General features: G+C 36.7%; 1 protein-coding gene and 1 non-coding gene across 4 annotated transcripts; both read left to right on the top strand.

The window, feature by feature from the left end:
• The first annotated feature begins 14228 nt into the window (after positions 1 to 14228).
• On the top strand, positions 14229 to 14335 carry LOC129507425 (U6 spliceosomal RNA). Its single transcript, XR_008663995.1, has one exon. It is a non-coding gene; the product is annotated as a U6 spliceosomal RNA (small nuclear RNA).
• A 55139-nt stretch (positions 14336 to 69474) lies between these two features.
• AGTR1 (angiotensin II receptor type 1) lies at positions 69475 to 116856 on the top strand. 3 transcript variants are annotated; one of them, XM_055321725.1, is made up of 4 exons: positions 69475 to 69862; positions 75391 to 75481; positions 79185 to 79269; positions 114859 to 116856. In XM_055321725.1, the coding sequence occupies exon 4, from the start codon at positions 114909 to 114911 to the stop codon at positions 115986 to 115988; it is 1080 nt and encodes a 359-aa protein (XP_055177700.1). In that variant the 5' UTR covers positions 69475 to 69862; positions 75391 to 75481; positions 79185 to 79269; positions 114859 to 114908; the 3' UTR covers positions 115989 to 116856. The 3 variants fall into 3 exon arrangements, with proteins under 3 accessions (XP_055177700.1, XP_055177699.1, XP_055177701.1); XM_055321724.1 differs by lacking the exon at positions 75391 to 75481; XM_055321726.1 differs by lacking the exons at positions 75391 to 75481; positions 79185 to 79269.
• Positions 116857 to 132687: the final 15831 nt, after the last annotated feature.

The raw sequence follows: 132687 nt of genomic DNA on the forward strand, positions 1-132687 counted from the left end.
CCATGCTACCCTGAAATGCCATTTGATATGGCGTTACTTGTGAATGCGTGCTGTTACTCTGCTTTTTGTAATCAGTGTCTTCTTGTCTTTATCGAAAGTAAATTTATCCATGTTCCTTTTCACTTTTCCCTCCATATATGCTATTTCATTGTGTGTAATTAACACCCTAATAGTTCAAAACCAGGCTGCATGCTTCCAGTTCAAATTGTGAACAGAGCCCAGGAATTTATCAAACTTCCATCCCAAAATCTGATTAAGACTTAAAAAATATCAATAGGAGCAGCTAAAATGGCAGTAGCTAATTTCTATTTAGCACCTGTTATGTGCCAGGCACTCTTCTGCATGTATCATATAATCCATGTATCATGTAGCAACTCTCATTTTACAGATGAACAGAGGCATCAGAAAGTTAAGAAACCTGTGTCAAGTCACAAAATCAACATTTGCTAAAGCCAAGATTTTAAATCAGAGCCCATGAAGGAGGCCCCGATGCTAAAGTGCCAGTAAAGAGAAGATGATGAGTAAGGAGGAGGAAAAATAAAAAAAAAAAAAAGACAATAGCAGCAATGTCCACAATAGCCAAACTGTGGAAGGAGCCTCGGTGTCCATTGAAAGATGATGGATAAAGAAGCTGTGGTTTGTGTATGCAAGGAAACATTACTCAGCCATTAGAAATGATGAATACCCACCATGTGCTTCACCATGGATGGAACTGGAGGGTATTATGCTGAGTGAAGTAAGTCAATTGGAGAAGGACAAACATTATATGGTCTCATTCATTTGGGGAATATAAAAAATAGTGAAAGGGAATAAAGGGGAAAGGAGTGAAAATATCAGAGAGGGTGAGAGAAATGAGAGACTCCTAACTCTGGGAAATGAACAAGGGGTGGTAGAAAGGGAGGTGGGCGGGGGGTTGGGGTGACTGGGTGACAGACACTGAGGGGGGGCACTTGATGGGATGAGCACTGGGTGATAAGCTATATGTTGGCAAATTGAACTCCAATAAAAAATTTTATAAAAAAAAAAGACAATAAAAAATGATGGAAATAATAAATGGTTCTTTTGGTAAGCAAAATTTTTGAAAAATCTCTGGAAAACAATCGATTGATGGAAGGAGTACAATCACAAGAACAGTGGCAGACTATGGGACAATCATCATCAGGATATTTAATTAAGAAATGCTAGACTAATTAGCCATTCTCTCTCCCAAAAAAAAAAAAAAAAACACAGTGAAGCTGAAGAATTTGTCCACACTCTAAAGCAAGCTACTCTATCAGTCAGGGTCCCACCAAGGAAACAGGAAGTAATTACACCAGAGGGAATTTAATGCAGAGAACTAATTACACAGAGGATGGTAGTGCTAAGAAGCCACACAGGGGATAGAGGGCAAAAGTAGGAAGCAGGGTGGACATAGAAGCAGGACATAGTGTTCCTGAAGGCAAAAGATTAGGTCACTTAACAGAGGTTTGAAGGCAGCCTATTCAGGGAAAGCATAAGAAACTTCTGGAAGCACTGCCTGAGACAGACAGAAAGGGAGGGGAGAAAGAGGCCTTTTCATTGTCCTCCTCCATGTCCTAACCTGCTGCCTCTGTGTCCTATTGAACAAACCCATCCAAAAGCATTTTAGATACCTAGGAAACACAACTTTCCAAAGTCAGCTTTCTTGAGATACAGAACAGACCAAGGGCAAGGAATGATTTAAGCACACAAGTCCAGAGCAGCATGGATATTTCTAAATAAAGTGAAAGACTATCCTGGCAAACTGTCCCAGCAGGGTGTGAGGGCCAGAGATAAACATAACAGAGCCTGATATAACCCTGGAATCCTAACTTAACAATATTAATTGCCTAGAATTATCATACTGGTCCTTATTTATAAATTTGAAAGGACAACCTAGAATCAACAAGCATCTGGGGAAAGTGAACAATATGAAAAAGAATCATCATCATCATAAATAAACACAACCTCTAATCCTGGAGGAAACAATGAGAGGCAGAAAACATATTTGAAATAATTCTAAATTACTGTCAGAGAAATTAGACAACACCTGCATCCATAAAACTAGAATATACTTCTATAAAAAAGAAGCAATCAAAGAAAAAGAAAATGTTCTTGGAAAGTAGGTCATAAAGTTGTTAATAAAAATTTCAGACAGGCTGAATCACAGAATGAACATTACTGAAGACAGAGTTTGTGACATGGAAGTTAAGGCTGAATAAATCTTCTAGGACAAAAACAACAACACAGAAATTGAAAATATAAGAAAAAAGTGAACTCCAGATAGACAAAATAGGGTTCAAAAAACTAAGAAAATAATAATTGAAAAAAGTAGAAGAAAGCTTTTCAAACTCAAGAAAGATAAAAGTGTTTAGACTGGAAGGGCCTATTCAGACCTAAGGAAAAAACAATGAGAAAAAGATACACATTTAGACATTTACTAAAGTCACTGACCAGAGAAAGAACTCTGAAAGCTTCCAAAATTTTAAAACTGGATATCAACAAAGAAATGAGAATCAGGTTCTTTAAAGATATATATTTTATTTATTTATTCATGAGAAACACAGAGATGAGAGAGAAAGTAAGAGACACAGGCAGAGGGAGAAGCAGGCTCCTCCCAGGGAGCCCGACGTGGGACTCGATCACAGGTCTCCAGGATCACACCCTGGGCTGAAGGCAGGCGCTAAACCGCTGAGCCAGGTTGTGAGAGAATCAGGTTCTAATCAGACTTCTAATCAACTGTACCAAAATTAAATAAAATGGAACAATGGCTTCAAAGTTTTGAGAGGAAATTATAGATACAGATATGGATGGAGATGCAAGTATAAATACAAATATAGAGTCAAAAACCAGAAGTATACACACTATAATAATGAAAGAAATTTTCCTAGGTAAAGACTGATAACCTGTTTGGGTTGACTCTTCACTGCCTCTAGCACAGTCCCTGGCACAGACAAGTTGCTCAATCAATATTCTTGGCTCTATGAATCAAGTATTGTTGAATGGCATACAGAGGGGCTGACTAGGACCTTGAAGTCTTAATGGGAAGCTATATAGGTAGCAACCACCTCACTTCTATGAACGATTACAACTCAGTCAGGATTACTCTCTTAAGGAATTCTTGCTTTCTGAGAATTAGGGTCCTCATATTTGATTAATTAATTTGGATGCAGTTGGATGCATTTGAAAGCCACCATGAAGCTGGCTTGTGCCTCTAAAGATATCTTGCCTAGTACTGCCAAATAACAGTACATCCTGTAATGGCAGGCTTTACCACTCAAAAGCTGTCTTTGGTAATTTAGATGTCAAGGCAACAGAGGCAAGATTGGTTCCTCAAACTTGGCTGGTGTCTTTAGGGTAACTGACCTTTTGAAGCTTACTCTACACCTTTGTTGTGAGGGCCTGGGACCCAGTGAGAGGGCTACCAGGGGTTCCTGGCTCTGTTAACGCCATGTCTAACTGCGGTTGATTTTTATCAACTCAAGTAATTTCTCTCATGCTATAAGAACCTGACCAGTACATATTAAAAAGCACTTTATTATATAAGAAATACATATTCATTACATAAAATATAAAAAGTAGACAGCAGAAATTAAAAATTACTCTTAATTCAATTGACCAATTACTACTATTAAGAGTTACTCTTAATTCAATTACTACCATTTTTATGTGTATTTTACCCATATTTTTCCTATTAAAATAAAATCACACTTTTCATTGAATGAAATATCACTAACATTCTTCCATGTCAATACTTGTACTTTTGTGTCATCAGTTTTTAGTGCTTTGGTTTACTATATGGATATATCAATATTATTATCAGCAAGATCCTATGTTGGATATTTTGGATATTTCCAATAGAACTAAAACATTTTGTGAAAGTAATATCTTAATTGACTACTAATAAATATCCTTCTGATTGTATCCTAATAAATATCCTTCTGATTGTATCCTTAAACCTTTTTTCAAATAAAAACTTCCTTTCTTTCCATTATAAAGCAATAGTAATATATTTTGAAGTGATATAACATTTTATCTTTTAAAAGTCAATATAATGCCTGTTCACAGTAGAAAATTTAGAAAATGCAGAAAAATTTCTTGAAAAAATTTAAAACATCCTAATCTCACCACACATCCTAATCTCACCACACAAAGAAACCTGACCACTGTTAATACACTGAATTAAGTATTCAATTCTAACTGAAGAATTAAATTACAGCATACCTTTGGGATTAAGGGAATTTATTAACATATACTTTGTTGTTTTCACATTGTCCTATTTCTTGTATTCCTTCTTTGTTCTACTAAATTATACCCTCAAGCAATGATTTTAGGAAAGGAGTATGTCGATGAATTTCCTGAGTCCATGTTTTCCAAAACCGTTTTTTTTTTTTTATGTTGCCCTCACACCTAATATTTTAGGTGTAAAAGCCTATGTTTATAATAATTTTCCTCAAAACAGATGAGACTTAAGCTATATTTGGAACAATTAAAAATGTTAGCCAAGAAAGGCAAGAATAAAAGTGTTCTGAAAGTAAAAATACTAAGTGGTTGACTGCAAACAGCATTTGAGGACTAAAAAAAGATCTATTTACATCAGAAAAAAAAGTCCTAAAATGGAGTAATGGAGTAGAAGATAAGGTCAAAAGACAGGAAGAATATGAACATCTTCAAAGACAGGTAAATATTTTTACCTATTTATTAGAAATTCTTGGGAGGTATGAATAATAGGAAGGAGGACTTTCAGATCCCAGTAGTATAATGCCCAGCATATAGTAGGAACTCAGTATTTGTTGAATGAATGAAGAAAGTTTGACATTAACCAAATCATTAGGTTAAAAGGGTCCACACTAGAGAAAATGGTAATGATAACAAATGAGATAGTCATTAATCATGTGTTCATTTCAGACAGGATGTACTAAAAGGCAACAGACACTATTTGCCCAAGGATCTGAATTTTCCTACAGCAATGATGAATGTGAAATAGTTCACTCATTCTATTACCTGAAACAGTGTCAGAGAATTGTAAAATAGCTCATTTTTAGCTGGAAATGTCCTAAGACATTTGTCTTAGAAGTAGCATATTCTAATTTTAAATGTCTCTTTCCAAGAAGCAAAAATTTTTACCAAGGTACTAAAAGGCATGTAAGAAAGTCTTTTAGTTATATTAAAAACCAATTTTCCTGGTCTTTTATCTATCTCTGCTTCATTCTCCCAAGTGGCCTTGAGGAATTCAGTCACTTGGGATGTGTCCTAAAGCTAACCTCTTTATGTGATGCCCAGCAACACACGAACTCTCAATAAATATTTAGAGAACAAATATATTTACATAAATAAATTACATAAGTACATTAGTTGCAGAGAAGTAGTTCCATCAAACAATTAAGCCCTTGAGTTTCTATAACACTTCTCATTTCCTGGATGCACTTTCGCATGTATTTTCAAATGAAATACAATGCATTGTATACAGATATTTCAACTGTCATTATTAGTAAGAAAACCTAATCCAAACTGGCCAAACAATAATAAGATCCGAAGTTTCTAAAAATATAAAGATTTTCCAATGTTAACTACTCCGGAAACTTAATGATGTCATCAAGAATCCTGATTCTCTGCTCCACTTTCTAGAGTCAACTTAATCATACTGCTTTCCTCAGAGGACCACCGCCAAAATTAGAACCGGAGATACAGCATTCCTCTTACACGTCCAATTGGATATCTTCCTCAAAAGTTCTTTCCTTCACTTTGATGATGGAAGGAAAAAGTTTCCCGGAAATCTCTCATTGAGAGATACCTCATTGTCCCGAATCATATTACATGTCCATTATTGAATCATTCACAGTCCAAGGGGCTTGACTGCTCTGATGCTTGGTGTGTGTGTGTGTGTGTGTGTGTGTGTGTGTGTGTTTCTGCATAGTGGGGTGGAGGATGCGAAGATAACAGAACAAAATCAGAACAATTTAAGCTAACAGAAGGGAGGAATGGATGACAGGGAGACATTCAACAACCATCCATTCAAGCCATTTCCTTCCTAGCTAATATGAGAATTCTGAAACTGCATGACATACTAGAAAATTTCATAGACTCATAGAATTTTAGAAGTGGAAGGACCAAACAAGTACTTTAATCTCTTTTTTTTTTTTTTTTTTTTTTTTTTTTACAAATGAGGAAAACTAAGCTTTAAGCTTTCAAGAGATTAAATGCCCCACTGTAGGTCACCATTCAGTTAAAACAGAAATGATTATTATGCTCAAGTTATTTAATGACCAACCATATGCTGGGTGACATTCCTCTTCAAAAATTAGAATGATGACATTCTAGATAAGATAGGAACACTCAGTTGCTAACATGTCGACAGATTGATGAAAATATCTACAGCAGTTACTGGGTAAAGACTGGAGTAGCAATTATTTTTAAACTAGGTAATTATTAATGGGTAAATTTTGTTTTCAATTGTTTATAATCAGTGTACCCCAAAACTTAATTTTTAGGAAAAAATTCCTGGGACTCTTTCTCTGCTGTAAAGAACCAGCCACATCCTAAGAAATGCTGTATCATTGGATCCCATCCTCATCAAGAATGAGAAAAATGGGCAGAATTTATAACTAGCAGAACTTGAATAAGTGTAAAGTAGGGAAAGTATTAAGCATTTTATCATTTCTTTTTTAATATGAGTGTAGTTGACACACAATGTTACATTAGTTTCAGGTGTACAACTTAGTGAGTTGGCAAATTTTTTAGTCTCTACACCGTTTATTTCTGCTCTGACCTTTTTGATTTCCTTTCTTCTACTCACTTTGGGATTTTTTTGTTCTTCTTTCTCTAGTTCCTTTAGGTATAAATTTAGATTGAGATTTTTCTTACTTCTTGTTGTAGGCCAGTATTGGTGTATAATTCCATCTTACAACTGTTTACATTGTGTCCCAGAGACTTGGCACCACTGTGTGGTAGATTTGTCTCCATGTATTTTTTTCATTTCTTCTTTAATTGCTTTATTGACTCATTGGGTGTTTAGCATTGTGTTGTTTAGTCTCCCATGTTTGTGTTTTTTCCAGTTTGTTTTTGTGATTTATTTCTAGTTTCATACTATTGTGGTCAGAAAAGATTCATGGTTTGATTTCAATCTTTTTAAATTTATTGAGGCTTGTTTAATGGCCTAATATGTGATCTGTTCTGAAGAATGTTCCATATGCACTTGAAAAGAATGTGTATTTTGTTGTTTTGGGATGAAATGTTCTGTATATGTCTGTTAAGTCCAATGTACCATTCAAAGACGTTGTTTCCTTATTGATTTTCCCTCTAGATGGATCTATCCATTGATGTAAATGGAGTGTTAAAGTCCCCTACTATTATTATATTACCACCAATTTCTCTCTTAATGTCTGTTAATATTTGCTTTATGTATTTAGGTGCTCTAGGGTTGGGTGCATAGATATTTACAACTGCTATAGCCTCTTCTTGGCTTGATCTATCATTATGTAATGTACTTTTTTGTCTCTTGTTACAGTCTTTGTTTTCAAGTCTATTTTGTCTGATGTAAGTATTGTTACATTGGCCTTTTTTCACTTTCATTTGCATAAATGTTTTTCCATCCCCTCACTTTCAGTCTGTATGATCTTTAGGTCTGAAATGAGTTTCTTGTAAGCAGCATATAGCTGGGTCTTATTTTTTTATTCATTCTACCATTCTATGTCTTTTGATTGCAGCATTTAGACCATTTACATTTAAAGTAATTATTCATACATATGTACTTTTTGCCATTTTTAAAATATGGTTTTGGTTGTTTTATGGTTCTTTTTTCCTTTCTTCTCTTGCTCCCTTTGTGATCAATAAGTATCTGTGTTCTATTTGACTTTCTTTCTTTCTTTCTCTTTATTTTTTGTGTATCTATCACAGGTTTTGGATCTATGGTTATTATGAGATTCATATATAACTAATCCTAAGTAAATAGCAGTCTATTTTAATGATATTGATGATTAATTTATGATTAATAATTAATGATTTTGATTAATGATATTGATGATCATTTAACTTCAAACACATTCTTAAAAAAGATAAAAAGAAAGAAAAAAGAATATAACAAAAAATCTTTTTTCTTTTGCTTTTTCCCCTTCTCCCTTTTTACTCTGTTCTCCACATTTTATTTATATGTTGTCATATTTTGCATAATTGTATTCACATTTTTCTTATATCCTATTATAGCCATTTCTTTTCCACTTAAAAAAATCCCTTTAACATTTCTTGTAAGTCTGGTTTAGTGGTGATAAATCCTTTATCTGTTGTTTTTCTGGGAAATTCTTATTATCTGAATGTTAACCTTGCAGGATGGAATATTCTTGGTTGTAGGTTTTTCCATTTCAGCACTTTGAATACATCACACTACTCTTTTCTGACTTCCAAAATTTCTGCTGAAAAGTCAGCTGACAGTCTTACAGGTTTTCCCTTGTAGGTAACTTTTTGTTTCTCTCTTGCTTCTTTTAGGATTCTTTATCTTTTTACATTTTAATTATTATATGCCAGGCTATGTACTTCCTTGGGTACATATTTTGGAACTCTGGGATTCTTGGACTTGGACACTTCCCTTCTTAGGTTAGGGAAGTTTTCAGTTATTATTTCTTCAAATAAATTTTCTACAACTTTCTCTCTCTCTTCTTTCCTGGGACCCCTACAATGCAAATATTTGTTCACTTGATATTGTCTAAGCAGTTTCAATCTACCCTCATTTCTTTTCACTATTTGCTATTCAGCTTGTGTGTTTTCCATTACCTGCTCTTCAGACCACTGATACAGTCTTCTGCAACCTCTAATCTACTCCTCTAGCATGTTTTTTTTTTCAGTTGTTATATTCTTCAGCTCTGATTGGTTCTTTATAATATTTTCTATTTCTTTATTGAATCTCACTGAGTTCTTCCATTTTATTCTCCAGCCCAGTGAGTAACTTTATAATCATTACTTTGAATTCTTTATTAGGCATATTGCTTATCTCTGTTTCATTTAATTCTCTTACTAAAGTTTTTTTCTTTTTCTTTCTTTTAGAGCATATTCTTCTCTCTTCCTGTTTGCTTGACTTTCTGTGTTTGTTTATATGGGTTGGGCAAAATGACTACTTCTCTTAAAGCTGAAGAAGTAATCTTCTGTATGGTGAGCCCTATACAGGTTCTGTGTACTTGGTGATTTTTGCTGGTTGGATGCTAGTCACTCTTTTAAACCATAGCTTTTTACAAAGAAAATGAAGGGGAAAAAGTAAAAAAAATAATAATCATAATCATAATTAATAATAATAATAATAAAACAAGAGGAAAACCTACAGCTGTTTCTGTGCCCCAATACCACAGGGCAGCTGGTGTAGGCTTGGTGACCCTGGGAACACTGACATTGAAAGCTCTCTCTAATGACCAGACCTGGCAACCCTCCAATTTTAGTGTCTGAACCTATCCCTTATGCCACCTAGGTCTTGTTCAGTCTAGGCTTCTAAGGTGGAGGGCGAAAGAGTGTTCCTGCAGTTCCTCAGCCCTTTGAACTATGGCTTTTTTCTTTTTTCTGTGTCCCAGTGCAGCTAGGGCTGGTATGGGCCTATGGACCCTAGACTCACTGAAGTCACAAGCTTACTGAGACAACTGGATCCACCTTCTATGGTGTCCTACTCTGCTCCAGTCAAGGCTTTTAAGGTTGGGGCGGAGTGGGGTGGGGGGAAATTGTAAACTGTGTTGTTCTCCAGTCCCTTTGACCTGGAGAGCTTTTCCACAGTTCCTCCACCACTTGGCAGAGTTCTAGTGTTCTCTCTTTTATATGCTAGTTAAATCATGGTTTGTTTGTATGTTTTTTTTTTTTTTTTTCTGTGCCCAAGGACCAAAGAGATCTGTTCCTGTTCCCTCGGTGCTTTCCCTCTCTGCTGCCTTTCACAGCATTAGGGGTAGGGGTTCCCTTTGTCTTTGGTTGTTCAGTAGCTGTTCAGTAGCCCTCAGTTCTTCTTCAGGAAGAATTGTTGTATTAATAGGTGTAATTTGGTGTATTCCATGGAGGAGGTGAGTTGGGTCTTCTTACATTGCCATCTTGAACTGGCTTCCTTAAAGCATTTCATTTTCCAATGACCTCAAACATTTCATTTGAGATTATTTATATAGTTTTCCAAGGCCATTCTAAAATTTTCTGTATTGTAAGAGCTATTAAAACTAATGTATATTAAATATGCATTATGAAATTATGTCAAAGAGGCTCTAACTTTTAAATGTATATGTTTTCCCTAGTCCCAAAAATAGCAATGTGCAGAAATTACTTCCACGTATAAAATTAAAAGTTTATTGTATAGGAAAAAATTCATCCTTGTCTTAATTTTTTTTCTATTTCTGACATAACAGAACCATATGTTGCTCTCTAGAACTGTAATACCTCTGTCACCAATGATAATTGCTAATGTATTTCAACCTTTCATGAAGCATTAACAGGATTCTAAGAAATAATCATTAAAATATTCCAGAAAAACATGTGAGATGAATAAAATTAGCCATTTCCGAAGAAGAAAGGACTAAGAACACTAACTATTGCTTTTAAGCCATTAAAACTTATATTCAATCACATTTATTGTTATGGTTCCCAGCCAGTTAATTTTTTTAATGCATGACCTTGAATTAGGAAATATTTACAGGAAATATTTTATGTGACATGAAATCAGGCATAAAAATTAACTCACCATGTAAGAGAGCACCAGTTTCCATTACTTTGGAGATAGCTGTCAAATAATAACATATATCCTGAGCCAGAATACATTAACATCAATTTTCCCATTATTCATCTTCTGCTTGATATTTTTGTGATGATGAGATGCAAAAACATTTAAAAGTATACATTAATCCTCTGATAAACTTCTAATAATGAAAAATTAAAGGCCAATAATTTAATGGTGCAAAATAATCTATACTTTTTGGAGGAGAAAAGAAGCAGCACCAACTATAAAATTTAAAATGTTTCAAGATAAATTAGCTGGTATTACAATTATATAATTATAATTATAATATGTATAATTATAATATGTATAATATGAAAAACAATTTTCAATTATAAAATATAACTATGTAGCATAATTATAATACAGAATCATAATTTTACATTATTTTTATATTCTAAAATAATCCTAGACATGTTTACGCTATTTGAAACCATTTTCCCAATGTTTTTTTTTTAAGATTTTATTTATTTATTCATGAGAGACACACAGAGAGAGAGGCAGAGATACAGGCAGAGGGAGAAGCAGGCTCCTCGCAAGGAGCCCGATATGGGACTCGATCCCAGGTCTCCAGGATCATGCCCCGGGCTGAAGACCGCGCTAAACCGCTGGGCCACCAGGGCTTCCCACCCAATGGTTTTTTAATTTAATAGTTCTTATATGTTGATATTTCAAATTATTGCCTGTTGATATTTAGTAGTTATGTTGATATTTAGCATGATGATATTTAGTAGTTAGTTGAAGTTTCAAGCTTATAGTAGGATTATCCTATCCTCCAAGGAGAATATCCATTTACAAATATAATTTGTTTACTGTTTTTAAGATTTATTTATTTATTTTAGAGAGAGAGCAAGCAGGGTGAGGATACAAAGAAAGAGAATCCTGAAGCAGACTACTCACTGAGCATGGAGCCCAATACAATCAATCTTAGGATCCCCAGATCATGACCTGAGCCAAAACCAAGAGCCAACTGCTTAACCAACTGAGCCACCTAGGTACCCCAACAAGTATAACTTTTAACATATATACCAAATATATATATACCAACGTTTCCAGCTAAACATACCCTACTTTGGAAAGCATTTTGTGAATTAACATTCACATTTGTTCAACATTTGTTCAACTTTGGCCAACAAAGGTGTTGTATTTGGAAACTCAAATATATTAAGAAAGTAATGTCTTTGAACTACTTTTCTCAAGGCTTAGCAATCACTTTACTACCCCTAACTACGTACCTATCAGATCAGTTATTATAAGGGTCCCATTCTACAAATTAGGAGACTGAGAACAAAAAAAAACCAGCCTTTATTAATCAAAATACAGACTTACAGTAGCTAAGGATCAAGAAGAACAACAGAGAACCACAACATGGGCTTTAGAAAGGTAATGGGAGTAATATTTTTGAAATATCTTTTGGTGTATTTTTGCCTTCTTCATTAGATGATCTCTTTCCCCATAACCATTGCAGTATTACTGCTCCAGTAAAAGAGAAAGCAATTATCCCAACACTGGGAAGAAGCATATGCTGCAATGGAAATAATGTTTGTCAAACCATCTCTTTTTCCTCCTTTGCATACAAGAAAACTCCCATTCCCAGTTCCCACACACTTCTATCTAAGTGGGACCATGTATCTTAGATTGAGTCAATAAAGAATGCCAATTCTAGTCCTTACCATTAGATACCCATTAAATGCCCCTGAAATCTTTCACACGCTCTCTTTATTCTCTATATTGTTAGATGTGAAAAATGTTGAGGTTGAAGGGGCATGTGAGAGTTAGAAAAATAATCCCCTGATTTAACTCTTGGAGGAGGCACATACAGGAGATCTCCCTTCCTTTTCCCACTAACCCCCACTGGTCTTTGCATGAATGAAAAACAAAATTTTATTGCATTAAACTTCTGGGATTCATTATACTAATACATATTATATAAAAGTTCCCCTTTGACAGGAAACCCATAAGTTCTAGGAATATAAGAGTAAAGAGGAAAAAATGAAAGAAGTCCCTCAAGAGCCAACTAAGGAGGGATTAAGGCTTTAATATTAACAGTTTAAAAATAGGTTCTGATAAAAGGAAGAAAGATGATAAAATACCCCTTTGGGTGCCTTCCAAGGAGGGAAAGGTAGTACTTTCCAAGAGCTCATTTTCAATTACAGGACTAACAAAAAGACAGTACTCCCTTCAAGGGAACATCTTTCCAATCACTGAAAAATGCAAATCAAGTTTATGACCTTATCCTTGGTGTCATTCATAGCCCTGCCCTTTGCTTCTCACTCTCCCTCAAGACGTTAGAGCACTGTAGTCCAACATCACTATATTTCTCAAAACCTGGGTTATTCCATTTTAGACTACAAATCAAGGTCCAGGAAAAGCCTAGCCTTCTTAGACTATTCACATAGCTCCCATCTTCTACAGTCAACTGATCAAAGAAAAATAAATACAACTCTGCAAAAGGCCTTATAATTTTTTCCTCAATATTAATTTTATAAGAATCATAATTCACAAAACAGAGATATGATAAAGATAATCCCAATTTATAGCATCCAACAGAATACAACTTTCTCATGTGAATATCTGCATTTAGACCATTTCTATAAAGGGCTTTCCCAAGTACCATGACTAAATATTTGCTTTATTTTTTTTATTTTTTTGGATACTTGCTTTAAATACACTTAAAAATTTTGTTTCTTTTTTTGTACCTCAAAATACAAAAATGGTCTGTCCCAAAGGTAAATTAAAATTTCCACCTCAAAAATAAAAAATAAAATAAAATAAATAAAATAAAATTTCCACCTCAAACTTATCTACTTAATAAGTAGAGAACACTGCAACAAATAAATGCAGAATATACATTATTTTCAAGTGTATATAGAACATTTACCAAAATTAATCATACACTAGTGCATAAAACAAATGTTAACAAATTTTCACAAATTGATATCATACAGATGTTTTCTGACTATAAAAGAATTAAGTTAGAAAGCAATAAAAAAAATCCTCTTATGTTTGGAAACGAAATGATGTGCTGCCAAATAATTTACTGGCAGCCCCAGTAGCTCAGCGGTTTAGCACTGCCTTCAGCGCAGGGTGTGATCCTGGAGTCCCGGATTGAGTCCCACGTCAGGCTCCCTGCATGGAGCCTACTTCTTCCTCTGCCTGGGTCTCTGCCTCTCTCTCTCTCTGCCTCTCATGAATAAATAAATAAAATATTTTTAAAAAATAAAATAAAAGGCTTTTAGTACCTAAGAAGTGAAGATCTGCCAACAAAAGTATAGCAGACTTCTCTACCAAGAAATTATATATATATATATATATATATATATATATATATATATAAAGAATATGTAAATATATAGAAAAACATAATAAATCTAAATTCTTGGACTGGAAGACTTAAGATTTTTAAAAATATGAGTGCTTCCCAAATTACTTTTTAGATTCAATGCAATGCAAATGACAATTCCAAGCAGAACTTTTGTGTGTCAACCTGATTCTCAAAGGCATATGAGTGCTTGCTTCAGCAGCACATACACTAAGATTGTAACACTATAGAGAAGATTAGCATGGCCTCTATGCAAGGACGACACACAAATTCGTGAAGTATTCCATATTTTTTAAAATATAATGTCAAAAATTCAATTCAGAAGTACAATTATAAAGTTACTGGTGGCTCTGCAAAAAGCATAAAGGATTCTAGAGACTTCATTACTGCAGAATTGAGATCTAATCAGGCCGAAATTAAAAATACCTTAACTGAGATGTAATCAAAGACTTATGAATTTAAATGGCCAAGAATAGCCAAAAACAGTCTTTAGGAGGAAACAAGTTGGGATACTACTCTATATTCTTTTACTGGACATTAGAACTTACTATTAAGGTATAGTAAAGGTAGTTTCTCTTGCTGCAAAAATAGACAAATATGAACCAATGGAGCAGAATAATATTTCAGAAGCAGACTCACAATCTGGGGAATGTGGCATGTAGAACAGTGGTTAAATATTTCTTAGCGGCACTGGGTGGCACAGTCAGTTAAGCTTCCAAATCTTGGTTTCAGCTCATGTCTGATCTCAGAGTGATGAGATGGAGCCTCATGTCAAGCTCCACCTGGGCATGAAGTCTGCTTGAGTGTCTCGCTCCCTCTCCCTCTGCCTCTGCCTCTCTCTCTCAAATAAATCTTAAAAAAAAAAAAAAAAGACTTGACTGTGCTGGAAGAATTAGTGGTCCATATGGAAAATGATGAAACTAGAACCCTTCCTATACCACACAGAAAAATTAATTCCAAACAGATCACAGATCCAAACATGAAAGGATAACAACAGAGTTTCAACAAAATAATATCAGAGAATATAGTAATGATCTTAGGGCAGCAAAGTTTACTTAAGTAAAAATAAAGAACATTAACCATAAAAGAAAAGTTGATTAGTTGGATTACATGAAAATTTAGAACTTTTCAAGTGTGTGAACAATCACAACACAAAGGTAGAGAAGATGATTATAGTACATATAATTGACTAAGGGCTTATATTTCATATATGTAAAAGATGCCTACAAATTATATAAAAAAGAAAAGAAAATAGAAAAAATGGGCAAAAGACTGGAATCAACTCTTCACAAGAGGATAAGCAAATGAATAATAAAGATATTAAAAGGTGCTTGCCTTCATTAATTACCAAAGAAATGTGAATTAAATCCAAATATGATATCACTCTACACACATCAAAATGTGTAAAAATTTTTTAAAAGACTACCCGTCAAGTGTTCCTGGGTGGCTTAGTTGGTTAAGCATCTGCCTTTGGCTCAGGTCATTATCCCAGGAGCCTGGGATTAAGCCCTGTATCATGCTCCCTGCTTCTCACAGTGTCTGCTTCTCCCTCTGCCTCTCCCCCCTGTTCTCTCTTTCTCTCTCTGTCTCAAATAATTACATAAAATCTTTAAAAAAAAACTTTTAAAAAAAATGAAAAAAGACTAACAATATCAGGTGATACTGAGAATACAGAACAGTTGGAAGTCTAATACTCTGCTAGTAGAATTGTAAACTGGTGCTATTTTGAAAAACTAACAAAATTTACTTAAGATAAATGAACATAGGCACACCCCTTGACACAACAACTCCATCCCTACGTATATGCTAACAGAAAAAGGTACATATGTTCATGCGAAGGCATGTAAAAAATATTCATAGTAGCAATAATGATAATGGCTAAAAACTAGAAACAATTCAAAGTCTCATCAATAGTAAAAATGATTTAAAATCAAATAATTCACTGAGCCATACAATACAGAATATAATAAAAAAATCCAAGTAAATTCTACAAAGAACATGAATGATTCCATAAGCATTTGTTGAGTGAACATGGCCAGACCCAAAAGTTATTAAGCTAGCAGGTAAATTTTAAAACGTTCAAGACTATTCTGGTGTTACAGCCAGAATAGTATCACCTTTGGAAAGAGGGAGGGAATATTACTGGGAAGAGACATGATGGCTTCTAGGGTATTGACAGTGTTTTATTTCTTGAATTAGGTGTCTTTAATAAATGTTCCAAAACATCTATATTCTCTCAAGTCACCATAATTAAATATATATATATATTATATATATATATATATATATAATATATATATATAATGTATGCATATTAGTTACATGTTAAATGTTAACTTGGAATGGTTAGAACAAGCCAGCAGTGGAAAAGAAATAAAACCTAGAGTATGTTAAGGTATTGGTAAATGGGATAACAAACTTACATAGTAGACCTCAGCCCTGGTTGATTAGCCCCAAAACACTTTTTTGTATTAACCTGCTAAAAAATAAATGAATGTGACATTCTCTACACAGGCAGAGAAACACATATATTAAAAAGTCTATAGATTGACTTGGAGTATTTCAATGCATCCCTCTTAAGGAAGCGGTTAAGAAGGAAAATGTGTGTACAGAATAAAATAATGAAGAACAGTTAAACATTTAGATAAGGAATTAAACGAAAGCAAAATGAAAATGTCGTGTTTTTACAGTTCTATTATTACATAAAATGCACCCACTAATGAAAAAGGAATATGAAAAAAATGGCAAGACTAGGGAGATTACTGAAAACAAAACAACTCAAAAATGAACATTTTAGGCATTTGCTTTTAAATAGTACTAATTCATTCTTGGTATACAACACATGAAATACAATTTAATACCCCCCCACTACAAAAATAAACAAGTTCAGACAGTCATCTTTTATCTTCAGACCCAGTAAGAGCATTTGGTCTCAGTCCAGAGTTTAATATTTCCAATACTCTTCAAGTGGGGGTATACAGGCCAAATGCTCACTCTATTTTCAGGATTTTGGTGCTAAGTCAGGCAAGGCATAAATCCCTGGGGCAGGCAATGTAAGTGGTGACATAATCAAAACAGAATTTGAATTCCTTCAAGCTGATTAACCCCACAGAAATACTTCGGTTGGAGGAAGAAATGCTTTACATGGTATTTCACTTAGGTTTATTTTTGGCATTTGAGGTTTTTGTTTTGTCATAAATATATATATATACACACACACCTAAAATTTAGAAAGAAAGTTCAGTCTGCTGAGAACTGGTATCCTACTATCATACTTTTGGTTGATTCCTCCTGGTTGTTTATGTGTGTGGTCAAAATCTAATCAAGTAATATGCTACTTCCTGGTTCCCATATTTAGAAGAGGATAAATCCATTTGATTTAGAGCAGACTGAGTTTGGGGCTAATTTATTAAATAATTCTGGTACTTTGAAATTGCTACATCTATCTTCACTTACTCTGCATTTCTGAAACTACATGTTATTACATTAAGACTTTGCTTCAAAGGTCCTATTGATATGTTTGGGTTGATTGTGGCATAAAATGTACATGTATCCATATTGTACTTAACATTGTAAATTATTTTTCTCCTTAAACCTAAGCCTGTGGACAATGTTCACACTCAGCTGTTCCCAGGAAGCCTAGTGAATGCAATGCCTCTTTGATGTTTTCCTTGCTTTATGTCATATATAACTTGTTTTACTAGTACATCTTGAGCAGGAAGTGTACCGGTCAGGACACCATTAAAAAAGGTGATGGTGCTTACAGGATATAAACAGGGCAATGAGAAGGAAGAATCAAGTAGTTAAGGAGGAGGTGAGAGGGAAATGTTGATGACAATTAAAATTTAAGTGACAATATGGGAGAATGTAGCTACAACTGTTCCATCCCTGATACTCTAACCCAAGTGCCTGGCACATACTAGAAATATAATAATATAATGTGAATCATTATCATAATTAATATTAATTACCATAATTAATAATTCTCAGAACAAAACATGGTGGAAAGAACAAGATCAAAAACTAACTCGACCAATTACTATATGTATGATTTTGGGCAACCTCCTTGACCTTCTGAGTCCCTGTTTTTCATCAATAAAAAGATGAAAATCACACCCACCAAAAACTTTAATTGTTAAAGTTAGAAAAGACAGTTTATGTCTAGCATCCAGGAAGTATCAAGAACTACTAGACAATCCATAAATGATCAACTACTATTGTTTTCTCAAAGTGTTTATTTATATATAAATATATGTACCTATATTCAAATATGTGAAAAACACTGAAACCAAAATACACTATTAAAGAGGAAAAAAGTCATTGAAAGTTGTGCTCATTTTAATATAACTTGTTAAATGTCTCCTGATAAACAGGTTTCATAACCATCTCTTGTTTTAAAAATGGCTTTATAATGGCATGAAAGAAAAAGTAATGACTATGGCTGCCAATTTTCACACCTGGACATCATGGATATGAAAATATATTGGTAATTGCTTTCTCTATGGTTCAGTGAAATTACCCTATCAGTTATTGTTTATTTGAAATAAAGGAAATTATGAGGCCAATAATAATGTTACTTACGCTATTTAAAAACATGATAGTTTACATATCTTAAAAGACGGGCATATAACTTAGATCTTTTATAAACTTAAAACAGTTATAGCCAGTCCTTTTTTAGCACCTAAGCAACATTTTTTTCCCCTAGATCAATATGGCTGCAACCACCAGATTTCGCAGAATCAGTCCAGTTCTGGTCATTACTGAGTCTGGCACCTTCAAGATTATGCATAGACCTTGGGAATTTATGGCTCCAGGAGATCAGGGAACATGCCTAAACTTCAGTGGTCACCACCTTTGCTATAATTATATTTATTATTGTTACCTTCTGGTCCTTCACTGTATCTCCAGACAAGTCAGAGAGGTGCCTTTGATAGCTATCCATAGCCATAGGGGCATCTCACACACTGCTCCCCAGATTTCTCCCAATAAATACACACAACTATACCCTTCATTTAGAAAACACATCCTAAATATCTCTTGGAAATTCACAAAGCCCAAATCCTCCACTCTTCCATCCTTTCCCCAAATGGCCTACAAGGGGCCTGTTTATTGCCTTCGAAACACAAATAGCTTTAATTTCCCTTGGGACAAGAGATCCCAGAACAAATTGGCAAGACTATTTTCTGAAGGTGGTGTGTTAGGGAAAGTCAGGGACAGAGGGAAGAAAATTACTAGTATTCATTCAACTTCTCGTAGAACAAAGTTGAAGTTAAAACCTCAGTGGTACATCCTTCTAATAAATTATATAGAAGATGAAAAAGCAGTCTTGAGTAATTGGAAAACAGAACAGGGTTCACAGTTAGCAAGACCTGGGTTTAAGATCTCTATGCCCATATGGTCCAGCAATCCCATTCCTAGATATACACCCAAGAGAAATGAAAACATTTGTCCACACAAATCTTTGTGCATACCTTATGCATAGTATTATTATTCGTAGTATTTTGACAATGGAAAAAAAACAAATATCCATTCACTGATGAATGGTTAAACAAAATGTAGCATATCTTCACAATGAACTATTATTGAAAAAAATGGTATGAAGTGCTTATGGATACTACATTGGTGAACTTTAAAAACATTACGCTAAGTAAAGAAGTCATACAAAAAGACTTCATGTTGTGTGACTCCATCTACATAAAATGTCCAAAATAAGCAAACTGATAGACACGGAAAGTAAATTAGTGGTTGCTTACGGCCATAGGGTGCAGGGCAAGCTGGGGAGGGTAAATGGTGATGGGTGGTAGAGGAATGAGGCAAGACAACTAATAGACATGGGGTTTCTTTTGATGATGATGAAAATGTTCTAAAATTAGATTGTGAGGATGGAGAAGTCATTGAAAGAGGTTAAAGTAATTTCCTATTTCAAATCAACACCTGGGTGGAATATTACTTAGCAAGGGACAGATGCATGCAAAAAAAAAAAAAAAAAAAAAGATCACATCAATAATATCTAAAATCCACAAAATTTTGGAACTCATTAGGATGATTTACAACTAATTTGTATACTATCCAATTTGTGTTACAAATTACAATAAGTAATTTAATTTACTCAAAAAATGAAAGAAATATATTGCTGATATATGTAGATTTATAGGTCAACGAAGCTATAACTCGATGTACTTGTATTTTATAGGGACGTACTCTTTTAGAAAATATAAAACATTAACAAGGTACAATATCTACACATTTCCTGAATGTGTGAATATCTCCAAAAAATGTCCTGGAAGTGACTTCTACTGTATCAGCTTGGGTACATGCCCATCATTGAACCAATCACTCTGACCTAAAGGATGGCTTATGCTGATTAGTCAGGTCTGGGTCATTTGACTATCCTAGAGCCAATAGATGAGGTCACTTCACTAGGACCACAGAAACTGAGATAATAGCAAAGGCTTTTTTTCCTAAGTAGTATCAGAAGAGAAAATGGTTGCCAAGCAATACGAACAACGGAAGCTAAATATAACTGAAAAAAAATTACCTTTATTTATGTTGCAAAGAATGAGTATTTATCAGGCAATAGCGTCATGTAATTGTTTTGGTTGTGACTACAGATGTCCTTAATGTGTAAAGTTGGGATCCCATCTGCACATCAATATAAAATTCTTATAATTTACTAAATAAAGGAATACAATTTACAAACTGGAAGGACTTCAAGTTCATTTGTTCCAAATCCCACGTCTTATAAATAAAAAAGCTAAAGCAGGGAGACTGACTCATCAAAGTCACATACATCATAGCATGATAGAGACTAAATCCAGCTTCCTCCATGCCTCCAAGTGAGTTAAATGGCATTTAGCATGAACTCAAATGACTGTAATACAATGATGAAAACAGCAAGTGCCATTAGAAAGGTACAAATAGAGTGCTCTGAGAATTCAAATATAGTAATCATCTTCGGGAAGGAGGCAGACCATGCATTTCATCTAGATAGCTCAAACTTACCCCTTTGGATGCTCAAACCTACTTTTTATATCATTTTATGTAAATTTTTGAAAACTGTATTAAATTCTCCTCTGCCTTTTTAAAAATAGCAAGTGCTGAACATAAAGTGGCCTTTTTGATAACTGTGCTATCATTATGAATCATTATCACTGCATAACTCTGTAAAACACACACGGTTCCGTGTTTCTTAATTTTTTGCTTCCCCTTTCCTTACCTAATAAATGTCACTTCATTACTGCTAGTTTGTTTGCTTCGAACATTCCTTTGCCCCTTTCCAATGTGTTACTTCTAATCTACTTCGAGCTGGGAAACCAGAAAACTCCCAAATTATTATGACCTCAGTTAAGTAAGAATAAACAATTTCTAAGTGACAGCACGTAAGCCTGTAAGAAAGAAAGTCCATGGCTTTAGTCTGGGGACATAGTCTATTTTGAGTACACAAGGACCTTTTTGCTTATTTCTAAGTTTGCATTACAGGGAACAGAGGGTGCTGGGAGTCTGACCTCTAGCCAAGTAGGACATTACTGTGTATAAATTTTGTAAAGATCTACTAACAAAGGGTTTCACCAACAATGCCACATTGCCACACTGCCAGGCGAGTGTTAGCTGTTGTGGCAACTGGCTCAGGTAGAAACACCTTCCAGACACATTCTAGGAAAGCTCCTAGAATACTGGCCATGGTTTGAGCTTCTTTAGCCGTGATCCTAGAGTTGTTTTATTTCCTAATTTCTATTGGCAAGAACGTAACTCTCCATCCAGATCCCCTAAAGTGCTAAATCACTCTGACAGTTTTTGAGGTTAAAATCAGGAATCTCTTCCCCACCACAAGTCATCCAAAATGCCTGCAAGCCAATAACATTGTTGTAAGCCCACTGAAATGTCAAACCACGCCAAAACTTCCAGCTCATCTTACCCAAAAAGTATACATGTCTGTTTAAATTCAGTATTCCCAGACTTTATGAAATAATAGGATCACAGCAAAAATTGTACCTCACATTTCACTGGCTCTGGCCTTTCACAGAAATTTCAAAACCTTTAGCGCCCTACAAAATCCCATCAAATATTTGTGATGATTCCCAAGGGGATTCCAACAACAGCTGTGGTACTATTCTTCCATCTTCGCCCAGGAATCGAACTTGCCAAATGATGTTCCCACCGTTCAAGGAAGCATGGTCCCTCGAGGGCTCACAATGTGTCTGTTCCCCTTCCTGCTTCATGATGTCTAGAGGCATCTCTAAAGCTGTGTTCTTTGTGTTCCAGTGACTTGCAAAGTTTTCAGGTCAACGAGTCTCTCTTGTGGCTGCTTTAATCTGCATTGGCCTCACCCATGAGCCAGGGGTAAGGATGCTTAAGCCAGAAGATAAAGCTGAGGGTCAGTTACTGTGTTCTACTTCAAAAGACTTTCTCGCTCATTCAATGTCTTGGTCCAGGTGCCTTTTTCTTCAGGGTAAGTGCTTTCCTAGGAGAATCCCCAGCTCCCATGTAAAACGCCTCTGGTGAGCTTGTCTAATCAATTTGTAATATATTCCCCCAAAAGTCTCAGAATTTAGTTCTAGAGGATAGAAGGGGAGAATTATGTGAACTAAAAACTCTGGCAATTGATCATCTCCTTCCCTCCTTCACCCTCATTGTAATTGATCTTCATCCATTAGTGGTACCTAAATTTTAACTTTAAATGTCATCCTTTCCTTCATCTGTGTCAAGTAAATCAATCATGCAATCAGCTTGGCTCTAAAGAATTGATTTATAAAGGGACTAATTACTTTATTAGAGGATGATTCACCCCTCCTTTATTATAGGATGATTCACCCTTCCTTTATTTGTTCCCACTCAACTATTCTCATGATCCATTTTCTAAAAATGGTAGCCTCACTGCTGGTCTGAATCCTAAGTGGCAAAAATAGGTATATAAATGAATAAAAGAAATATGTGTACTCTGGGGAAATGTGTAAAAGTTGCACACTATGAATGTTTTATATTTTTTAGAAGAGTACATTCTTATCAAAAAGGTAAGTTCATTAAGATATAGTCCCCATTGTTTTTCATGTTTTTGAGACAGATACTATCATTTTCCCTGTTCTGGTTATGAGATACAACATCCTTCCACAAAAAGACAGGGTCTAGATAAATAAAACAGCTCCGCTGCAAGATTGGATACCAAGACATCTCAGGTACCGAAATTCCTTCACAACAAAGTTATAGGGATCCTCAGAATTTTGGAGACTGGACATTCAAATAGCAGGGGAGATTGAAGAAGTGTGAAAAAACATTTTTTCTCAGTGTGGATATGTGGCCAAGCCCTCACAGGCCTGGCAGCCCAGTCCACAGTGTTCTCAGAGACTACAGAGCTCTATCCATTGTACCACTGAGGTCCCTGCCACCCTGAGGCCAAGTGCCCACTCATCATTCTTGTAGGATGCCTGAGTAAACACTGTACATGCACTTGCACGGGGGCTCAAGAGTACTCTCATGTACACATAGGTACACACATAGTATTTGATTCTAGGTGAGCATGCTTCACTTGAAAAAACAGACATTAGCCTTCTTCCTACACCTTCTCTTCCACTTCCTCCTTTTCCCTCTCCTTCCTCTCTCCCTGCTTTCCCTTCAGGTATATCTCTTCCTCTACTTTCTTTCATATCCCCCATCACCTTCACCCTCTTTAGCTTCAGATGGGGCTGTAGAGAATGTCCTGAATGTGTGGGAATATGTGGGAACACTTCTCTGAGCATCTTACATTCATTTCATGGCTAATAACAAAGTTTCTCAAAACCAAAGATGATGTTGGAACACAGGCCTTCATGAACAGCACAATTATTTCCCTGAGTAAAAGGTAGAGCAAAGAGGAGAAATTAGGTGTCCTGGGTCATCCAAGCTCCCTTACAGACACAAGCTCACCCTGTCTTCCTTGGACCAAGACTTCAACCTTTCCCCAGCCCTCAGACTATTGCCCTTCCTTGTGGATGAAACTGAACCTCAGGAAGCCTACTCATGCCTTGCAATTCAACTTGTACCTGGTCCCAGAATCACACTATAATTTCAAACATTTCCCTTATTGCTTTATGTCTGTGTCAACACAACATATTTTTCATCAGCCTCTTGCTGTTTTAATCGGCATTTCAAGGGAGAAAAAGATGTATAGAGGGCTCTGCTTGGAGAATAGATAATTTAGTTCAGTGTTGCCAGGGGTCAGGTGAGCCTAAAATGTTCATTTGTCACTCCCTTAAACTACTAAGATTATTCTACAGAAATATCTATCCAAATGTTTGAAAACCCTATTAAAAATGAATCTGAAGATCTGAACGCTGTTCCTCTTCCCATGTATATATAAAGAATGCAAATTTTTAAAAGAAAGCTCCTTTCGCTTCAGTTTTTTAGTCATTGAACTGCTTGTTCTTTTATAGATCATTCTTATTTCTCTTCTGAGAATTGGAAAATGGGAGACACTTTAAGGGATTTTTTTCAATTAAAATGAGTTGCAGAAAACTAAGAAATGTAACACTTCATTAGCAGGCATTTAATTCCCTAGCTTTTTATTTTTAAGGAAATTAAAAAACCGCATGCTCTCTGGTACCATTTGTGTTTTTTCAATTGCAGTATACATTATAACCTAGAACAGGGAATTTTTTGATAAATATGAGGTATTAACAAAAGGCTTCAACCAGAATTACTAACTGTGATTTCTGTCATTTAATGCCAATAAGTGTAAGTTGTTGTTTTTGCTTGAAGAAGCAAGAAGAATGATTAAAAAGCATATATTAGAAATTGCACACACTATTGATGCAATGTTTAGAGCACTAGCTTAAAATGGTGGATGTCAAACTGTTGTTCTTTTAGGGTATTTCTAGTAAATACCCTAAAAATAAAATCTTTATTTTTAATAAATATATTTTAATGTTTATAATAATGCCCTATATATTATAAAGGCTTACCCATTCATGAAATATTTTCCTTTGAAATACCATTTTTTTTTAGAAACCATAATATGATGCAGTCAAGTCTAATGCATTCAGAATGGCAGGAGATAGTTAACAGTTTTTTTCAATAAGCTGAGAGCTTTCATACGTGTTATATACATATTTAAAATTCGTACAGAATTCAAGTCCAGTCAAAATATGTTTTGCACTAAAGCTATTCAAGAACAAAATTTAATTTTTCTATGATGATGGTTCAAAAATCACTTGAAAGTCTGGTAATCTGGGAGCTATTGCTATGTATAGCCATTCTCATTGCACAGAACATGAATTTAAATTCTATCTACTGGGCATTTACAAAGTACAAACTGTTTGAATTCTGCATAAAGAAAAGTTTAACATAAATTCAAGTTCTGTAACATGGTATCTCCTGGCTTTGGGATGTCAAGTCACTATTTCAACATTAAGCATCTAAGAAATTGTTCCACAAGCAGAATAGCAACTCAGTGTCAAAGATTATAATATGTTAATTTGGAATAAATGAATATTGCCACATTCTCTCCTAAAGAGAACAATATAAACTATCCTTTTTTTTTTTTACTTCTTTTTTTTTGTCTTCTGGTCTTTACATCAGATCAAAATTCTTGTATATTCTATCTGCATTTTAATCTTTGAATGTGACATGTAAGTATTAACAAGTATTAACAACTTTTCCTACATAGCATTATATTCACTTATATATCCACATTTAGCCACTAAATATTAACCCACATAACTCCTGATCAAAATAAGTCACTTACAGATGATTTCAAGAGCTTCCTGAACTGCTTCATTGAGGCCCCTTTCAAATGAGGCTTTCAAAATTACTTTTAATAATAAAAAAAAAATCTAGAGCTTCTCTCCAGGTCACATTAGCCACAGTTGAGCATTTTACCCCCATTTCCTTTCTTTTCTTTTCTTTCCTTATTTTTTTTTTAATTGCCAGGAGATTTGCTAGCTTCTATTGACTCATTCATAGTCTAGAACTACTACTAAAGATTTTAAAATACACATTCTAAAAACAGTCACAGGTCTTTTACTCAATGTTTCCTGCCTTTATGTCCTTTAAATAAAATATTTTCCATTTCACAAGTCTAAGCAAATATAATGAGCAATTTGTGACAAAAGGGTGACAATTTAGAGATAGTATATGCATTTTACATGCTGACTACAAAAAAGATGGAAATTTCAACTGAGCTCTTTATCTGCCACTTACCATTCTTAGAATAATGGCTGATAATGATAGAAATCACACTGGCTAATAGCACTATTAACATCTTCCATGTTAGCGCACACTCTTGCTATATATGAGTTCCTTTTGTAAATTTTCTAAGTTCTATCTAGATTTTCTATGAAAAAAAAAGGAAACATGCCATAAGCCGCAAACATTCACCAGTTTGCAAGCTGCCCTCCATCTTTAGTCTTCTTTCACTAAAACCAGAAGATTTTGATTTCATATTCAAATCATAATTTTACTTTTTCCAATTCTTTGAAACTAATCTATGAAATCTCTTGTGGATCTAGTAGGCCATTTAGTGGTACAATAATCATTAGATGTATTTATCTTTCTGCACCAATGTGAGGCCAAGAAACAGCGTGACAGTGATGCATATGTCTTTTCAAGGGCTGCAATTTCAGACTCTCTCAGTATTATTAGCCCAGTATTGATGGGAATACATGCGCATCTTTATTAAAGATACAAAACTATCATGAACAAAATGTCCTAGGTGAAATGTATTTTGTTTACTTGTTGTGTTTTCCTTTCTTTTCATGACCTTAAATGGACACAATTAACTTACAGAAAGAATACTGACTGCAAAATTGAATCCACAATCAGTTATATAGCTCTTTTCCCTGAGGAATCTTGGCACAATTTATTTTGGCCAGTTTCTGTTTCTTATGATGAATCACTGAGACTCTGCAGAAAAAAAATGCCTAGGTTTTCTGAGCCAAGATAATTACAGCTGAAAAGAATGGATTCATTTCTGAAGATAGGGAAGTTAAAACACAGTCATCATAGGTTGACTAGAAAGGATTTTGCTGCCTAAGAGATATGGCATAATTTGCTTTCTGCAGCGTAATTGTGGACACAAATAATCCATCTGCAGCAGTGGTTCTCAACTTATAGTTTATAAACCAGCCTTAATTTAAATCAGCAGAATAAGTTCCGACAGCACCCTTGTAACTCAGTTATTGGGAGCTCAGAATGTATTTTACTGTGGATGAGATATTAGGAATATTGTTTAGGCAGCTAGGCAAGACCACAAAATTTATTTCATACTTTCCATCATTTCGTTATGTGTTTGTCAAGCACCAATCAGGTACAATCTAAGAAACTGTGGACGCTAATATAATAGAAAAGAAACTCAGGATTTGTACCAGCAATATATATCTAGGCTTTTCAGCAGTGTTCTATATGAACACTGCCCCCCACCCCCAACACACAAAACCCTACACAGATAATTCAGCCTAAGACAAAATAAGTCTTTAAAAGGATACAATCAAGTACATTGGTTTATCTTCTATTACTACAGAAACTGAACTAAGTTTGCTGGCACGACACCATGCAGCAGTGAGACAAGTGAAGCCCAGTACTGCTGGTCTTGTGGAGTTCGTGTTGTTTGCATTATTAGAGCTCAAAAATGTCAAGCAAGCTGAAGCCCCAGGTTTTGGAAGAGTCAGGGTGCCGGGGGGGGGGGGGGGGGGGGGGCGGGGGGGGGCGGGGGGAAGGGAGGTGGACTGTAGTTAAGGCTACCTATTAAGGCAATCTCAGGGTTACAGGGTAGTTGAGTTTTATGCATTAGAGGCATCCACTCCTAAAGGTCCTCCTATTATTCAAAACTGGAATTATTCAAGATTATTTCTCCCAATAGAATAAACGGAAAGTACTGAGTATATATCCTGCCTGCATATATCTATAATCTTTAGAAAGTAGTTTTGCTTAATGATGCTTGTTTTTTATTGTCTCAATATTATCACTGATATTTTGCAGAGTACTCTCTCCTAAATTAGCATGGCAATATTTAGCCTTCTTAGCCATGTTTTTTGACATCTAGCTTTGTTTCCAAAATTGCCAAATTTCAGGTGAGTATCTCCACCATTTAGTGAATGTTCATGATATTGTAAGAGGAGAGTTTTTACGATTTCAAAGTATAATAACCATGGAGGTCAGTAGAAGAGTAATACATTGACCAAACCCCTATCCCCAAAAAGTGCCAGTCCCTGTAAGACTGTGACATGGTTAGGGGTCCTTTCTATTTACCAGCTTAGAAATAGACTAGTTTGTAAATTACTGGACCTGTCCATGATTGAAAGTATGCAAGTTTTGATTTTGCTGCTTTTGTTTTTGTTTTTAATTTGGAACATGGAACAAACTTTCTCGATCTTGAGTTTCAGCATAAATGCAGAACATGCAAGCAGAGTCTAAGACTTCTCCTGAACTTTTGGGTTTTGAAAAATCCTTGTAAGAAGGATTTTAATTTAATTTCCAGCATGATGTGGCAATTAAATTTCATTAATATTTTAAGTCATAATATTTCAAATGATCATAAATCAAATTTGTATAAAATTTAATCAATTCCACGAGTCCTCACAGAGCAAGTACCCTGATCTTCCCCACAGAATGGCCTGGAAATGACTGTTACACATCAGACTTCACACTGGACAAAGAGTTGGTTCTGAAGGAGGAGGAGGAGGAGGAGGAAGTGATAGCAAAGGTCAAAGAGAAGTAAAAGGATTTAGGCCCTGAAACCTGATGTGGTTCAGCAAGTGCTCTCATCCTGGCCTCTGCCTAGAGTGGGCTGGAGCTGAGGCCACAATCTCATTCCCGCAAGCCCAGCACACCTGGGAACCTGAGCCCGATGAGGAAGTTAATGGAAAAAGTGTGTATCAGAATGATAAACATTAAGCTCAATGCCATCAGGTATTGTCTTTAAGAATAAGGGTTTAAGAATGTCTTTATTCAGTACCAATCTAGTTTTGTTTGAAAGGAGTGCAATGTTCAAATTAATATAATAAAAACACTGAAGAAAGAGTATTCATAAAAGTAACACAAGTTTGAAAATGTGATTTGTAAAAAGACATATCCCTAGAAAAGTACAGAATTGTGAACTAAACATTTTCTTCAAGACTTGATTATGACTGGTGCTCTTTCATGTATCTCTTTTTCTGTCTTCAGTAAATCTTAGATTTTTATCATTTTGGTATTATGTTGTTGTTTTTCTTAACTTTATCATCTCCCTACTTTCACACTAAAAGAAAAGGCATGTGGCTTTCTACACATGATCCAGCAACATTTTTAAAAACCCTTTCATAATTCCCTCTACTTAAACCTGATGTTTATTAGTGCCTCTTAGAACTGTGCAGGGGGTTATTGCCCTGAAAACCTATGCAGGAACTTTTACTGTGCATTTCTACCAATACCCAGAGATTCTTTTCCTCTTAAATGTTTTGCAGCATATGGCTACTGACAGCACATTCCTTTTGAATTTAGTGTCTAGGATCATTACCTTACATCTCTATATATTGAATTACAGATACCATTTATTTACATATGCTCTTTCTAGTCAGCCAATTCCCTCAGTTTCATTGTGTCCTTTATGCTTAGCATCCCCTACCACCATTTTACATCATTTGCACATTTCATTGTGTCAATTCATGTTTCATTTTGCAAGCGATTGCTCTATGTATATATTTTAATTGTCTTAAATGCTTCTTGTGAAGTTCTATAAGATGCTTTTACAAAGCACAAATTAAACTTTTAACTACCTGAAATTTTCATTGTTTTAATTCTTCCTTTTTTTTTCCCATTATAATAGGAAATACATCAAAGTGTCCTAAAAGTATCATCTTTAGGGTATGTGACTTTTTTTTTATAACAATTTTTCATGATGACAAATCTTTCTAGCAACTAAATTTTTTTGTATTTGTCTCCAAGATACACTTGCCTTATATAGATTTTGACACTAGAAAAAGGAAGCAACCATTGTATCAGGAACATGGCATTTACCTAATTATGTTTAGAATTCCAAGAAAACAAATTACATAAATCAGTTGTACCTTTTCTGTGTATAATTTTTTAATAAAATCATTAGGATTCAATTTTCCCCTGTATTTTAAAATACCTCTAAATTATACCATGACATTTTCCCAGTTAAAATCAAGTATAATTCCATAATAATATTGATTTCTGTGACTTTTATCATCCTGACATTCTAAATCAGGCCACAAAAGCAAAATTAGTTTTTCCAATCTCTAAATTCCTTTGTTCTTGTGCCCTTATTTTATTCTGTGATTACACTTCTAAGTTACACAATTAAAAGGTAACACTGGGAGATCCTCATTAGACTCTGGACTCCTAGAGGGAAGAGACTCTATCTTATTTATCTTTGTAACTCTGGTACCCTTTTGGAAAATAACCCTGCTAGTAATATAAAACATATTTGTCAAATTGGCTTTTGAATGCATTAATTTTTTACTTCAACAGCCTTAGTGCATTCTTAATTTCCTATTAAATTCTTTGCCATCTTCAGGTTCTTATTCTGTTCTCTTGCTGCATTTCGTATTACCTATTCCATTGTAGAACCAAATATATTTTGCTATTTTTAACTAAATTTCATTATACAATATATATTCAAAGCAGAAAAAATAGAAAATATAAAATCAAACTGTCCCTGAATTCCTGACCCAGAGATAGCCTGATGATTTTAGTGAATATAATGCAAATCACATGCAACAAATATATATTGTATGTATCTGCAAAACTTAGGATCATATTACATATGCTATTTTGCAACATCTGGAGTATCTTACTTTGTTGATGAAGATGCAACCATAGCATTGTTTTTAATAATGGCATTTTGTTCTACTATAGATTCTCATATAATTTACTTTGCAAGGCTCTCTGCTTTGTTCTCAATAAATGTAGTCATTACAATGTTGGATAGTGGCAGCCCATGACTTAGGGCCCACAACTACATTTGGTTTTCCCTGCACATAATCTTAAAACTTAGAAGATGTCTTACAAAAAATATAGTTCACCAAGTTATCTATATAAATCAAAAGCTCTAGCAACCCTGATCCAACACCCATACACATGGCAACTATCCACTAAAACTGCCCACAAGCACTCCTGATCTGCCACTACTCCCTCCTACTGTCCCATACCCAGCTTAGTTCGCCAATTTCAGTGAACTAGCAAGTGAACTAGCTTTCACTTGCCTTGGTGTCTCTGATTTAATTATTCTATGCTTGCAGGGATTTTTCATTATTCTATAGCCTTATGATGAATAACCATTTTTATACATTTATCTTTATAAGTCTTCTGATTTTTTTTCATTAAGTTCCTAGTAGTGGAATTGCTGGGCCAAAGGATATTAATCAAGACTTAAAGAAGTCTTGATTCCCATCACCAAATACTCTTCAGAAGGTTTTACAGTAGCACAAACCTAACATCAGATACTGTGAGCAATGTTTTGACCCACTAGCCCTTCTCTTTTCTGTCCATGTGGACCATGATAGTCTACTTATGCTTTGTTGATCTGGAAAGGATAAGCAAAGTGATTATTATAGCAAGGGTGAGACAGAGTGGGCTATCACATACTTTCATAACTCAGTATTTCTCTTACAGTTTGCCTAAATTGTAAGTATTCACTTATTTCTCTCCTATTTGATAATGGTTTCTGATAACAATAGCATTTCTCACAGAACCAAAACAAACAATCCTGAAATTTGTATGGAATTACCAAAGTTCTTGGACAGCCAAAGCAATCTTGAAAACGGAAAGCAAAGCTGGGGCATCACAACTCCGAACTTCAAGTTCTGTTACAAATCTGTAGTGATCAAGACAGTATTGCACTAGCACAAAACAGACACCTAGATCAAAGGAATGGAATAGAAAACCTAGAAATGGACCCACAACTATATGGCCAACTAATCTTCAACAAAGCAGGAAAGAGTATCCATTGTAAAAAAAGACAGTCTCTTAAACAAAGATGTTGGGAAAACTGGACAGCAACGTGCAGAGAAATGAAACCGGACCACTTTCATTTGATAAATGAAGATACAGAAAGATAAATTCAAAATGTATGAAAGGCCTAAATGTGAGACAGAAATCCATCAAAATCCTAGAGGAGATACACAGGCAGCAGCCTCTTTTACATTGGCCTAGTAACTTCTTACTAGATATGTCTCTGGAGGCAAGAGAAACAAAAACAAAAATGAATCAGGACTTCATCAAGATAAAAAGCTTCTCTACAGTGAAGGAAACAATCAACAAAGCTATAAGGCAACCTTTGGAATCGGAGAAGACATTTGCAAATGACATATCTGATAAAGGGTTAGTATCCAAAATCTGTAAAGAACTTAACCAAACTCAACACTCAGAAAACAAATAATCCAATTAAAACACGGACAGAAGACATGAATAGATATTTTTTTCCAAAGAAGACATCTAGATGGCTAACAGATACATGAAAATACGCTCGACATCACTCATTATAAGGGAAATACAAATCAAAACTATAATGAGATATCACCTCTGTCAGATTGGCTAAAATTAACAATACAAGAAACACCAGGTATTGGTGAGAATGTGGAGAAAGGGAAATCCTCATATATTGTTGGTGGGAATGCAAACTGATGCAGCAACTCTGGGAAACAGTGTGGATGTTCCTGAAAACATTAAAATAGAACTACCTTACAATCTATCAATTACAATACTAGGTATTTACCCAAAGGATACAAAAGTACTGATTCAAGGGGACCCATGCACCCTGATATTTACAGCAGCATTATCAATAATAGCCAAGTTATAGAAAGAGCCCAAATGTCTACTGACTGATGAATGGATAAAGAAGATGTGGTGTATACACACAGACACACACACATATAAATGGACTATTACTCAGCTATTAAAAAGGAATGAAATCTTGCCATTCACAACAACATGAATGGAGCTAGAGAGGATAATGCTCAGTGAAATCAGTCAGTAAGAGAAAGACAAATACCATATGATTTCACTCACATGTGGAATTTAAGAAACAAAACACATCAACATGAGAGGGTGGGAGAAAAGAGAGGCAAACCATAAAACAGACTCTTAACTATAGAGAACAAAATGAGGGTTGCTAAAAGGGAGGTAGCAGGGTGTGGACTAAATGGGCGATGAGTATTAAGGACGGTACTTGTGGTGAGTGCTGGGTGTTGTATGTAAGTGATGAATCACCAAATTCTACACTGGAAACTAGTATAACACTATACATTAAATGAAATTAGTATAACACTACACATTAAATGAAATTTAAATAAAAACAAACAAACACAAAAGATGACAGTTTCTAAAACATTGTTAGGCATGGAATTTTCTGGGATGCCTGGGTGGTTCAGCAGTTGAGCATCTGCCTTTGGCTCAGGGCGTGATCCCAGAGTCCTGGGATCAAGTCCCACATCAAGCTCCCTACAGGGAGCCTGCTTCTCCTTCTTCCTGTGTCTCTGCCTCTTTCTCTCTGTGTCTCTTATGAATAAATAAATAAAATCTTTAAAAAAAAAAGACATGGAATTTTCAGTCTACTATTCATTTTTATTAATAATAATACAAAACTACACTTTGCCACAGATTCCCTGGCTGTACTTCTATTCTGTTAACCTTCTCATGTAACTGAGGAAAAAGGGTAAGCTAAGAATATTTTAAGACTTTATTTAGGGATGCCTGGGTGGCTCAGTGGTTGAGCATCTGCCTTTGTCTCAGGGCGTGATCCTGGATTTTATGTATTTATTCATGAGAGACACACACACACACACAGAGAGAGAGAGAGAGAGAGAGAGAGAGAGACAGGCAGAGGGAGCCTGATGCAGGACTCCATCCTAGGAGCCCAGGATTACAACCTGAGCCACCCAGGTGCCCTGAGGATTATTTTGCCTTTTAATCCTTTAATTTAAACCAGATAGTAGGTTTACTTTATATGAGAAATCCAGTTTACATGTTGTTGCCCTTTGAGGAAAGAGTTTACTAATTACATGAGTCATGTCAATTGTTATGCAACCCAAGCCATTAAAATAGTTCTGACAATGGGAGAGAAAACAATGAGAGAAAGTGACTGCAACCATTAGATTCTGATATATTTTTTTTACAAATTATGGGAAGCCCCACAGTTAAACCCAGTCCTAGATTGTTATTTTCTCAGGAACTGAGAACCTGGAGACTTATTTTGTGTTTCACTTTACACATATCCTTCTCATACCCGCCTTCTAGACTCATAGATGATATTCAATACATATTCATCAAATCAAATGAATTTCACAATTAAACTAATTAGTTCTATTAAAAGGAAAACCTTTAAATAAAAATTGGGTATAAAATACCCAAGTTTCCCTTAAAGACTTTTAGGCCATATTCCCTCATGTGTCCAATCAATTCTGTCTCATTATTAAAGAAAAGACTTCAGTTTTGAAATAACAAAAGAAAAAAAATAAGTGAAATAATGTTCTTTAGTTTTAAAAAAGACTTCAGTTGTTTAAGAGTAGGAACTTGCAGGGGAACTTGCTGGCTCAGTAGGAAGAACATGTGACTCTTAATCTGGGGGTTATGAATTCAAGCCCCACATTGGTTATAGAGATTACTTGAGTAAATAAACAAACTTAAATTAAAAAAAAAGAATATGAACTTGCAGTGAGTACTAAATAAACCACAGAGATCTAATGCACAGTATAATAAACACAGACAACAGTACTGCACAATAACTATGTCATGTGATGAATATCGCTACAACATGGATCATATTACAATATATAAACGTATCAAAGTAACATGTCATACACCTTAAATTTACACAATGTTATATGTCAAATTTATTCAAGAAATTAAAATTTATTCAAATTCAGTAAGAATTTACAAATAAAATAAAAAGACCTTACAGCTCATAGTATATTCACATAATTTTACCAGCTATATATATCCACCTGTAGTTTTATATAGACTTATACACACATACAACTATATGTGTGTGTGTGTGTAGGTATACACATACATATATACTATCACTTAAATCATAGACACAGCTACAGTATATTCTTAGGTTTTTGCAGGCAGGGCTATTTGTAGGAAATTGTCAGAATCAGCACAAATAGCTCAAAATATTGCATATTTATGAAAACTTCTAAAGACAGAAAACTTTCCATTGGCAAAGCATATCTTGGTAGAAATTGCATGTCTCCTTCTCTAGTAAAGTCTTGGAAGCCATGGCAATTTCCAAACCTCAAGTGAGCCCACTGACAGTAGTCTCTTTTCTACCATAAGATATTGATAAAAGATACATCAGCATACACCATAGCATTATCACCAATGAAAGTTTTTTTCCCCAAGAAATAAGAGAAATAGAGATGAGCTAGGGTTATTTTATAAATCATATTTTGAATTGTGAATTTTTTCAGGTGACTAAACTGAAGGGTAGAAGATAGTAAGCCATTTGCCATTTAATCCATTTCATTTAAAGGATCACTAGCTGTATTTAATGACATCCAAAAATAAACTCTTCAGATGCTGAAATACTGGGCTGAGAAGGCAGGCAGTGGAAGCAGGAAGGTTATTCTAGTTTTATTTCATTTTCTTGAAGGGCAAAGGCAGCTTCTCATTCATAATAAGAAACTGACCCCAAAGTGACAGAAGGTAAAAACTATTCCAGGCCTGTAGAACTGGAGTTGACAACTGATATCTATCCACAATAGCAGCAAATTGTTTCCTTCTATAAAAATTCCAGGTAGAGTCTCTGCCTTTTATGAAGCTAGATACCATAGTGTTGATTAATTCATCTAAATAATGTAAGAAAGTTTTATGTAGCAAAGTATAAGTAGACCAGTTACTTGATTTTGTGCAAACAGTTCTTAGTGATTGCATAATGCACACTTTTCAAAGGACGTAAGACTCACCAGGAACTTATTTCATTGAACATTTTCAACACCCATTGTAATTGGGCCTTTTTATTCAGCAGTGCTCAAGTGCATTAGCATCGTCAAACTGCATAAGAACATCAAGTTCTGAAACTTTCTCTTTGTATTTTTTGTCTTAAATTTGCATATTTGGGTTTTTTTCTTTTGATTTCAGGTGCAAAAATACTCACATAGATAATATCTGTCAAAAAGCTGTCTTTAGTAATTAGGCAGCTATCGCACAGTTGGATGGTTTAGCTAGAGTTGGTGATATTTTTAAAGCAATTCTTTCTTGGGATAGAGCTGTCTCTGTTAAACACTGTGTTTCCTATTGCCTTTTCTCCTCTCTAGAGACACTGGATTCTGACTATGGAGATCTCTGGCTTACTCATGTGAAATCCATTTATTCTTACTGATATGGTAACCTAATTTCGGAATCAGTAATTATTGGTGGGACACAAGAAAGAGTCATGACCTGCCAAAGAGTGTCATATCAGAATCATCTATACTACTTTATCAAGCTGCATATTATAGACACCTGTCACTGGAGGTTTGGCGTAGCTTCTTCTGGCAGGTGAGAATGGGAGAGAACAGCACATTCTAGGCTGAAAATCAATACCACAATGAGCTACTGTGGCTGATTGTGAATATGTGGTATCCCTTAGCTGTGTTGGTGAAGAAAAAGTTGAGGACTACTCTTCTAAATACCACTCACTCAGAAATATACTTACAGCTCTTTTCCTCTTCAAGCACCATGCCTCATATATAATAAGTACATAGAAAATGTTGTTAAATAAATGAGTGAATCAATTTATGGATAAAATGCAAGCTTCTCACATAAACCTAAAGTTTTGCCTTTTGATTTACAGTCTAAAATTCTTGTAATCATTGTAGGACAGGTGATTTCACAATAAACACGGCTTCTAAGAAAAAACTACCCAAATCTTAATCAGTGAATCAGTAAAGTGAGTATTAATTCTTTGATATCTCCAATGACAATTCAATAAATATAATCAAAGGTTATAATCTTGTTCCCTCTATAACTAAATCGATCTTCCCGTCAGCGAATCCATACCTGCTCTGAAAAAAAGCAAGGGGCTTCGGAAAGGGTGGAAAAGACAACTACCCTTGTACCATCTATGCTCCCTCTAACGAGCTACCACAGCTCTTTAATTCTAATTTAGACTTAATCAAACTGATCAGTGAGAAGTTAATGTGGCTAAAGGGACAAGTAGTTCCTCATGGCTGAGATGACTAGCTGTCCACCATACGTGGTGCTCCATCCATAGCATAAGCTGCTGTTGAGAAGTGGCTGCCCGGTCAAGGATTACATTTCCCAGCTCTCCTTGCATCTAGTTGGGACCCATGTGACTAGTTCTTGTGAATGGGATGTCCACAGAAGGGAAATGTGTCACTTCTGTGCTAAAGCATTTGAAGAAGTAGATGTACCTTCTTCTCACTGCCTCTTTTCACTTAGGCCAGCTGGACACAGAGGTAAAGTCTTGAGGGATGGCAAAACCACAATATGAAAGGAGCCTGGGCCCCTGAATCTCTGTATAGGGACAGAAGAAAAGCACTCCCAATCAGGAATGCCCTCACTGGCCCCTTACACGAATAAGAAATAAATTTGTGTTCCATTAGGCCACCGAAATTTCGAGATTCATTTATTAAAGCAGCAGGAATTATAATAATAAATACGTTCCTCATCTTTTGCACTTTATGCTTCACCAAGAACAATCTATGTACAATTTCCCAGATCAACCCTGCAGTTTCATGCTCCCGTGTGTTTGTACATGCTGATGCTTCTGCTCATAATCCCTAATTTTCTCTACCTATTCTCTTTCCGGCTCTGTATCTGTCTGGCTCTTTGTCTTTGACCAACTTGTATTAATCCTTAAAAATCCAGCTCCTAAGCTTCTGTGAAGAATTATTCTGCCAGTGGGCTCCATTCCTGCCATGTACTCCTCTGGTTTGTACATAATTCCACTTTTGCACATGTCACAATACTTTAGGATTCTCTGTCTATAAATATGTCAACCTTACAACATACACATTTGTCATGTTTCCATACTCTAAGGCTCCTAGCAGAGGGGTGATACATAAGAGATTTCTGACTGTATGCTAGCTTCCTATCTAATTAGAACTTTGTTTGTTTATATTAAATTAATCTGGTCCATAGAGGATCAGAAACAGAATCTATTAACCACTGGAATATGAGGGCAGCAATGAAAGAAAGGAATCCAGTTGTATGCAACTAAACCCTCCCTGAACGGGTAATAGCAATATAAGCTTGCAAGTAAGAAAAACAAAAACAAAAAACCAGACAATACATACCCTTCTATAGATTTCTAAATTTGGCAGAAGTTCAATGGAAACACAAATCTTGATAGGACAAGGCCTGATTTTTAGATTAAGGCCAAGGTGATTTAACATAAGATGTTTATGACATGCAGTGTTTGTATTTTCATGTAAATGGATTTTATTTTAAAAGACATAATCCCATTTTTTGCTGGCATTTTTGTGAGAATTAAGTGAGACAATAATGTAAAAACACCTAGAATAGGGCCTAGAATATAATGAATATTCAATAAACCTTGGATAAATGTACTTATAGAATAATGTCAATAACCAAAACAATAACTATTTTTTAAGCCAGATCCATGTGGTTTTACATCCCAAGTGTTAATGTAGATTTTTTGTCCTCTTAATCCTTCGTTGATGCAGGGTTAGAAGATGATACATAGAAGAAGAATATGAGACACTGTGGATAGTCATAAGGCATTAGGAGGTGAGGAAGCATATTTAGAAACTTTTCTGTGCCCTTCATTTGGTGCAAATATGAGACAGGTTGTTTTTCAATTTAGAAAGAGAGCCTCTCATTGAATTTTTCTTTTTAAATTATATTTTATTCTAGTCACTAGTTTTACACTGGTCCCAATAAAATGTACATTATAAAAAAATAAAAAAACCTCATTTGATAAGCCTATTACCTTATGTTCATGGCTGCCAGCTTTATTCTATTGAATTCAAATTTGCCTGTGGCAGTGCTTCGTATCTAATTTGTGACTTTTACAAGGTGAACCTTGCATCATTTTCCTTTGCCTCTGCTTTCATTTATCTAAATGAAAACAGTTTCTCTAATGCATAGGTTTGCTTGAAAAGCCATTAATACCACAGATGGGCCCTGAAATGCTCATAAAAAAAGCATCACAATAAATATTTATTGTTGTTTCACCCAGACACACAAACCCAGCATATCTTTAATATGGCTGGCTACTTGGTTTCTCTTTTAATAGAGCGTATTTACTTGATTTCATTTTCTCAAATAATTGCTCTTCCTCTGAGGGTTATTTGAGGGGAAGGGGTGGTTGAAAGAGTGGAATGAATTTTGAAATATGTGAGAGTGAGGCCAGTGGTACATGTAAATTGATTAGAAGGAGACTGAAATGAAATGAGGGTCAAGTGTTTTGTGCTTAAATGGATGAACTTGTATGGAATTTATCTAACTCAGAAAAATATCTGTGTTAAACACAGCATTTCATAAACACAGCTTAGGGAAAAACAAACAGTTTTCCTGGCTTGCTAAAATTCACAGAGAATAATTCTCAAGGGGGAAAAACAAATCATGGCAAAGCTAGTGGTGTTTTCTTTAGCTATGATATCCTTTATGGTCGTTGCCTAGTATATTTTTGCATCATATTTATACTCCAAATTACTTCTACCATATGATAAACAATATTTGCTTACCTTTGAGAAAATCCTTAAGAACTACTTAAAACAATTTCATTAAACAATATGCAACAAATTTAAAAAGTCTGCTCTTGTTGCCAGAACTCTGTGAAGAGCACCTCACTAGACATATACAGTCCCTGAGGGTCCAGAGCTCATAGTCTGATGGAAAAGACCACATGAACGTGCCAGGGTTACAAAAAGGGGGCAATCAGCCTAGTGTGAATTTCAGGGGGCCTTTCTTGGAGGATGTGGCAATGGAACTGGATTTAAAGAATGTGAGGACACATACAGGAAGCAGCAGGCAAAGAGGGAGGTGGAGAAAAAGGAACCGAGTTTGCCATGTGTGACACGGCAACATGTGCAAGAGAGATGACGACTATTTCTATATTTCTAGAACATGTTTTTAGTTCCTTTTCTTGATGGCATTTAAGGACATTGTTTCTAGGAATTATCTTTTTCACTATTAGTTCTTTCACTGGAGGTTTATGCAATTAAATCATGTTTTTAAGCACACATGATGTTGAAGATGGAAACACGGAAAACTCTTTCTAATGTCCATTGTACAAAAGGAAATCTAATATCTGTTGTATTTGTATTTACTAAGTGTGCATACATATGACTGAGGCATCTGATCAATTGTGAAAGCTGTGGAAAGAAAAAGGAGCACCTTGAAAACACTAAGGTTTAAAAAAAATCATCAAAACGAAGAAAATTTTTTCACTTAGAAACATTTTACATGGCTTTGGTAATTAAGGGAGAGCTTGGGGTGAGTGAAGAATCTTTAGTTAAAAGAATGATGACTTTACAGAAAGTTCTTTGAAGAGACTGTAAATAAAAGTAAATTTAATCTATTTAAGCTTAGATTTAAGAAATCCCTAGTGCATCATTTGAGCCAAATGAAAATTACCTCCTATAGATTCCTTTAGATATTTCCCTGGAAATAGCATCTCCTGGGAACCAAAAGAGATATGGCTAATATTGGGGAAGCATATCCCTACTAGAAAGAAAATGTAGTCTGTATTTCCACCGGGTTTTCCATGCTGATAGTATAATATTTACTTGTTACAGAAAAGGCTCATTTCTTAGTTTCTCATTGTTAATCCACTCAACTTCAGGAGTTATGTGCACTTTGAATTTATTCCAATTCCTAGCAAGCAATTATATGTGGCTTTTCTAATTAAAGCTTCCTAAATTGAGGGAGAAAATAATTTACATTTTGTCAGAGAAGTTGGGTCTGCAGAGGATTCTCATTTTATAGGTGTAATATAGTGCTAGGGCCAGCATTAATCTTGCAAAAGCAGATTTTGAAAATCTGATTTCGCTGACCACGACAATGTTGGATTGGCTCAAAAATATTCAGAAAATTCCTTTATGATAAACTATAATAGGGATTCTAGTTAATAGATTTCAGTAACCTTTCCATATATATAGTAATTGATTCCATAATTGGATTATGAACTCCTTAAAAGTAGGAATTACTATGCTGCATACCATCTCAGAAACTGACTTTTCCTCTGGGAGAATCCATATTTCCAATTTTCATATTATTCAACAAACGCCCATTACTGTCCAATTTTTTTGAGACTATCTTTTTAGAGTAAAGATTCTCAGCAAAATTGAGAAGGTAAAGAGATTTTTCATATATTCCCTGCCCCACACATGCACAGCCTCCCTTATTACTAACACCCCCCACTAGAAATGGTACATTACAATCGATGAACCTATCTTAACACATCACAACCACCCAAAATTCATACTTTACAGTAGGGTTCACTCTTGGTATTATACATTGTATAGGTTAGGACAAATGTATAGTGACATGTATCCACCATCATGGTATCACAACACAGAGTAGTTTCACTGCCCTAGAAATCCTCTCTGTTCCACCTCTTCATCGTTCCCTTCCCCATTCCCAAACACTGGCAACCACTGATTTTTTACTATCTCCATAAGTTTAAAGCCTTTCACAGAATGCTATATAGTTAGAATCATACAGTATACAGCCTTTAAAAATTGGCTTCTTTTACTTTCCAGGACACATTTAAAGTCCCTCCGTGTCTTTTCATGGCTTGATAGTACATTTGTTTTTTAGTACTGAATAATATTCCATTGTCTGGATGTACCACAGTTTATTTATACATTCACCTACTGAAGGACATCTTGGTTGCTTGCAACTTTGAGCAATTATGAATAAAACTGCTACAGATAGCCATGTACACGTTTCTTGTGCAGACGTAAGTTTTCAGCGCTTTGGGGTAAATACCAATTAACATCATTGCTAGATCTTACAGTAAGGGCATGCTTAGCTTGTAAGAAGCCACCAAAGTGTCTTCTAAAGTCACTGTACCATTTTGCATATCCACCAACAGTGAATGAGAGTTCCTGTTGTTCCACATGCTCCCCAGCATTTGGTGTTATCAGTGTCTGGATTTCAGCCATTCTAAAAGGTATACAGTAGTATCTCAATGTTGTTTTAATTTACATTTCCCTGATGACACATATACTGTGGAACATTTTTTCATGCTATTTGTCATCTATATTTCTTCTTTGGTGAAGCATCTATTAAGGTCTTTGGCCTACTTTCTAATCAGATTGTTGGTTTTCTGAAGAGTTTCCAATTACTTTGCAACTTGAAAACTAACCTTTGGAGCATTAGTATGAACTAGATGACAAATTCTCAAACACAAAACCTATCAACTAAAGGAGAGATAACATCCCATAATAAATGACCCTGCAACGCTGGGCAAATGAGCATAGAAGTGATTCCTCAAGTTCTTCCCCAAGGGAACCAATAGGCACTACTCATGTATTGATATATTGAGGGAAGAGAATACTTGTTGGATACAGGTTCCAAGTTATGCCGACTCAGGATCTAAAGCACTACAATGGCTCAAGCAGGGACACATGGGTATCAGGTAATAACTAGAGTCCTGGCCCAGATCCATCTCACAGAGAGGCCAAGTGTCCATCTTGTGGTCATTTCTCAAATAAATATTCAGAATGGATATACTAAGCACGTAGAATCCTCAGATTTATCCTTTGACCTACAGAATCAAGAGTTACTATAGTAAGAAGCACCAGATATAAGCCACCGAGACTACTCTTCTATACCATCAAGGTAGTAAGTCAAAAACAATGTTGCAACCCAGGGGAATAGGAGATTAATGCCACCTTCAAGGATCTAAAAGATGTAGGAGATGGCCGTCTCTCAAATATCACCAATTAATTCACCAATCTGGTCTTCACAGAAACCACATATATCATGGTACATGACAGTGGACTACTAAAAACTTAAATCACAGCTCTAGTCACAACTGTGCTGAATATAGTATCTTTATTGGAAGATATTAACACTGCCTCAGGTACATTACATCCAGCTACTGATAGGACAAATGCGTTTTCTCCAGACCTGTTAGAAAAAAGGATCAGAAACAGCTTGAGTGCATTTGGAATGTACAGCAGTTCATATTCATGATTTTTGTCTTAGACCTATGTCAATTCTCCTGCTCTCTATTATAATACAGTTCAAAGGAAACTGTATGACCTGATCATCATACAGAATATAACTTTGGTCCACTATATTGATGAATCATGTACATTAGACCTGATAGGCAAGAAATGGCAAGCACTCTGGATGCCTTCATAAGGCACATAAGCTTTAGAGGGTGGAAGAAAAATCCTGTAATGATCAAAGCCCTTCAATAGAGGAATCTGGTAGTCTGAGGCATACTGGAATATCTTTTTTAAGGTAAAAACTGCATAGTACCACTAAGAAAAAAACACACAATGACTCGTATTGGGTCATACAGAAGACTGGTTGGTTGATTTGAATGGTTCCCCAAGATTAGAGTTTTGCAACATATCCAGGCAGTGGCAAAGGAAACATCTTAGGAAGTCTTTGGCATGCTACAAGAGCTGTAGTAAAGACCTCTAGTGTATTAGAGCAAGGTCAGGTCATCTGTAGCAGAGGAAAATATATCATTTAAGAATATATCACCAGTTCCAGCTTGCAACTGGGCCCTGACAGAAACTGAGCATATGACCATTGGACATCAAGTGACCATACAGCCTGCTTTCTATCAAACCAATAAATTCATAAAGTTTGGAGAGCACTAGCAATCCATTAGTTTCAGAAATTATAACCAAGCAAGAATCCTGCAGAAGCTGTGCCCAGAATAGACTAAAATTAAGGTGAGAAGCAAGCTTTTCTGTGTTGTGCAAGGGCAAGACTATAATGAACACTATTGATACCCAGCCTGGACTCCCTTTCTGGCTGGTACACCCCTTTCCTAGAGGTGGAGTGTTGGCTGCTAACAGCTCACAGCTGCCCCCTTCTGGGAGCCCCCTGGTCCTGGAAACTAGTACTTCCCCACATCGCCAGGAATGGGAGGTCCTCAGTCAGGGAATGACTAGCAGTGAACGCAAGGCCACCCACCTCCCTTCAAGATGGATCACTTCAGTACTGCAATTTGCGCTCCAGAGCTTCCTTGTGGAATCTGACTGAAGCTACTCAATGAGGCCACATCCTTGCTTAGCTTTTTCCCCTGACCCATCCCACTTCCCTTGCTCCCCTTCTTCTGAGATTGTTCCCTCAGTAAAATCACTTGAACAAAAATTCCTGTCTCAGGCTCTCCTTCCAAAAACACCAATGTAATCACACTATTTAGTAAAAGACACTATGTATATAGGGACGCCTGGGTGGCTTAGTGGTTGAGCGTCTGCCATAAGCTCAGGGCATGATCCTGGGGTCCAGGATTGAGTCCCACATCAGGCTCCTTGCAGGGAGCCTGCTTCTCCTTCTGCCTATGTCTCTGCCTCTCTATCTCTGTCTCTGTCTCTCTCGCTCTCTTATGAGTAAATAAGATCTTTTTTTAAAAGACACTATATAAATTAAATATACACGCACATCAGCAACAATGCATACTTGCAATAACACACATAAATAAAAGGAAGTCAAACACATTAGAAACATTGCCTCAGTGCAGAATAGGCATAAAAGAGAACAAGTAAGTAAAATGAAAGAGAGGACTCGCAAGACCAATGTAGATACTATGATATGAACTGAGGATTGTGATTACCCTGTGCTGTACACTTGAAATCCAAAAAATAAATAGACAGGTAGTTAGGTAATTCTTTTAAGCAATTTTTTTCTTTTTAAGATTTATTTGTTTGTGTCTGTGTGAGAAAGAGAGAGAACATGAGTGAGGTAAAGGGCAAAGGGAAAGGGAGCAAGAGAATCCCAAGCAGACTCCCCACTGAGCACAGAACCCCACATAGGACTCCATCTCACAACTGTGAGACCATGACCTGAGCTGACACCAAGAGTCCGATGCTAAACCAACTGAGCCAACCAGGCACCCTGCAAATTCCTGTCTCATGCTATGTAAGTGTATTCAGGGATCAAATTGTTCTTTCCTTAACATTTGTTATCTGAGTATTCTTTTACCTTCCAAATAGTCAACTTGAAAAGATTAAGATTAAGTAAAATTCCAGTTGGTTTTTATGGGTCGGGACCATTCTTATTTCTAGTATTCTAAATAGAAAATTTGTAAATAGTGCTGAATTTATTACTTTAACTGGGTCCTACCTTTTCTTCTCTCAGCTTGGCTCCCATCATTCCCCACCCCCACCCCTTACCATGAATAATGTGAAAACCTTACAATCAGTATCAAAGCCACTAAAAGCATTTCAGCCTGAGTTCTTCTCTTTTGGCAAGCCCTAAGAGTATGTACTAATGTTACAAACACGTAAGAACAGAGAAACATAATTTTAGCATCAGAACTGAATAATGAATTTCCTTCTGAATGTGTCTTATGTGTTTTAATAACTTCATAATGCTGGGCACAACAATATGTGGTCTCCTTTATCCAACTGAATTTGCCACTACGCTCTTTTTTTAATTCAATTAGTTTCAACTAGCAAATACTGACTAATGGTCACTGCTCTTGGTTGCTGCAGAAATCGTTAAGACATAGTCCATCTATTTAAAAAGTTTGCAATCAGTGTTAAGGAGACTATCTGAACATTTGGGCCTTTTTCAAATTTTCAAGGGAGAATGTTCACTTTCGTAACTTCCAAAAGTGTTCTCATTCCATTCTTTTAAAATTAGCTTCATGCATTTCCTAGTAAAGAGTTAAAATTATGTTGATATAATCTTTCTTTTCAAATCTGCTTTGTAAAAGTTTATTATCCATAATCTCTTTCTTTCCCTGAGATAGCAATCTTTTATTTATCCCTCCCTGTTGGATTGCTAAACTACCCATAAAAAACCTTGAAAGATTCTCAAATGTCCATAACAACACTGTTCTTTCTCTTGATAGCAGAATTGGCTTGAGACTGACAGGATAGCCAGGGATTTCATCAGAATAGACAATTTATAAGAAGTTCTCTGGGTTTTTTAGGCATACAAGTGGCTAAATCATTGTTTGAGAATGTTGGGAAGGTGTTCTGGGCCCTGCTTCTGTTTATAGAGTCCCAGAGTCCTGCCAATTCCATTCATATATAAGCAACTACCCTGTTATGTCCCCTGGTCTTCTTTATAAAGCATAGGCTGGACTAACCTGGACTAGCCTCATATCTGGCTATGAACTATTTTACTTGATTTATATTCCCAGTGTGACTTCTGTTTTTTTTCTCAATATTCCCAGACATCCCATGATATTTCACTCCTGAATGGTACTATACATACCCTTCTAATGCAGTGCCTGTGCCCCCTTACTCTACCTGGTGAACCAGGACCCACTAGCTAAATTCATGACCGAATGCTCACATCTTTCATGTCCTATGGTCTCAGAGCTATAAAAGTTATTTGTAGGTAAGATACTGGTGTTTTAGAACAGTATTTATTCCCACTGAGTCTACATCTGATCAGCAGGACCAGCTGCACAACCCCTCCCCAAGTCATCCTCAATTCAGACAACTCAGAGAGAAACTCCAAGGCGAACACTTGCACTTACTCACTTATACTTACTCCTCTAACAGACAGAAGTGCTCATCCTCATTCCATCCAGCTCTCCACTCCAACCCTCTCTCACATCATCTCTCACCTCTCATCATCATCATCCTCCACCTCTGGGGATAGAAGTGCCCATGTAAGGGAATCACTGCCCTCTGAATGTCCATGTGTCATCTTCCAATTATGGGATTTATCTCTAGTCCAAGATTAACCTGAAAAGTTAACTCTCCTGGGGCATCTGGGTGACTCAGTGGTTGAGCATCTGCCTTTGGCTCGAGTTGTGCCCGGAATTCTGGGATCAAGTCCTGCATCGGGGTCCCCGCAGGGAGCCTGCTTCTCCCTCTGCCTATGTCTCTGCCTCTCTCTGTGTGTCTCTCATGAATAAATAAAAAAAATCTTTTTTTAAAAGTTAACTCTCCTTCCTAAATACTACACATAGTTGAAATTCAGTCTTATAAGTCAAGGGGCCTAGAATTAGCTACTTTGTCTTGCATGCATTTTGCTTTATCTCCCACAGTACTGTCCAGTAAGAAGTGCAAATCTTTAGTTTCACAAAACTCAAAACGGTTTAATTACTGGATATAAGAGCAGCAAAGATCCTGAGACCAACTTGATTATCTGTACCAAGAGTTCCTAGGACAAGTGGTTCATCTCAGGAGCAGCTGACCATCCAGAGAGACCTGATCTTTCTCTCCTCTCATCAGACACTAGAGACAGCTGGGAACATTTGATGGGAAACTTAGGAGTAGTAAAACCTTCATGTCTCACATCTTTCCCTCACTGATCCCCATCGTGCTCTGGGCTCTCACACCCACAGATTCTTCTCCTCAGATCTCCGCTGCGTTTTCTGCAACATCCATGGAATCATAAACAGAGTGTCCTCTTTTCTCAGTTTTTTCGACTGAACATTTCATCTCCCACTTCCCCATATTGAAACTGGCTTTTCTAATCAGACACCACATTCCCTGTGGCTTCACAGTGAGAGACAGTGTCGCTTTGCTTCCCAGTGCCAGCTCCAGGCCTCTACACCTCTTTCCAATGTTTGTAGCAAATGGTTGCCTCTTTGAGGCCTTCCCTCTCTGACAATACCCTCCACATCACCATCACTCTTGGAAGATGTTAGCATCTATCTTGTTATATTTCCCCACATCAAGATCTGATGTCATTCTGGGGAATATTAACGGCCACATGAACTACCCAACACCTTGACCTCTCCTTTGTCTTCTCATTGGTAGGGGCCCACCTATTCACTTCACTCACAGCCTCCGTGGGCTCTAAACAGGCACTTCCACCTTCATGCTTACTCCTTGCATTCCACAACCTTCATTCCTACTAACTATCGGTTGCAGTTACTCCTCCTGTTCCTTTAACTTTCTGAGTCCTCCAATCCCACTGCCCTTCCACTTCATTCCAAGCAACCATCCTCTCCTCACTTCATCATTTTCCTCTCAAGGTGATCCTCAATATTTCAGTTCCTCAATAATTACTTCCCAGTATTCCCTACTCCCTTGAACATTATCTCTCCATAGTCCCTATGTGACAAAAAAAATCAGCTTTATTTTTACTGTTTTATTCCAATGTTTAACTTGGAATACAACTTGGTATATTACCTACATGTTATTTTTTAATCTTCTAGATCTTATTATATTGTAATTTTTAGATGATTTTCTCTTTATCATTTCTTAGAATGTTCTTAATTATTTGATGTAAAATATGATGTATTTGAAAATGCCATACAGAGCTGAATTCATACTGAAGACATAGATAAGTAAGATGGTTTGCAGCCTGACTGCAAATCTAGCCAAGAATTCTGAACAATGCAGGTCCCTTGCTTGCCTTATGGGGAAAATTAGCTAATTTTTAACCATATATTGATAATATTATACTTATCTCTGTCTATAAATGAAGCACAGGAGTTGGGAGGTGAGAGTGCCAGGATTGGATGGGAGTCAGCTGCAAAGGAAGTCGTCTGCTATGCCTCCCTATATGCAACCCTGTCAACCCTCCATGGTGCATGCTTCTAATAAGGACCACCACAAATAGTTTCACAGGTTGCTCCCTGCAAAACAGCACCTAGAAAGAAAGTTAGTAGGGGCTAGACTTGAACGCACATGCTCTACTCTCTGACCTCTATGCTCTGACTTCGAGGAAGAAGTGCATTTTCTAATTAATACAAAGGTATAATGTAAATGACTTTTTCCCCATGTCCTCCAATGCTGAACCTCAACTCAAAAACATTTAAGACAAGTTGATCTAGTAAAACTACCACTGATCTCCTTCTTTATGTGTGGTGTCTGGAGTCAGACATAAATGAATTTCATCCCAGCTCAAGCACTTATAGACTAGGACCTTAGATGAATTACTTGACCAGTCTGATGAGCACTAACTTTTTATAAAGATTTAATGAGATAAAGGTAGTGAAGCCCCTAGTACAGTGCCTGCATATAGCATGTACCTAATAAATACTTGCAGTTAACTAATAAGCAATCAAGACAGATTGATGGATGAGTGGATAAAGCAAAATATGGTTTTTGGCTATTTCCAGTCACTCTGCCTTTAAGAGACATATGATCTACATGACTAAAGTGATAATATTGGAGGATCCTAATCTAAGAAAGCAACAAGGGAGAAATTTTTGATAAGTGACTTTATTCCTGAAGTTTCTGCCATTTATTTTGTCTGGCCAAGGCAGGGTTTTATTATTGCAAGATGAGAAATAATCCATAGCCTAGGAAATTGTCCATCTCTGAAGTCTGTGACACTTTACACCAAACTTAAACTCTATGCATTTTATGAACGAATTAAGTGAATTACAAGCATTGTAGGTGCTCAGTTTTAATGAAAACTTGTTTACAGTGACATCCTATTTCTAAGAAAAGGTTACTTATCTAATTTACACATACATAGTACATCGGGTGAGTAAAATAATATGAATTAGTTTCAAGCAGAACATATAAAAAGTGAATGAATAAAGTAATTAAAAAATGAGAGATAGTTTCCATGATTCATACTTGTTTCTGTGAAGAAGTTGTACAATCATTTATTCATTGAATTTTAGGTGCTGGCCAGGTGCATATCATTGTTCCTGAATTTAAATATAGCAAATGCAAGGTGACAGCATGACATAACAAAAATGTGTGTTAACTATGAAATAATTATTGCTAGATTTTCATGTTTCCTTTAACTAGTCTCTTCCTTCCTAACACACACACACATGCACACAAATACACACAGAAAAATATGTATATACATAAACATACACTCATACATGAGGAACAAAAGAAAAATTATTGAAAAACAGCTCTACTTTTTAAAGTAACATAATATGTCTGTTATAATTTAAAATACTGGGGATCCCTGGGTGGTTCAGCAGTTTAGTGCCTGCCTTCAACTCAGAACGTGATCCTGGAGTCCCGGGATCGAGTTCTGCATCAGGCTCCCTGCATGGAGCCTGCTTCTCCCTCTGCCTGTGTCTCTGCCTCTCTCTCTCTCTGTGTCTCTCATGAATAAATAAATAAAAATCTTTAAAAATATATGATTTAAAATACTTTAACTTTTTTTGTTAAAGATTTTATTCATTTATTGATGAGACACACACACACACACACAGAGAGAGAGAGAGAGAGAGAGAGAGAGAGAGAGAGAGGCAGGGACATAGACAGAGGGAGAAACAGGCCCCATGCAAGGAACCCGACATCGGACCCGATCCCAGGACTCCAGGGTCACGTCCTGGGCCGAAGGCAGGCACCAAACCACTGAGCCACCCAGGGATCCCCTAAAATACTTTATCAACAAAAATAGAGTAAATCTGTTTCAGACAATGGTCTACAAAATGGCATGCTGGTGTGTGTCTCTATTTAATAATAATAAAAAAAAGTCCTAAACAAGGCTTAAAAAAAAAAACCCAAAAGTTATTAAACGTGAAAAAATAGACTGCAAGAACCCTAAAATATTACACCAAAATCATATTTCATAATATTCATAAATCATAAACTTTTAAAAAAAGTTTAACAAATCCATATCATTAATTAAATTAATTAAAGTCAAAACATCTTATGAACAAAGTTATTCCACAAATACTTATTGTGGGTATACCATATGCCAGATGCAGTTCTATGTGCTGGGCATACATCAATGAATGAGTAAAATACGATTGGGCTTGTATTCTAGTTGGAGGAGAATGACCACCCCATTTAGTTAACTCCTAAGCATTATGAAGAAATCGCTGCAAACCTGTTAGAAAATAACATTTGTTCCAATGTTTTAAAAAGTTTTAAGAGGGAAAGGAATTTTTGCAAGAAACAGGAATAAGTTGAAGTCCCTTAGACACAAATAATTGGTGGGTGGGGGTAAGGCGGCATGATTTATGTACTAATTTTATCTCAAAGAAGAAAATAAAGAGATAATCTGGAAAGATATGTCCCAAGGAAGACTTCTTGATTCCTCAGCCAAACCAACCTGTGCTCCATTTCCCATTGTAATCCCATCCATCTATTTGTGTGCCTTCAAACAAAAATTACTTATTAAACTCATACTATATCCAAGAATATCAGATGCCCAAAAGCCTAGTTTCTGGTGTAGGAGACAAAGAAGTAATTGAAAAATTAAAGTGTAATATAAAATGTTCCACAAGAATGGTATAAGGATCTTGGCCAATCTTAAGTGATCAATCCACAGGGGATTCCTGAGCGGAGTCTTAAAACTGATTAGGAGTTGAGAGTATATGATAAATTGCTAATAACTTCAGGAATGGATAGGATTTGGGATGTTTGCATGGGAGTGGAAGGGGTTGCAACTGGAGAAGTTTGCATAAGACTTAACTTATAAAGGTCTTTCCATGCCAGGCTAAGGATATTATAGTTTACTCTGAAGTCTCCAACCAAATTTTGAAGTAGAAGAGTTCCATGAAAAGATTTGTATTTTAGAAAGTTCCATTTTAGGTAATGCAGATTCTCACCTTCTCTAAGAGTAAAACTGGAGGGAAGAATAGTAGTCTGGGAGCTGTATTAATTTCCTAGGGCTGTCATAGCAAATTAAGACAAATTAGGTGGCCTGAAAGAATAGATATGTGAAAGAAAAAAAAAAGAATAGAAAAGTATTCTCTTACTGTTCTGGAGCCTAGAAGTTTAAAATCAAGATGTCAGAGCCACATACACTTTCTCTCTCAGAAAGCTCTAGGAGAGGGATTTACCCTGCAAAAATCTTACTGTTTTATTTAAAATCCTATTTACCTGTTGCTTATTGATTCTCATTTCCTTCTTTTTCAGTTGCAAAGTAGAAACTACTTTACTAATCTTCACATGTTTATAATTGCTCTCTCTGAACACTGGACTCAGGCCAAAATCTGTTAAATTTCTTTCCTTTAAATTCTAGGACAGTGAAGAGCTAAGAATAAAATGAGGATTTATCATTAAGACAAATAAGGTTATGACAGTCACTTAAGCCAGGAAATGACAAGAATTCTAAGTAAGGAGAGTTACTAGTCTGGTTTTTAAATAGCCGTGTTCATCATGAAGTCCCTCCACATGAATATATTCAAGGAAATCCTCTTTCCTTAATATTTACCAATATATCACATATTTTAATAAAAATGCATTTTAGAATATTTAATATTTTCCTTTATTAATAACTACCCTTATGATATCATAGTATTTATTAATCAATTAAAATATTGATTTTATAATTATAAAAACATCTTGAGGTCATTACCAATAATGTTGAAAATATATTAGCATTGGGTGGGAGGAGGGAGCATTGGAGGAAGATAGTCAAAGATACAAACTTCCAGTTATAAGATGAAGTACATAATGATTATAGTTAACATTGCTACATGGTAAATAGAAAATTTTTAGAAGAGTAGATCTGAAGAGTTCTCATCACAAGGAGAATTTGCTTTTTGTTTTTATTATATCTATATGAAATGATAGAATTAACCTTATTGCAGTCATCATTATAATATGTGTAAATCAAATTTCATGCTGTACAACTCAAGCTTATACAGTGACATACGTCAACTATTTCTCAATAAACTGGGAAAAAGGAGATTTTTGTTTTTTGTTTTTTGTTTTTAGAGGGAGAGAGAGACATGTAGGAAAAGGCAGAAGAGAAAGGGAGAGAATCTTAAACAGGTTCCATGCCCAGTGCAGAGTCCAACACAGAGCTTGTCTTCACAACCCTGAGATCATGACCTGAGCCAAAATCAAGAGTTGGTTGTTTAACCAACTGAGCCACCTAAGTGCCCCAAAAAATATATCTCAATATCAATATTGATCATTATCATTCTCAATCATGATCAATCACCAATAAAATCATGATCAGCAGTTTCTTTTCCTTTTTTGCAGAGCAGTACTCTACTGTATGGATATACCACAATTTATTTATGTACCTGTTGACAGACATCTGGGTTGTTTCAAGTGGTTTTGGCTATTACACATAAAGTTGATGCATAAAATTGTGGTAAAAAATAAAATATTGTGATTCTATGTTAGTTTCGTGTAAATTAACCAATTTAATCTTCACAAAATCTGAAAAAAAAGTTATTATTACATCCATTTTACAGATGAGGAAACTGGAGCCTAGGGAAGTTACTTGCCAATAAGTAACAAAAACACTACAATAACACAGTGTAGCTGAAGAGTCATTCTCAACTGCTATGTTCTACTATGTAACAACACCTTGCATCATGTGATGCTTTACAGTTTATAAAATGCTATCACATCATCTTTTTGCCAAAGCCAAGAGGTAAATATACCCATTTTCAAACCAAAGTTGCTGAGACTCAGAAAAGTTAAGCAATCTTTCCAAAGTCTAACAGCTGAGATACGATAAATCCAGGACAAGAAATCCAGTTTTCTCCAAATCTGTATCCCTTCTCCTATACTCTGCTTCCTATAAAAGTGGTTAAAATTATTAACCTGTGAAATGCATCTCAATAGTAAAAATTCTTATTTTCTTGTCAAATTACTCTGTTTTCTTTAAAATATCCAGAATTGATTCATTATATTTAGTGCTTTGTGTGTGTGTGTGTGTGTGTGTGTGTGTGTGTGTGTGTGAAAGACATTCATACTCTAATAATGTAACATGAGGATCAGTTTGGGAATTAAGACCTATATCAGTGTTTTTTCTAATTAATTATAATTCTTTATCAATTTAAGTCATCATTTGACATGTGCTGAACAACAGAACACTGCGTAAGGGAGTTAGCAGATTAAATTTCTGGTCCTGGTTTTATCAGTAACAAGTGAAACTGGATGAGTCACTTAACTACTCCAGGCTTCAATTGCCTCACCTATACAATAAGAGGACCCTCCAAGTTCTTATAGCTCTCTACAGCAATAAGAATTATGAAAAATCAGTATGTCTTTACAGGACACTTTCCATGTGCTTTACTAAGTTTGTGGCAAGTAAATAGAGAAATCTGTAAAAATGTATTCAACAGGGAAGTTTCAAAGAATACACTGAGCCCTATTATTCAGATACTGTACTAAATGTTTTTATGTGCATACTCTCTTGTTACACAATTCAAAATCACCCCAAGAACCTTAATCAATTCACTTGAAAATGTTGATTGGATACTGCTAAACCTGCTTTTTCTATTGCCAATGTTAATTATGCTCTACTTTCGTTTTGGCATCTTACCTTAGTACTGATTTTTCCTATGGTGCTAACTGGCTTCATCTTGTATTTTTTCAGAGTACTGAACACATTCAATTAAAATTTAGTCAAGGATCAGAATCCAGAGTCAGTAATTATGCAGCATTAAAAAAATCCATATATATATATATATATATATATATATATATATATATACACACACACACATATAAAACAATAGATTCATTATAAATCCTCAGAAATTTCACTTATTTATGAACTTTAAGCAATTAAAAGTTAATAGAAAAGGAAAAATAATTAACTTTGAAAACTGTAAAGGCACTGTAATGTCAAAATAATGCTGAGCGTTTACTTGTACTGCAGTATGTGTTAAAATCCATTACATTTTTTTTCTTTTCCCTAGGTACAAATGTTACTGTAATGTGTTGATGCAAATTATATTTAAACTTGTTCTCTTTATTTAAAAGCCTTATGTTTTGTGTTAGGAGAGGACAGTTGTAAAATTATTAACCGTACATTAGTCTCATACTGATTTCAGAGGCTATTAACAATACAAACAACATCTTGGTGGTTGGGAATTAGCCTCAATCACAGCATATTCCATAGGAGTTCATCTTTACAATCTGTTTCATACTGCCTGCAAAACACAAAGCTGTAAGCAACAGAACTGTTAGAATAGCAAATGAGGCTTGTATGTTAATAAATATTTGGCAGGTATGAAGGATCAGAATGGATTTTTTTCAATGAATGGATGACATTTGGCTTTCTCAACAGCAACATATGGTCTTTATTGAGCATCTAATATGTGACAGTCATTGTTCTGAACAACAGGAATTTCATGAGCAATATTACACCAGCCTTTTCCTTGGCAGTAACATAGGAAGACCAAGATTTCTTCTATTATTTCAGCTTACGTATTCAAAGGGAGTTGATTAAATATTTCAACAAATAAAACCATCACTACTTATATCTACCCAAGTATCTCTAAGGAAATTGAATATGTTGACCCTTATTTTTGGTTTTTCTTCCTCTATAGGCCTAAAACCTTCGGGTGTTTGTGCTTAAATATTTCATGTTTATATGCTTGTACATTCAATGTACAACAATGCTAGGAGAAGACAGTTTTTCATATTATGTTCAAATTAAACTATAAATGGTTTTTAAAAATTCACTCCTTTAATCACTTGAGCTAAAATTTAATAAAATCAGAATACCCAAAACAAAAACAGATTAGCAAATATATGGGTTTCCTCAGTGTAGACTTAGGAATTCGTACCAACCTTAGAGTTATCAACACCAACAATGCCTATGAAAGCGAAGCTAGAATTATATGCTATTCTGAGTTCAATAGAGCAGGAATTCTGGAAAGGCTGTACATATTTTCCTCTTCTAAACTGAAATACTAAAAAACAGAAGTAGAATCTACGACCAGTGAAAAGCTGAAAATTCTGATTCTTTCAGTAATTCAACTTTGTTACCGCATTTGTGGGTATGATTGATATGCTCTGCAAAGACCAGAATAAAAGAAGTTAGACAAAATGCAGAGGAACAATTTAGTTGGTCTTAAAGAAGAGTCTCTTAAACACACTTATTAAAGTGAGACAAATAATAAACCCTTGAGTATTAGAGATTTAGAAAACCATGAATAATTTGACTAGTCATCAACTTGCAGACAAGGCATATGGGTTCTCATTTATGACCCTAGGCTAATTCATATATGGCATATTTCAAATCACTTTTAGGCAAATCACCTAGTACTTAATTACACTAGCCAGTCTTTGATATCTCTTTTTATACTGGGATGGGCGTTTTCACTTTTAGCAACATTTTCTACTTAAACTTAAAATAAAATGTGACAACTATTCAAGAAATTTGAATAGGCATTGTGTTTAAAGAAACACAATTTCTATTTAACAGAAATTTAAAATCCAGCTGTCAGGTAGAGTCCGAATAAGAAACAGAATTTACCCTAGCAGGATCTTTGAAATTTTCAAAATCTTTATAGAAGTGTGGATAGGGGTAAGAAAATAAATAAGGTACAATAAGATACTTAGAGACAAACAATAGTGGAAAACCATTACAACCCCTAGGACTAACGGGACGAAGAGAGCCAAGTGAAAACTGGAGCTATACAGAATGAGTTTCTCAGAATGAACTAGACACTTGGAGGAGTGACACTACTGCCAGAGACTCCATACCAAAGCAGAGAGGGAGCTGAGAAGAAATAACCCAACCTCCCGCCCTTCCGACCTTTTGCCTGGGCCCCTTTTTAACCAAATCCAACAAAATACCAGAACCAGAAGCTAAATCCAATCTTCCATTGACCAATTTTAGCCAGAGGCCAACCAGCAGGAAGACCAGATGATGTCTTCAGTAGTAGTCAATCTCTCTAGGAACAGAGAAACATAGAAGATACTGAATGGATTTTTGCAGTGTAGGGGTGCAAATGGAGATTAATCATCACACCAGAAGGGCTAAGTGCCCTTCATTTTTTTTAAAAGATTTTATTTATTTATTTGAGAGAGAGAGAAAGAGGGAGAGAGAGAGATGGTGTGAGTGAGGTGGGGAATGGGGGGCAAAGAGGTAGGGAAAGGGACAGGCAGGTTCCACAGAGCGCAGAGCCCTACCCAGGGCTCTATCTCACTACCCAGAGATCAAAGCCTGAGGCAAAACCAAGAGTCAGACGTTCAACTGACTGACCTATCCAGGTGCTCCAGCTAAGTGCCCTTTAGATTTAAAATAAAAATTGGGGGATCCCTGGCTGGCGCAGTGGTTTGGGGCCTGCCTTTGGCCCAGGGCACGATCCTGGAGACCCGGGATCGAATCCCACGTCGGGCTCCCGGTGCATGGAGCCTGCTTCTCCCTCTGCCTGTGTCTCTGCCTCTCTCTGTGTGTGTGTGTGTGTGTGACTATCATAAATAAATAAAAATTTAAAAATAAATAAATAAATAAATAAAATAAAAAATAAAATAAAAATTGGAAACATTAACAGGGTCCCTTTTTGGAGTTCACCAAGTGCCAATAGCATGAAGAGAAAAAGCTTTCAAATGTATTCTCCAAGACAGTGGTTATTACAAAGCTACCACAAAATGGCAAATCTAAAACCAATGCTCCTAAAACCTAGGCTTTTTCTCTGAAAAACGGTATAATCCTGTCTTCTGGAGTGTAGAACAGAAGTCACATTTCTAAAATAAATTTATACTTGAAATATTATTTTAACAAACTCTATGAGCCAGATACTCCATTCTACATATGAACCCTTGAGAAATGTGTATGCAAGTGAAACCATATACAGGCATGTTCATCCCAACAATACTCATATTAGCCAAAATGTCAACCCAAATAGCTATCCACAAAAGAATTCATGTGGTAGCTATATCAATACATTTAAATACCCTGTCATAATAAAAATTAGCAGACAGACACTATTCATAACAACATAGAAAATTGGGACCAACGAGATGTAGAGCAATATACATTAACAGTATAGTTCTGTCTACATGACATTTAAAATCTATGCTGTTTAAAGATATATTCATATGTGGAAAAAGTGCAAAGAAAAACAAAGAAATAATTATCATAAAGGTCAGCATACTGGTGACCTCTAAAAGGAATGTGATAGAAAAGAGACACACTAGGGGCTTCTCACATTCTGGCAATGCTCTATTTTTTTACTTGCACGGTATATTAGATAGCTAGAGATGCCTTAACAAAATATCACAGACTGGGTGGCTTAAATAGTAGGCATTTATTTTCTTATAATTCTGGAGTCTGGAAGTCCAAGACCAAGGTACTGCTAGGGTTGATTAAGGCCTCTCTCCCTGACTTTTACAGGGCTGCTTTCTCACTGCATCCTCATGTGGCCTTTTCTCCATGTACTTGTGTAGGGGGAGAGAGTGTTCTTGTGTCCTCCCTCCTTCCTGTAAGGACACCAGTCCTACTGGATTAAGGCCCCACCCTTATGACCTCACTTAACTTTTATTACCTGGTCTATCTTCAAATACTGTCATACTGGAGTAAGGGGTTCAATGCATGAACTTTGGGAAGACAAAATTCAGTGGCATAACACCCGGTCCTTACATGGATGTTTGCATCTCTATGTTCATTGCATCATTTTTTACATTAGCCAAATTATGGAGGCAGCCCAAAAGTCCATCAATAGATGAATGGATAAATAAGATGTGGTGTATATATGCAATAGAATGTTATTCAGCCACAAAAAAAGGAATGAAATCTTTCCATTTGCAATAATATGGATGGAGCTAGAGAGTACAATGCTAAGCAAAATAAGCCAGAGAAAGACAAATGCTGTTTGATATCACTCATATGTGGAAATTAAGAAACAAAACAAATGAGCAAAGGAAAAGGGGAGAGAGAGAGAGAGAGAGAGAGAGAGAGAGAGACCAAGAAACAGATTCTTAACTATACAGAACAAACTGATGGTTACCAGAAGAGAGTGGGGTGGGTGAAATAGGTGATGGGGATTAAGGTGTGCACTTGTGATGAACACCAGGTGTTGTATGGAAGGGTTGAATCACTATATCGTACACTTGAAACTAATATTACACTGTACATTAAGCATGCTGGAATTAAAATTAAAAACTTAATAATAAAAATATTAAAACATTAAAGAAAATTGGTAAGAAAGGTTGTTACTCAAGCCTCCTAAATTATCACGTCAGTATTTCTTCTTACCTATAATAAATGCTTGCCTATGAAAGGAAAATAATGTCAAGGTGAAACAGACTTTTCTAAATTTCAAGGAGTAGAAATCAAGTATGTCATATTAAGGCTAGATTACTCTTTGAATAAATTATTTCACAGCTCTAATTAGGACTCTATTTTAAGTTACATTTAATTTTAGAAGGCCTTTCTCCTCCTGCCCTAGAGTTGCTTTCTTGCCACTTTTCTGTCCCTGAGGACATCACTCTTTTATCAGTATGCTTGACCCTTACTGTGATAAATTCCAGTCCAAAGTCACCCAGAATAAAATTTTATATATTTTATTGGCACACCGGTATTATTTTAATTATTATTTATGATGTTTTCATACTATAATTCTTCCCTTCTGAGATCAAACAATGCAGTTATATTTTCTATGTTGTATCTCTTTCGAAAAACAGATGCTTAGCACATGTGTCTGGAGCAAATAGTCTTCATCATCAAAGGAGGTACACCTATGATGCCTTTCCCAAAGATGTGGCAGAAACAAAATGTTTTGGATTTTTTTCTAATTTATTATATCTGGTGACTGTCATAATTAAGGATTAGGAACCAAAGGAAATTATTTCAAAGCATAAAATTTCCTGGAAAGGAATTATCTAATTATCAAGAAACCTCTTCATGTAAAACTCAAAATAGTCAAGTAGAAGAAACACAGGAAATAATTTTTAAAACATTTTTATGTGAAATGTTACATACATATAGAAGAATACATGAAATAAATATATGACGGGATGTCTGGGTGGCTCAGTGGTTGAGCATCTGCCTTCAACCGAGGATGTGATCCTGGAGTCCTGGGATCAAGTCCCACATCGAGCTCCCTGTGTGAAGAATGCGTCTCCCTCTGCCTATGTCTCTGCCTCTCTGTGTGTGTCTCTCGTGAATAAATAAATAAAATCTTTAAAAAATAAACATATGGCTTATTTTGCTTAGCATTACAGTCTCTAGCTCTATCCATATTGTTGCAAATGGAAAGATTTCATTCCTTTTTTATGGCTGAATAACATTCTATTGTATATATACACCACATCTTCTTTATCCATTCATCTATTGATGAACTTTTGGGCTGCTTCCATAATTTGGCTACTGTAAAAAAAATGATGCAATAAACATAAGGATGCTAATATCCCTTTGAATTAGTGTTTTTGTATTGGAGGGGGCAATAAATACCCACTAGTATGATTACTGGATCATAGGGTAGTCCTATTTTTAACTTTTGAAGAAACTCCAAACTATTTTCCACAGTGCCTATACCAGTTTGCATTCCTATCAACAGTGCAAGAGGTTTCCTTTTTCTCCACCTCCTCATCAACACTTGTCGTTTCTTGTGTTTTTGATTTTAGCCATTCTGACAGGTGTGAGGTGGTATGTCATTGTAGTTTTTATTTGTAGTTCCCTGATGATCAGTGATGCTAAGTATCTTTTCATGGGTCTCTTGGCCATCTGGATGTCTTCTTTGTAGAAATACCTGTTCATGTCTTCTGCCCATTTTTAATCAGATTATTTGTTTTCTGGGTGTTGAGTTTTATCCAATTTTTATATATTTTGGATACCAACCTTTTATCATATGTCATTTGCAAATATCTTCTCCCATTCAGTAGATAGCCTTTTAGTTTTGTTGACTGTTTCTTTTGCTGTGCAGAAGCTTTTTATTTTGATGGAATCCCAACTTCTGTTTCTTTACTAATATAAAACTCCTTTTCCCAACATATTTTTCTTATGACCTGAAATGTTTTGACATTTATTATGTTTTCATACTTGCTTATTTTTTCTTTTATTTTTTTCTTTTTTTTTCTTTTAAATAACTTTCCCTGGAAACCAAATCCTTAAATGAAAAAACACCACAAAAAATACTCTTTAGTCATCACCTTTCCCTTAAGGTAGCACCTTAATTCTGTCTTTTCCTTCCCTAACAAACTTGTTAAGAAAGTCTATAGTTATTCTGTCGAACTCCTAGTTATTTCCTAACCTGTTACAATGGGGTTTTGCTCCTCCATTCTACAGAAACCGCTTTTTCTGGCCATGAACCTCCTCCTATTTGAAGAGGAGGAGATTCAGTGATATTTTTTTGGGTTCACATGTTTGCATCTGACACTTAATACTCTCTTTTTCTTTAAACCAAGATTTAGCAAAGCACAGCCTGCTCCCTGCTTTTATAGGACCCATGAGCCTAGAATAGTTTTCACATTTTAAAATGGTTTAAAGAAAGTTAAATGAAGAATAATATTTTGACATATGAAAATTATATGAAATTTGAATGTCAGTGTCCGTAAATAAAGTTTTATTGGAACACAGACATACCTACTTGCTTATCTATGGCTGTTTTCTCCCCTCATAGGCAGAGTTGTATGGTTGTCTAAAAAGCCTAAAATATTTACTATCTGGCCCTTTGCAGAAAAAGTTTGCCAGTGCCTACTTAAAAGTTACTCCTGCCAAGTTTTCAGGATGCCTGGAAAAGCTCCTACTTCTCTGATAAGATCTCCCAGAGCTGTTGTGAAAATTCAACTAGACAACATATGCAAAACAAGTAAGACAGCATCTGTCTCACAGTTTGTGTTCGAAACAATGTTAGCTCTCTTGTCTGCTGACTCTTCCCCCTCTGTCTATCATTTAGATATGTGTTTCCCGAGACTTCATCTTAATTTTTCTCCTCCCTTTTCTCTTCACTCTCTTCTGTAAACCTCATTTTCTCCCATAACCTCAAGTATCATTTCTACATTCACGAGTCCCAAAACCACATATCCCAGCCCAGATCCTGCTTTACTTGGATGTCCTTCAAGAAACCAAGCTGAACACAGCCAAATTTAAATTCATCCTTTCTTTAAAATATGTTCCCCTTTGGTATTCCTGATTTCAGTTAATAGCACTAGCCATCCACCCAACCTCCCAACCCAGAAATCTCATCTTTTCCATTGTGCCTCTCTCTCACCCTTCATATCCAACTAGTCAGTTGAATCCTTTCCATTGCATTTAAGAAACTTGTCCCGCCATCCACAGAGCCAGCACTTTAGTTGAAGTCCTCTTCATTTTTCTTCTGATATTTTAAATTTGTCTCCTGGAATTTCTCACTCATTGGGCCCACAATCTGGTCCCATTAGGATATATCCTTTACATTTCCACCAGAATTACTTATTTCCTTCTTACATAACAAATAATATTATAGGACTCCCTACTCAATGACCTCCATGACTCTCATTACTCACAGGATAAGTCAGATACTTGAACCTGACCTTTCAAAATCTTACCCTCACCTCATCCATTCATCCCTTCATCAAATTTTTATTGAACGCGTACTATGTGCCAACTGTTATGCCAGAATATGGGTACAGAAGTGAATAAGGCCACCGTGATCTTTGCTTGCTGGGGGATTCCAATACAGCAGAAGAGATCAAGATTAAACAAAGAACCATTACCCTCCTCCCATATTGGAAAAGATACATTGTCATGGTGTCATCTGTACATGTAGTGACCTCTGTCTAGAATACTATAACCAAAGCAAAGCTCAAACATCCCCCTGGTATGGTAACTTTCTCCAGCTGGGCTATCAGAGTTAATTCTGGACTTCTTTGCATTCCCTGAATATATCTCTAATGTTTAAACATAGTGTTATACAGCCCTGCTAATTTTGTGTTTTTTTTTTAGTTTTCATTCTTTCATTTGCAAATATCTCCCTGAATTGTGAGCATCCTATATTCAGAGGCTATGTCTTATTGATGCCCTCATGCCTAATCCAGTAGTTATTATAGGTGCTTTAATTAATTAATAGTATCTCTTCCGTGACTAAAGGCCCAAAATTGGCTTATGTCTACACTATAATAATAAGCAATATTTGAAACCAATCAAATAGTAAGAAAATATTTAAAGAGACAGCATATGTTGTTCATCGATAAATGATATGAATAAAATAGTACTTTATTTGCATTTTTAAGTAATTAATTTAAAATTTTTTACTTTTACATTTTGTTCATTGAGGAAAGGCCAAATGATTTGCCAATAAAAGTATATTTTATCTGTTAATGCATAATTTTTATCCACTAATTTTATGTCTTATTTTAATATGCTCAAAGTATAGTTTCATAAAATATAAATCTCTTTGCTAAGAAATATTTGAAAATATTATCCTCACAGTAAGATATTTGTCTTATACGAATAATATATTTACATCCTGTAGATCTTCAAGTCATAAACAATGCAGAAAATAGAGAATGATGGATGGGCTGCAGAAAGATTCAAGAAAATAATTATAATAATAAGTATTCTAATCTTTAAGATGTGCCAAAGGGGAGATCCAGGAAATTACCAAGCAGTTAACATCAATACTAGGAAAGAATAAGAACAAATAATAATAGAATTGATCAAGAAGTACTTAGGCAAGAACAACTTAATGAACAACTAGCAGCATGAGTTCATGTAGAAAGATCGTGGAATATTAACCAGACAGAAAGTGTGAGTACAAGCAGAGTCAGGCAAACGAACCTGAATTTGTCTATTTAAAATTATACAATAGCCATTGAAAACGTGTCTTAAAATAATCCTATGAGGATAAATATAAAATTAACTTTTGGCTGATATACTAGAAAAGATAGGACCTCATTTTTAAAAATTTGCTAGTCAGAAGAAACCTTCAACCCAACCACACTTCCACCAGCGGATTCAAAGGGGTACATAGGAGTGGTGCTAGTATTACTTCAATACTCTTACTTCATCTCCCAACAAACAATTGCTCAAACTTTGCTAATAAGTAGTTTTCAAGCCATCCAAATGTAGACTGTTTATACAGGCTGTCTTTGTGAATGCCTCTAACATGAAAACTAGTGTAGATGAAATCCTAACTAGATGACTTCTGTTAGCAACACAGGGGCAGCAAGTGAGTACATTAAGTTTTGTGTTGTTGTTGTTGTTGTTGTTTTTAAGATAATTTGCTTATGTGTAGGGAAGTATTTTGGGACTGCATGGTCAAGTTAAAAATTGTAAATGGGCCAGAAGAAGCTTCATTCAATAGGAATGGTCTCTAACCCAGCAAGGCTCAGAACAGCTATAAACATCTCCCCTTTGCCTTTCACTGATTAGGGAGGAGCCTTCTGCTTGGACCAGGTATCCTGCAGCTCAATCCGCAGGGCAGGAGTGTATCCTAGGCCAGCATGGGTGTTCTCAAGATGGCCAGATGCCAAAGAAGCATTAGCCAAGTGGGCAGCCTGATATCATGACCTATGTAGTGACTAAAGGACAGCCAACATGATTGTGTGAATGAACAATCTGACAGTGAGTAAAGGGTCACCCACCAAAACTGAACCAAAACAAATAATGTGGTGGAAAATATTTAGATTGTACTGTTCTGAAGACAACGGGAATTTAACTAAAATTGGGATAGCCTAATTTCCTTATCTTTCCTCAACCACTTAAATTCAAACACAATTTTACAAACATCACTCATTTTTCTAGAATTTTTAATCTGAAAGTCTGTTGAATTCTTTATATGGTCAAAATATATCCTGCTTGCCACCCTAAATACCTACCTTATTCTTCCTAAATACTTCATTTCTCAACACCTTCACTGTTTTAGCAACTATATAAAACCTCCGTCTTTTAAATTAAATATTCAATGAATTTATACAACTCTTATGTATGTCATTTCCTCTATCCCAATTAAATGATTATTAATAATGAGGTTCATAGGGGCATCGAAGTGGCTCAGTCACTTAAGCATCCAACACTTGGTTTCGGCCCAGGTCATGCTCTCAGGGTCCTGAGATCTAGCTGTGTGTTGGGCTCTGCTCTCAGCAGGAAGTCTGTTTGAGATTCTCTCTCTTTCAAATAAATAGATCTTCAAAAAAAATAATGATGTTTATAAATTTAAAACACTGACATATTACAACTCTCTTGTTGGGAATTTTATTTGTGTAGGATTTTTTTTAATTCTTTCCTATCATCAATCAACATTTTTATTTATAGTATCAATATACTAACTTTGCTTTTTTTTTTTTAGAGAGTGAAATTAATTCAGTACTAAATCGATCCATCTTCATTTACTACATCTGATTTCATCTCTAAAGTTAAGAATAGCTTTATTCCTACTAGTTTTTCCCTCATTCCTCATGAACATTTAAATAAATATTAAATGTTTAATCATAGTTAAAGTCAAATATAACTTTGAGTAACACATTTTACTCTTAGATCTTCCAAGCCTCTACAATTATATCACATTTGCCAGTTTCTCAGATAACATTTATTGGACTATTCTTATGCTCTGGTGAGTTATAGAACCTTGCAAATGTTCATTCTCTATCTTTATAAATGAAGAAGTAAGAAGTAGTAGAAAGGCTGTTTCCTTAATGATATATGAAGTTTATAACTTGGTTTTTTTTAAGAGGTTACATCTGTAAAAGAATATTCAACAATGCTCTTTTGTTGTCACAGTCATATCTTTCTCTATGTTCCTATAAAACTATTTAAAGCAAGGATATCAATTTTGGTAAAGTACATTGTATAAGACAGATCTATATCTTATCAAAAATATTTCTTAGAATAGTGACTATATTTGAATAATTGGACAACATACACGCTTAAATTATTGGAGTTAACTTTTTTCTAAAAGCTAACTTTTAAAAGAATACTAACTATAGAACAGGCTCTGTTCTATTTGCTTTACATATATTAATTCGTTTACTCCTCACTCACAATGAATCAGGTACTCTTCGTACTCACACTTTAATAATAATTAAACTCAAGTACAAAAAGGTTAAAAAACTTGCTCGAGTTCACATAACTTATAAACAGAATATTGAAAATTGGAAAACCTTATTTTATGGAAAGATCTAGATGTCGACTGGTTTGGCCAACCTTTATTGTTGCCTCTTAAGAAAACAGAAAATGGACTCCAGGTCTCTAAACATCTCTTTCCATAAAATCATGCTACTTTATATTTTCAAAAACAGTCACATAAAGTTCAAGGGATTAAGTGATAACCTCTGGCAGATGTGAGTGGGAAAATTAAAAACTGGCATGTGATCTGAGTCTTTGAAGACAGCCAAGTTTTCAAATGGCAAAGGTTGGAAGGTAGTCGAGAAACGGATCAATATGGGCAAAAAACCTGAAGAGATATGAAAGGCACATCTGAGAGAATCTAAGTATAAGGTACAAATTTTAAAAGCTGGAGAGAGAGAAATTGGAATCAAAATGAAATTCTGTAAGTTTAAACTTGACAAGGCTTAATGATATATTCTTTGAGAAAAAATTTAGAGCAAGAAAAATATAGAAAACATAGGTGTTTCTTTCCATTTTGAGTACTGTAAGTGGCCTGTGCATGAATTCCAATTTATAATCACCAGTAGCTAAACAATGAATTATTTGGAAGTACTATACATAGGATAAGAGTACATGATGCGATCAGTCTTACCCAATCAACGTTCTCTCGAAACAATAAACCAAAGTACATGCAGGAGTAGACTACATTAATGTCTGCCATAGTATCCATCTCAAAAGCCTGACTATATTCTCTTAGCAACTCTACAGTCACTAGGATGGACTCCATTTGGGAACAAACCTGAACACTGAATATTTATGTAAGTTTATTAACACTTTTTCCTCATATAAATGCCAAGTACTGACTTGTCATAAATACGAAAGAACCAACTGCACATTCTAAACCATAGGAATGCCCTAGAGTACAGGTGGCACAAGGTGGCACACTCATGTGGTTGCAGCCATTAGACTTTCAAGTTTAGTGTCAGCAAAATGTGTCCACACAGTTGTTCCTTGTTTTCCAAACAGTTTCTGAGCTAAGTTCCCTACCTTCTAGTTCACCCTGCTATGCCGATGTAACTGTTATACAAAATTTGGGTAATATACACAAACATAAAAAGCAAATATAATCTAAAGGTATCCATAAGTATGCCCTTCAAATAACCACTGTTAAAGTACATCCATTTTTTTCTATGCGTATGGGTGTGTGTATATTTGAAGCTGGGTTTCAAATCCCTGTCTCTAGTCGTAACTCCTTAGCTCACCCTTTCGCATAGGATCAATGTGTTATTATATCCAGAAAAGCCAAGTGTTTAAACCATACCATTACTCAGCTGATTCACCACAATAATGATGCCATTAATTTCTTGAAAACTTTTCCTTCTCATCTGCTTGTTTCTGATGATACAATATCCCTAAGAGCAAAGCCTACCCTTTCCAGAAGTTTCACCCAAAACAGCTGACTCTCTACTCAAGACTGGTCCTCAAAACTATCATCATTCCTAAAAACAAGGAGGAATTTAGTACAGACACGATGGTGGTCAGTGATTTATAGCACTAAGTCAATTTTAAAATACGAGGTTCTCCTGAACTTCATATAATAATTACAGAAACATTTCCAAATTTCATTCGCAGACTCTGGCATTTGGTTGTCACATTAGTTGAAAAGACTATTTTCCATTATCCCCATTGGAATTGTCTTGGTACCTTTATCAAAAATCAAGTGAGCATAATATGCTAGAATTCCTGGACCCAATTCTATCCCACTGATCTGTATACCAATCTTTACACCAATAAAACACTGTTGAAGTTATTACAGCTTCACAGTAAATTTTGAAATCAGGAATGTGAGTCCTCCAACCTTGCTCTTTTTTCAGAATTGTTCTGGATATTCTGCGTCCCTTGCACTTCTACCTGAATTCTAGGATCATCTTGTTTATTTCCCCAAAAATAGCCTATTGGGATTCTGATGGAGACTGTGTTAATCCATATGTTATATGGAGATTAGTGCCATTTTCATAATATTAAGTCTTCCAATCCATGAACATAGAATGTCATTCCATTTATTTAGGTCTAATTTAATTTCTTTCAATGTTTTATGGTTTTAGAATACAAGTTTTACACTTTTCAAAATTTATTACTAAGTATTTATTTTTTTTTACCTATGGTAAATGCATTTTTTCCTCATTTCATTTTTGGATTGTTTCTTGCTGACCTTGCTTATTAGCTCTAATAGTCCTTAATTGATTCCTTAGGATTTTCTAAATATAAGATCATGTCATTTGCACATAAAAATACTTTTATTTCCTTTCCAACCTAGATGACGTTTATTTCTTTTTCTTGCCCAGCTGCCCTGGCTAGAACCTATAGCACGATTCTGGATAGAAGTGAGGAGAGACAACATTCTCGTTTTAATCTTAGATGCAAAAACATTTGGCCTCTCACCATGAAGTATGATGTTAGCTTTTCATAGATGGGTTTTACTGACTACGGTCCTTTCTAGTCCTAGTTTCTTGGGTATTTTTATCATGAAAGGGTGTTGAGTTTTGTCAAATGCTTTTCCTGATTTATTGAGATGATCCTGTGGTTTTATGGTCCTTTAATATATTGATAGGATGTGTTGCATCCATTGATTTTGAGTAAACTAATCTTGCATTTCTGTGATAAATCTCACTCGATCATGGTGTACAATCATTTTTATATGTCACTGGATCCAATTTGTTAATATCTGTCAAGGATTTTTACCTACATTCTTAAGAGATATTTATCTGAGTTGTCCTTTCTTGTTCTGTCTTACCTGGTTTTAGTATCAGGCAATAGTGGCCTCACTGCATGAAGTGGGAAGTGATCCTCTTTTGCGTTTTGGAATAGCTTGTGAAGAAATTCTATTAATTCTCCCTTAAATATGTGGTCATATTTTGTTCTTTAACTTTTTCTATTTTTTTAAAAAAGATTTTATTCATTTATTCATGAGAGACACAGAGAGAGAGAGAGGCAGAGACCCAGGCAGCGGGAGAAGCAGGCTCCCTGCAGGGAGCCCGACGCGGGACTCGATCCCTGCACCCCAGGATCGCGCCCCGGGCTGAAGGCGGCGCTAAACCGCTGAGCCACCGGGGCTGCCCACTATTTTTTTTTTCGACTTTTATTTTTTTTAATAATAAATTCATTTTTTATTGGTGTTCAATTTGCCAACATACAGAACAACACCCCGTGCTCACTCATCCCGTCGAGTGCCCCCGTGCCCGCCCCGCAGTCACCCCCACCCCTAGCTGGTTTCCCAGTTAGCGGAGCAACCCTGAGCGCTGACCCCAACACGGAGGCCGTAGACGTCCACCCTTTCACCGCCTGAACCTGAAACCCATCGATGCTGTGATCCACGACAGCGTGGCCAAAGTCTGAGTCCCAGGAAGGAGACGGGGCTAATTCCTCCTTAAAAAGTTCTCCCGGTTGAGCGCGGGCGAGCGACGGGGGGGCAGCCCCGGGCCGTGAGCGCGTCCCGCCCCCGCCCCGGGCCTCGACCCCCGCGGGCAGCCCCGGAGCCCCGCGCCCTGCGCCGCCGCGACCCGGGATGCTGCGCGCATCCCCCGCCTCCGCCCGCGTCTGGAGGCGGGAGGCGGGCGGCGGGCGGCGGGCGGCGGGAGGCGGGCGGCTGGGTCCCGGGGGTGGGGCGGGGCGGGCGGGAGAGGATGCTCGGCGGGGCCTGGGCCGCGGCACCTCCGGGGCGGCGCCGCCCCTCGCTATAAACCCGGGGCTGCCGGGTCGCGGAGGACTGCAGCGCCTGGCAGCGGGCCCCGCGGCCGCCGGTACCGGAGGGCGCAGCGCGGCGACCCGGGGAGCGCCCCGGAGGGCGGGCGGGGGCGGGGACCCGACGGCTGCGGGCCCCGCGGAGAGCGCGCCCGGCTCTGGCCGGAGCCCCCGCACCCCCCCACCCCACCCCCACCCCCACCCCCCGCACCAGGCGAGGGGCGCGGGGCTGCGGGGACCACCGGGGCTGTTGGCCGCGCGGCCCCCGGATCTCATTCCGATTCGACCAGACCCTCTGGAGCCGCAAGCGAGGACCCTGCGGGTCGGGGATGCAACCAGGAAAACTTTCTTCCCGAGGCTTTGAGCCGCATCTCCAGGGCGAAGCCGGCGAGAGTCCTGCGGGGCGTCCGTCGAAAAGTTGTGCTGCTGCTCAGGTGAAGTTCCCGGCGTCCCCAGCCTCCCCCGCCCCGCCCCGCGTCCCGTCCCCGGCAGCTCGTTTCCCCCTGAGCCCGCTGCAGACCGACCGGGGGGGGGGGGGGGGCTGGTACTGCACCGGGTCCCCACCTGGAGCAGACTCTCCCACCTTCGGCTGCTCCCGGAGGCCCTCTGATTCCTCAGAGCGGCAAGGGGCCGAGCTGGGCGTCCCCACGGCCCTGGGGCCCTGGCCGGGCACCTCTGGAACCGAGGCGGGGTTCTAAGAGCAGCTCCTGTTGGCTGCTTTCCTCCACCGCCTACCTAGAACCCCACTCCCCAGCTCCCTTAACTGGCCAGCCCAGCCCTTCTACCCTGCGCTCCCCCCACCCGCCTTCTCCTCCCCAAGACCTCAGCAGGTCTCTCCCAAAGCCTCTCCTGCCCCACTGCTTTGGGGCACCCAGTAGAGACCCCCGCTCCTGAAGCCACCTGGGGCTGCTTTGCCTCTTCTCTGCTTCCTGCTGGGCTATCACACTGCTGCGACTGGCCCTCGGAGCCCTCTCCTCTCAGTGGAAGTCTGGGTGCCCAAGTTCCCCCCGGGATCAAATTTGGGACTTGGCTACATTTATTTCTGGTGTCACTCAGACAAGAGAAAAGTAACAGGGAGGGACGCGAGAAATCTGGGACCCTACTGCTCTGTCTTATGACTTTGTGGAGCAACTTGTTTCTCCCAAAGGTGCCTTGTCCCCAACATTCGTTCGGTAGATACCGGCTGAGTGGCCTGGGTCCCCAGGCGTTTACTTCCTGTAGCATAAGCTGTGACCGTTTTGTACGTTTTCTCCAAGGCACCGTCTGCTCCCCCGTGGGCTGTAGAGCGTCCCTAGCTCTAGAGGCCTCGCTAGATCATCTCTGTTTAGGCTGTTCTGCATTCTAACCCATTCCACGCAGACAGTGCAGGGGGGAGCACAAGAGACCCCCTTAAATGGCCGTGTACTCTCAGCAGAGTATTTCACAACGCTGAACCTCAGGCCCCTGGCCATCAGGTTCCCTCCAGTGATGAAATCCCTTGATTCCCTTTGTTTCCTAGTGAGTTGCTTACAAAATAGTACTCTAAAATAATTACCCTTTTAGCCCATGTGTGGGACCCTCAAAGCTCTCTAAATGACCCCCCTGGTAAATTATCTGTTCTGGAAAATCATTAAGTTTCCAAGGCCGGTTCCAAAAGTCCATCCCCCCCCCACACACACACACACACACACCCAGATTACAGCTGGCAGTTCCCAAAACCTGGTCTTATGGTTCAGGGAGTGTACCCCCGGTGCCAGTTCTCAGCATTTGTTAGAGTTTCACAATTATTAGTGTCATGTCTGTCATCTACTCTGTCTCTCCCTTTTTATTTCTGACTTCGTTGTTTTTTGTGCCCATCACGAAGCCTCCATTTCTGGTAAATCTCCTTTCTTTGACCATAAGCTGAATCAAATGCTCCAACGTCCAACCCAGGCAAGCTGGTTTCCTTCCACTGGTTCCAGTGACACCAAAGGAAGACTTCTCTTCCTTGAGATGTAGAAAATGCCTTCGAGTCACCGTTGCTTTGCCAACGCTGTCCGTCCCAAGAGTTCTGAGCTTAAAGCTTTCCTGTCGCTCTTTAACCCTAGTTCAGTGTTCAAAAGGGAAAGAATCTGGGTTGTTCAGGTTTCTTACACTGTGTTTCCTTTTTTTTTTTTTTTTCCTAGTTTGAGGTAAGAAGTGTGTGTGTGTGTGTGTGTGTGTGTGTGCGCACACACGCACACGGGCACACATGTGTATATACCTTTTTTGGTTTGTTGCTGCTGCTTATTACTGTTGTTGTGACTATCCCTGATTATTTGCCCTACGCAGGAGGGAAAATAGTGGAAGAAAATTTAATCTGCTACTTAACCAAAGCCCAGGTAAAATACTTAGCTGAGGGAAGCCTAACACCAATAGTTTAAATGTACGACGCACGTTTTCTATAGTTTGATCTGTGCCACTACATCCTTTCCAAGCAAATAACAGATTTGCTGTATTTTGTTTTCAGATTTGTTACAGGGACCTAGACCAAGTCCTATAACACGTGCATGTTTTGGCTGCCTGATGCAGGCTCCCATCCGTTAGCCCCACACTCATTAGTTTACCTAGTGCTCTGACTGCTTGGCCATAACTGGGCTGTGCCAGAGTGTCCCAAGTAAGCTAGCCAATTAAGAATTTTATTTAGATATTTGAAGTAAATCCAAATGTTTCAAAGATTAGAAAGCTGTCTTAAAGACACACTGTGGCAAATAACAAATATAGAGCCAGATCAACAAACTGTGACAAAGCAGTCAAGGGCAGGTTGGGAATGCTCTTCTCCCATGCTGTCTATCTAGTAAACTGGACAAATCACCTTTTAAATTCATCACCACTGAAAAGTGCTATTTTTTTTCTTCAAAATAGTTCTAAGCCTTCCATTCCAAAACTGCCTAAAGTCGTTGGATCACCTGGTTTGTGTTCCTTGTCATGTAGTTACTTATTAAAATAGTATATCAAAGTTCCCATGAGCGAAAGTAAGTTTTGTTCCATTTCCAGCCTAAATTTAGCTGTCATTTTATATTTTTCTATTTTATTCATTATATGAACTTTAGCTACCAAAATTCAACTTTTCAGCAGCTTAATATATAAAATATATCTTAAATCAAGGACGTCTGTAGGGACTTAAGGTAATATTCAACTGATTTGGCATATGATGACCATTATCATTTTAAAGCTCTTAAATACATGCAAAATAAATCACAGCAAACACCACACACACACGCACGCGCGCACACACACACACACACACACACACAAACTAAAGAGCTATACATGAACTATACATTTGCCAAATGTTTTATTATTCAGTGGTGGTTTTAATGACAGATCTGACTATTTGAAATAGAAAATAAAGTATATATCTAGAACTGTCATAGAAATGACAAGTGAATTTTAATAGTAGGTGCATTAACATTGAAAGTTTTGATTCTCTGTAGCAGATGGTCACAAGGAAAAAAATTCCCTTCAATGTTAAAATCATCTTTCAAATATTTTACTAACATAGGTCACTATATGCTATAAATATTGTATGACCACTATATTTTACATTATTCTTACAGACCAGTTTAGAAGAGTTTTTGTCATATTTGTCTGGCTCCTAAGTAGATGCATCATCCAAACGTCTTAAATAGAAATAAATGTCTAGATTTGCCAGTGATTATTATACTTTCCTTCCTATATCTAAGAATATTTTAAATTGGGTTGCTAGGCTCACATATAATTATTTTTTTAAATTTAATGGTTTATAAAATGGGTGAAGAAATGGATATGCTTTGTTTTTCCTAATCACATTGTGCCTTCATATTCTAAGTCCTAAGTCTAAATGTCCCTAAAATTTAAAATCATAGAATTAGTAATCATTCAGTTTGGGTCAAGTCTTACGTGATTTCTTATTCATTTTATACACATATAAGCTGCTTTATTCTTCACCAAATGATGTTAAAACTTATTTAGATCAGTGGATTTAAGTACTTTGAATGATTAACTTCAGAGTAAGAATACTGAAGAATACATACATGATTGTGTACTTGTCTTTAGATATTTACCAATTAATATTAATCAGATTTCCTCTATCCACCTTGGAAAAAAAAAGAATTACATGTATGAAATGTATCAGCAATAATAGAAGATACTTACAAAGGAATACTATGTGTTTGAGTGATATTAGCTCCTTAAGGACACACTAAAGTATAAAAATGGTCTTTGCCCTAGAGAGATGTTGGTCAAGCTGAATACATATTTGGATATGAGTCTCTCCAGTCATCTCAGTGCCACTGGAGTGGGAAGCCATTTTAAACCAAGCCTCCTTCTGTCCTGTTTTTCAGACCAAGTGGAATGTCTAATGTGGTCACATTGTTTGATTCCATAATAACCACCCCAACTATCCCTTCCTTATGGTAGTATGCCTCCTTTGATACTATATGTGCCACATCTAATGCATCCTTGTATTCTATTACTAAATGTTCCACAAATCACTTTCTTGCTTGTTAGTTGTTTTCAGCTAAAACCATGGAAAATGTTTTTTTCCATGAAAATTAAAATCAAAAATACGTTTTTCAGATACCTGTATTTTAGAAGAGATACACTAAAGAGAAACCATTTTTCTAATCTCATTTGGGTATAGAATCCTATTGCAAGCAATGAAATGACTTGAAATTGATGTTATACTAACTGGGGGAACTAACTATTAGAACTGTTTTTTAGTCTAAAGCTGTAAAGACAAGGGGAAAGTGGAGGAAAGAGTAAGAAAAGAAGAAACAGAATAAAAGTTGAAATAGCAAATGAATAGTTAAGTATCAGGGAAAAGGTAAGGCAAGCATATTACAATCACCTGGGAGGCATGCTAAATCCGTATGTATTGTCTACACTTTCGTTATTCCCATTTCCCCTACTGAGAATCGCTGTGTTGTAAGTTGGGAGCAGCCATCCACAATTACCTCAAGTGTCGAGGCAAAGACCAGCATCGTGGGCATCATGTAGAAGCTTGTTAGAAATGCAGACTTTCTAACTCCACCCAGACCCATTGGATAAGAATTTTCATTTTAACAAAATCCTCAAGTGATTCAGATGCACAATGAAGTTAGAGGAGTCCAAGTGTACAGCACCTAGGCCTTGTTCAGAATGATTACCTAGAGGTTATTTTATTGGCTTTTTAATAGACTAGCATTTTTACATAAAGCTAACATTTATTGAGCACAGACAATATGTCAGACACAACGTTCAGCCTTCAATATCGTTTTTATTTAAGCCTCACAACTTCCCTATGAAATAGGCACTGCTTTATCCTCATTTTATAGATTAGGATACTGAGTAATAATGGGAGAAGTAAGGGATACTGAGACATAATGAGATAAATAACTCACGCCAATGTGGTAAATGATAGAGTTAAGATATAAACAGGAATTTTGATTCCTGTGCTCTTTAGCTGACACCCCACACCGTCTGCTCTACATTAGGCTGCCTGCTTTTTATTTGAGAATTTATTTTATATTACAATTTGAAATCAAGTTCTGTTTCTCTCATAGAAAAAACGTGATCTATTCCATTTCAGTTGTTGCATTTGCCTGTCACCTTACCTTTAAGTGCAATAATGAAGAATTCTAGAAATTCCTTCTTTAGTTGGAAAATAAATACTAAAACTATGACAGCTCATTATTTAAAACTTAAGGTGTGATATCTCTATTTTTTTCTCATAACTTACTAAAATTTACTCTTTTTACCTTTTGGTGTTCTGATTCTATAAAGAAAAATTTTTCTTTTAAGTCATTCCCTACCTATATAAACTATTCAGCCTTCCAACTCAAATTATATACCACTCTTTTCAGCTTTAATATAAACATTTATCTACAAGCATGGGTCACAAAACTAGATGAACATAGTTACTAACCAGTCTGCAAGCAAATGGTGGCTTATTTTAAAGCCAGTGATTCTCCAAATGACTGAACCTCTGAACAATTTCTTCTAGTGCATGTAGATTCTCTGAGAGCTGTCAGTTGGATCTGGCCAAAAGCCTGTTGTTCTGACAAGGGCTCATTGATGTTGGTCAAAAGACTGAGGTGAGTCTGGGTTCCCTGTGATGATGTTTGAGAGGAGAGGTGTGTCAACAGGACTTAGCAGCTACAATTTTCCCAGTGATAAAGGGACATCCTTGGGAGATGGAACTTCACCAGCTGCTTAGATCTGGAAGTTAAGGCAGCACTTAGAGTACAGTATCTAATTTATAACTTACAGCTTAGGACACAGTCAACCCAGGGCTGCCATAATGCCAAGTTGTAGGGGCCTGGCAGGGCGGTAGTGCCCAGGAGATATACTGCACATAGCAGCAGAGTTTCTTAGAGCTAATAAATGATAAAATGCCAGTGATTCTCTTATGATCCTTTACAGTCCTGCCGGTCTCACTGAGCCCAAATATTTGTGACTCTGGCTGCACAAGAATCTACATCTGTTTTTTTCCCGAAATAAATTGAAAAACACGGCATTTCTTCTAGTAAACTTCATACATTTATACTTTTATCATCACTTTTTGACCCAAACTCCTTTTATTATCCAATTCAAATGCATTTTACATGCTTCTAAATCTGTGTAGTATGCCACTAGAACAGGAATGTTCCATTAACCCAGCTTTAGTAATCTTTCTGTTCAAATGATGTCACTTCACATGAAACACATTGTACCATGATGGATCCCAGCCCTTCACCTTCACACAGTTAATTCTGCCACTTTATCAGGAATGGAAAAGAATCTGATGTGATCCCTACGTAATGATTTCTTGAGTATGTTCTGGCATTTAATCTTCTGGTTTAATAGAATAAATTTTTGAGAGAAACACAAATCTATTTCTTTGAGTTCCTATTAGGTTAAGCCATATGATGGAACCTTATATAGTCATTTTTACATAGTTAATAATATTTAATGGCAAGGAAAGATAATCATGAGTAGAGCAATACCTAAAACATAAATCATGACTGTGATCCAGTGTGTGTGTGTGTGTGTGTGTGTGTGTGTGATAGATTCTTGTCAGGTTGCCATTTGGCCTTACTTGGGTTATTGGTGTTCTAATGAAAATAGTTATATTAGTACTGATTTGTGATTAAAGTCACTGATATATTTTTTAAATATCTGCATCTTTGTAGAACAGGTAAGACTAGGAAAAGTATATAACAATCTTAAAAGCTTTGGAGAGTTATTAAGATCAAGGCTAAGATCAAAAGTTACTTTTTTCTTTCCCCCTTTTTTGGTATGTGCTTTCAAAATCGCTATTACTTTTTTAATCCTTGCTTTCAGTTTGTCTCAGAATTTCTATTACTTTCCTTCCAACTAACTCTAGATTTCAGATCTTTAGACAACTGCTACTCACTCTGTAGAGAATGATACTGGCAAATCTAACCTTTTCTCTGTTTTTCCCCCCCTAAGGTACAGTAGTGCTTTATAGGAGTTCACAAGGTTTTATACCATGGTGGTATTTTTCTAAGAGAAATAATCTTATGGGAAATTTCTTTTTCTATAACAACAAAACCACTAAAATACTGGGATAAAAAGAGATTTTTCTAATGCCAAAAACATTCCATATAACAATGTTATAGTAAAGTCGGTATACATTGTGTTTTAAAAAGTAACCTATACTATACCTATAGCCATCTTGAATAACTCTTCAGTTTTACAAAATTTCTTTCTTAAAAATGTCCCCCAAATCCATAATGAAAAATATCGGTTAATGTGGCTACATAAAAAAATTAAAATGATCATAAAGGAAAAAGACCCATAAACAAAGTCAAAAGATAAACAGGAACTTGGGAAAGCTATTTGCCATATTCTATATTGTAAATGCCAGTTTCCTTAATATAACATGAGCTCTTTAAAATGAGAAACAGTGAACAACTCAGTTGAAAATGAGCAAAGGGTCATTACTAGGCAAACTAGTAGAATAACTACAAAAAATAAGAAAACAACAACAAAAAAGCTCACCCTCATTCATAACTAAAGAAATGCAAACCAAGACAAATATATACTTTTCATTTATCAGACTGAGAAAAAGTTTGAGATTTGATATAAGCTAGATTTTCAGGATCATAAACTGGTATAACTTATATAGAGGACATTTTTCAAGTATCTCTCAAAAATGTGGATTATACAGTTTACTTCAACAATCATTTTGAAACTTTTCTGATACATAGTTTAGAAATGCCTATGTAAAAACAGGATCATTGAGGCATATTCTTAAGCAGCCCAAAAGGAAAACTGAAAAAATAAAACAATAAAGCCCATTAACAGGGGGCTAGTTGAATAAATTATCATGTGTCAGTGCAATAAATGAAATACTGTGTAGTGGAGCACCTGAGTAGCTCAGTGGTAGAGGTCTGCCTTTGGCTCATGCTGTGATCCAGGGTTCTGAAATCAAGTCCTGCATCGGGGTCCCCGCAGGGAGCCTGCTTCTCCCTCTGCCTCTGTCTCTGCCTCTCTCTGTGTGTCTCTCATAAATAAATAAATAAAACCTTAAAAAAAGGAATACTATATAGTCATCAAAATAAATGAGGCAGATATATGGATACAGTATAGATAGCTCTAACCATATTAAATTTAACCAAAAAAGCAAAGAACAGAATAGTATGATGTGTAAAATGAAAATAATGTGGATATATACATTTGTATGCATGTGTATCCTTTTTAAAAGTCGTAAAAGGATACATATGAAACTGTTAGTAGTAAGTACCTCTAGGAAGTGGATCTGAAAGACCATTACAGAAAGCTAGGAGACATGTACTTTTATTTTTATACTCTTTTATAGCTTGACATTGATATCGCAAGCAATATCACTACAATGAAAAATAAAAACAGAAATACAGAAAAAAAAAAGATCTCTTCAAAAGATTTTTTTTTTCAGGATGCCTGGGTGGTTAAGCATCTATTTACCTTCCGCTCAGGGTGTGATCCCGATCTGGGGATCAAGTCCTGCACTGGGGTCCTTGCAAGGAGCCTTCTTCTCCTTCTGTCTGTCTCTCTGCCTCTGTGTGTCATAAATAAATAAATAAATAAATAAATAAATAAATAAATAAATAAATAAATAAATAAATAAATAAATAAATAAAATCTTTTCTTAAAGATTTTATTTATTTATTCATGAGAGACACAGAGAGAGAGAGAGGGGCAGAAAACACAGGCAGAGGGAGAAGAAGCAGGCTCCTTCACTCAGGGAGCCTGATGTGGGACTCGATCCTGGGTCTCCAGGATCACGCCCTGGGCTGAAGGCAGTGCTAAACCGCTGAGCCACCTAGGCTGCCCAATAAAATCTTTTTTTTTTTCCCAATAAAATCTTAAAAAAAAAAAAAAGATTTTTTTCAATTCTGGTGCAATAACACTTATATAGGTTTATATTAAAAAGAATCATTTATCAAAGTTTAACTGCAGATTCACAAGTATCTAATCTATTATATTTCTTATATTAGTAGTTACGTCTACAGAAGTATCTTAAATAAGATTGCACTATTTTACCTGAAAACATTGTTTTTTCTCCTCTAGTGTGTACCTACAAGGGAATGGGGAAAGATGCGGACTATAACCAGGAAGAGGATGAAATTCCATGACAGACTGCCACTTAGCACAGCCTAACTCTACATAAGGACAAATATATCCTTGATAGGGACCAGATGATTTCATTCCCTTTAAAAATACATTTAAGATATAGTGTTAATAGTTACTTTGTCAATTAAAAATGAAAATCTGACCTTATTTAGTGAATCACATTAATCTTTTTCTTTCCAGATTTAATATATGATAAATTGGTCGAAAATGTCTGAGTTCTCATCTGAATAAGACGCAAAAGCCATCCCACAAATTCTGCATCCAGGTAAAATGTCTTACACCTATAGCACTGTATCTGTCAGTGGTTTTTCTCTAATGTGTCAACAGTGGAGGTAGCACAAGAAGCCATATACACACTATTGTTTAGTGACAGAAATAGGAAGCAGAAAAGAATGTAACTCCAGTCTTATCCCTTATATGCACCTTAAGAACATATTTACTTATGTAATTTTAAATGTCAACAATGTTAGAATTATCATGATATTCCTGTATTGATATAAACCATGTGAGAGATTTGTAACCGCTTGGCAAGGATTTCCATGGGTGGATTGTTCTTCAAACTAGGGCTTTAAGAGAACCAGGGAGGAAATGACTGTCCTCTCCTCAGCCACCCAATGGGGTATTTGAGCTCTATGAAGCAATCACTTCCAGAAACATGTGTCCAAAGACCATAAACCTTGAAACTTGACCTGTTCACCTTCAGAAAATACAGATGTCTCTGAGTCTCATTCTTATAAAAATTTCTCTTGCTATAGTAAGATACAGGTAAAAAGGCTATGTGGAATTGGAGACAAGGCACCCTTTAGTCCCCCTATGGTCTAGTCCTCTACTAGGCATGAATCCCTATGGAGTCATGAAACTAGGTGTTATACTCAGAACCTGAAAGGGCAGTGTTGGTAATCAGGGACTTCTCTGTCCATCCATTTCCTATCACATGGCCCTGCCTGATATTTTTCATAAATTCCTGTGTTTTCCAGATCAAAAGGTTTTTTTGTTTTGTTTTGTTTTGTTTTTTGTATTTTGTGTGTGTGTGTGTGTGTGTGTGTGTGTGTGTGTGTTTTGATCCTGACAAAAACTCAGCTCAATGAACAAGACCTTAACTTCCTGAATTAACAAGGGAGACACTCCCTGGTCCCTCCGGGGAGAATAAAAAGAGTAGCTTGTCCCCTTCTGAATATTTTGTGATTATATTTTATCAAAGCAAAAGAAAGATAGGATAGGTGGTAACTGGGTAGACAAATGTTAGAGGTGACTTTATTCTTTGAGTCATTGGCAAATTGGAAATAGTTGCTGGAAGGCACTCCATGGTGGTGTTAGGAAACCATTTAAGATTGCTTTAATCTTGGAGACAAAAAAAAAAAAAAACAACATTCTACAGAGTTTTGTTACTGGAAATCTTTAGGTTTGGGGGGGTTGCCCTTATTGTTTTTTTGAGGTGTCGTTAAGCTTAGAAAGCTGGGCTGTACATGTTTTCAGCAAAAATCCAGCCCTAGAAAAAGTACATTGAAATATATGTTCTCAATAGGAAGCTTTATTTTACATCCTAAGAGAACTGAACAGAAGGAACTCTTTGTCCATAATACCCCATCACCCTTATAATAGAAGAAGCAAGGCAGTAATCCAGGGAGGTTCCTGATGGAAATAATTTTATGAACATCCTCTCTTGTTTTAGAAGCCCTCAATTTCTAACATTCACACATTTGTAGCAAGACTTTCAAAATAGTATGTTTTGCTTACAAATAACAAAACTGAAAAAAAGAACACTATAAAATCTTAAGCCTTCTCAAACCATTAAGTTGCAGATGAATAGGCAAAACACGCTAAATTCGAAGAAGTTATTTTTTGGTTGGTAAAGAACTGATGCTATACCAATTCTGCTACTAACTAGAAACTTTGCTTTTGGTCTCTTGTAAAATAATCTCCAAGGCCCCATCCCAAACCATGGGCACTTACTAAAATACAAAAGGTGTGTTCAGACCTTCTGAACATTAGAGAGTCCATTTTACCAACTTAACAACTAAAGAACTCTGATCTCTTATTGATTTAAACCAGTAATGTGTAAACAGCATTTCAGAGCTTGTTTTATAGGACCAGAGGAATTTAAGGTGGAATCTACTTATGACAAATGAGGAAAACCAGACATTTAGAAGAATAAATAAAGACTATATTCAGTGGCTTAAAATCTGTAGCCTTGCACTGTCTGGTATGGTAGTCATGTGCCATGTGTGGCTATTCAAATGTAAATATAAATTAACTCTAATTAAATGAAATTAAAAATTCAGTTCCTCAGTTATACTAGCCACATTTCAAGTATTCCAATAGATACATGTAATTAGTGGCTACACTGCTGGACAGCAAAGCTTTACATTTCTATCACCATAGAAAGTTCTATGATACTATTGCTATTAGTAACTTACTAATAATTGTAGTGGAATTCCATTGTTATTTGGAAGGAAATTTTTTTGCTCTTTTAAACTTATTTGGAAATTTTAAAGTATTCTTTAAATTCCAATTTTTTTCAGTTGTAGGCTATCTAGTATATAGTTCTCACAGTGCTTTTGTCTTTTTCCTATTTATTTGCATATTAAAAATACATGGAATTAAGTATCTTATGTCTCTTCTAAAGTTAGAGGTTCTCGTTTTCTTAAAAATCGTGAGAAGAGGTACATGCAATTATATTGAACTAATATATATAGCTGTTGGGGTTTCTTTTACCTGCATCACTGACATCTCCAATCCACTGACATCTTGGAGACAAGGCACCTCTTAGTCCCCCTATGATCTAGCCCTCTACTAGGCATGAATCCCTATGGAGTCATGAAGCTAGGTGTTATACTCAGAACCTGAAAGGGCAGTGTTTTGTTTATCTCCAAGTAAACAAAACTAGAAAAGATATAGGTCATTTCTAAAAACCTACATTTTTTTTTATTCTTTATATTCCGTGAGGTTTTTTTTTTTCTGCAGTGATAGATAGGTATCAGTTGTATTGACGTAAGTACAGATGACTTCATGTTTTTTCAGAAATTGGAGAGCCAAGCAAAATAAGTATTAAATGACTTATTTCTTTTTTTCTGTTTTTATAGAAATGTACAAGATGCTAGAAGTCTCTGGTTTTGTTTCCAAATTATATGTATCACAGAGAACAATAGTTTTTCAATTTTTAATTAATGTAATCACCACCTGTTATATAGTATATTCTTAAAGTTCTTAGTCATCATTTTTCTACTAATATGATCCCATTATTAAAATGTCAGTCTCCATTACTTTCTAGTCACTTATACCTAGTAGTTCAAATCCATTTGGTTCCTGGACTAATGGTTGTGTGTTACACAGGCAAAAAATTAAAAACAAACTTGTCTTTGAGTCATTGAAGCATCAAGGATTTGAAACAGCTAACTAACTATGAGAAAAGCATATACATATCTAGCCTATATTCCCTTTACACATGTAATAGCGTTATTTTTCGATAAAAGCATATATAATAGAAGTTTGTACCCAGTTTAGAATTATCAAGTATAAATCCTTGAATCTTACCAATGGAAAAAAAGCAAAGTAAAGGGTACTCATTTGAGTGGTTGTTCTCTCAATTATATATATATATATATATATATATATATATAGATATATATATAGATATATAGATATAGATATATATAGATAGATATATAGATATATATTTACAAATATATATATAATTACAAATAATACTAATATTATAGTATAATACTAACATATATAACTTTCTTTTTAGAGTAACAAGTTTACCTTCAATTAAGCCATTATCCACAGTATATCTATAGAAACACTGTTCCTAGGCTTGAAAATAGAGCTAGATATGCTTAGCTCATAACTGACTTTATAGGAGACTCAAATTTATGTTACTGTTAATATTTTTAATAATTAAAAGAGCTCAGAGAATTAGCATCAAAATGTGGAGACCGTTTTGCTGGCAAGGAGAACTTTTGACTAGTACTAAAAATATTGTCATCCTTCCCATTCAACTAGTCATTCCTTTTTTTAAAATATTTTGTTTATTTATTCATGAGACAGAGAGAGAGGAGAAAGAGAGAGAGAGAGAGAGAGAGAGAGAGAGAGAGAGAGGCAGAGACACAGGCAGAGGGAGAAGCAGGCTCCATGCAGGGAGCCTGATGTGGGACTCGATCCCAGGTCTCCAGGATCATGTTCTTGGGCTGAAGGCAGGCACTAAACCATTGAGCTACCCAGGGATCCCAACTAGTCATTCCTTTTAAGACTTTTAGGAAGATTTAGATGTATAGGAATCATTTTTTAAATTCCAGAAAGGTGTAGGATAGCTTAGAAAGGTAATAACACAGCACAGACCTTGTGGAAGGTAACCAATTACCTGGAACTAGGTCTTGGGCACCTTTCCAGAACTTAAACAAATGCTGTGGAGTCCTGGGACAACAGAAACAATGTCATACTGCAAGTCCAAAATCCAGTCAGGAGCAGCTTTCCTCCTCCTCTCAAACAGGCAAGGCCAAAATATTTCTACACACAACATGGGTCACCATAGAAAGCAAACAGAGCTGCTGTAGATAAAACCAGGCAGTGGGTAAAGGCTATCTCTTAACATAGACCTTGAAACTTGGCTCCTCAGTGATGTTCCCAAGTCAAAGAAGAAGAACAGAATAGGTGTTTCATTACTTCTGGTCCCTCTAGGATGGTCGGTGTACAGAGCCTGATGAAAACAATTGCCTTAACAGTGTAAAGCAAGAAGTCCAAACTGCTTTGACAATGTGAAGGCAATGTAAATTTGAGTCACTGATGACAACAGTGATATATGTAATACTAATAGGTCAGCCATATTTTATTCAACTCTAAGCCACTAATAAATGCTAGTCTTTGTTTTACATAAAACATGTTTATTTATACACAAAGGAACAAGTAAGGAGCATTGGAAATGGCCTGATTTGTGAGAACTCTTGCCCAGAACACATCAGCTTGGTGGGACAATTGAAGTAGTAGTAGCCCCCCTCCCCTGGATTTCTGCTAGAATGTAGATTTAGTTAGATGGATGACTTAGACAGAACATACCATCTGAATTGAAGAGTGAGAAATAGAATATGTTCCAATTAAATAAAGGAAAATTCATACTATGAATAAAACAATAAATGTCAATATATTAAAATTTCTATTTTAGCTACCTTAATGTGACAGATTTAACAGACCTAATTTAATATCTTAAAATGAAGAGATCTATGTAACCTATTTTATGATTTTTATCTTCTTAGGAAGATGCTTGACATCTTTAATTTTCATATTTAATCAATTTTTTTCTGCATTTAGTTTCTATGGTGTCACTATCCATCAACCCATATTGGTTGAGTATATATATATATATATATATATATATATATATATATATATATATATCCCAAGAGAAAGTAATTCTGAAATCCTCCTCAGCAATTCATTCTAACAATTAGGAACCCTTAAGCTAAATAGAATAATTCATTTCACAGGAAACTTTTATTCAATATGTATAATTAGTTTTAGTTAACTTTATTAATGAAATGTCGCAAATCAATTAGGTTTGCAATAATCAGATGCTGAGGACCCAAGAGGGGCCATATCTCTCACAAGAGGGGAAGGTGATATACAATTTAGCTGGGAAGCAAATGTAATTAGATTTGATCAGTTGAGTATTCCTGTCCTGATGTGGAGTCAGACACATATCCAGACCTGAGTACATAGTTAAAAAGAAGTAGAAAAAACAATGTGATTTGCAAAAGGTCTTCATGGTCCTGTCAACCACATGCTGAGAGCTGAAATGGGCCTTTGAAACCACAGGTAGACACGTTTTCTTCAGACAGTGCTATGTTTTAAATTTCTTTTTCAAATCCAAATGCCTTATAATAGGGCAGTATATAAACTCTCCTATGTATCACAGACCTCATCATTACCTACATTTTACATAGGGTGTTTCACACATTTATTTAACTGCTCAAATCCTGATGATATTTCAGTTTAAAACTATTGTGATCTAGAAGTTTATTACTAAGTGGGTATTGGTTAATTCTGAAGTTTCTTCCTCAGACTCTAAAATAAAAATATCAAATAAAATGTCATGACAGTAAGAATCCTTCTGAATGAGAATTATATTAAATACAAGTTATTCCTATGAAGGGTTGTAGTTTGCAACAGATTCTTCTGTAATTCATTTAATGAGTACTTTTGTCAGATACCTACATGCCAGTCACTATTCTCAGTCCTGAAAACAAAGTATGAGCAGCAGACAAAAACCCCTGGCTGCATATAACTTATAATCTAGTGCATATAGACAGAAAAACCATCAAGTAGAAGATACAATATGTTCCATGACATGGAGAATGGAAATAGAAATGAGATAAGGCAGTGCAGTTTTAAAAGGGTGTTTAGAGGAAGCCAGGGTGGCTCAGCGGTTTAGTGCCGCCTTCAGCCCAGAGCGTGATCCTGGAGACCCGGGATCCCTGTGTGGAGCCTGCTTCCCCTTCTGCCTGTGTCTCTGCCTTTCTCTCTCTCTCTCTCTGTCTCTCATGAATAAGTAAATAAAATCTATTTAAAAAATAATAAAAATAAAAGGGTGTTTAGAGAAAGCCTCCTTCGTAAGAAGGAAAAAACTCTGTGGACATCTGGGGAAGGATTTCTCTAGGCAAAAGCAAAGACCATAGGCGGCACTGTGCCAGCAAATTCAAGGCACAGCAAATAGGCCAATATCCTTAGAAACCATAAAAGAAGAATGTATAACAAAAGAGAGATCAAGTTATTGAAGTATACCAGAACTAATAGGCAGAAACTGGGGGCATTAAGAATGGATGCTAGAAGAGACGTATTTTAAACCTAAATGATTTAAAGACTTACACTGCTTTAAAATGTAGAGAAATGTTTCCAAAATTGAATTTTTCAAAAAGAAGTCAGATCTATGATTCAATCCCCAATGGTTGGTTCTGTGGCTATAATTTGAACTCTAAATATTAAAAGTGTACGTTTGATGTTAGTTCCTCCTGGTCACCCAACTGATTTCTTTGGGGCCTTCAGTATACTCTAAAAACACTTTGCCTATCACTGGCCTTAATCCCTTGTCTCTGGGTCTGAAAGTGAAACTCCTCAAGTAATAAAGAGTTGCAGGTACGCGACATTGCCATTGGATTATTTTTAGTGAAAGCTTTGCCTCCTTAGACAGATATACCAAGGAACTTAACACCAGTGAACTTAACAAGGGGATACCATCCCAGGGATACCACCATATGTAAAATGATTTCATATATTGATTATCCCATTTCAATAATTTCATCTACAAGTCCAACAAAAAGAAAATTCTTTTTTTTTAATTTTTTTATTTTTATTTTTTTAAAGATTTATTTACTTATTTATGATAGACATAGAGAGAGAGAGAGGCAGAGACATAGGCAGAGGGAGAAGCAGGCTCCATGCCAGGAGCCCGACACGGGACTCGATCCCAGGACTCCAGGATCGCACCCTGGACTAAAGGCAGGCGCCAAACCGCTGAGCCACCCAGGGATCCCCAAAAAGAAAATTCTAAATAAAAAGATACATTTGGAATTGTAAATGTGGCATTCATCCACATCTACAACTAAGAATGAAATTATTTAATGAAAAATTTCAAATTCAACCAACTCTACAAATATAAGATAGTCTGAAGAGAAGGAACAGTCCTGACTTTGCATTATATTTTCTTACTGTTGTTTTCTCATAATCCCCATGCTTTTTTCCTGTCCTGCTATTCTTCAAGATTTCCTAATGAGGATTGGGAAACAAGTGTATTTAACAATCTGTATTTGCAGGTTGGAAACAAGAAAATGAAGACTAATAGTTTCTCTCCTGCTAATTTGATTTTCTATAGCTCCTCTCCTACCAGCATAGGTAAAAGACTTAGTTACTATTTCTAGCAGATGGGGCCAAGGAAGAGACAAGCATCTGTGATGTCCTGCTTCCCCCGAAATGGGCCAGCTGCCCTACAGGCCTCCATTAGAGACTTCCCTAAGAGTAATAAATGAGAAGTGATCATGAACAGAATGAGAAAAAAAAATGCAACTTCCTTTATTCTAGAAAAGCAATACTCAATGGCTGGTTAACAATGCTACAGTAAATGTTTTTGTACATTTCTTCCACACATGTGGAGAGTTTTTAGGGTATGTGCTCAGAAGTGGATATGATGATTTGATTTCCAAAGTGGTCATGATATAGGGAGATTCCTGAAAATGGGGTTGTGCTGAGTTGACAGAAAGACATAGGGGTTCAGTCCTTAACTGCCAATGTGTGGCTGGCTCTCTAAACTGAAATATGACCCAAAAAGAACTTCTTCTGGTATAATTCCAGGTCCTAAGGCTAGTTAATAGTACAAATAGTTATTTATTGATAACTATGCAGAAATTTGTTTCCCATTACCCCATATGTCAGTGACATCCCAGAAAATCAGCCCAACAAGGAACTAGACATTTTGAGAATATACAACACATAACTTTAAATGAGAGGTTTTCCTTTTCTCACACAAAAACATGAAAGTCGGTTTGAACTGATGTGGACTTCTGTCCAGGTGAGTGCCTCTGATTTCAGAAAGCATGTACCTCTTTTTGTAACTCCAACGTGTCCTTGGAAATTGCTGCATAAAGGCCAAACTGCCAAGTCTAGTCCTTCTCTGAGAAAAACCTTTTTAGTTGTATGTCAGTAGCCGGTCTTTGTTCTCCTCAGTGCTCATTGCAAAATACAGCAATTCTAATTCTAACTCCCAGTAGTATTGGGAAGACAAGTTGAGTTAAAATAATGCCTGTAATTTAATCAGTATTCGGTCCCTAATAAAAAGCTAGTTAGTCACAGCTTCCTTCCAATCCCTCTCCCACAGATTTCCCTCCTGAAAGGAGATACTTACTATACAGCATTTTAGGGAAAACAAACTTTCCTCAATTGCTAGGGCTGGAGTAATGAAAGGTTTGAAAATAGTATTTTAAGCACGATCACATTTTTTCTTTCCATTCCCTGAGGTCGAACAGATTCTAATTTCAGTTTTTTTAACTTCCCCGAAAATAATTTGTCTCTACTTGCCTACTATTTCAATGCAATATTTTATCTTCTTAATGTGGTAGACTCACAAATTTAAGTCATCATCTAGATCAGAAAAAAAATAAGTGAGATGTAAAGCATCTAAATGGCAAATCTTCTCACTCAAAAAACGAAAAATGAAAAATCTCAAATCTAGGAATGAATCATCCCTGAAATTCTCCCAAACTGTGAGTTAGTTTTATGGGTGAAAACTCTGGGAGACCTGTTCGAGAAGCAACGACGCCAGGTACTGTTTCAACATACGTATAATCTTAACTTGCCACAACACTTAATAGGTAACTATGATTGTTACCATTGTATTGTATTACTATTTTATAAATATAGACACAAAGCAGCAGAGAAAATAACATCCATTAACTGGACACTTACTGGGTCAGGCACGGAGTCCATCACTTCATCTGCATTTTCTTACTTAATCTACCAAAAAGCAAACAAACAAACCCTATAGGCTAGTTTCTCTTATTGGCTTCATTTTGTTTGGATGCTGAGCCTAAGGGACCCACTTTGCTAACCAGTGTCAGGACCAGAATTGGAGTTTGGGACTGACTCCAACACCCTGGTTCTGATCATTTCTTTTCCAGATATAACCCATCGAATTCTCCAGAGCCTGAGATCTTCCTGCTGTTGCTTTTAATTATCTGCTTCACCATCAGCATTTTTTAACATATATGTATATAAGTGAACACCTTGTTAATATTTGTTTATACTGCTATTGGGTGCAAGTTTAAGCTACCATCATTTTGAATAGTAGGAGAGTCCAGAGCTCTGAAAGGAATGTGGAAGAGAGGGTAAAACAGATATTTTTCTGTCACATTTCAGTGAGAAACTTGTTAATTCATATGCCACCAGCCAGACACAAAAATGCAACAGGAAATGAAGAAAAAAATATAACTACTTTAAATAATGTGGCCTGTAGTACCAATTAGTGCACTGTGAATTAGTTTCCTTCTGCTGTAGAATTGATCATTTGGATTATGTAGGCAAGCAGAGTAAGATATTACTAAAATTATCCTTGAATCCTAGCTTTGAGATCTATGGAAGACACTAGGTAATTTGCCTGAGAATACAGAGAAAACACTTTTTAAAAGGATAGGGATGGGTTATTTCCCTCTCTGTTAAATATTAGCCTTTGAAATGAACCCAGCTGATCTGCTAAATAACACTTGCAAATTGTTGTGTTTTAATAAAGTGACAGACTGAGAGAAAAGCCACACTAGACTTGCTTATGCTTCTGGAAGCAGTACAGGCCAGGAACATTATGCAATAATGCTTTTTAAAAGAAGGGAGCCTCTTAGCATTACACCTTGCCTGGCAACAAATGTAGCCACTTACTCCAAATGCAGGCATAATTAGAATCTATGAAAATCTAGCATCAGAATCCCAAACCCCTGGTGCAATACACAGTAAATTACAGCTTTTATGTCTGTAATATTTTCAACCATTCCATTTAAATATGTGAATATATGAGTGTGCTGTTTCAGGGAGCCTTGCTGTATAAGCCTATGGAAAGGTTTTTTACCATTATTAATCAGGTATTCTATAAACAGGACACCTCATTTTTAGATTTCTGGAAAGCTCAGAACCTGCAATGCTAATGGCAGGGGGCAGACCCAAATGCGCTACTCTAGTAAAAAAATCCCTGGGCAAACATGGAACACAGTGAAAACTTGGGGGACCCAGTCTGCAGTAGGTGCCACTAACAATCATCGCCTCAATTACTGCTTTACCATGCAAACCCAGGCCCGTTCGTTAGTTTATACAATCACAGCAGAGTCTTACAAAGTAAGCCTGAAAGAACATTAATTTTTAATCTATTCTTGGTTGACCAATTAAAGAAAATCTTATTTTAAAACCCTCATAAAAGTTGTAAAATTGGTGTCTTAAACTGAGAATAACTTTTGTTGAAAGAGAAAAATAAAAGCTTTAAAATCTAAAGTTAAAAAAACATAGGCATCTTTAAGTAAATCAGGGAAACAACTGTTTTGCAGAAAATAAATTCTGTTCCTCTGATTTGTGACTGGCCATTGAGTTTTGAGTTTGACTATGAAGCTGTGCTCAGTTGTCTAGTGGAAATAGCAAGGGAAACAGGTTATCTCCTTCATTTCCTAAAGTGTGGTGATTTTTTATTCCCAGGTGTTATGTCTTAAAAAGATTTTAAATCTTAAAAAATAGAAATGATATTGAAATTAAGAACTGAAAGTCTCAGCCAGTTGGGTATGATTTTTTTTTTAAATAGGTAATACAGACCTCTAGTGGTTGAACAGTTTGAAAGCCTCTGCAAGGAAAAGAAATTGTGAGGGGAATGAAGACATTTTAAGGAGGAAAAAAACCCCCAAACAGTTATTAGTTAAAATTACTCACATTGCAAAATTCACGTTTCACACACACACAAAAGGTAAGCATGTGCTTCATGGGAATGTGAAGCACTTGCCATCCTTTTCAGTGCTCCTTGATTCTCCTAAAATAAGCAAGGACCCTCCCACCAAAGTCCCAGCAAGAAGTCTGGATCTGTATTAATTTTCATCCAAAAGATTAACATCCAGTTCTTTTATTATATGAATGAACCTGACAGATATCTGTGTTACGTGAAATAGCTTTCTGTTCCTTGATACAGAGTTTTACCTCACTGGGACTCTTCTAAATTTCCCAGAAAAGGGCTCCCCAAGAAAATGCAAGAGACCCTCACACAGCCAAAGCTCACCTGTCCTTTTCCCCAGTCTCTCCGAGGGCAGCTTCACACCGCTGGAGTGGGCTTAGTGATTGGGGCTCTCCACAGTCTACAGGATGGGCAAACCGTTGGATCCATCACAGCTTAAGTGATTGTTAAATGTCTAACTAGACCAGGTTTCTCAAATTTAAGTGAATCCACAAATCACCTGAAGAGTCTTGTTGAAATGCAGATTCTGGCTCAGTAGGTGTAGATGGGACCTGAGATTGCTTTACTAGTAAACTCCCCAGGGTGCTAACTAATATGGCTCATCTAGGACCAGGCTGGGAGCAAGGAGATCTTATAACATCTCTATTTTTTTAAATAAGACTTTTTGTTTTTACTGATTTCTTCATTTTTTAATGGCATCTCTTAAAATTTAATTTTTGAATTTATAAAACTTTTTAAGTTCTCTTTCACTTGACTACGTACAAGTAACACTGGAAACCTGTTACTCAAGTTCTGTAAAGATGAACTTACATTTTAAAAAGGGATTCAGTGTCATCTGGTTAGCTTGAGTTCATGGTGGCTGTGAGCACCTCTCTAAGCACTTGTGGCCATTATGAGCACCTGTAGCTACAGTTAAATATCTGATTAGCCATACCTGGACAGCAGGTGAGATCAGGTTTTGTGCATGCTTAAGGTCCCAAAATAATATCCACATCATAAAATCAAGCAGAATAAAAAAGCACAAGCTGAAATCTAAGAGTCAACAGATCAGAGTAGAAAATGGGAAGATATATTTTTCAGACAAAATGTATTATGATTCCAGCATCTAAATAATTTCCTATTATAGCATGTTGTCAACCTTAATTTTGAAATCCATAATTTTAGAACTTACGTCACGGAGTAGTCTTTAAAAGCCTCTTGCAAACTTTTAACATCTAGTTTCAAATCAAAAATAATATATTAACAAGCTGTAGCATGGAGGGAGTACATAAATTATCATCATTGCCCTGCATGAACAGTAATTCACAGGTTTGGCTCAGACACGACTTAGATGAAATAATTAACTATGTACAGTACTTAACAGTAAAAAAGTAATTAATCTAGCTGCCTCATACTGGTTTGGCCTAAATAAACATGCAATAAAAAAGCCATACAATTTTAGTATTTTCTCACATTACTAAGTTTGAATTTTAATATGTCAGAAAACAGATATCTTCTCTTTAAAAAACATCACTTTCTTTTAAAATGTCAAAGTACTGATCATAAACTGAATGAATTCCATGTATTTGTAATTGTAGGCAGATGTTCTCAATTTATAATTATGTATTTTGCTTCATAGGAATTTGGTAAAGGTGATTACTTTAAGGTGAAATAAAGAAAAAAAACAATTTTTTTAACCACAAATTACACAGACTCTGCTAATGGGACTATAATCCTGTGGTGGTATAGCTTTGACAGAATGTTTCAGGTAAACTTGTTTTTTGCCCCATGGGTTCTTGGAGGAGACAAGTTGCCTTTTGGCCTGTAGCCCCTTTACCAGTAGGTCCACAGGTAAATGGCAGGGTCATTATTTAGAGTAAGGGCAATATATAAGGCAAATGCCCCTTTTTGGACAAGAAAAAAAGGTTCAGGTGATTTCTGCTAGGGAGAAAGTTCATCCCATTCAGGTGCTGTGTTTTGTTTTGTTTTTTTTTTTTTTTAAGTTCACTTTCAGTGTATGGATACTCCTATGCCTAATCTCATGGACTATAACATGTTCTCCCTTGTATGATTCCATCAATTAATTACTGTATTATTATCCCCATTTCATAAACAAAGAAGTGGAAGAGGCTGAGTAATTCTTCCAAAATCAAATAGCGCACAAGGTATAGGGTCAAAACTCAAACCCAGAGACTTCTATGTCCAGCCAAGATGTAGTAACAGGGATTTATTTACCTTCTCACCTAAAACAACAATTAACACTCTCTCTCTCTCTCCCCGTGTGTGTGTGTGTGTGTGTGTGTGTGTGTGGTATATGAAACAATGATTTATATTTGTATGAAACAATATATGAGGAACAATGGTTTTCAAGACAGTATACATCAGGCAATAAAGGGCAGTAATCTCTGAGGGATGGAAAACAAATGAAGTGAAACCTATGGTTGTCCCAGCTCACTGCCTGGGGGTAGTTTCTAGCCTTGGCACAAAGAAGAATCCAGAAGGAGCTCCCAGGTCTCCCTGAGTTGAGGAGATAAAGCTGGGAGTACAGAGAGGCAAGGAGCTAGAGTTCACAGGGCAGAGTACCAGAGAGTTTTACAAAGGAAGAGCCCAGTAATCTGCAAAGTATTCCCCTTGTGTTTCGGTGCATGTGTATGAGTAATCATCCAAAAGGATTAGAGGGGACAATCCCCAGAGAACACCCAAAGCCAAAAAATAGTTCCTGTTCCCACCAGCCTGAATAAAAAACCTTGTAATTCATGGGGCATCTGGTACTATACTCAAAAGGATTTTTTTTGCTTCCAGAATAAGAAAAAAAATCATCTCTAGACTAAATGCTGTTCTGGTCCCACCTAACAAAGCATAAAAGGCAGATGTGAGGGAATCAAACTGTTTGCAAGTAACTTAACTGCCTCCCAGAACAAAGCTGGAGAATTTTCCTAAGAATACAAAAACATCCTATAACCAAGAGAGCAAAATTCATAGCATTTGACATCCATTCAAAAATTACCAGGTATGGGATCCCTGGGTGGCGCAGCGGTTTAGCGCCTGCCTTTGGCCCAGGGCGCGATCCTGGAGACCCGGGATCGAATCCCACGTCAGGCTCCCGGTGCATGGAGCCTGCTTCTCCCTCTGCCTGTGTCTCTGCCTCTCTCTCTCTCTGTGTGTGTGACTATCATAAATAAATAAAAATTAAAAAAAAAAATTACCAGGTATTAAATAAAAGAGGCAAGAAAGTACAATCTATAAAGAGAAAAAAATCAATTAATGGAAACAGACTTGATAATGATACAGATGATAGAATTAATGCAGAAGGATATTAAGTGGCTATTATGTGTTCCAATATGTTCAAGAAGCTAAAGGAAAGTGTGAATACATGAGGTAGAGACATGGAATATATAAAAAAGACTGAAACTGAATTTCTGGAGATGGAAACTACGGTATCTCAGATGAAAATGCACATGTAGACTTCAGATACTAAGACGTTCCTTCTACTATACCCACAGTATTCTTTCCTGTATCCTGAGTTTGATCCCAGCAGCCTAATACTTAATATTTGCTTATTACTACAACTCCCAGGCAAATATTGCCTTTAATAGGTGGTTACCAGCTAAAGACGATAGCATTCCTGAGGCCATGGAGCCCTCATGGGCCATGTGGCCCTTTCCCGTCTCATTTTGATCCCTCCACCCCACTGCCTATCTCTCCCCAATGAGCAGATTCCACTACTTTCCATGAACTGCTACTCCTTCATTCTATTAATACAGACTCCTCAGTAAACTAGCTGCTAGTGGTCCTCAACATGCACCTCCTGAGTTAAAAGGAAATTTACATTATCAGACCAACATTTTTTTATCTTTGTCTTTTATGTCTTACCTTGAAAATCTGTAGTTTGAAAAAGCATGAAATTTGATCTTTTCACACAATTTAAAATAGAAGTCAGTACTTTTACTAACTGTGGTTTTGATTCGTATTTCCCTGATGCTCCCCACTCTTCCCATCTAAGGCACTATGCGTAAAATCATGAACTGTGTTCTTCTAGCTAACCAGGCAATTAACCAAAATGTACATGCTGTCCTTTTGCAAAATGCAAAACATGCTCACAAGAACTAAACTATTTTTCCAATAAAACTGAAAAATCAACATGTCCAGGAAGTTTTATCAGGGCTAGAGGCCAAAGAAATGTATCTGCTAGCCAAGTATTACTATTCATCAGAAATACTCCATATTCATTTTTAATCTTGTATAATTCCTTCAGTCAGTGTATCCACCTAATCAATATCAGATAAATTCTCTTTACATACTTCTGTTTGTTTTTTCTTTTTATTTAGATTCAAGTAATTAACATATACTGTATTATTGGTTTCAGAGGTAAAAGTCAGTGATTTATCAGTCTTACATAATCCCAGTGCTCATTACATCACATATCCTCCTTAATGTTCCTCACCCAGTTATCCCGTCCCCCCACCTCTTTCCCCTCCAGCAACCCTAAGTTTGTTTCTGATGATAAAGAGTCCTTATGGTTTGTCTCACTCTCTGATTTCATCTTGTTTTATTTTTTCTTCTCTTCCCCTATGATTCTCTGTTGTGTTTCTTAAGTTCCATATATAAGTGAGAACATATGATAATTGTCTTTCTCTAATTGACTTATTTTGCTTTACATAATACCCTCTGGCTCCACTTACATCATTACAAATGGCAAGATTTCATTTTTTTGATGGCTGAGTAGTAGTCCATTTGTGTGTGTGTGTGTGTGTGTGTGTGTGTGTGTGTGTGTGTGTATACCACACCTTCTTTACCCATTCATCTGCCGATGGACATCTGGGCTGTTTCAATAGTTTGGCTGTTTTGGACATTGCTGCTATTGGGGTGCAGATGCCCATTCGGATCACCACATTTGTACCTTTCTGGAACAGTAGTGCAATTGCTGGGTCAAAGGCAAGCTCTATTTTCAACTTTTTGAGGAACCTCCATAATGTTTTCTAGAGTGGCTACTCCATCTTGCATTCCCACCAGCAATATAAGAGGGCTCCCCTTTGCATCCTCTCCAATATCTCTCATGTCCTGACTTGTTAATGTTAGCCATTCTGACTGGTGTGCAGTGGTAAATCATTGTGGTTTTAATTTGTATTTCCCTGATGCCGAGTAATGTGGAGCATTTTTTCATGTATGTTGGCTATTTTGGATGTCTCCTTTGGAGAAATGTCTGTTCATGTCTTCTGCCCATTTCTTGACTGGATTATTTGTTCCCTGTGTGTTGAGTTTGATAAGTTCTTCATAGGTTTTGGATACTAGCTCTTTATCTGACACATCATTTGTAAATATCTTCTCCCACTCAGTTATCTTTTAGTTTTGTCGACTATTTTTCCTTTGCTTTGCAACAGCTTTTTATATTGATGAAGTCTCAGTAGCTCATTTTTGTCTTTGTTTTTTTTTGTCTTTGGAGATACGTCTAACAAGAAGCTGCTGCAGCCAAGGCCACAAAGGTTGCTGCCTGTGTTCTCCTCTAAGATTATGATGGAGTCCTGTCTCACATTTGGGTCTTTCTTCCATTTTGAATCTAATTTTGTGTATGGTATGAGGAAATGGTTCAGTTTCATTCGTCTGCATGTGGCTGTCCAATTTTCCCAATACCATTTATTGAAGAGGCTTTTTTCCATTGGATATTCTTTTCTGCTCTGTTAAAGACTAACTGACCATAGATTTGAGAGTCCATTTCTGGGTTCTCTTATTCTATTCCACTGATCTTTATGTCTGTTTTTGTGCCAGTACTCTACTGTCTTGATGATTACAGCTTTGTAATAGAGCCTGAAGTCCAGAATTGTGACGCTATCAGTTTTGGTTTTCTTTTTCAACATTCCTTTGGTTATTCAGGGTCTTTTCTGGTTCCATACAAATAGAGCAATTTATACATTCAATGCAATCCCTATCAAAATACCATCAACTTTTTTCACAGAGGTGGAACAAATAATCTGGGTTTGTCCTTAAACCTACAGTGAATTAATTTAGAAAATATATTTGTATCAAAAGCACAAATGTGTAAATAATTTCATGCTTGGCGCATAACAGTTCACCTTAGAAACACTTTACTTAAATGAAGCTTTCAAAAATAAATATTTTTCAGCACTTATTAAAAAATATTTTAAAACCTAACCTCAATGTCAGTTATATAACCAGGGCCATTAGGGCAGTGTAGCTCTATGATTAGCATCAGTCTCTTTCATTATTGATCATCCTTTTGGTACTAGATGATATTTTTTGAATAAATGTTAAAATAACAGCAAGTATACCCAAATATCACAGATTCTATGCTGTATTCACCCATTTGGAGACTTCCATGAAATGAAGCAATGGCTCTAAAAGATTAATAGTATCTTTAACAGTGTGGAACAATGAAAAGGGAAAAATAAGTTGCCATTAGGAACAATGAAGCAGGGAGTGACATCTAGGCTGCCATTCTGGGACAGTTCTAATACTCTGAGCTAGGCTCTCCTCCTGCAGAGCCAAATGAGGCAGACTGGCTGGATGAGAGCAGGGAGGAACAATAACCTCGGCCCATCTCATATCTGTTCTCCAACAACCTCCAACTCCTCCATCATAGAGGAGTTGTTGAATATGTTGAATATGAATATGGAAATGGAAAGGGAATTTCTAAGAAATGCACTTCAAGTATGTAGTGTAATATAAAAACACTGAAATATGGGGGTCTGTAGCATCTTGCTGAGGCTTAGAGTCTGTTTACTGAGTTGTAAAATTAGGCAGTTGGCCTGGATCCTAGATTATAAATTGTCAGCCCTTGGACCAAACTTGATCTGCAGAAGAGTTCTGTTTAGTTCTAGGCAACATTGCTATTTTTTTTAATATTTTTTTATTTTATTGATTTATTTAGAGAGAGAGAGAGAGAGAGAGAGAGGCAGAGACACAGGCAGAGGGAAAAGCAGGCTCCATGCAGGGAGCCTGACCACACCCCGGGCTGCAGGTGGCACTAAACCACTGCGCCACCGGGGCTAGGCAGCATTGCTATTGTAATTATTTGCATTAACTGAATACATTTCAAGAAAGGAGATTTCAAATAAAGTTTTAAATCTCTAGCTTATCTTTAAAAAAAAAATCAGTCAGTCCCTCCCCACATCATGACTGGCACAATTGGCTATAACTCAGGTGAGACTCCCACCCCCCACCTCCTCTGAGAAAAATAAAGTCCTCCATTCACCACCATGACTGCTTCCCTCAACTGTTATTCCCAGCCCCTGTAACATCTGAATATGTGAACCTTGGAGCATGTAATTCCAGCAATAAAATGTGATGAATCTCTGATTTGTTTCAATAAAAGCAAAAGACTGTAGATAATAATAGTTCAACTACATTATAGGTGAAAACAGACTTTGCTTGGATAACCTGACAACAAATATACCATTTAGAATAAAGTAATTGTGTATTTTTACAGGGACAAAGGATGAATATATATATATATATATATGAATATATATATGAATATATATATGAATATATATATGAATATATATGAATATATATATACATACACACACACTGCCTATATATACACTACACTGCCCTAATATATACATATATATATGTATTCTATGAAGAAGAAAAGAAATAAATATGACCTATAAATTTCCTTTTATAGCAGAAATTTCTGTGACTTCCTGATCCACATTGAGATAAAACTGCTCTCCAAACGTAAGCTGAAAGACTATTCAAAAGTCATTCGACTTTTTATGTAAAGAGAACATCTTAATTTGTTGGTGTAACGTAAATCATGTAATTTATCTAGAGAATGGCTTTACACTGATCATTGACATGTATACAACTATGCCTACTGAAATACTGATTTATAAACACTTTCTGTGAATTAGGACCCGTTTATATCAAGATATCCAAAATTATTAGCACATTTTGCTATTCTCACAAAATTCTAATGAACTTCACAAATCTGCCTTGCTCTATTCTGAGCACAAAAATATTTAGCCTAATTTGTTTTCCCATTATTTTATATAGTAATAAAGTAGTAACACAAATGTTATTACCAGAAACAATACAGTGCTGTATAATTATTAGAAAGTGAATCTCATGAAATCATATTAAAGAACAACAATTACCACATGTTAAGTCAGTTAATTCAAGGAAGAAACTTATATGAATACTAGGGGAGTTGTTGGCAAAGAAATTCTTTTCTCTGAGTTCTGCATTTTGAAGGAAATTTTTGCCATTTAATTAGTTGAGGTATGATTCACCAACCAAAGGTCCATTGTGTGATATTTTTTCTCCCTCCAACTTAAAGTAATCTTAAGACCATCTGCCCTTTAGATGTTCACACTTTCACTTCTTTTTTTAAAAAAATGGATTCTTCCCAGATCCTTTACATTGCTTTATGGGATTAGTAACAAATTATATCACTAGATTGTATTGTATGGACAGGGCTCCTAACATCATTCCAGCCTGTTTTTTGGCTATGTGTGATAACATGACAAATTACACATATGTAAAGTAAAATTTTAGGAGGTAATTTACTTATTATCCTATGGGAACATATATATCAAGAATATAAGTAATTATAATAACAATAGATAACATTTACTGTTTAACATATGGAAATCTTTTCCCCCATGTTTTATTTAACCTTCACATTAACAGTATATAGTTTTTATCTCATTTAAAAGATGAGGAGAGTAAGTCTCCAAGAGATTGAATAAATTAACCAGTTACATGATTAAGTCGAAGGTGGAGCCAATATTTTAACTGACCTTTGTGACTGCAAAGCTTATGGATTATTTCCTATGATGCCTGATGGCCAACAGACTCTACTAAAGTTAATGTTTCCTTTTAAAATTCTAAGTGCTGAATATATATACCTCTTGATATATACATTAGCTTTCCACTTCAGTCATGTGCTAAACTTGTTTTTATTGTATCTATTGATACTGAATGGGTATAATATACGGTCTTTTAAGTAAATTATGTTAAACATATACTCTTACATCATTCTTCCAAGGGTAAGGTAGAGGCTTTATAATCTCATTCCCATTTGTCAGGTCAAAGTCTAATGAAGGTTTAATGATTTGCCTAAGGTTTCAATTTCCAGAGAGACAAAGAAAAAACCCCCTGGACCTCCGGCCCCAGTTCTAGACTAGTGTTTGTACTAATCCTTTTTTTACCCCTGTTAAATCCTGCAATCAACTGATTTCTACTCTTCAATTTCTTAAATTATGTTGCTTTCTTACTCATTGCTTTTGGTTTTATATAGCATTAAAATTTGATATCAACATTCACTATATCTCTTCACTCTTAATTCTGAGTTTTTCCATTTGATTGCTTATTTTTGTACTTTATGGGTTTTTTTTTCCTTATTTCTCTTTTACCCCAATTATCCAGGAAAGGCTGCCTGCATCTTTTGAAAGCTCTGATGTTCTCAATGAAAAGACCTTCTAAATGACCTTGTTTGTCTCCCATGGAGTTGCATATCACAACTTCAAATGCCTCACTAAAATGTTACCCGTTTGGCATCAGTATACAGAAAAAGCTGCACTCTGTGATAAGAAGTACAGTGGTGTTTTCCTAGTGAGAGACTAGAGTTCTTAATAGAAAATGGGGCAATATAATTTCCTCAGATTTAGCTGGTATTTCAAACACAACAGTGCTTGTCTTGTCTTCTAGAACTAGTTCATAAGGAATTTGTAGGGACAGTACCACGTGAACCAAAAATTAATATTCTGCTCATGGGACTCTATTACTATTGCTCCTTTAGAAATCCTTTTTCCAGAAATGTTCTTCTTTGGCTACAAAAACAATTACTCAATGCCTTTATGGATCAGAAAGGCAGTTGGGTAGAGGAAGCAAGTATGAGAGACTCAAACTAAGTAATTGAAACTCTTGGGTTGCCAAACTTGCAGACTATGGTTTGTAACTAATGGTATGTTCATCCGCTCTCTCACTTTTTTGTACTTTGTTTTATTCTAGTGAGAGCCTCGATGACAGACTACATTTAATGTGTATTCCACAGGGGGTAAAAAAAGCCCTCATGTGAATGTAAAGCTGAATTTAAATTTAAATATTGCAAAGTCAGTTCAGACCCTAACACTGCAGATTGACTCTGGTCCTGTCAGATTCTCAGCAGTGTCTATGGCAGTGATGCCACCAGAGGGCAGGGTTTGACTTCCGGACATGGTGGCTTCCTCCTTCCCGAGGTAATTTAGGGTCCGCTATAACAGCCATCAAATCTCTTAAACATCTTATAATGATTCTAAGCTCAGATCTCTTTTCTGCTTTACTTATGCAGAATCCTGGAGTTCTGGAAAATGGCTAGAGAGGGTATTTTCTAGAATAATCTGGCACAACAGATATTTAGTCAACTCTCATAATTTCAGAGCCCCTACTAAGTATTCAACATGCCCTTGGACATTTGAAGGTTACTCAGCAGGATTTTACCTTTGATCTGTAGTTTCCCTGGGATGATATGAATATAATACTTGAAACACAAGCTACTAATAAAAATATAGTATACAGTTAACTTATTCCATAAAAAAACCCAAGAACTACAGAACCAAGAATTGAAAAAAAAACAGGGGTACTAGAATAAGGTTTCTTAAGAGCTGCACAATTGACATATTAGGCTAGATAATTCTTTGTTGTGGGGTCCCATCCTGTGCCTTGCAAGATAATTAGTAGTATCCTTGGTCTCTACCCACTAGATGCAAGTAGCATTGCCCCTCCCCTCGCTCCCCCTATTTTAAGAACTAAAAATGTTTCCACTCAGCATAATACCCTCCAGTTCCATCCACGTCGAAGCAAATGGCGGAGTAATATTCCATCATATACATAGACCACAGCTTCTTTATCCATCATCTTTCGATGGACACCGAGGCTCCTTCCACAGTTTGGCTACTGTGGACATTGCTGCTAGAAACGTCGGGGTGCAGGTGTCCCGGCATGTCACTGCATCTGTATCTTTGGGGTAAATCCCCAGCAGTGCAATTGCTGGGTCGTAGGGCAGGTCTATTTTTAACTCTTTGAGGAACCTCCACACAGTTTTCCAGAGAAACATTATATGGTCTCATTCATTTGGGGAATATAAAAAATAGTGAAAGGGAATACAGGGGAAAGGAGAAAAAATGAGTGGGAAATATCAGAAAGGGAGACAGAACATGATAGACTCCTAACTCTGGGACACGAACTAGGGGTGGTGGAAGGGGAGGTAGGTGGGGGATGGGGTGACTGGGTGACGGGCACTGAGGGGGGGCACTTGATGGATGAGCACTGGGTGTTATTCTATATGTTGGCAAATTGAACAGCAATAAAAAAATAAATTAAAAAATAATAATAATAAAAATAAAAAAATAAAATAAAAATGTTTCCAGGCATTGCCAAATGTCCCTAGAGGGCAAAATTACCCCCCATCGAGAAGCGCTGAATTAGAAAATGAAATGGTGACCTTACCCATGCCCCCAAAATAACTGAGCCTTGAAATTTTAGAATCTCAAAAATATAAGGACCTGCTTTTTCAGCCTGTTTCCTCATCTGAAGAATGGGAATGATGATACTTACTCTCATAGGCCTTTGTTGTTATTAGGGCTACCTTAACAAAATACCACAGCCTGGGTGGTTTCAATGACAGAAATTGACTTTCTCACAGTTCTGATGGCACAGGGTTGGTTTCTGGTGAGGCCTCTAACCCTCACTTGCAGATGGCCACCCTCTCACATAGCTTTTCCTCCATGCAGGCACATTCCTGATGTGGTCTTCCTCTTATGAGGACACTTATCACATTGGATTAGAGCCCCAACCTCATGACTCATTTACTGGTAATTACCTCTTAAAAGGCCCTACCTCTAATACAGTCACATTGGGTATTAAAGTTTCAACCTATGGATTTTGAAAGGACACAATTCAGTCCAAAACAGGGCTCTTGTAGATACAAAAGCAATTATCACGATTCTTAGCACATAATAAACACTCAATTAATCATAACTCATAAATATTACTAATGTTAATACTAAGCCACCTTTATAAGTCCTCTTAGTGAACCAGATACCAGCAAAATCATAGAGGAGTATGAAACAATGGTACATTAAATAAGTTTATTTGAACTCTTGTGTGTCACTTTATGCTGAAATTATTAACTGAAAAGTTTAAAATGGAATTTTCCCCACTGACATAGCTAATCACTTTGAGGATGCTCTGTCTGCCTCCATGTGAAGTTCAAAGGGCAGTAGGTCTTGTATCCCCAATATGTGATGAGTAGTTAATGTTCCAGAAAGAAACTTGTAAGTACTTTGGTGGATTTCAATGTGTAAGAAATTCTATGCACAGTAGTTCCCCTCCCCAACCTAATGTGTGGTTTCACTTTCCACAGTTACAGTTACCTGCAGTCAGGAAGCAGAGGTCTGTCCTCCTGACATAGTGTCAAAAGGTCAATAACAGCTTAATGCTAGGTCACAATCTACATCATTCACCTCACTTCATCTCGTCGTGTAGATATTTGATCATCTCACATCACTATAATAGAAGGGTCAGTATAATACAAGGTATTTTGAGAGAGAAACCACATTCACATAACTTTGTTACAGTATGTTGTTATAATTGTTCTGTTTTATTATTAGCTATTGTTCTTAATCTCTCATTATGCCTACTTTATAAATTAAACTTTATCAAAGGTACTTATGCAGAGGAAAAAAAACACACTATATATAGGGTTCGGTACTATCAGGGTGTCAGGCACCTTCTGGGGGTCTTAGAATGTAACCCAATAGATAAGGGAGGAGTAATGTAAATATTTCTCCAAGAGGAGGCTTAAGAATGATAATTCACTTTCACCCTCTAATTTGTTTTATAAGCTTCACCTGTCTTACAAAAGATAGGCCCAAAATAAATTGGGGAGGAAAAAGAATAGTTGCAAACATCCATGGTCTTCAGCTAGAGCCGAGTAACTGTAGAGATTTTGAAATTGCAAAGGAACATGGGCCTTCTTTAGCCAAAAATATTTGCTTATAAAAACTCGAGGATGTTAGATATTTCTATCACACTGGCTTAGCATTTGAAAATTCTGCTGGCTCAAGTGCACCTGTGCTGTCTTATTTGGGACTGTGGGATTCCCTCCCTAACTACAGTTGATTTCTGATTGGAGGCTTGTAACTTTGAGGACAAGAACAGAGTCGACTTAGCTAGCGGGAAGAACAAGAAGACTTTTACTCTCTTGAAGAGAAGGAAGTGCTGTTGTTACAGCAGGTTTGGGAAGAGTGGAGTCAACGTTGACAGTTGCTGACTTGAGCAGTTTTGTTGTCAGTAATAAAAGCTGAGACTGCTTGCTGAAAGCGGAGGCAAGAAAAGGAGAAATTGCTATGGCAAAGTTAAAAACAAGAGGAGATGGTGATCTTGGTGTGGCAGAGAATGTTCAAAAATATTTCCTTGTTCTTAAAGAGTTGCTGCTGCATGAGTAATATGCCACTTCACTACATAGCCCTTCTATGCAGAAATGCTGTATTTCCACTTTACAAACCAAGGGATGCATTTTATTTTACATTTAGAGGAGAAACAGACAATCGAAGGCAAAAGTGGTGCAGCATCTTATGCAGCTCTCTTGGAAAGACTTCATTTTTTTTTCCCTGCCGCTCAGACTGCACACAAATACTGGGAATATATTTTAATTTCAAATCTGACGTGTGACATCTGGTAACCCATTTATTGCTAATGAAGTTTTCACAGGAAGCAGCAGTCACCAGGATCTCATTGTATTTTTCAGTTGGCAAAGTGCTGTTACCTTTTATTGGCCCAGCATTCATGCCGCTTATCACAGGCTGTTTAGTTAGAAAATACAAGTAGTCCCACATAGAAGCGAATGGAATGGTAAATAACAGCAAGATAGAAGGGTCTAAACTTTTTGTTACAATCAGTGGTGTGGTTTCATTGTAATTCATATTTAAAAATTATGTAGGTATTCGAGAGAATGGTCAGAGCTGGAGAACCGTCCAGTCCAAGCAGCTTGTCAGCAGTGCCACCTGCCTCCCTCTCTGAGCCTCTCTGTCTCTTTTTTGGTACATTAGCTTCTTCCACTTCCAGCACCCAGTGCAGCTTCCCAATTCTCCTTATCCAGATTTGCTTGTAGGGGGGAAATTAGTCATTTATACCGTCGTATACATTTAATAACACTAACAAAAGTCTCAAATTTTCAGGATCTTATGACATCTCCATATACATAATCTCATGAGGTTCCCAACAATGTTGTGACCCTGACAGGATTTTTTCTTTCTTTTTTTTACTTCTTTGTTGTCATTATCATTCTCCAGATGAAGAAAATGAGTCACAGGTTAAGAGGAAAGCTAAAGACATCACAGCTCATAAGAGATAAATTCATATACTGATTCAGATCTTTCAGTTTCCATCACCATGCTCTTCTACTGTGTTCTTCTGGCTTTTACCTGAGTCAGTGTATCTGTTTCCTCCCTCAGGCAGATCTTGGAGGTGTAGAAGTGGGTACTGTCAACCCAGTGCCCCCTTAGAGAAATTCCAGACATTTATGAATAAGTGCAAGGGGTGTTTTACTGGATAACATCCTGTTGGTCACCCCTAAACTACACTAGTCCTAAGTGTCTGAAAGAAATACACAATCTAATGAATAATTCTCAAGCTATATTTTAGTAGTCTGTCATACTGACTTTAGGTTTTGATGCCTCAGAAGAGCCAAATGAAAAACATTTCAGCCAAGGGCACTTTTGTCATTTGGACTTGGTTTTGCCTATTAATCATGATTAGCAGCATACAAGCCAGAGTTGCAAATTAAGGTGACAGTAGGGCAATGATTTTAAAACATTAGTGTGCATCAGAACTACCTGGAGGGCTCATTAAAACATAGCCTGCTGGACCCCACCCACAGAGTTTCTGATTCTGTAGGTCTGGAGTGGGGCCTGAGATTTGCACTCCTGAGGAATTCCCAGGTGAGGCTGATGCTGCTGTTTCTGGGACCACATTTTCAGAACCATTGCTAGAAGGGCTCTGTAGGTGAGGGAAGCATCTAACACTGTATTTTCTAATTTGGTAGTCAGCCTCAAGTGATGACTGAACTCTTGAAGTGTTCAGCTGCTTTCAACTGAGATGTGTTGGAAACATAAACTATACTCCTAATTTTTAAGACTTGGTACCAAAAAAAAGTAAAATATTTCCATTTGTATACTGATTACATGTTGAAATGATAATATTTTGGCTATATGGGATTAAATAATATATTATTAAAATTAATTTCATCTTTTTCTTTTTACTTTTTTAGTATGGTTACCATGAAATTTTTAATTACGTATGTGGTTCACATTAATTTTTTTTTGAACAGCAGTGACCCAAAGAATTGGAAAATAGAGAGCAATGAAGATTAGTAAACCACAGAAAATTCAAATCCCCAAAGCCGTGCTTCAGGGGCCAAAGAAGATACATCTATTGGTCAGGTTTAATCTAAGGGCCCCACTTTACACCCAGACATTTGCTGCTACAAGTATTAAATGTAGAAGCCATACGGTATCTGCCATTTGAGCTTTCTTTCAGCATTAATCAAATGCCTCATTATAATTCTTGAAATAAATGCATTAGATTAAAATAATGAAAAATATTTTTGCTGAATTTCTGAATGAAGAAAGCTCCATTAGTTTTTGAAGTTCTGAGCTTTCCTTCATTAAATTTCACTTATCCTTGCATTAGAGAAATTATAAGATTTATATTTTCAAATTGTTTTTATGTCTTCCTAAGACTTCACTGTTTACCTTTAACAATCTATGAAATAGAGAGGTGAGAACAAGTGTTAGTATTTCCATTCTAAATATTTTGTGATATTTAAGGGGTACCTGTATAAGATTGTGTCAGTGGTTAGTGACAGAGCAGACTATTCGACAGGACTCTAGTCCAGCGCTTTCTCTAAGAGACTATTCTGTTGTCTCAGTTTTTAATGCCTTAAAACACACACACACACATAAAACTGTTTCAAAAATAAATGTAAGTCTATGATATCAAAAAAAAGTAACTCTCTGATAATATCAAACATTACCTTACAGAATTCATTTTCTTAGGACAAAAAAATCTATTTAGCCCTTCAAAACACTGACTAATATAACACTTCAAAATAGTATTTCCAAATAATATATTACTGTGAGGTTCTTTTATAATACTCTGCCCTCACCCTCTGTGTTTTTATCTGGCCACCTGAATCCCATTAACTATTTGCTAAACTTTAAAAAGTTGTATTTTCCCCACAAAGAAACCTGAAAATAGGTTTGTTTTGTATGAGTTATTTTAACAATAACACATTGTGCCACCTTTTTCATAGGATGATGTAATCCTGACTAACTACAGGCAGGGCATGAACCATGACTGGTTCAAAGTCACCTAATTAGTGAATGAGAAAGTCAAAATTAGAATCCTAGGCTCTTTATACATTGTGTAGGACCAATTTGTAGACTGTCATTCAGAGAGTATTCCTATTGTAATCAGAACATAGGACAATTTGGGGAAACATGTACAATACAGGTATTATTTGATCTTTCTAGCTTCATTTAAAATGTATGATCACGTGATTTCTATAAATGTTAAAAACTTTAATCTGAAATGAATTGCCATGTGGCCAATAATTTCTAACATAAAACTCATATAGCATATAAATTCTGCAGTAATACCATAATTTCTTAAGAGTACAAATTAATTAGTGCTTCCTTTCTTTCCCAGTAACTTTCCTCATACTCCTTAAAGTGGAATGTGAAATGAGACAAGCAGCTTCTGCTGCTGATTTAGTCTCAGAGAAGTAGAAAAATAAATAAATAAAAAGAAATAAAGTTTCAGAGAAGCAAATATGCAGTGGCTTAACATACAAAATTTGGGGGTTTGCTCACAAGTTGGATAAAACAGCTGTTGATGGAGATACCTGTATAGGAGCTGCCTTTTTCATCTGTTGAAAAAGAAAAGCTTGTGAACAGTCTCCAGGAGCCTTATTATTAAAAATGATGTTTCCTCCCTTTTGATGAATGGCCGAGATGCTGATCCTTTGAAATGTGATTATGATTCCCTTGGGGAAATTCAGTGAGTCCCTAAGTTTGAGGAATTTGGGAGTATAGGAGGACAGGAGTTTATTTATATACAAACTTTCTTCCAAGTTGGATTTATTTTCCTTTTCCCCTAGTCTGTGCAGCACAACTCTTTCAAGGCTCACTGAAGCCTTCCATGACCCTCTGTTTTTAACATAAGAATATTTTCTACTATCACCAACATATCAAAGGAAGATTTCTAGCACATGATTAGACTTAGGACATATATTTCATCCCTACCTGTTTCTCTTTTCTTTTTGAAAATAAAAAATAAAAATACAACAAAAAACAGCCAAGAGTTAGAACAGAGTAGGAAGAAATATCATAGGAATAAAGGGAGTTAGTGTTTGGGGGCTTGGAATATTCATCACAAGTGAGTTGTTTGAACTATTATGATAAATAGAAGCATCTGAAGTGGAGAGAAGCTGAACAGTTAGTGTTACTTTCTTATATATTAAAGTACTGAATCATTTCTAACAAGCAAAAATTCAGGATTACTTTCCTTGATGTGTATACCTAACTTGGAAGGAACTTCTGATTTTCCTTCCAGAAAGCTGAGTTCTTTCTATTCTTAGGCTATTTTGCAAAGCAAATGGCTAGTTGAAGATGGCAGGACATTTAACCACCATCACCACAGCTGGTTACAACTGGTATGTGCAGAAATAGGAAGGCAGTTCTGTTTTCATTTCTTGTGAGGGCGGGCCATAGTGGATGAAACTGACTTGGGAAGAGGGCCAGAAACCACTGTTTACCACTTAGACATATCATTAAATTTAAGGACACTGAATCTTGAGTACTTATTTAATATGGCAGTAATTTTAACAAAATATATTGTGTGTCCTAAGAGAAATATTCACCTAGGAATTGCAGAGGTGAACCAAATCATCTCCCAGAAAAGTATCTAACATAGAGACTTTAGTCGGACTGCCAGCCATTCTCTCCTGCATCTGATTTAAAAGCAATTCTGGTCACTTGCCCCATGGTGCCATACTCTCTGCCAAGCTCCCTTCTTCATGGCTGCCAGGATTACCACTGTGGAGGAGAGTACCACCAGAAGGGATTGGGTGCTTCGCTAAAAGGCATGAGGAGAAACATGGGGCAAGACTATAATCGAAAGCTTACTGGGTCCAAGCAACTTAACCATTATCTCCAAATAATGTGTAGGGCAACTTCCCGTCAAGAGGAAGACAATGAACTTAGCAATCATGGGCATTACCCTTCTTTCTCCAAACACATAAAATATCAGATCACAGCTCTGAAGAAGAATTGAGACCACATGGGGCTCCTGGGGGGCTCAGCCAGTTAAGGGTCTGTCTTGGGCTCAGGTCATGATCTCAGGGTCTTGGGATCAAGCCCCATGTAGTCAGGCTCTCTGCTCAGCAGGGAGCCTGCTTCTCCCTCTCTCTACCACCCCCTAGGTCGCGTGTTCTCTGGCATGACCTCTCTCAAAAATAAATAATTTTTTAAAAGAAAAAAAGAGACCACATGGGCCAGAGAAGAATCAATACCGGTTACACAATCAAGATAAAGTTGTTTTTTTTTTTTTTTTTTTTTTAAGATAAAGTTTTAATGAGTTTACCAGGATGGAAGTCAAGACCATTAGACATGTGCACTAAAGGCAAATGAAACAGGCTTTCCTGGGTAAAGCCAGAAACTGGAAAATTACTGCCTATTGTGACCAAAACTAGATAACTTCTGCAGACCAGCAAAAATCTGAGAATGGGCGAGAGGCCTAATTTGCATTATCTGAAGAAAAAGTATGGCATTGGAAACTAGGCTGAGTACTGGCATTAAAAACTTATCCAGATCAAGTGAGTGTTTTATGTCCAAGCAGAAATTTCACAGGCGACCACCATCCAGACACCAGGCCTCCTAAAGAAGTTAATCCCCACCACAGATTAACTCACAGTCAGAGATTATAAAATTTTAGATGAAGGCAAATGCCAAGAAAGAGTGTCCACAGATGAAACAAACAGAATTTATATGAGAAGAACTACGAACTACAAATAGTAAAAGAATTGGATAGGGACTCTTAACATACAGATGTTTGAAATGTTTAAAGATAGAAGGGTACAAATAGACCCCATAAAATAAGAACAGAGGTTAAGAAATAAGAACAAGTCGATTTGAAAAAGAAACAAGTAGAAACTCTAAAAATTTTACTGCCAATTTCTATGATTCAATGAATTCACAAATGGATACTGACTAACAGTTGTTCCCTATAGAATGCCTCATTCATTACTGAGGGGGAAAAAAACACACAGGAGCCGAAACAGTTGCTTTCTAAAGTCTGAATTTATAAAAATAAGAGCAATAAAGAGAATGACTTTTGAACAGGATGGTTTATTGAGCTGCCCAGCACTGTAAGCAAATGACTTACAAACACTAGTCTACTCTTTTAGATATCTGAGAAAGATACTTTGATAGAAGATTATTCTAAAATATAATTACTTTGTCTGTTAGTTCTCTCTTTATTATCATAGGAAACTATGTGGTATTTTTTTCCCTTAGATTACAAACTCATTAAAAAAGGAGCTTGTAATGAACAATTTAATTAGATGGGTCTTGGCTTGCCTAAAAGCTTAAGAAGGTATTAATATTCTAATCAAAAGTCTTGGGGAAATATTCTTAGAATTAGAAAGAGAAGGAAGGAAGGAAGGAAGGAAGGAAGGAGAAGGAAGGAAGGAAGGAAGGAAGGAAGAGGGAGGGGGAAGGGAAGGGAAAGGAAGGGAAGGGAGAGAGAGAGAAAAAATGTTTCTTAGGCTTGTTTTTAAGAATAAAGGAAGCTGTCAAGGAACACAAGGTATCTACTATGAAAGCAAGTGATGGATAAATGTAGTGTGACCACCAAGGGCCAGCTTGTTGTGTTTACAGCAGACTGAAAGTTCCCACCTGACTCATGGCCAATGTATTCAGCTGTTTAAGGTGACTTTTTTACTCATACTCTGAAGGAACAACACCCTGCTATTTTTAGCCTTTTTTGGCAAGAGAAAGAGCTTACCAATGATACGATTAAAAAAAAATCTTGCATGGTTTTTTGAGCCATGCCTAAGTCCATGTTTGCCTTGCATTAAAAAAAAATAATAATAGTAAAGATTCAGAAAAACACATTTATTAAAAACAAACTGTTTGAAAAATATGCCCAGTGCTTTTGTGTTATTTAATTTAATTACCATAACAATCCTGTGCAGTAAGAATCACTGTTCCCATTTCCTACAAATAAGGGAACTGAGGCTTATGTTCAGAGAAACGAAGTGACTTACCCAGAGCCATACAGATTTATGGCAAGAGAAGATTCCATTATAAATATTTTGACTCCAAATCCCATCTCTTTTCCCCTCAAGAAGAAATAGTGCTATGGAATTTATATAAGCCACAGAGACTGTGTAAAAGCTATGGTGAGACCCAGAAATAGGGAGAGGTGGATCCTCCTGTGTTTTTTTTTTTTTTTTTTTTTTTTTTTATCAGTATAACCTGCCTGCCTAAAACCCTACTGGGAGAAAAAGTAGGATAAAATGTAGCTGCTTTCTAGGACTCATAAGTTTGCCATCCCTAAACATCACGTCTCTTTCCTTTGGTTCCTCATCAAAACAGCGTCCTTTCAGCTTCAAAGAGAAAAGAACCCTACACTTTTCACACTCATTTATCATCATCATAGGTGCCTACTAATCACAGGAGTTCCATTTTACCTCTTTCCTGAGAATCAGGTTTTCTCTAGAAAGCCTATCAGTGGCAACAGTGCAGACTGAGAATGAGATTTCTTGCACACCAGTATGGCCATGTCACCCTCACATCCAGTGCACATTCAGACCCCACACCACTGCCCAGGGGGTTGTACGATATCTGTAAATTTACAAGAGCAGTTTCCCATGGATGAGGCTGCAGATGTCTGTAGGGAGGGCAAAGTTCAATGATGACAATGTCTACTCTACCTCAGCTGGCCCACTGTTGCCTTTAAGTTCTAACCACTTTGTTTCCATACATCTTCCAAAGTCCAAATGCCAACTTCTCTGGGAAGTGCCCCTGAGCACTCCTCCAGTCTCCTACCACCAAACTGGATCAATGATAAATACAGAATATTCCACATGACCCTGTTATGGTATAGTATTCGACACTGGAACAATTCTGTCTTTAAAGCTCTTCTCCTCACCTTGCCCCAACTAGACTCAAATGCCTGAAGGAATATGAACTTATTCACTTTGCATCCTTAACCCCAGCACATAGTAGGTGTTCAGCGGATATATGATAAATGGATGACTGCCCACTGAATGAACTGTTTGCATTATGCTTCCCTATGCTTGCTCCCACTGTTTCTATCATCTAAAATTCCCCTTCCCTTTCCGTTCCCCTCAAATATGAGAAAAGTTGTTTCCTTACCTGGCAGGAAGTCTTGGTCGTTACTTATATAAACATTTATGTAAAATGTTCTTCTAATTAGTATACTCAGTGTGATATCCAGAGTTTCTCAAGTGATATACTCACTTAAATAATAAATACCTTACTAAAATGTCCAGGGATATTCCCCCTAGTTGTTCAGAGCAGCCTTTTATATATTAAGTATTAGTCAATGTGGATCGATGGGACTGAAGAAGAAACTGAACTCAGATTGTGAAGGAATTGGAGTCCAAAACTATGTTTATAAATCGGTTCTTTCAAATGCAAACTCTTTCCCATAGAAATTCTTTAATATATGATGGTTACAGTTCCAGGCTATTCAATAACCTTCTACCCACTCAGAGATAGTATTCATAGAACCAGCCTGAGACGTGTACTCTTAGAGTTAGGGTCAAGAGAGAAAAGAAGAAAAAGAGGAGAATTTCCTCCCTATTTTCCAGCACCCAAGCTCAGAGCACCCAAGGGATTCTAAAGCATTAAGTTTATCCCTTCCTATCTGTTAGTGGCCTTGCATCCAAGCTGAAACAAATATTTACCTCTGCCCTAGTTTTCAGTTATAGAGTTCACCCTGGCTGCTTTTTAATCTTTGAGATTCTTTAACCTTGACATTTCCACATTTTTCCTAGGCAAAATCCAACTGATCTCAACCAGATGTTAGAACAAATAAGTAAATTAATACACATTAAGGCATAAATGACTGCTAGCCCATAAACCTTCCGTGAAGCCTTTAATTTTTAATAGGGAATAGTTATTTACCTAAAGAAATTTATACTTCTAAGTTGGTATAATTTCAGCAACTATGATAAAATAAACTGAAAAGTCAGCAAAATGTAGGGAAATCCTTCTGGATGAGGAAGAAACACGTCATATCTCCTTGAGAGCCTAGCCCTAGTTTCCATTATATTTATTCCTTCTTTTCATCTTCTTCTGTTTTAGAAACCAAATACTTCTAAAAGTACCAAGGAGGTTTTTTTTTTTTTGTCTGTTTGTTGGATTTGGTATGATTTTGCTTTTGGTTTTGATTTTTTAGGCAAGGCGAGGCCCAGGTTAACACTGAGTGTTTTCTGTAAGATCCTTTCAGGAACAAAATATAAATTATTTCATTGGTCCCAAAGAAACTACTCTCAATATGCTATACTCATAGCTTTTAAGTTATATGCTATTTACTCATTCTTTTGTCCTCCGGCACACTGTTCATCAAACATTTATCATCTGTCCCCTGGAATAGTCTGGGGCCTACATTATTCGAAACAGGCCCTGCCCTCAAGCAGCTGATGTACCACTGGAGAACACTAGTCAACAGACCGTTATAATATAGTGTCTGTATCCAGAGTGGCTTAGCAAATGGAACAGCCAGTTGCCTAGACAAGTCAGAAAGGCTCCACAAAGGATGTCACCTTTGCTTGTTTGTGGATGCTAATGAGAGAAGGGGGAAGAAGTTCCAATTATATAAGGCTGAGTAGAAAAGGACAAGATAATGAGGATAAAAAGCCAAAACCTTGGGTAAGGAGAATACCTACCTCTCGGGGGAGGCAAAGAGGCCATTTAAGAAGCTCATTCTTCCTAGTGTTCTCTCTTAAGATCTGGCTACCTGAGTCTTATCCTTCTCACAGCACCACCTACCCCAAGATGGACACCACCATTAGGTGTATGTGTTCATCCAGCTCTCCTGGAGGCCAAGCACAGCTATCCTGGGCAGACTAGTAGTGTCTTATTCCTGTTCCTCTTCTTGTCCAGGACACCTTGCTACAAGAGAAACGGATGGCCAAGCCCTTCTATGGACCTGCTCCTGGTGTAGCAAAAGGATCATTACCCAGCACCCCTTTCCTACCCAGACCCCCTCCTCCACCCAGCACCCCTTACCCACCGGTGCCAGATGCTGAGCTTCTACCTCAGAGTGTGCCTGTGCCACATCCTGTGATGTTACGCTTGCAGTGTCCTCAGCCTCCCTCCCACAGGTTTTCTGATGGACTCTGCTAGGGCAGAAGATGTTGATTTTCTAAATCACATAAATAAATAGCTTGATTACTTATTATGTAAAATATTGAAGCAAATATTTGCAGAAGTCTTTATGGAGCTCATTCCTGAGCATCTGATTCTTCCAAAAATCCTAAAGAACTGCTGCCATCTTAAGCTCCCACAAAAGACATGTTTTATTGATAACCCTGACCTATTCTGCTCATCTGGCATTCCTGTTATATGAATGGTTAACCCCAGAGTTCACTCCAGAAATCTCTGGCAAGCACAAAAGTTAGGAGATTCAGTCTCTTTTCCTAGACTGAGCTGGAAGTTAAAGAATAAAGTGGGTATTGACTGTATTGGCCTGGGAAACCATGGCAAGAATGCTAGTCCACAAAGTTTTGAGCACTCTCCCTTATCCCTTCCTAAATCACTTCCCACAATGACCAATTCCTCAGTAACCTAGAGGCAGCTATTCTGACCACTTCAGGGAGGATGCTAATAATGTTTATATTTGAGTAAAGATTATGAAATGAAAGATATGGTTTGAAGAACAAGATACAGATTGTCATACTTCTAAGGTTAAAGACTAATTAATTAGCCTTGCCTACCTCTGAAAAACCACAAGTCTTCCTGAATAATGAATTTAATTCAGTGTTATTTTCTGAGATTTAGATTATGTTTTTAAAACCAATTTGGAAGCTAGGATTTACTTCTAGAAAAAATGTAAAGGACATAAAGTTTATTTACATAGGATCCCCACTTCCATTTGTCTGGAGGGTATTTATCACTTCCTAGAAAAGCAGTATGTTCTAAAAATTAATTTAAATGTGTAAACTTGGACTCTCTCAGTTCAGTTTTTCTCCAGAAAATATTATTGATTTTTTTCCTAAGACAAAACTTGAGTTACTATATTTATGATTGAAAAATAAAACTGCATGTTTATAACCCAAGTTAATTTTTTTTATCTTTTCATTTTTATTTTCTCCAGGTGCATTTGGCATAGTGTCTGACACTGATTAATTAACCCAGGAGATCAAAATGATCCTCAACTCTTCCACTGAAGATGGTATTAAAAGAATCCAAGATGACTGTCCCAAAGCTGGAAGGCATAATTATATATTTGTCATGATCCCTACTTTATACAGTATCATCTTTGTGGTGGGAATATTTGGAAACAGCTTGGTAGTGATTGTCATTTACTTTTACATGAAACTGAAGACCGTGGCCAGTGTTTTTCTTTTGAATTTAGCATTGGCTGACTTGTGCTTTTTACTGACTTTGCCACTATGGGCTGTCTACACTGCTATGGAATACCGCTGGCCCTTTGGCAATTACCTATGTAAGATCGCTTCAGCCAGTGTCAGTTTCAACCTCTATGCCAGTGTGTTTCTACTTACATGTCTAAGCATCGATCGTTATGTGGCTATTGTTCATCCAATGAAGTCCCGCCTTCGGCGCACAATGCTTATGGCAAAAGTCACCTGCATCATTATTTGGCTGCTGGCTGGCTTGGCAAGTTTGCCAACTATAATCCACCGAAATGTGTTTTTCATTGAGAACACCAATATCACAGTTTGCGCTTTCCATTATGAATCCCAAAATTCAACCCTCCCCATTGGACTGGGCCTAACCAAGAATATACTGGGTTTCTTGTTTCCTTTTCTGATCATTCTTACAAGTTATACTCTTATTTGGAAGACGCTAAAGAGGGCTTATGAGATTCAGAAGAACAAGCCAAGAAATGATGATATTTTCAAGATAATTATGGCAATTGTGCTTTTCTTTTTCTTTTCCTGGGTTCCCCACCAAATATTCACTTTTCTGGACGTACTGATTCAGCTGGGCATCATACATGACTGTAAAATTGCAGATATTGTTGACACCGCCATGCCCATCACTATTTGCATAGCTTATTTTAACAATTGCCTGAATCCTCTCTTTTATGGCTTTCTGGGGAAAAAATTTAAAAAATATTTTCTCCAGCTTCTGAAATACATCCCTCCAAAGGCCAAATCCCACTCAAGCCTATCAACAAAAATGAGCACACTTTCCTACCGCCCCTCAGATCATGGAAACGCATCCACCAAGAAGTCTGCTTCATGTGTTGAAGTTGAGTGACACACTTGAAACCTGTGGGTGAAGTAATCTTGTAAAAGAAGAAGCAAGAAAAACATTCCCCTATAGTATATTCCCCTTCACTATCAAATGAGCATTAGCTACTTTTCAGAATCTAAGAAGGTCATTTGGTCTCAGTGAACCTTTCTAAAGCTCTGAACAAAAGCTTTCCTTTCCCTGTGCAACAAAACAAAGCAAACCACATTTTGCCACATTTTACATTAGAAAGATGATGGCCACTCAAAGAATGAGGTCAGAAACTGGATGAATGTGATTGGGAAAATTTTACTGGCAGAAATTCCATCTCCCCAGTCTGCTCTTGTTCTGTTAAGGTTTGATTTCCACATAAAGGTATGTGGAATATGTTAAACCTCAAGAGGAGCAACAGGGGATCAGAGCTCAAGAGTGCTCTGCCCAATTTCCAAAGGGCAGTAAGCTTTTGTTCCTATTTAGCTATTAGCAACCCTGGCCCACTTGTACCTGCTACTGCACATTCTGTACATAGACTTGCTAAGTAGTAATTGTCAAGTTTCAGAAACTTTTGTGAAATTCAGCTAATGTCTTACAGATTCACACTGCCAAAACATGCCAACTATTTGGCTTATTTGTATACAGATATTACCAAAGTCATATATAAAAGCTAAACTACTTGTAAAGGTGTTACTCTGGTCCTAGGTAGTAGTGTCTTCCTAGTCATATCGGTTGTGTTTCATAATCTGAGAAGTATATATATTTTGTGGTAAAAAGATTATATATCATAAAGTATGCCTTACAGTTTTAAAAAATATATGTTTTATCTGTATATGTATATCTATATCTCTAAACTGTTGTTACTTGATTAAAATCTGGTAAACATACTTACATTAAAATAAAATAATTTTATTGTAACGTATTTAATCTCCATTACTTAAAATAGATGCTGATTTATTTTTAAAACAAGACAAATATAACTATGAACACATTTCCATTTAAATTTTAATACGACAGTTTAATACCATTTCTTATAGATTTTATATCCTGCCATTGCAAAAATAAATAATACAATTTATTTCACTGCACAGCATGGAAAAAATATATCCTTTTGAGTTTTTCAAAATTTTTCATGCGACAAAGAAAAAACCCATTTCTTATGACTAATATAAGACACTATTTTACACATAATTTTTTAATAGGACTTTTCTAATTATATACATGATCATTGTAGGAAATGAAGGTATAGTAAAGCATAAAAAATAAGTTACAATTAGTTTTCCTGCTTAAAAATTACCATTTTTAACATTTGGGTGCATTTTCTTCTACTTTTTTTGCATTCATTATACACAAATACATATATGAATTGTGATATTTGAGTTAGAATACGTATAGTACTTTGTACACAGACTTTTCACTTGATGTCATAGCATGGTAGCTTGCTACACCATTAAATATTTTTTCTAAAACATTTTAATAATTGAGTAACATTACAAAATACAGACACATTCTGATATAGTTAGCTAGTCCTAAAATTGGAACATTTAGCTTTTTCTGATTTTTCAAGATCATAAATTGCACTGTGACAAATGTGCAGGTATTTAATCTGATAAATTACTCACAGTACAGTTCTAGAAGCAGTACGACCAAGGACATAGATATGAACATTTTTAATACTCTTAATACATATTGCCAAATATTTTCCAGAAAACTTATAACAATTTATAATACTACCAACTATGTATGAATATATCTCAGCACAGTTCCCGAAGCATGCCATATTTACTAAATTTAAACAATAAGGAAATTTTACTGGAATCCAGTTACTACATCCTATAACAGGGATGCACCTGCCCTAGAGAAAGTACTCTAGCATTCCTGCCTCATTTCTCTCCCTAGAGGCCTCACTGGCTTGGGAGCCCACATGGAGCAGGCTGATGTGATCATCTGACTCAATAAACAGTAGCCAAAAGAGAGGGGGATGTATGAAACAGTCAATGGAAGCTGTGGGCAAGGGGGCGGGCATTCAGAGAGGCGTTGGTGGGCTGGTCAGAATCTCCACAAAACAGCCTATTATATTCACCTTGCCAAGGACAGAGAATTTATTTGAGAATAAATGTGGTTACATATGTCTCATATTATTTTCCTTTAACATTATTTTTAATTTCACTAACTCCAAAGTTCTGTTACTATTTTCACAAAGTATTATGCTTAAAAAATAAATTCTATCTCACTCCAAATTATAGTGTAAACTTATCCTATTTGAATTCCCTCCAAGTCAAACGTATAACTGTTCATTTTTTTTAATTCAATACTCATCTTAATCTAAGTTATTACAAGTACTTCAAATTTGCAGAACCATTTGGTAAGTTACAGTTGGTAAGATTTCTGGCAGATAATTGCATTTAGATATCCTTTATGTCATGTATTTATTAGCTGGCATGAATAACATGTTCCAAGCCTCATTTTCATTTAAATATAATCAAATTATATTGTGATTTTTTTTTCCCAGTCCCATTTTGTGAAATGGGCATTGGTAACTTCAATGATTAATCTTGCTTTTTTCAGTAAGACCAACTTAATATTGAAGTGCAGATTCTGGGATCCCTGGGTGGCGCAGCAGTTTGGCGCCTGCCTTTGGCCCAGGGCACGATCCTGGAGACCCGGGATCGAATCCCACGTCAGGCTCCCTATGCATGGAGCCTGCTTCTCCCTCTGCCTGTGTCTCTGCCTCTCTCTCTCTCTCTCTCTCTCTCTGTGACTATCATAAATAAATAAAATTTAAAAAAAAATTTGAAGTGCAGATTCTACTTACAAAAATGTTAGGACAAGATGCCATAATATACTCTTCATGGACATACTCAGAGGTTAGATGAACTCCTTATTTTTTTGGAATTTTTTGGAATATTTTGAAAATTTATGCAGAAAGGAATATTTACCATAAGGATACAAGTGCCAAATCATCCCAATATGCATTCCAACAGTAAACATTTCAATCAGCTGCTGTGGGCAGTATGAAAGAGAGCCAAGTAAGCAGTAGCTTGATTGACAAGCCATGGAAAGGCTCACAGAGATCGGATGCCACAAATTCTCAGTTTTATAAATCTGTATACTGGGCCATTTTTTCCCTCAACAGAACATGCCAATCTGGGGAACCAGAGAAGAGAAAACAGATTCAGATAAATCACAAAAGTGAAGTGAGTGAAGAAAACGTGTCCCAGGGAATTTTGGATACTAGTGTGAAAGATGATTTCCCCAAGGGTAAGGAAGAAAGTAAATCAGGAACAGATGAGACTGAGGAGTAAACAGAAGCCTGGAGGCAGCCACATACTGCCTCAATGCTCAGGGTGCAATCCTCACAAAAGAACTACATGTGGATGTTTAGGTCCCCAGGGCCATGTTGTATCCACTGGACCCAGACCAACCAGAGGAAGATGGGACCTAAATATTAAGGAGGGAAGCAAGTTATAAAGAGCAGATAATGTTAAGGGGCAAGATTTGCCCCTTTATGATTTTTATATATTTCAAGTTGCACGTTGGGAGAGAAAAGGTCTTGGAGGCTTTGAAGAGACTGAAAAATTAATGTAAAAGGAACAAGAAAATGGAAGAGATAGAATATCAGAGCTAATGGTTAGAGAGTCAGATTTTCCAAATTTAAAAATTTGATTGAATAGTTAAAATATGACATCTGTAACTACATCCACTATCGTCTGATATATTTGTGTAGTGAACACCTGTGGAACTATCTATGCAGTGCCTCTTTATAGGAATTTCCCCACCTCACTCAAGGACAGGACCATCTCAGAATGAGCCATTTTCCTACCTAATCCTATCCCCAGGCCACAGTTAACTGATCCAGGCTTGAAGTAAACCAATCACAGATTTTTTTCCTAAGGATCTTTCAAACAGATACTGATGGATAGTTGGCCCTTTCCCAATGCTGGAAGTTGTGAATGTAAGCTTGGAATTTATGAGCAACCAGGACCCCAGTGAGAGTGAAGTTAACAGAAAAGACAAAAAGCCCTGAGATGCTTGAGTCCTTGATTCTACCTGTATCTGATGCCTATGTCATACTTCAGAACCAGCATCCATGTCTCTAATCAAGGAACAGAATATAATGATCTATAGCTGACAGCTACATGTGTTCCTTCCTGTTTGACCAATAAAAACTTGCTCTCTGATGGCCAATAGACACATGAAAAGATATTCAACATCACTGAGCATGAAAGAAATGCAAATCCAAACCAATGACATATCACCTTACACCATCAGAATGGCTAGAATCAAAAAAACAAGAAATAAGTGTAAACAAGGATGTTGAAAAAAGAATCCTCATGTAATATTGGTGGGCATGTAAACTGATGTAGCCACTAGCAAAAACCGTAGGGAGGTTCCTCAAAAAGTTAAAAATAGAAATACCATATGATCCAGTAATTCAAATACTGGGCATTTACCCAAAGAAAACAAAAACACGAATTCAAAAAGATATATGCATCCCTATGCTTATTGCAGCGTTATTTACAATAGCCAAACAATGGAAGCAACCCAAGTGTCCACTGATAAATGAATGGATAAATAAAAAAGATGTAAGATATGCATACACATACACACACAGTGTATATACATGTGTGTGCACACACACACACAATGGAATACTCAGCCGTAAAAAAAATGAATCTTGAGAATTGTAACAAAGTGTATAAACCTAAAGAGTACTATGCTAAGAGAAATAGAGAAATAATTTCACTTATAGGTAGAATCTAAAATACAACAAATAAACAAACAAAAAGGAAAAACAGACCCATAAATACAGAAAACAAACCGATGGTGGCCAGAGGGGAAGTAAGTATGGGGATAGGCAAAATGTGTGAAGGGAAAGGGAATACAGGTTTCCAGTTATGGAATGAATAAGTCATAGGAATAAAAGGTATAGCATAGGGAATATAGTCAATGGCACTGCAATAGTGTTATATGGTAAAAAATGGTAAATACACTTGTGAGCATAGCATAACATATGGACCTGTTGAATCACTATGTTTGTTGTACCCTTGAAACCAATGTAACATTGTATGTCAACTATACTTCAATTAATAAATAAAATAAAATTTTAAAAAGATTTTCCTTTTATTAGTGGCCAGCACATCACTCACTGGCCATCTAGTGGGAATGATACCAGTCTAGGTCCCAAAATATCTTGGTCCCTAACTTAATAAGGGTCACATGAACTGTCCTTCTTTCATGTCTCCTTAGAAGAGGGTGAGGACTAGGACATCCAGTGTAATATGCCTGTTAGAGGGTAAGAGGTATGGTGATATGGAAGGATTTGTAGTTGGATGGGACTAAGGGTACTAATAGTACCTACTGTCATAAATTATTTTAAATAGAACTCTCCCCCTGAGTTTTCACACTGATAAAACACTCTTGTGTTGCCTACAACATTATAATAAATATGATCTAGACCATGAAATGGTAAATATAGAGAGGAAATGAGCACCCATATCACCTGAGAGTTCCAATACATGATCTGCATGCTGTCTAGGCTCCCCTCTCTCTCTTTGACCTGGATGTTCTCTAAACTCTTCAACCCTGTGAATACCATATCCTACCCTCCCCAAATCCAATGGATAAGACCTTCATTCAACAAGCTGACCCTCCATACTTGAGAAATGAAGTAAATAAGGTCCAAAAATACAAATTTTCAGAGTGAGCCAAAATTAAATTACTGCCTCTTTTTTTCATTTTTTAAAAGATTTTATTTATTTATTCATGAGAGACAAAGAGAGGGAGGCAGAAACATAGGCAGAGGGAGAATCAGGCTTCCTGCGAGGAGTCTGATGTGGGACTCAATCCCAGGACCCTGGGATCACAAGTTGAGCCAAAGGCGAGACACTCAACCACTGAGCCACCAGACAGGTGCCCTACTGTCTTTTTTTCTTTCAAAAGAGTGTTAGAATGAGAGAATTTATCTTTAATGGCATTTAATCTAAATCACCCATTATACAAATGAGCTTTGTAGAATAACCCTTTAAGAATTTAAATACCTGAGATTTGCCCTTCAACCAGTATGATAGGAAAATATTATGTGCACAGAGATGTACATCTGATGAATAAATGTTAATTTTTTAACTATTTTTTAAGATTTGTTTACTTATTTTAGAGAGAGAGAGAGCACGCATAGGGAGAAGGGCAGAGAGAGGGAGGGAGAATCTCAAGCAGATTCCTAGCTGAGCCTAGAGCCTGACATATGGCTCGATCTCACCATCTCATGATTTCACAACCCTGAGATCATGACCTAAGCTGAAATCAAGAGTCTGACCCTTAACTGACTGAGCTACACAGGAGCCCTTAATTTTGAAACTATTATAAGCCAGTTCGCTATTATGATTACTCTGCTTCAAATATCAAAATGGTAATGAGTCATATATGTCTCTGAGTCCATTTCTTCATTCTTTCCATGTCTTAATAAGCTTCCTTTGAAAAATTGAACACGATGAAAAATAGTAATCCTCGCTGACTCTCCCAGTGAGTTGGGACATATTTCACAGAACCTCTTTCTAAGCCAGATGAAGTACTACTATGCCAGATCAGCACACACATTTATTAAATGAAAATTTTCACAAAATAAGCTTTGATTCTGCTAAATGGCAGAGAGAAAGCAGGCTGGGGTTAGCCAACAGAAAGAAGCCTTCATAGAGTTCACCACAGAGAAAAAAAACATCATATCTGCAGACTCCTGAGCAGAGATACTACGCATCAGCTAGCACTGTGTGATGGAAAAGCCCCCAGATCTGGATTTGCTTTGATCTGGCATTCTCCTAGCAGCTATTGTTACAGCCAAGTTTCTAAGTAGTACTGAATGGACACAAAGCAAAGTATGTTAGCCAGAGAATGTAAAGCTGTACCTCGATTTCAATCATTGCAGACATGCACCAAAACAAAAGAGAGAGAATAGAGTCCCCAAACACATAATCTGATGCCCTTACAAATAAGTAAATGTGATTTTCATTCATTCATATAACAAGTGGAAGGAAGGAAGGAAGAAAGGAAGGAAGAGAAGAGGAGAAGAGAAGAGAAAAGAGAAGAGAACAAGAAAAGAGAAAGGAAAGGAAAGGAAAGGAAAGGAAAGGAAAGGAAAGGAAAGGAAAGGAAAGGAAAGGAAAGGAAGAGGGAGGGAGGGAAGGAAAGAGGGAGGGAGGGAAGGATAGAGGAAGAAAGGAAGGAAGGAAGAAAGGAAGGAAGGAAGGAAGGAAGGAAGGAAGGAAGGACAGACTTTTTCACTAATGATATAATCTTTATGGCCGCTCTTTGAATACCCCTATCTCTTCCACCTTCTTCCAGAAACAGCCACCTATTTCCATTCGGTGCCCACCACTTCCCATATTTAGTCCAGAGTCTGGTAGAGCTCTACTCCTATTGCCAAAACATCCAATGGGGAATGTGAGAGGACCTAACCAAATCTGCCCATCTGATTGCAATGGAATGGGCACATAACCTAAATGAAACCAATCAAGGTGAATCTCTTGATTTTGAAACAGGCTATCAGATAAAAAGCTTTCTCTTTCTCATATAGACCATAAGTAGATATGAGGAGAAGTTGCAACCATTTGGTCATTCAAAAGGGAGAGGCAAGAATTTCCTAGAGTTTTCACAGGAAGCCTAAGAATAAAGCCAATGTATGAAATCAAGATATGAAAGGCTTGACTAAGAAATGGAGAGAAACCAAGTCCTTATGACATCATTTTAAAATTGACTTTCTGTGCCAGGAGCTAGCATTACCCTCTAAACTTCTCTTTTCTCTTAAGTCGGTTAATAGGTTTTCTGTCAACCAAAATCCAATCCTTAGCAAAATCTAAATTACAGCTGCCATTTATCAAATTCTTACAGGATAGTCACGAGTTTCCTGTTTATATGCATTATATTATTTAATCCTCAGTCCATTATTATCCAATGAGACAAAAAGAGGCTTAGAGATTTTGTATAATCAGTGCAAGATAACATGACTGGCAACTGCTAGAGATGAAATTTAAACCCAGGCATTTTAATTCCAGAATATGTGCTCTTATTTACTAAACTATGCTGCCTCCCTCCAAAAAAGGGGGGGGGGGACATCACAAAATATGAATCATATAGGTACCTTCCAAAATATTGCCCACATCTGCTTATTCAAAATCAGTGTAATATTTTACTTTGTCTTAAACTCATACTTACTGGGTTTCGAGCTATAATTACAATAGTCTTCATCCTTGAAAGTTGGGCTCATTAATGGAAAGTACTAATTGACCTTATACGACATAACACTGGATTTTACATTTATTGTAATTTGATTTTGGATGAGCTTATACTGGTTCTAGCAAATAAACAGGCTATGACTGCTAACCATCACAGTAATTAGTTCAGTGCTCTCTGGTCCTTTCTGCATCCAAGATTTTAGATAGCATTTCCTAAATGAAAGGGGGAAGGAAATTCCGAAAATAATTTTCATATCGAATTTTACTTTCTTACAACCTAATGGAATAATGTCCTTTTGGAAAAAACATTGTGGAGAAACTCTATTCTGAGATATATATCCTTTTCGGGTATACAGTTCAGATTTGGCAATAAATTTATATGAAGAATAATATTTCAACTATGCCTAGAAAATGGGAGGATGAAGGTGAAAATCACAGCCATGAGTCCTGAGGACAGTTCTAGGAGCATTATAAAAAAAAAATCACCTCAAAATAGATGGTACTCAAAACAGTGAGAGATAAGAGAGTTGCAACTGATGAGGTAAAACATGCTTACCACCTCACTTTTTGCTTCCAACTGCAGGACAGATAGAAATTGCTGGTTACATATGAAACATTTCTTAACGTTTTAAAGCAATTCAGCCACGAGCTGAGAGAATGACCATGACATGATGAAAGTTCCAGCAGCCAAATGAATCAGAAAGTAGTGATGAAACCTATCATGATAGGAAAGTGGTAGCACAGAGGTAGATGAGTGATTCTCAACTGGGGATGATTTTGTGCTCTAGGGCATATTTGGCAACGTGTGGAAACATTTTTGGTTGTCACAACTTGGGTGAAGAAAGCACTACTGGCTGGCACCCAGTGGGGAGAGGTCAGAGATGCTGCTAAATGTCCTATAATGCACAAAATTGTCCCACAACAAAGGAATCATCTAGTCCAAAATGTCATCAGGGCCAAGTTTGACAACTCTTGGGATCAAGAAGGAAAGGAAGGGCAGGGTGCCTGGGTGGCTCAGTCAGTTAAGCATCTGCCTTTGGCTCAGGTCATGATCTCAGGGTCCTGGGATGGAGCCCGCATTGGACTCCCTTGCTCAGCAGGGAGCCTGCTTCTCCCTCTCCCTCTGGCCTTCCCTGCCGCTTGTGTTCTCTCTCACTCACTTGTGCTCGCTCTCTCTCTCAAATAAGTAAAATCTTAAAAAAAATTTTTTTTTAAGAAAAGAAGAGCATTATTCAAGCAGCATGTGTTAGCATCATGGATGGTAGTAAATGAGAAAGTATTTGATCTTCAATTTTTATGACTCCTCACTTTTACTTGCTTCTCCCCTCTCATCCCCCTCTCTTTTATGTGTTTTCCCTCAGCTTCTCAAATTGCACTGCATGTGACTTCATCCATTTTCCATTTCATGGAAAAACTGTAATAAAAAGTACAGTGTCAGGGCGCCTGGGTGGCTCAGTCGGTTGAGCATCCAACTCAGTTTCAGCACACGTCATGATCTCAGGGTTGTGGGACTGAGCCCGACTCAGTGGGGAGTCTGCTTGAGATAGTCTCTCTCTCTACCCCTCCCCCCTGTTGACTCCCTCTCTCTATCTAAAATAAATAAGTAAATCTTTCTAAAGAATGCAGTGTCGTTTCTGGGGCTAAATAGGCAAGTCTAATAGGCTTGCACAAAATGTATATTTTAAATTCACTCATGAATATTGGGAACAAAGACAACTGGTAGCATGACCTAAAGCCAGTGGTTACACCTCCACTTCCACGGGAGACAAAATAAAGGTGTGGGTCCCACTAAGCTGCTAATCCTCAGAGAAGGCACTAAGTGCAGAAATGAAATACGTAGGCATGATGGTGCAGCTGGCAGCTCTACCAGGACACCCTATAGTATTTCTAGCATTTGATGCAATTCTAATGAAAAATTTTATTGAACAAAATCAAAGGTATATTTTTTTTTTACTCTAGATATTTCCACAGAGGATTTTAGCAGCTTTCAATAAAGATCACATTAAAACAGGGTAATATTGTAGAAATCAGAAATATTATTAGTATTTCCACAGAAAGGAAAAAGCAAAATGACTGACAATGCAGGCCAACAGAAGAGTTGTGACTGAAAAAGATATTAGGTTCTGAACCTCTTGCAGGCAGGATGAAAAGAAGAAAATATTACTGTACTTTCAGTTATTTCTATCAAAGCAACAGCAGGCCAGGTTCCCAAGGAGCAGAATCGTCTTGACACTAGATTCCTTAAGAGAATTTCTCATATAGGATTGTGGATGGAGATAAACAGTCACATGATGGATCATTTTTCATTTAGGACTGATTTTTATAGTGTTGTTTTTGTAATGATTCTATAAAGACCAAGAGCATGACACCACCAATCCAGTAGGTGGTGATGTGAGGGTATCCACTACTGTGGTACAAAAGCCGTGCTTGGCAGGAATAGCAATGCACTTGTGAGGTCAGCGGGGACCTCTGGGTCCACTGAAATCTTAGTAAGATTGACTCAGACTCCCTGAGAAAGCCCAAGATCTCCAAAACTTTCTGCAGAAGTCTGAGAAGTTTACATTTCCATGGTCTCATCCGAGCCATCTGCTTCTCCCAGTTCAGTTTAGAGGTCATCTCACTATTCCATACAGGCTGTAGGATGCCCCCATTCCATGTGATACAGATGTAAAACAGTTCCAACTACACACACACACACACATTCATAGACATTAAAGGATACTTTTTATTCAAAAAGCCCTCTGGACATTTCTCCCTATATCCCATATGTTTCCCACCTTCACCCCATCTCATACATCATCCCTTTCTTTCTCCACACTCTCCTCTAATATTAGCATCTCCCTTGGGGAAGCAAACCCAGTTTCTCTTATTTTTTCATATAAAGCAGCCTAGTCATTTACCTCACTATCTCCCCACTGCTGATTATCAACCATATCTGAAGCAGACTAAGCGACTCAGTTTCTCCCCAAAGCAGACTGTCAGAAATGACTCAGTTTCTCCCCGAAGCAGACTGTCAGAATATTTCCTTAGAAAATATTCATGTAAGATACACATGTAAGATAGAGAATTGTTCAAACCCATTACTGATAGTCTAGTGGTACTCAATATTAGTACTTTCCCAGTAGTGGAAAGCAGAAAAACTCGTCATGGAATAGAGGGATCTCATAATATTATTTATTCAGGATTCATGCCCCATCAATCTTCCTATTTTTCTGCCAATCTGATGTGTCACTTCCTAGTATTCCTACTTTCCAGAGCCCATTACTGCTTTGTGTATGGATGTGCCCTCAAGATCTGTGTGGATATACTCACTCATGAAGCACACTCATGGGGTTCATTCATCCAATGGATTTTTAGGTGGAACTAGCTTCTCAACTTTTTCCCCCTTATATCCATTTAGCATATCACTAGGCTTAGTTTCGAACAAGTTCTCATATTCCACAGTTATTTGAAAAATTTAAAACATCATCTTTATTTTAAAATATAAATCATTGTGTTGCTAATGCCTAAATGTACACTTTCTAAGTAATCATATTCTCCATTTACCATAGGTGGGCATAAAAATCATGTTATTATAACCTCACATTTTAAGAAATACTGGTGGCAGGTGATTAATTTTATTGAAGCTAAAGATTAATTTTTCTTCTCTTTAACTATATGTTCTTTTAGTAACTTTCAGGGCTAATCTCTTACTTACCAAGTACCTTACACTTGTATAAATTTTTCTTCCCCTGTCCCTTATCAAGGCAGATTTTAGTTCCATCAAAAAGGGTCTAATAAAGCTGCACATGTTTTAGCAACTTTAGGAAAGGAAATGCCATTGGATATGATCTTCTGCAACCCCTTCATTTCATAGGCAATGACACCATGCCCCTAAAAGGTGAACCTAGACTTCTTGGAGGCTTTCGGCTTTAACACAGGACAATGCCTTACAAGAAATGGGATTTTGAAAATGGAATTCCAACTCTTAAATATGGGACTGAGGGAGAGAACTTTGGAGCAGATGTTTCTAGGACTCCTGAAATCACTCCATAGGTCAACCCTGATAATAGGAAAAGGCAATTAGAGGAAATGACAAGTCACCTCTCAGGGGATCTGGGGAAGGGGAAAAAGAGAAGTTAGCTTTACCAGTAATTAGGAAGGAGAAACCTAGTTACATGAAGAAGCTGCTCAAATAAGCCAAACCCAGCCTAGTAGCAGTTCGTCATTATTTCTTCATAGTGACAACTTCCACATGCCCCAAGGGTTGTGATTCCCAGTTCCTGAGACAGTGAAACTGCAAAGCAAAGGACCTGTGGCAGGAACAATCCAACCCTGCTTTAGGAGTGTTATCTACTCACACTGGAAAGTGAGGACCCAGTTAGTACAGGAAGTCTGAGTACAGCCAAAGCTTGAGCTCAAATCTCCTATTTCCTAGGAGAAATGCTGCCACCTAGGAAGTATTTCCCATATGAGAGAGTCATACTAAAATGAATCTTGGGGGGATCCTGGGTGGTGCAGCGGTTTGGCGCCTGCCTTTGGCCCAGGGCGCGATCCTGGAGACCCGGGATCGAGTCCCACGTCGGGCTCCCGGTGCATGGAGCCTGCTTCTCCCTCTGCCTGTGTCGCTGCTTCTCTCTCTCTCCCTCTGTGTGACTATAATAAATAAATAAAAAAATTTTTTTAAAAAATGAATCTTGGGGAGCTTCTGCTCAAAATTTGACTTTTGTTACTTTCAACATAGTAACTTAACTATCTATGAAGTATCATTTAGGCTGCTTGACAATTATAATAGCAGAAACTCAAAACACTAAATGCATTCAAACCAGAAAACGCTTCACACCACAAACCAAGGTTACTGCAGCTGCTCCCACACTGATTCTAGGGTTTCTCTAATCTCATTCCAAGTCATCGAACATCTCTGAAGCGTCTATCACTCTGTCTTTGCCACGTAATGTGGTATTGCTTTGAGGAACAAGCTGAAATTTCTTTCCTGTTAAAATGACAGTGCTTAGACTTCATGTAAATTCTAAGACTCAGTCTGTGCAGCAATGTCTCAGGCAGACCGTCTATTAAAAGATGGAGAGAAAGAGCCATTATATCTCTTTCAGGGTTTTATCTTCTCTCAAATGCATATGGATGCACAGCAAGCCAGCAGCAATACCACACTTCCCTGGTCATTGAATATCCTGCGGTGTACTTCTTAATTAAAACCAGAATCACAAATATGATTGCTTAAGTGCCAAAAACCTGGCCAGCTTAATGGCCAATCAGAGAACTACATAATCATTAAATCCATTTGAACTACTATTTTTTTTCCTGAGGTGAATACGGTTAAGCTCTAAATATTCTTATTGTTTCCTGTCCAGTGTATTTTTTTTAAATGCGGCTTCTTTTGTCAGCATCATAACTTCCATTTCAATTCTGTCATCAGATTTAACCCTATGTTACAATAGTTTATTATGGTTTTTTTTTTGTGTGTGTGTTTTTTAACAGAGTTTGTAGCAATGCTGGGGATTAAGGAATAATTTGAGTGAATGACACATACAGTGTTGCCTAGTAACACAGGCTGATCTGTACAAAGCCATAAATTGCAAAATTTCATAGCAGCATAAAAACTTTTACTGGCACTTAGGCATATTTTTCCCTGATTGAAGCAGAATTCATGCAACAATTACAACCACATGACAAAAGCTGGTAATGATTAGCCTTCAAGTGCTGCTGTTATTTCCTGACAGTTCCAAAGCTGTTTTTGTTTGTTTCAGGAAAGAAAGCATCAAATTCTTTATGGACCAGCCTCACACACAAGGCAGCACCGAGCCTGTTAATTAGCCAGTGCCAGCATTTTAACTACTGCTCCCAATGAAGAATGGAAGAGTCATATAATGATTTACAATTCTAATTAATTTGTGTCAACCAAAACCAGCTCTAAGTATACCAATACACACTTTAGAGGGCAGCCCTCCGCACAGTGGTGCCAACATGCCTGAGATGAGAACTTCATGAAGATCAAAGCTAGAAGCCGGGAAGGTTATTTTCAATTATTGTAACAAATATCTTCAGGAACTATCTTAAGATATCTTCAACATTTAAAGATATTGAAGTACAAAATGCCAAAACAAGTTGTTAGAGGGTTCAGGGAAAAGTATTATTTTCACAATGAATTCAAGGCAACCTGTTGAGTAATATCCCCTCGCCAGCCCAAAGAAAACATGGGTTTGTGGAAATAATAATTTATCATACCCTGATACACACTCACACACATACACACACACACACACACACACACACACTGAATGAGTATTTCGCTGACTGGATACCGAGTGACTTCTTTTTCTCTGACAAGCACATGTTTCTATGAATAGATTCACCAATGTCAAGGGATTCGTACTACAGCTCAAGGAAATTGAGGAATAAATGCTTTGATCCTTTCATAAACTCTTCATTCTTCTAACACTGGCTTGAATAAAAAAAACACTTTTAAAACTTTAACAGGTAATGCAGGCACCAAAGAATGCATCATGTAACACATGGGAAGATTGTATGTTCAGGCTTAGTCTTTCCACCAACTTTGTGACTGAGCTTCCTGGTATACATCTTGGTTAATCCTAATTTACTTTCATTCAAGCTCCATAACGTCAAACTTCAGGTCTGATTTCTCAAAATCCCCAAGTCCAACATAGCACAGTAAAATACTCGCAAAGATTCAGATGCCACCAAAAGAGAGGAATAAGATGGCACTGAGAGCAAAGGCAGACAACGAAATAAAATAAATAGACAATAAAATAAACAACAACAACAACAACAAAAAGCAGATAAGGGAATCCATCTAATCCAAAGATTGTAGGCCAAAGAGAGCCCATCCACACACCATAGACTTGGAATGCAAGGAAATAGTCCGGAAGTACAAAAAGCCCACTACTTAGTGACTGTGGGACCTTGAGAAAACTGTTTAACCTCCTGAAGTTCCAGTTTCTTCCTCCACAAAATTAGGGGATTGAATTAGATGAGCTCTAAAGTCACTAACAGGAGTTCCTGGATGGCTCAGCCAGTTGGATGTCTGCCTTCAGCTCAGGTCATGATTCCAGGGTCCTGAGACCACATTCCAAGTTGGGCTCCCTGCTCTGTGGGGAGTCATCTTCTCCCTCTGCCCATCCCCTCTGCTCATTCTCTCTCTCTCTCCTCTCTCTCTCTCTCTCTCTCTCTCTCTCTCTCTCTCTCTCTCATAAATAAGTAAAATCCTTAAAAAAAATAATAAAGTATCTAACAGCTCTGAGATCCCATAGGTAAATCCTTCCACTGATCTATAAGAAAGTCTCCAAGGCTTCCCAGTCTCTGATTCTACAATGAGCAACAACGAAGAAACCAGCAGGCAGGCAGAGCTGAGAAACTAAAATTATGCATAAGCCGCAATGGTCAGGGTGTGATGTTTTCCAAACATACAACTGCACATTACAAAAATGAGACCTGTGTGATTACCTAGTATGCCCAGAGCAGAGTGGACACTTAGCAAAAATGACCCCCCCACTGTTACCCCTCTTATATACACGCAAACCTCCAAACAAGTTTTGCCGTTGGCCTTCCTATATGGAGTGAGTGTCTGTGACTGTGAGTGTGAATTAAAAAGATTAAAAATAACAAATATTAAAAATTTACTTAGCAAGTGGCAACACATTGTCTGGATTATGTATAGACTGAGTAACAATTTAGTCACTAGTTTCTGATTAAATTTTAACACCGATTCATTTCTTTTGAAAATAAGTCGACATTCATCAAATAAATCCTAAGCGAAACATGTTCTCTGTACTGTGTTAGAAAGCAAAAGAAACACCAAATTCTTGAATGATCAGTAAATGAATTAGATGGATTATGAATATTTTTTGTTTCATTAAAACTAATAATTCATTCTGAAAGGTGGCTACAGAACATGGATTCAACACTCTGCTGAAGCTAAGAAAAGCATAATGAGAATAACAGAACCTCTGAGCATCTTTCTACAATTAGTCCAAGAGAAAACAAATAGATTTAACAAACTGCTACTCACTTATTTTTGGTCAGAATGAAATAAAGCATATAGATTCCCTGAAATATACTCTAAAATATATTACTTGAAATTTCTCAAGATTTCTTAAAGATGAATATAGTATAATTTTCAATAACTAAGGTAAACATTCTAAACTACATGACTTATCAGAGCCATGCATAATTTTGTAGTTTGATAAATTAACCAGCATGACTAAAGTATTTTAGACACTGCATTACACAAATGAAATGCACTTTTATTAAAAGTCTCTGGCCCAAATTGACAGGTAGAAAATTTGTGAATCTGCCAAAAGGACATAGTCTATTCCTTAACCTCACAACTTAGGAGTAAGGTCTATGTAACCAAAATTGGGGGACTTTAGGTTCTTAACCAATTAAAGGGAAAGTTCCAAATTAATTTTTTGTCTTCTCTACAATGTTATTTCATTTTCCAAGGAATGCAGTCGTGATGCTTTTTATTACGCTTGAAACAGCTTAGTGTT

The sequence above is a fragment of the Nyctereutes procyonoides genome, unplaced genomic scaffold (genome assembly GCF_905146905.1).
Source record: "Nyctereutes procyonoides isolate TBG_1078 unplaced genomic scaffold, NYPRO_anot_genome, whole genome shotgun sequence".
Classification (NCBI taxonomy): Eukaryota; Metazoa; Chordata; class Mammalia; order Carnivora; family Canidae; genus Nyctereutes; species Nyctereutes procyonoides.

Excerpts from the sequence above, each read along its gene's own strand:
- AGTR1 (XM_055321725.1), top strand. The coding sequence starts at position 114,909 with ATGATCCTCAACTCTTCCACTGAAGATGGTATTAAAAGAATCCAAGAT.